Genomic DNA, 144,179 nt, shown 5'->3' with positions numbered 1-144,179 from the left:
ATCTCCCGAACGAATCTCTACCTCGACGATAGATATGTCGTATGGATAGACTGCTTGGATAGGTGGCACTTCAGTTCTGGCCACCAAGGGCTCCTGATCTCACACCCTGAGGTTTTTTCTTGTGGGATTCGTGAAAGACACAGTTTACGAACCACTTGTTCCCACAAATTTGAATGACCTAAGAAAACGTATCACAGTTGCGGTGAATTCAGTGACGCAAGACATTCGTCATCGAGTATGGGATGAATTCAGCTATTCAGCTTAAATATTATTCGTGCAGCTGGAGGAGGACATATTCAGCACTTGTACACTTTCATGTATGTATAATGAAATGTAATTTACGGAATTTGAATGGACCTAAAATACAACCAAATGAAACTGTCTATCATTTTGAATCATCCTGTATTAAAACGGCACTACAATACAGTTTTTACCATCAGTAATAATTAATCAAAAAGTGAAGTGTATTGTTAGATTGCTTTTTCCTTTATTTTCATTTTCCATTAAGTAAGGCTTTCGTTTTGGATGTATTTTGCATGTAATTGTAACAGGTAGCGTCAATGCTCCTTTCATCTTTCTAGTCAGGATATAAAATTCTGTAATACTTTACTCGATGTGTAGTACTTAGTACAAGTTCAGAAAAAGGCCTGGGTGGAATTTTTTCTGTCACGTCAAGAGGGAGTCCAATTTTTTGTCAAATCCGGATTTGATTTTCAGTAGTGTCTTTTCAGTGTGACTACAAACGCTGTCAATAACATGTTTATATTTATTTCCGTACAGTAAAAGCCTAATTATAACCGGTACACAGGTAGGTTCATATTAGCCTTGTAACACAGAGCAAGTTAATTTCATATTAATTTCACTTGTTCTCTATCCACTGCTTCTCTTTTTGTGCAGATATGGATTTGTTTCGAATTTTAATTTTGACATATTTAATAATTACCCTCTTCCTGCGATACGTTTAATTAAAATGGACGGTCTGAATGGTTGTGGCCAACTTCAGAACGTGTTTTTATATGTGGAATTTGCGTATTACCTGAATGGGCAACAGTGTACATGTATCTGTTACGATTAATGTTTATCATGTGAATTTTGAAGTAATATAGGAATACTTATTTATGCATATCATTAACTGCTAAATACAACAGTTCCATATTAAACCTGGTAACGTCGTCACGGGCTTTATTTTATCACCTGCCTTGATGATATATTTTATGTGAAAGCATGTTCTTGGCAGCAAAATGTAGTTGGCAGGCTGTATAAAGAGCATCATACTTAACTGGATTGCATCACACAACGGAATTATAGTAAGAAATCTAAAAATGTAAAATATGAAAAATTTTAGTGTATTTCTGCAGACCCAACACACAATTCGAATGCGTTACTTTCATGTCAGAATAAAGTTATTTCAAATCCCTTTGAGCTAATACGCTGACATGCCGACTTTTATGGATATCTATCATAATACCCTTACATGGAAGAGCACACTGTAGCGAACAATAAATTGTAGATAGTGTCACTCAAATTCTCTACTGAAAGCGCTTTTCATATTGAAATTGTCCGATTGGATTCTAATCAACAATAATGAATTTGCTACAGAATACTCTTACCTACTGAGCTATCCATATCCACACTCACTGGGTAACACATACATTTCTTACATCTGTAACGTAAGAGATTGAGAATATTTACGAAAATCATAAACAACTAGGACATTGTCCATTAAGTTTTCAGGTTATGCGACCGCGTTGTCAACTCACTGCTTGATATGCAAAACATGCTAGGGAAGGCCATTTGCAACGGTGGCCAAATAGTCTGAGGAATTTACCATACTGGCAAAGCTGTCACAAATCTGAAGAATTTTATGGACAATGACAAAAGCCGCGGAAACTTACATTTACATTTAACCATCACTGTGCTGATGGAAACACGATCTGAAATCATGACAAAAGGCAAAGTGAGTCACCACTGCAACACTTAATAAAGTAAGTACTGTTAGGTGGACTAAGTTCTATTTTGTATCGTACGCGCATCACAAAGCCGTTACAGTAATTAGAAGCTGTCATTGAAAATTCAGCGCTATTAATCAGCAAGACACTCAAGCTCACTATTGTATCTGCCTTTGATGACAAATAAATTTGGTTTTTCGCGTTCGCCTTGAGCAAACACAAATTATTCTTTCTACGGAGACAAGTTTCCTTTATTTTCTATTGTTTTTAACACTTGCTGTCGTCTTTGTGGGTTACTGTGCTTTGTTTTGTAGCTGTTTTTGTTTCTCTGTTTCTCATCTGTTTTATTGGTTTCCACAACGTCTTGGTTGTGAAACTGCACTTTCAACTGCCACTTTGTCACTGTTTACACGGTATTAAAACAAAATCTTGTTTCCGTATTTTGTAAGCAGTGACACAATGCAAGTTTAAAGTGCACTTTCACAGTCAAGGCTGTGGCCTGTAAAATTGCAGATGCTGCTCTAACTTCGATGAAACATACCTAGGTAGAAAAGAAGGCTGTATTATTTTCCTCAGGAGGAACCTACGAAAAAAACAAACAATTTATATATAGCACCATTCCTGAAAGTAGATTATCGTTATACTTTCATGATTGTTAAACATGTGTCACCCAGTGAGATAGAGTACACATACTGAAGGTGCGGCAAGTTATTTAGCGCTGCTACTGTGCTACGCTGTAGTAAGTCATTCGATACGAGTGACTAAAATGAGGAAATACCACGATGACCAAGTGCCATTCGCAGATAAATATTTGTTACAATGAATACTGTAAATATGATTGCTGCTCGTTTCATTCGTATCAGTTTAAGCTGTGCCTTCAGTTTCCTGCCTCATCACACCCTCGGGAATCGCGACGTATTCTGAAAGAACGGTCAAATATTCGTGACAGGAAAGAACACAAGTGCCATTACTGATTATTTCACTCGCAGCAGTTTCATCACTCTGTTTTAATCGGAGTGAAGTCACGAAATAGAAGAAACTCGTTCCTGATACAGCGCATTTCCATAAGTGATATCAAATATCGCATAGCGTAGTTGTGTTACACGAACCAGAAAGATTCAGGACGTGTTAAAACGCTAAGATGAAAATGATAACGTTTGACACATATCAGGACGCAAACATATTTCCTTCGTCTCCAGAAGTGAACGTTTCTTTCACGGCCACAGCAACCGCATACAATTTCGAACATTTTTATCGTTCATCTTAAAATTTTCTAAGAACTTTAAAGCTGATGCGTCTATAATTGACACAAAATTATTACAAACCGCGCATGGAGTGACGAGTTTGTGACAAATCTTCAATGCGCCGTTATATTGAAACGGCAAACTGTCATAATACGTAAGTAACACTGATCAGCCAGAACATTATGGCCACCAACCTACTGTCGATGTAAACCCGTCCATGGAATAGCAGTGTCACCTGACGGGGAATGACCTGCTAGTAAGACACACACACAAAGTGCATTTAGTATCAGTGATCAAGCTGTCCATGTACCACGGGGAATGGGCCCGAGCTACCTGAGTTTGACCCAGGGCAGATTGTGCTAGCCTGGAGGCTCGGTTCTGGGGAACATTCACATGTGCATCCAATGGTTCAGCGAAGCTATTTCAAGGCACCATGGCTGCCAAGGAGTATCGCATACTGGTTGCAGACCACGTACAGCCCGTTGGGACGATAATGTTTCCCAACAGCAGGGACATTTTGTCAACAAGACACTGTCCCATGTCACAAGGGCTGTTGTATGATGGAGTGGCGAGTTCCAATTGATGTGCTGGCTCCCCGTCTCGCTAAATCTGAGCCCTATCTAAGGCATCTGGGATGTGATGGAATATGGCATCAAAGCTCATTGCCCAACTCCCCGGAAATTGGTGACTTCTGTGTGCAGATGTGCTGCCAACTCTCTCCAGGGACCTACAAAGACCTCACTGCTTCCATGACACAACCTGTCACTTCAGTTATCTGTGCCAAAGATCGCCATACCGGCTATTAGTGGTCATAATGTTTTGGGTGATCAGTATAAAATGGAGGCAGCCAAATACGATGAATCGTCTCTAAAGCAGTGAGCGAAGGACGTCACGTGAGCAATTTCCGATTTCGACCGAAAGCGGTTGTGGCTTCCTCATTTAGTAATTGCCATTCTGTGGAAGCAAGATAGTGCGTGTGCAAACTTCTAAGACGTTCAATTGGAAATTTCTTTTCGAAATCGCGCCTACAGTTTGTACAGCGAATGTCTGCGCGAACGAAAGCAATAAAACTACGAGTACATTTTATTTCAATCGTGTACCAGGAGCTTAAAAATATTATTTTTCAGTGGTTTCATACATTTGTCATGTACATGATCACAGAAAAACGTTTATGTTTCTAACATTACCTGAATATGTGAATTTATTATTTTACCCTAGGCTTAGAGAGTACCTTATTCACCATCACGTACCATGCCCCTTTGTTTTGACTTTCAAAACTATGGCTGAGGGTTGTTCAATTTCCTTCACTCTGGTAGCGGTTTCTATGATATTCTACGTCTTGGTTATCAGCCATCTACATAGCTGAGGTCGCAAAGGATGCAGAGACAACTGGGTGGAAGCCTAACCGTGGGAGAAATATTCGTCATTGTCGTCAGGCCAGCTATGGGGGGGATATGGTGTATACTGGTGGTGTAGTCCGTAATAAAATAGAACGAGACCTTATATGACATCTAGGACCTATGTGAACCACCCAGAACGTTTTTCCTACATCCCACACTCAGGTAAACCATTATTAACAGCTTCACAGAATAGCGTATTACTTCTGATTAGTTACACAGAACTGATTAAAAATGGCGTTACAGAATGTACAAAAAAGGGAATAATAGACATTTAAACAGGGATGACCCCATACGATGTGGCATTCAATTCTTCTGCTGTCACTCATTGATGAACTGCAAAGTCAGCATCTATTCCCACCCTGGGACACTCTACGGGAGTACACCGCAGCGAAACAAACTGCCATCGCCACGATGCAGTGTGGCTTCCATTGAAGGATGCAAGAAACTACGAGGTCATCAACTGACAGGGCAGAACGGTTTGGTGGATTTTCTGTTATGACTCACACGTCCGTTCTGATGCGACTTTTTTCATATTATGCCCACGAGAATTAATTTTCATTTCATACTGAGGTGTGACGGCACTGGCGCCAGTAGTATCTCTGACATGAGGACGATCGATTTCCTAGTGCAGGGGTTTGTCTTTAGGCTTGGGCCGGCTCGAGATATAAGGGAGTACCGACCGCGAGGAGAGTCAGAGGACATAACGCCTTGAGAACTGAACGCGGTGGTGCGCGAGTCGACGATTGGCTGGCGGACAGAAGCGAAGACGGCGTGCCTGAGGCCGGGCGGCAGTTGTCACGTGGTTGTACTGGAGTCGGCGGGAGCTGGCCGGCGCTGTGCATTCTCCGGCAACCTCGTGAGCTGTGGATGTGCCTGACATATTCGCGTAATCGACCCAGCATCAAGACACCCAGTCAAGCCCGCTAATTGCTAGGAGCGCTTAGTTAACTGTGATTGTGATCGCTCTTGCTACAGTAAGAGGTTGCAAGACCTGTGACGTTATGATTGCTCGATTTCATTTGAGGCCTCTTACTGAGCGTGTGCTCTGCTTCCGCATAATATTGATGTATCTGCAGATGTGTCTCATTAAGTTCTAGTGAGTGTGGGTTTCGGGACCCAGTTCATTTCCCACTCTTTGCGTTTGTTTATCAAGTACAGTTTTACTTAAAAGAAGCACTTGCGAGTGAAATTAGTTGTTGTTTAGCCTTGATTTTATAGAGTTAATTTACTGGTCAATCTTAAATGTAAAGCTAAGGAAGGTTATTCTGTCTCCTGTTGTCACGTGTGGTCTGTGTTTCGGTGAGCTGAGGCAGTGGGCAACCGAAGCACTGGGCTTCCCTTCAGATTACAAGTTCGGCTTACGGCTAGTGGACTTCGCCTGAGCTACGTGTGTTCCTCTTCGGTAGCGTTTGCTTGGTTCACATTTTGGTGGCGTACTCGACGTGGGGTTGCAAACGGAGCCACGTCTTGGTTCGAAGTTAAGTATTACTTCTCTCAGTCGAATCCACCGATCGTGATTAAACTTCGGCCTTACAAGCTTGGAACTTGCTTCTGTTGTTACACATTTATCAGTGTACAAAGTTGTAACTTTCTAAGCCCAAAACATCCATCCTACAAGTCAACAGGCTTTTGAATAGTTTCGGGTTCAGCCTGCAAGACTGCCAAGCTTACGTTTAATAAATATGTCTTAAGTATTAGTGTTGAAGTTGATACTGTGTGTCCACTGTTACCTTACGTGCAACGTTAAAGTTGAAATTGAAAGGGTCTTAGCTACAGTTGTTTGTTAAAGTTATGATTAAATTCAGCCTTAGTGGGTTCTGTCAATTTTGGTGGGAGATCGTGGGAGATGGTTTATTTATTTGTTTTTTATTTTATGTAATGAGAGTTTCTTAAATATTTTAGCTGACTGGCAGTCCTCACTATTTGTGGGAGATCATTTATTAACGCGCTTATGATTTTATGTGATGTAAATCTCTTAAATAAGCTTGCCCAAGTGACGCCTGTCAAATTTATAGATTGTTTTGGGTAGCTAATAAGCCCATTCGAACTGAAATGTTCACCTTATTCGCTCAGCCCTTCCACCCCCTTTAGATTTAAAGGTTAAACAAACAGGTGTTAAGTAAAAACGTATCACGTACCTTACATGTAGGTTAACATTTATGATGGCAATACAGACATATCTTCTATACATGTCTGTTTTTAACATTACAGTAATAATTTGTAATTATTAATTTCAGAGGCTATATTTTAATTTCGAAAGTGTGTGTAAACTTTTTTTTCAAATTTCACATGAAAATTTTCTTCAGTATTATTATCATTATTAATATTAATCTACCAATTGCTTTACATTTAGTTGTAATAATAAATATAAACAACATTATGATAATAAGATATCATATTAATATAACATGTTTTAAAGAACTAAATGTAAATGATAACGTTATTGTGCTACCCAAAAATATTAACATTAAGAGACATACTTACATTAAGAACTACATTTTCCTTTCTTGAGTATGGATGAAACCACAACACGACACAGAATTAAGTTTTTGCATGAAATGTAACACGTCATTACATTGGAATAATTAGTACAAATGATGTATTATTCTAGAGAAAAACATAAATATGAAGAGTCAGAAAACATGCATAAATATTTGTCGCAGCCATCTTCTAACAGATTAAAATAAAGATCTATAATTTATATTTAAAAAAAGTTGAAACATACAACCATTATTGTTTATCACCTGTAATTACCTATAATCAATACACATATGGCTTCGAATATCTCATGGAGATACTCTATACCCTGCCTCTTTAGTGATGTCATCAAACCATACATATGTGGTGATGCTCAACCCGTTGGCCTGCTCATATTATTTTTTTATTGTTGTTATTTTATTTGCTTTGATTTTTAAAATTGCACAACCATCTACAACATATGAAAATTACTGTTATTTGCTCTCACAATCACAGCACCACATATTCGAGTAACATGCATCATTTCATTCACAACCCTTCATTGACAGTTTATCCTGATATAACTGAATAACACTGGCTTCTCTTGTAGAAACATGACTATGTATGCAAGTTATAAAAACTTAAATATAATTTTTATAATCAGTAATTTACGAAGTTGCATTGAAACGTCGTTTCTCTGCTATCGAAAAGGTAGGCACTGTTAGAGTTCTGGGTACAAAGTGACAATATTTTTCTTACGTCTGCTGCTGAAAGGAGCGTTTTCGAGCTGAATATTCTTCTATGACCACTCAAAAATCGTGTTTTTTTTACGCAGATAGAATTAATATAGGCATTATTCTGTAGCAAAATGTCCATCTGCAGCCTTATCAGTAGAAGGGAACTGCTGTGTTGACTACAGTATTTGGGAATCAGATATCACCATCAATGGAGCAGTATTTATCGAGATATATTGCAGATCAGCTACCATAGCTGTTAATTCTGCCATTATGAAGTGGGCAGCTTTTATTTTCCCCAGCCACCAAGTATAGTGTAGATAAATATACAAGCAGCACCGTTAGCACATTCCAGTCATGTTCGAATCTTGATGGCAGACAATATCTTCACCGCTAATATCTGGCTGTAAAAAGTATGAAAGGGATATTATAAATGCACTGACCGTCGGACTTTGGCATTATTCTGGATATAAATTTCTAAATCTTTCCACAGTGTCTTATGGAGTAAGGTTCCGTTTCACTGTTGAAGGTGATTCGTTTGTCAGATGGAAAGGGTAAGTTTGTTGGTCAACTTGGTGCTGTGCGAGATGTTCAGGGCCTGCGCCGACACAGAATATCAGCTAACGCTTTTGTCTCATAACAATACCAGATGGTAAAGGATTCTCATAACCTTTCGTATAGGGTACGCAAATGAAGCGTAATTCTTTGCTTTTAGTAGAATTTCAATTAAGTTATTCAAAATACATCGCTGGAAATCATGTCCTAAAATAATTGTCGGTTTTACTGCAAGAAAGAAAACGTATTGTTCAGAAAAATCAGGAAGAAATAAACAGAAGTTTCGCTCACTGTCGGCAAGGTGGCCATTACAGCTGAACCACAATCTCAGTTTAGAATGGACAACGTTGGCAAGAGAAGTCATCTGTAAATCGAGCCAAGCTGATATTTGTCTCATATCGTTGCAGAAGAAGCTGAATAGAACCGTGATACTACAATATTGCACGGAGGGTCGTGAGTTCAAAACTCACCTGGACTGTATCCGCAAATGTCAAGAATCATTGTATCGGAATGTTCTGTAGCTGTGTATATACTGAATGCGTTCTGGCCGGAGGCAGTTCGTTCCGCGCTCTTGTATGTGCAAGTGCTGAATAAACTTTCGTTAAGTGAAGTTAATGTTAATCATTTAGCTACTTACACCTTCTTCTGCGTGAAATTATTCTGGTGGAGACGAAGGGGATTGGAACTTGGTATAGCGCACATTATCGACGACACATTGACTCCCATCAGGCCACGACAGAGCCACCGTTTGCGTGGTGTGAAACTCGAGTTCGAGTCATATTCAACAGATCGCAATCTACCGGAGAAAGAAGAAAAAGAGGACGTTACGATGACAGAAACTGTGTGCTACCACGTGAGACATCCTTCCGGGTTCTCTAATGACGATGGGCAAGATCCAAACAAGTGGCTGAAGGTATGTGAGCGTATAGCCAAATTTAGCAAATGAGATGACACCGTGAGTATGGCTAACGTATTTTTGTACCTGGAGGGCACTGCCAAGCAATGGTATGAGGACAACGAGGAGAAGTTCACAAGCTGGGAAGTATTCCAGGAGGAGCTGCGCAAGTATTTTGGCGACACACAACGACAGAAGTGCAAGGCTGAAGATAAATTAAAGTGCAGGGCACAGCGCCCAAGAGAAACTACAGCATCCTTCATTCAAGACGTCTTGGAGCTCTGTAAATCGGAGGATCCTAGAATGGAGGAGGAAGAGAAGATTGCTCACCTCATGAAGGGTGTTGCTGAGGACATGGATCAAGCCCTACTCATGAAGGAGGTTTCGACAGCAGACGATTTCATAAAATGGTTCCAGTATAGCGAGACAGTGCATCAAAAAAGAATTACAAGCAAGAAGTTTGCACGGCTTCCAAACGTCGTATTGACGTCTGTGATGGATGAAGCAACTGATTTTACAAGTGTTCTTAGTCAGATAGTGAGAGACGAAGTTCAGAAGGCACTTGCACAGCGAGCAAAAACCCGAGACGCTGCACGAGGTCATAAGGGGGGAAGTGGAACAGACATTGAACCAACTCTCTCGTCCTTCATTTCCCTTTAAAACGGTGAAAAGTCGAGATATAGGCGGAGTTACGTTCCTACAATGCCGCATGAGCAACCTGTTTGGGCACCAAGGAAGACTGACGTCTGGAGGACCCAGGATAACCAGCCAGTATGTTTCCACTGTGGACGACCGGGGCATGTGGTGCGCTATTGTCGAGGAAGGCGGCGGATATTTAATGACGCCCGCGCCAGAAGACAGGTGACCGATCTTAGCCTAAGCCAACTGCGGGACGACGAACAAGAAGCCAGCCAATGGAGAGGACGCTCCCCAACACGCCGAGCAAGTTCTCCGTCGCCGTTTAGAAGCTCCAGCCGATCACCTAGCCGCCGCAACCTGGAAAATAAAGGGTTCAACCATCCTTGGAGGGGAGGACGCAGAAGAGAAAAATCGTCCGCCCTCGATCATTACAAAAATTATACGAAACTACGTCGATATCCTCATACATGGCCGACCAGACCAACCTCTGTGGACTCTGGAGCATCATATTCAGTCATTTAGGAGAAGTACTATCGCCAGTTGCAGAAAACCGTATTCGTCGACAGCAAAACATATCTGCTGAAGGTGGCTAATGGGAAATATGTAAAACCTACGGGAACATGTATCATCCGTTTGAGTATAAGTGGCCATACACAGCCTTTAGACTTCATTGTTTTAAAAGAGTGTAGTCATGACGACATTCTCGGATGGCACTTTTTGAAAGCTTCCCAGGCAATTATAGACTGTGGTCGCTCGAAGATTATGCTAGACGAGATGAGATACTGTGGACAGGAAGATGAGCATCCGAGCGCGCTGGACGAAGTGATTATTCCTGCGGTCAGCGCTAGAAAGGTAAGTGTCATCTATCATGCCATGCATCAACCCATGGATCTCGTAGTGAAATGTAAGAGAAGCATACCACTGGAGAATAACTTGGTCATCCCAGCCTCTGTCGTCTCTTTTATGAACGGATTCGGTGAATAATGGGTAGTTAACTGTCGCCGAGAAGTGCGGATCATTCCAAGACGAATGTGCATAGCAAACGCTGAGCTGTTAATTGCAGAACAGCTGAGCGTCATACAAACCTCCCATGCCGAGTCTGTGGGCGAAATTAGCGCTACCACTACGAGACAAGATCTTCTGGCTCGACTATCACCAAATCTCACTAAGGAACGACAGAAGAAAGTACTTGCCATTCTTTAAGATTTCTCTGAATGCTTGAAGAGCAAATTAGACAAATCGACGGTGAAGCACCGGATTAGCACTGGAGACCATCAACCAATAAGCCAGAGAACCCACCGTGTGTCAGCAACGGAACATCGAATAATTCGTGACGAGGTAGATAAAAAAAAAGGAGAATGATATCATTCAGCCTTCGCAGAGCACACTGGACTCGCATTCGGGAGGACGACGGTTCAATCCCGTCTCCGGCCATCCTGATTAAGGTTTTCCGTGATTTCCCTAAATCGCTTCAGGCAAATGCCGGGATGGTTTCTTTGAAAGGGCACGGCCGATTTCCTTCCCCATCCTTCCCTCACCTGAGCTTGCGCTCCGTCTATAATGACAGGACGTTAAACACTGAGATCCTCCTCCTCCTCCTCCTCCTTCGCAGAGCCCACTAGTCCTCGTCAGGAAGAAGGATGGCAGTTGGCGCTATTGTGTTGCTTACAGGAAGCTAAATAAGATAACTAAAAAGAACGTTTACCCTCCACGAAATGATGGTACAGTAGATTGAAGGGGTCTACGTTTTTCTCAACCATGGACATGTAGTCGGGATACCTGAAATCGAAGTAGATGAGGCTAATCGTGAGAAAACTGCATTCATCATCCCTGAGGGCCAATATTAGTTTAAGGTAATGCCTCTTCGTTTCTGTAATGCACCAGGAACTTATACGTCACCTGAAGTGGATGATGTGTGTCTGTTATTTAGATGACATTATAGTGCTCTCAGCGACGTTTGACGAACATATAAAAGGACTGCGAGCCGTTCTTAAGGGCCTCCAACAAGGAAGACTGAAACTTATCCCAAGAAAGTGGATCAAATCAAAATACTTGGACACCTTGTGTCAAACGAAGGTGTGCGGCCAGACCCAGAAAAGGTGAGAGCTATAACGGAATTTCTTATTCCTAAAAGTATTAGAGATGTGAGAAGCTTCCTCGGATTATGTTCTTATTACCGTCCTTTTATCAAAGACTTTTGTATCAAAGCCAGGCCGCTCCAAGAGTTGTTAAAAGCTGACGCTAAGTTTATCTGGGGTGGTGTTCAACAGGATTCTTTCGACGTGCTGCGGAAAGCTCTGACGAAGGACCGTGTCCTTGGTCTGTATGATGAGAGAGCATCTACGGAACTACACACAGATGCCAGTGGGTATGGGGTCCGTGCTGTTCTGGTGCAAATTTCGGATGCAAAAGGGAGGGTTATAGCCCATGCTTCCAGAACACTTACAAAAGCCGAGAGAAACTCCTCTCCTGTAGAAAGAAATGGCTCTGAGCACTGTAGGACTTAACTTCTGAGGTCATCAGTCCCATAGAACTTAGAACTACTTGAACCTAACTAACCTAGGACATCGCTCACATCCATGTCCGAGGCAGGAGGAGTCTACCAGACTGTAGCGCCTAGAACCGCTCGGCCACCCAAGCCGGCAAAGGCAGGTCCTCAGACACCACACGGCCGACTCATACCAATTCTACCAGCGTGTTGGGATTGACCTCCTAGGAATATTTCCAACGTCTGCTAGTATCAATAGATGGTTTATTATTTGCATTGATTTTCTGACACGAAATTACACTACAAAAGTCGTGAAAACAGCCGAAGCATCCGAGGTAGCCAGTCATCGTGGAAGACATAGCATTAAAACACGGAGCCCCAAGGTCGTTAATTACAGATCGAGCTAATACTTTTCAATGGATCTTGTGACAGAGATAAGTCATCGGTGCAATATTACTCATCACATGACGACTGCCTACCATCCACAAACTAACTTACTGAATGCCTTAATAAGACCTTGGCCGACATGCAATCAATGTTCCTCATTGTTGAGCAGAGTAATTCGGATGAGGTGCTGCCATACTTGACGTCTGCCTACAACACCGCCAAACAAGACACCACAGGATTTACGCCATTTTACCTGGTGCACGGGCGTGAGGCTACTACGACGATGAACACTATGTTCCCGTTACATCCTGATGACATGGACGACGACTACATCGGCCAAGTGTTAACCAGAGCTGAGGAAGCTCGGCAGTTAGCTCGACTCCCCACGCTGCAGGCTCAAGAAAACGATCGCCGAAGGTATGACGCGAGCCACTGCCCTGTTGTCTACCAGCCTGGTGACCGCGTCTGGATCTTCACTCCTGTTCGGAAGGTTTGTCTCTCTGAGAAGCTCCTCAGGTACTACTTTGGACCTTATAAGGTTGTAAGATAGTTGTATGATGTTACTTATGAAGTTGAAGATTTCGACCCCGACACAAGACAACGAAAGGTCAGAGATATGGTCCACGTCCTTCGAATGAAGCCCTACAAGGATCCGGCAACCCAGTGGAAATTCAAAGCTCCAGCGACAGGCAACAAGCGGAAAAGTGACGAAGAGCGTAGCGGCAAAGAAGTTCTAAGAAGATCACCGCCAGGGCTCGCATCAGTCATCTGGTGTCGGGTGACTCGTTCCCGGACTAGGACGACGTAACATCGCGACGCTGTTCTCTTAAGGAGGGAGCAAGGTCGGATGAGAAGCTGAGTAGAACCGTGGTTATGATACTAAACTGTTGCACGGAGGGTCGTGAGTTCAAAACTCACCTGGATTGTAGAAATTTAATTTCTATATTTGATGCGAGTACATTCTAGAAGTATCCACAAATGACAAGAATCATTGTACTGGAATGTTCTGTATGGGTTCTGGCCGGAGGCAGTTCGCTCCGCGCTGTTGTATGTGCAAGTGCTGAATAAACCTTCGTTAAGTGGAGTTAGTGTTCGTCATTCAGCTACTTTCACCTTCTTCTACGTGACAATATGATTCAGAGAAACCACAGCAAATGTAAACATTTAATTAAGGAAAAATCACTCCACTTCGTGTTGAGAACTTTAGTGAGTCTGTTGCCACGTTAGGTTCTTATATTAGGACATTTTCTAGTTGTTATGAAAACAGCCATAAAAGTGATAGATGCTTATTTTATGTAATAGAAGATGAAGGAAAAGGCTAACACACTTTTATTAAAAGTGCAGACAGAGTATAGAACTTACATTACACTGTGAAGAAGCAGCGTTCAAATGATAAATGTTCAAGTCAGGCGAATTTAAGATGTTACATTCCACAATGCTGTCTTGAGAAACATTGGTTGTATAATTGGTATTATAAGTATTCTATGACTTTAACAGGATTTATGTTCTGACACATTCGAAAATTTCAAATCACATATTTTGCAAATAAAAGGCTAAGAAGAGATTTTTAGATTTAATAATAGTGTATAGTATCTTCTATGGAAGGAGTATTCAAATCAACTACAACTATTTCATGCCTTTACTAAATCTAAAAATAGCTGCTTTTGGCTGTTCATTTGTAAAACATGAAATTTGGTATTTTTGAATACATTAAAATATAAAACCTCTTAAATCCAATATGTATAATGTAGGGAATTACACAAACCTTGTTTCTCACCATATCAATGAGTACATAGCGCTTTAAATCCACCTGACATGCACTCTCATCATTTGGACATTGCTTCTCCACAGCGTTAAGTTAAGTTTTATACTCTGTCTGTACTTATAATACACGTACATAAGCCTTTTTTTTCCTCTTCTGTTGCATATAATGTTTCTGCATTTATCACATTTATGATACTTTTCAGAATTACTTAAAAATGGCAAATTGCAAAAACCAACACCAGTATTGGACTCAGCAAAATTATCAACTACAACTGTAGCGGTTTCATTAATGTAATAAGCATTTGTGGTATCAGCACATGAAAGAGATAACAAACATAAATAAGGTGAGTCATACCTGGAGTACAAGCCTGTTCTCCTTAGTATGAATCCATTTTCTTAAGGGGGAAAGTGTGAGAAAATACATGGGTATTTAGAATCAAACCTAACTGTTGCTGTTTGAGAGGTAATTCAACCAAATTTTGCACATGTTCCATAATGTTATTGCCTATAATCGGGAATTTTTTCAATGGTTTTAATCAAATAATTTGATTATCATGTTGCTGGATACTTTTAGAGCACATGCTATCACATGAGGAACATTTTCTCAAAGGTTACTTTTTTATCTTTTCACACTGTGGTATGTTATTCTTAATAATTAGATAAATGTGTGTACCACATTTTTGTATCAATCTTAGAATTTTCACCACAGCTTTTTAAGTTTATGTGAACAATACATAACAATCTTTATTTAACAAAAATTTAAATAAATTTCGTAGTCACAAACTTCGAAAATTTTTGTAGTGTGGGTAGTTGTATTGAAGTAAGTACAAGGTCTGTAGCAAAATTCAAGTTTTTATTTACAATCTTCTAGCAGAAAATGTTCTTTGTGACTGAAAAATCAAAGATTTTATTAGCATTTACTTCATAAACAAGTACTTTAATGTTGGCGATAACAATGCATGGAACTTGTCATGTCGTATTGGAAATATCCTTTTAAAACTAATGACATCCACATTGTCAGTTTTCCTCTATAGTTTATATGTGAAGCTATCTTCATCCAATACTAGTAAGGAATCTGATTCTCCCATGTTACCATCATTGACCACGAGACATGCATCGTATGATGTAATTTTAACAGCAGTAGATGAGCTAAATGTTGGTTTTGAGCATCTCTTCCTAATGAGGTTACTGAAGATTTTGTTCGTATTTTATGTTCCAAAATGGATGCACTTTTTTAATAAATCTGAATAAACTAAAAACTGAAATACTGTCTTCATAACATTTAATATGTCTTTAGGAAAACTGAGTGTCCGTGAATTGGTCTTATGTTTCCACAGAATAGATAAAAGATTTCGTGGTCAGGCTTATGATCCGTTGACAAACTGCAAAAAAAAATGTTTCCCACGATGCCTTCTGCATTGTCTTCATATCCTTCATATCTTATGCTTTCCGTTATCGCTATGATATAATAAATAGTAATGTATGGGTATTTTCGTCAGGCAGGTGTTGTGAACCACAGAGTGCCTTTCCGTTCTGAGTTTTCTTCAACGCCAGGCAAAGATAGATTGCGGTAGGCCAAGGTATCGTATCACAAACGTGTTCACACCCTTCTATACCCTACTGACCTTTCTCTGACGGCAGGTGATGATAAAACATCGCAAACAAGGGCAGGCCGTGTAGAAAATAGGCTGTACACCCGAGCATTTACTCAAAAATTACGGCTTAACATCATTTGTAGCACAAATTCTTGGCGAAGAAAGTGGAAAAGATGAAAATATCTTCGTTGCACTTAAAATTTTCCTTGATTTTCCTATGATCATGGTGGTCATACGGGATTTTACACTTAATCTTTTTCTTCTAACGTCAAATGTCACTATCTGTACGCCCTCAACGGTGTTTACGCGAATGTTCAGAGCACTATATCTGTGATTGAATTCAGTATACAGTACCCTTTGCAGACTACCTCTATGGAACACACACTATGAATTAAACGTCAAAACAGTACAATTACTTTGACGCTTGCTATTCATTTTGACATAATAGCGTTCATTGACGTCTAAATGCAGATAATTAAATACCCTTTACTGACACTAATACCAGTATTACTTCAATTTTGTAAATGCGACTGGGAAACAAGCTGTAGATACAGATCAACTCAAAACGTTATCTCTTTCTATTTCTGTGCCCCTTTCCTCTCTCTCACTATGTCACTCTCGTTGCGTCATCATTTGTGAATTAATGGAATTTATTTATGGTGAATTTAATGAAGTATGATCTTGGTTTTCAGCTGATATAGTCAATCTGGAATGGAGGTTCTGTTGACGAATCCTAACAGTATTGTGGTGGACTTGGAGTTTTGCCTACAAGTGCCGCTGTGGAAGTAAGTAACATCTGCGTCAACATGTGTAAAATTCGAAAAGCGACTATCGTTTCTGAATGCACCATACACGTTATCTTTGCCTTCTTATCTTTGTGAGCTACGGCACAATCAGCAACAAATGACGTGACAAGCCTACCAAATAGATACACGTGATTTATCAGTATATATTATATGAAACTGAATGTTTCATTCTGTAAAAATGTCAGCATCTCAAATGATTCATTGCTACATGATGCTTTCAAAACGAGGTACAAAAAGGTGTCAATAGTTGTCGTTGCAGGCAGCATACCTCGACCCTGAGAACATACAGACACGGATCGCACAGTCTAAGAAGGCTTAGCACTGGAGGTAACTAAGTAAAAATAATAGTGGGGGAATGTAACTGCACCTGAAAAAAACTGCTATAGCTACTTGTTTGATTTTAATTTTCTATACAAAATTGATACCACAAGGTGTCATCAGAAAACACTTGTCTTTAAGACAATCAGTCCAAATGTAACCTAATTACCGAGAGAGGTAGGGCAGTGGTTAGCACACTGGACTCGCATTCGGGAGGACGATGGTTCAATTCCGCGTCCAGCCATCCTGACTTAGGTTTTTCGTGATTTCCCTAGATCGCTCAAGGCAAATGCCGGGAGGGTTCCTTTCAAAGGACACGGCCGACGTCCTTCCCCGTGCTTCCCTAATTCGATGAGACCGACGAGTCGCTGTCTGGTCTCCAACCTACCCAACCCAACCCAGATGTAATTCAACACCACGATACTGTTAACACCATAAAATGCGTTAGAGAGGTGAAAAAGTCCTTAACGATTGTAAACCCACTTTCATTACAGTAAGTAACATTCCAAATTCACCGCCACACTCATTAGAATTACGGTGAAGTAACTCCATCACATAAGTAATACCAACAATCTTTAGGCAAAACTAAATATTATTATGCTCAAGAGATTATGAGGCAATATCTGGATTGTGAAACGTTGCTCCTGATGTAAGTGGTTGAGACGGTACTGCTCGCTATTAATTTTCTTTTTTTTTTAGACCACCCGTCTTCTTAGTACTCGCCGTGATGTCAGTATCGAGATCGGATTGGAGTCTCTGGTCGCCGCATATCTTTGGTGAGTTGGCTTCAGAACGAGGAAACAATACAAATGAGCGTATGGCATCGTTGGCCGGGAGGCCCCTATTCGGGGAAGTTCAGCCGCCAAATGCAAGTCTTATTTCATTCGATGCCACATTGGGCGACTTGCGCGCCAGTGATGACGATGAGATGATGATGAGGACAACAATACCCAGTCCCCGAGAGGAAAAAATGTCCAATCCGGCCGGGAATCGAATCCGGGCCCACTTGCATGGGAGGAGAGCACGATACCACCTAGCTAAGCAGGCGGACACAGAACGATGAAGAAGCGGGTTGCTCGGAGTTAGCTCTTGATTGTGCGTGAGGCGCGACGTTGGTGTCGGAGGGCAATACTGCTTCGGCGGTGGGCCCCGTGGATGGCGGTATAGTCGAATTGTTCAGTAATATCCCATTTACTCTCTGGCCCGTTTTAAAATTTGCGAGCCTCACCTATATCGACGTGTAATCCTGGTATGCAATTTGTGTAATTTGGTTGCGCCCTGTTAACGCCGTGGGCTCGAAGATCCCAGTGTGGAGGGCCGATGTTGTCCCGATGGCGATCATCGTGTGGTCATTCATTGGCTGAGAAGTGATTTCATGGTTCTGGCTTGGGTTGCGACAAAGAATTACTTCATGTTTGGTGCATGAGGTCAACATAAGAATTCTAAAAACGTGCACGTTGGTGGCGCGTATAACAGACTGGTGAGTTCAGTAATCTCCCATTTACTCTCTGGCCCGTTTTAAAATTTGCGAGCCTCACCTATATCGACGTGTAATCCTGGTATGCAATTTGTGTAATTTGGTTGCGCCCTGTTAACGTTTTGTACATTGTAGAAAATCTTTCCCGTGGTGCATGTGATCCTGAAAGGAGAGCACTGTGGACTACAGAGCATGGCCACGACGAAATCAATATATATATATATATATATATATATATATATATATATATATATATATATATATATGTATATATATATATATATATATATATAAACTGAAGTAACCACTGAGCATAAGAGTTGATTTGTGTGTTTTTTTTATTCATTTTGAAAAGATTTAGGTACCTGGTTAATTACAATATCTACGCTTCATTATTTGTCATAATTCGCTGGGTGTAGTATGCATCACATGTAAGGAGGTTTATGGTGCAAAGTGATTTAAAAGGAAGGAAAATATTTTGATATGCGTAGCGCATCATATAGGCTACGGGGTTTGAGTATAAGTTGATAGTAATCAGATTTCATTGCATTTAAGTCGTTATTTTAACTAAAATTTTGTGATCAATATTTTATTGCCTTTAGAGATCACAGGTGATATGTAGGAAAATTCTGGTACTGCCAGGAGCCTTTTTTTTTCCCTTGCTTAAAGAGGGTTGAGTTCTTAGCGTTGTAGATTGATCCTGAGAGCTGTTATTTGATCTGTTAAAATAATACCTCAGGAACTTGCATCAAGAAACTATATTGAGGGTCTTGGTAATTATGACAACGAATGTTCACTTACTATTTTAAAATTAAGTTAACAAAGTTGTAAAATTTTAAAGGTAAAAAGAGGCTTTTATTAGAGAAATGGTGCCTGCCCGTATTCCCCAAAACATCCACGTATTCAAAGTACTGGCCTTCGGGCGTTGTCTGATGTTTTCCTCGGTATCCATCCCAGCTAACGCCTGCGGCGCCATATCAGTTGTATGTCATGAACTGGATGTTGAACTAACTAGTTAAAAGCAACTAATTAAAAGAGCCCTGTGACCTTAAATGACCATTGGCTCATTAAATAAAATAAAGTTTCTGGTGTAACTAAGCACACTGGCGACAGAATTTCTGTTTGCGACGATCTTCGCCTATGCTACGGCCCAACCTAAACCGGCTCTGCCACATTTGATAGCGGAAGGAAATGATGTTCATAATGCGGGTTCTGAATTGCGGTGCAACCTGATGTTCTTCACTTGTGGTTACTAGAGGTGATAGAGATCTGTCCCCGCTTAGAATACATGCCGGAAGCGGGAATCGATCCCATTCCTCACAACTAAGAAATTAGGATCAGTCCACTGGAGAATTGAAGCCCACTTTTGCTACATTCGTGATTGCGTCGTAACATAGGATGCGCTTAGCTTACAAATTAGAAACCATGGAAAAAATACAGTTTCCATTAACTGGTTAATTATCAGCTGGCTTCTGACACGGAAATTAAGCTAGTCTCATGCCATCGGGATGTAAAGACGTTTCTGAGACATTTCGAAATATTCACTATTTCAATAAATTTATTAGATCGAGAAATATAATTTTAGAGTTTGAGGTTACCAAATACTTCGATTATTACTGCCATTAGAGCTATTAACTTTTTCATTCTGCTGTTGCACGCTTGCTTAAAGGGAACATTTAATACTTCTTGGTCATTTTTAGAAGTAGTGGCCCAAATACAGGGAAATATGTATTTAGCAGCAAACGGTTCGAACTTTCTGTGGGAGCTGAACCGTCCTTTTTCTAGCAAATTACTGCTTACAAATACTGCTTCCTTCCGTTATGCTCTATGTGTCTGAGGTTAGCACCTTTGTGAAAACAGCCAACAGCTCAGCGTCTCCGTTCATTTGAAACCGGTGTTTTACACAGTTCGCTGTATAGACAGAAGAACAGTCATGTTAGAAGTTATTCTGCCTCCTGAAAGTCTCTGACGAAAAGAATCGAGTGAGGTGACGCAATGGACTCTCATTCGGTAGGACAACGGCTATCCTGATTTAGCTTTCTGTAATTTCCCTAAATCGCTTCAGGAAAATGCTGGCCTGGTTGCTTTGAAAGGGCACGGCTGACTTCCTTCCCCATCCCTCCTTAATACGATGGGATCGATGACTTAACTGTTTGATCAACTAACCGACCAATCTGACGAACGTAAGGAAGCATTATGTACTCCCAGAGTAATGACTAAAAAAAGCACGGTCCAGCTCCCACAGAACACCGTAGCCATTTGCTGGGAACTAAATATATCGTTATCTTTGGACTATTGCTTCTAAAAATGACCTAAACGCATTAAATGTTCCCTTAAAGCAAGCGAACAGCAGCAGCAGAAGCACAATGAAGAAGTTAACAGCGATAATGGCAGTAACAATTGGAGTATCTGGTAACTTAATACTCTTAAAGAATATTTCTCGAACTAAAAGATTTCTTGAAATGGTGAAATTTCAAAATGGTTTCGTATAGAGGCTGTGATGGCTAAAAGCGTCTTTACATCCCGCTGACATGAGACTAGCATAATTTCCATGCCAGAAGCCTGCCGATAATTAACCACTTAACAGAAAACAATTTTTTCACGTGACTGATTTGTAAGTTAAGCGCATCATATGTTACGACACAAGCACCAAAGCAGAAAATGTGGGCTTCTGTGGTCTCACTTTCCCTTTGGCAGGCTACATTTCTCATGGAGTTGTTTAACTGATTCTGCCGTCTTAGCAAGTTATATTTTCTTAGAAAATGAATGGCTTGTACTCTCAAAAAACCGACATTGAAAACCAGTTTTCGACTGAATATGGTCGACTGAAAGCATTTAAATTCGAACACATTAGAGATGAAGCGAAGATTGGCTGTAACGATCTTGTTGACTTCCACCTGTCTCTAGTGAGCAGTGTGATGTACGTGGAACTGTATAATGAAGAATTACGTGACAGAATTCTACGTGCAACTACACTGAAGAGCCAAAGACACCGGTACAACTGCCTAATATCGTGTAGAGCCCCCGAGAGCACGCAGAAGTGCGACAACACGACGTGGAATGGACTCTACTAACGTCTGAAATAGTACTGGTGGGAAGTGACACAATCAATCCTGCAGGGCTGTCCATAAATCCGTAATAGTACGAGGACGTGGAGATCTCTTCTGCACAGCACGTTGCAAAGCATTCCAGATATGCTCAATAATGTTAATGTCTAGGGAGTTTGGTGGCCAGCGGACGTGTTTAAATTCAGAAGAGTATTTCTGGAGTCACTCTGTAGCAATTCTGGACGTGTGGGGTGTCGCATTGTCCAGCTGGATTTGCCCAAGTCCGATGGAATGCATAATGGACATGAATGGATGCAGGTGATCAGACGTGACACCTGTCAGAGTCGTATCTAGGCATATCAGGGTTCCCATGTCACTCCAACTACACCACACCACACGCCTCCATCAGCTTGAACAGTTCCCTGCTGGCATGCAGGGTCCATGGATTGATGAGGTTGTCTCCATACCCGAACACGTCCATATGCTCGACACAATTTGAAACAAATCATCCGACCAAGAAACATGTTTCCAGTCATAAAAAATGGTTCAAATGGCACTGAGCACTATAGGATTTAACACCTGAGGTCATCAGTCCCCTATAACTTTAATTAAACCTAACTAACCTAAGGACATGACATACAGCCATGCCCGTGGCGGGATTCGAACCTGCGACCGCAGAGGTCGCGCGGTTCCAGACTGAAGCGCCTAGAACCGCTCGGCCACTTCGGCCGGCAGTCATCAACAGTCCAATGTCCTTGTTGACAGGCCCAGGCGACGCGTAAAGCTTTGTCATCAGGGTACACGAGTGGGCCTTCGGATCCGATGTTTCGTTGAATGGTTCGCATGCTGATACTTGTTGATGGCCCAGCACTGAAATCTGCAGCAGTTTGCGGAAGGGGTGCACTTGTCACGTTGAAACGGTTCTCTTCAATCGTCGTTGGTCCCGTTCTTGCAACATCTCTTTCCAGTCGCAGCGATGTCGGTGATTTAAAGTTTTACCGGATTCCTGATATTCACGGTACTCTCATGAAATGATCGTACGGAAAAATTCAAAACTTCGTTGTTACCTCTCGGGTGCTGCCTCCCATCGCTCATGCGCCGACTATAACATCACGTTCAACCTCATTTAAATCTTGATAACGTGCCATTCTAGCAGCAGTAACCAATATAAGAACTACACCCGACACTTGTTGTCTTATACAGGCGTTGCCGACCGCAGCGCCGTAATCTGCCAGTTTACATATCTCTGTATTTGAATACGCCTGTCTGTACCATTTTTTTTTTGTTGCTTCAGAGTTGAAGTTGTCTTAAATACCATACTCTGATGCACAGAGCGGTGACGTATCGGCGAAACATGTGGGACTTGGACAGCGGACGATCACTGTATTTGAGCTCTTTCGAAATGCCTTCAGAGGTGGTGGTAACTGCGTTCTGCCCTAATGCGAAGTTGATTAACCATAAATCTGAAAATTTAGCGTAGTTCATCACACACTAGAGTTTCAATGCAATAAGACAGATCCGCATAGCGTAATCAAACATGTACCGTCCTACTTACATACTGGAGGATGCCTTGCCATTACAATTTATTATGGCCATCCGATTGGACATAAAGATGAACAAATGGTTCAAATGGCTCTGAGTACTATTGGACTTAACATCTGAGGTCATAGGTCCCCTAGAACCTAGAAGTACTTAAACCTAACTAACCTAAGGACATTACACACGTCTATGTCCGAGGCAGGATTCGACTTGATACCGTAGGAATCGCGCAGTTCCAGACTGAAGCGTCTAGAACCGCTCGGCCACCACGGCTCGCACGGACGAAGAAAGTGTAGCCTCATACAGCCCAAGATTGAGGTGTTTCAGTTTCACCGGACCTTTTCTCTTTCTAACAAGACAGTTACACCATGGCTCATACCGCTCAATTTGCAGCTAATAATATATGTATTCTACCTGTATGACGCTGTACATTTACCAGGATTATTTATGTGGTTGCTAAGTGCGAATTGTGTGTTGATATGTTTTTGTTTTTTTTTCTATATGTTTGATGTCGGAGGGGAAGCGCCGTTAACACGACATGGGAAACATCTTCGCCGCTACCACTAAGCCGAAACTTTGTTGCCATTGTTGACCAAGCGAAGGCCATCGCGAGGAATAAGATTCTGTCTTGTGTGTTAATTACCCTATGATTTTCATAAGAAATTATAGCTTCAATCTCTGTAACAGACTTAAAAATGGATTATCAGTGTTGTGAATGAAGAATGTAATGATGATTTCTCAGTTCCTGTCTTGACCTCTTATCATTGACATCGATGTTAATGTAAACTTACCGCATTTTTAAAATCTGTAAGCGTCCATTTACCACAAGGATCCAGAACAAAGCTGAGAAGACGAAATATGTCCTACCTGGTGAAAGAATGGTGAATTTCTGTTTCAGGGACCTTAAAATGTGGTATGTGCTCTTTCCCCACGCGTAGTTTTAACCCCACTTACCCTATGTACACTGACGGAAAAACATTCGTAACAAGAGGCAGGAGTTTGTAACATAATCGAAAGTTGGTAGGCTTGTTTGTACTCCTGAAAGATGTCCATTATTCAGATTTCGCGACAGCTGAATAAGAGTGACGCTAGAAGCGCCACTATAGGGATGGAAATGAGGTTTACTTTAAATATACGCTGTAACGGTCCTGAGCGTTATTTACCTTTGAGACTGTACGTGATGATGATAGCAATAATACCTGTAAGCGACAAAGATGCCATTATCAACAGATCAGTGACTTATAGCGAGGTAATGTAATAGGGCTACGAAAAGCTGGATATTACCTCTGCGATACTGCAGGAAGACTTGGCAGAAATGTACGATGGTAAGTAGTCGGGGCTCTTGACGCCACCTGGCATTCCTGAGAGGGAAGACCATCGATCTCGGCGTATGGATCTGGCGCATCGTACTGCATCTGCTGCAGCAATGTGAGCAATAGTTGGCACCATAGTGTCACAAGAAAGTGTTACAAATCTCTTACTTCAAGAACAGCTTCGAGCCAGAAGCCCTGTAGCGTGCACTCTGACATCAAACCACCGCCCTTTGCGACTTCGGTGGCGCCAAGCGGGAGCTCCTTTGAGAACAGGGAGGAGGTCTGTTGTGTTCTCCGATGAAATTCAGTTCCGCCACGGTGCCAGTGATGGCCGTGTGTTGGTTAGTAGGAGACCAGATGAGAGCTTGCAACAACCTATGTGTTTTTTCGACACACTGGACTTACACCTGGAATTATGATCTGCTGCGCAATGTCGAATATCCCACACATCCTGATTGCAACTTTGTACGTCAGTTTGTTGATTCGACCTGTTGTACCGCGATTCATGAACAGCATTCCGTGGGTGTTTTCCAACATGCTCTACAGAATGATGACATGTTGCCTTGGCCTGCTTTCTCAGCAGATTCGTCTCCAAGCTAGCACATATGGCACATCATCGGGCAACAACTCCAGCGTCATCCACAAACAGCATTAACTGTCCCTGTACTGACCGACCAAGCGCAACAGGCACAGAACTCCATGCCACAACCTGACATCCAACAAAATTCATGCACGTTTGCTTTCTTTATTCAACTTTCTAGAGGCTACAACGCTAAATAATGTACCAGAAATTGACGTTTGCAATGGCTTGTCTCGTGCTTACATTAACCTGAGATCTTGCAATGATTGTCACTTAAGTATGTCACCTAGACAAATGTATTCCCGAAATTTCGTTACTCCAAACTAATTATTTTTTGGTGTAGCGATTTTTTTCCGTCAGTGTATTTTCGTGGTTTTTTTTATTGTCATCGTTGTTTTTACTCATATTTAACTTTGACTCACTATGTTTCAAGTCACTTGACAGAAAAGTATTATAATCGCTCCCCATGTCACGAAACGAGCAAGATACACAATATTTCTCTGCAATCTCCGTAACAGCTTTCGAGAGTTTTGAGCATAACGCAATCTTGGAACATCCCTCCATCTAAATGCGAATTACAAAAACGGCAAGATCAAGTTGGTTGTGAAGCATTTCACGGGCAGCGGATAGGAATTAAGGAAATTCCAACAAATGAGCAAATACCTCTTGTGTTCGGCGTCGCTGCGTTCAATTTAACTTGGCGGAATACCAAAAGCTATTTACAAATTGGGTCTGGTAGGTGGCTTGTTCGGTATAACTGCAGGGCCAGGCCACGCGCCTCTCGCCTAGGCAAATAATGAGGGCTTGCCCTTGCTGGCGCGCTGCCAGCGCCTCGCGGCGGCGCCCAATGTAGAGTCCGTATTAAGCCCGGCGCGGCACGGCGCGGCCCGGCTGTTGGCTGCAGTTTGCAGACCTGTTGCTCTGAACGTACTCTGCACATCTGTGCAACATTCACGATGCAGCCGTCTACCTACAGCACTCTATGGAGACGCCACTACACTGTCTTGCCTCTAGATGGAGGACGCGGGTAGCCCACTTCTCCTGCACCGGTTACTCTGAGCACCAACGCCGTACATGCAGCGTATTGATTAGCTAGCACAGCAGTCGAAGTTCATTGAAAGATTTCGGCGGAAACAAGTTGCCACTAGTGTCAAATACTTTCACATGAAATACGTACTAGATTATAGGAATTGATGCCCAAAGTCTTTTCAACAGGAAGGGTACTAACTATTTATGTTTCTCCTGTAGTGGAATTAATCTACGATGGTGCTCTTCATGTTGTCATTTGTATGTTGTTAATAATGGTTCAAATGTTTCAAATGGCCGTGAGCACTATGGCCATCAGTCCCCTAGAACTTAGAACTACTTAAACCTAACTAACCTAAGGACATCACACACATCCATGCGCGAAGCAGGATTCGAACCTGCGACCGTAGCGGTTACGCGGTTCCAGGCTGAAGCGCCTAGAACGGCTCGGCCTGTTCATAATGATGTAGTATTCTTGGGGGAGGGGGGCGGTCAGTGAGGGTTGGGATTGTTTTGGAAGATATTTCGGCATCTTTCAACAAGACAATGCTTGGTCCAAAGCTAACTGATGATATTTCCCACAACACAATGAAAATGCTTCGATTTGACGACGGTTGTCAGTATGAACTGTGCCAGATTTTCTAGATTCTGAGGGGGCATTCTCCCCTATTCACAAAATTTCGCAAAGTTAAATCTAAATGTTGTTGTACATGTTTTCCTGCCTTCTCATATTGCTACAATGACTACACAAGCAAAATACGAAGGATAGCCAACCCAATTCCGGCGCGCCGGCTACTGTCGAACACGCAAGCCAACAGAATCAGCCGCTACAAATGGCAAATGTATATACACAACAGAGCCAACATGTTTAACACAGCACAGACTACAATAATTATAACACTTATTACTCTACTGGCGGCAATCCAAATAAGACACCGCGCAAACACAACATCAACAACAGCTACAGCGGTAATAATAGTTATCAAAATGGTAACAAATGTTCTAAGAGAAACAAAAATAACCATCGATCCCCACCAAACCAGCAACCGAGGCTGGAGTAACGTCAACAACGCTGCCCAGTGTCAAAACTCTAAGACACTACAGCAGCAAAACAATTGCCGCGGCCACAAAAGCAAACTCAAAACTTCGATGCACCTACGAACTCGCAGGTGAGTAAAAACACGAAAACGCAACGACCGCTACCGTTCTGGGACTAGAATAAACAGTACCCAAATGTAAATATTATCGAAGTAACTAAAGACAATCCTCTTCCCTTCTGTGCCTGACCCACTACAAATGTGACGACGTCAAACTAAAAACAGTCACTGTTGTACCCCAGGTCGTTGCTGGGGAAGAATGGGGGTGGGAGAGAGGGGAGGGGAACTTCAAATTTAAATTTATTATTTGACACACCCACATTACAACGGTACAATGATCGTGGACCTGACAGTTGTCTAGAGCAACCATTATTATTCATAAAGCATAATCATGACGAAAACTTGTGTGATGAACTGTTACAAGAGAACTCATGTCTTTCATCATCCAATGAAATTGTTTTGGCATCATGTACTGGTGTTGTCGGTGGTAGTACCACTACTATTATTCTGGAGAGAGAAGCGGGGATTAGTGTCTAGGCCTACGATCTTTACAATAAAATGTTTGAGTTTGAACCCGTACCAGAGTATCCTGTCGAGAACAGTAAAATTTTAACTGCCGTAGGCAATAAGTCTGCTAGGGTTGGCCGGCCGCGGTGGTCTCGCGGTTAAGGCGCTCAGTCCGGAACCGCATGACTGCTACGGTCGCAGGTTCGAATCCTGCCTCGGGCATGGATGTGTGTGATGTCCTTAGGTTAGTTAGGTTTAATTAGTTCTAAGTTCTAGGGGACTGATGACCCCAGATGTTAAGTCCCATAGTGCTCAGAGCCATTTGAACCATTTTTTTCTAGGGTTAAGAAACAGGTATTTGTGACAGTCAAGGTAGGTAATGGAATTGTAAAATAGTGATTCCTCGTCGTCTAAAACCTGGTCACTAATAGTATTTTAGGTTTAGATTTATTGTGCGTGAAGGACAGCGCTATCGACTTCTCCACACGTAAATGTATACTTAGAGATAACGGCAGTGAAATTTCAATTGACCTAGATACCAGGACTCGGAAGCACGATAAATGTTGTACAAGGTACAAGAATCAGTTAATACAGGACAGGCGAGACAAAGCGTCGACAATGATGTTGTCTTTATCCTTAATATATACAAAGGAATAGGTTTGCAAAGATAAAGCCCAGCGTGATAATCTGGGATGTACAGGCTTGCAAGTTAACAGAAATGTGAGAGATTGGTGGTCAGTATGAATTTTAGTGTTCTTACAATACAAATAATAATTGAATTTCTTAAAGGCCCACACTACAAAGGGTGTTTCAAGTTCTGTGGCAGAGTAAGTGCGTTCACATTCACTAAGTGTGCGGCTCGCAAAACTATTAATTTTCACATGTTCTTGTTTTCTATTCTTTACAACTTGAAACAATCGACACCCTAAGCCATAGGATGAGGCGTCACATGTCATACAAAAATTCCAAGTTAAAATCGGAGTGACCCGAAGTGTCTGCGCTCACCAAAGCATGCTTAATACTATCAAAGTGTTTCTGACACTGGCCAGACCATATCCATATCCTTCTTTTTGAGTAGTTTCCATACATGTTTCTGTTTAATAGTTGGTGTGGTAATAATCGTCGAAAGAAAGAACGAAGTCCAAGGAAACGTTTCAGTTGGTTTCTAGTCCGTGGACCAGGAAAATCTCTGTGTCTAACTTTCTGGTCAGGTCGTATATCTTAAGCATTAATAATATGTCCAAGATGCTTAATTTCACTGCAAGCAAATTTGGACTTTTTGAGATTAGCTGCCGGACGGTGTGGCCGAGCGGTTCTAGGCGCTTCAGTCTAGAACCGCGTGACCGCTACGGTCGCATGTTCGAATTCTGCCTCGGGCACGGATATATATGATGTACTTAGGTTAGTTAGATTGAAGTAGTTCTACGTTCTAGGGGACTGATAACCTCATATGTTAATTCCCATAATACTCAGAGCCATTTGAACCATTCTGAGATTAGCTGTCACTCCAGCTTGTGCGAATTTATGTAGAATCTTTTGCAAAGTATCAGTGTGTTCAGACCAAGTCTTACGAGCTATGAGCGGGTCGTCAGTGTAGTGAGTAACTGATTCAACCAATTCATCACCAAGTACTGTATCCAATGCGGTGATAAACACGGCTGACTTGTCTACGAACACTTATTTGCAATTTAATCTACCCAATAAACCTCTAGAGATTGTAAGCTCTGAAATAAATGGTTCACACCCCACAAGCAGTGGTGGTGTGAAATACATTCTTCCATTTCACGATTTATTATTCAAGCATGTTAAACTGCGTGCTATAAGATCTGCTATTGCCACTGCAATCATTCGTCGCTTCTCGTGTGATTACATTCCTCCCGTGGGAAAACGAGAAGCTATTTTATCCGAGTGTTCTGTATACTATGGCGTAAGTTTCTCGAAGACATTAGTATTAAGAGTATTTTTATCTTATGGTATAGTCCCCAGTGTAATCCCTCTAAAAGCTTGTTCCGTGAGATTAACAGATTTATGAGAACCTACATTTCTACCAAACATACGAATTTTGTAACATATTTCTCTTTATTTGAAAAGTTCCACAACAGCCGCAATGTTCATGAAACTCCGTACACTCGTAGTGAGCTCATGTTATATCGCGAAGGAGACAACGATTGGACAAAGCCGTTACCGAAGCTTTCTTTTCAGCAAACAACACCCGACGAAAAGGTAAGGGAAGTCTGTGCGAGGCTGACTGCGCCAACGAGATTGACTATCCGCACCGTCAGGCTTCGACTACTAACGACTGATTGACGTGAATACTTAAGCATTCTACCGGGTGATCAGAAAGTCAGTATAAATTTGAAAACTTAATAAACCACGGAACAACGTAGATAGAGAGCTAAAAATTGACACACATGCTGGGAATGACATGAGGTTTTATTAGAGCAACAAAAAAAGTTCAAAAATGTCCGACAGATGGCGCTGGACAGCAAAAAGCCTGTAACTGCTACCGTGACGTGTGAGAGGTAGGCCCCTAGGTTACAGAATCGCATCACCCCAGCCTGGCTGATAAACACCTGCTGGAACGTGTGATGTTTATGCAGGATGGCGCTCCACCCCATATTGCTAGACGCGTGAAAGATCTCTTGTGTGCGTCGTTTGGTGATGATCGTGTGCTCAGCCACCACTTTCGTCATGCTTGGCCTCCCAGGTCCCCAGACCTCAGTCCGTGCGATTATTAGCTTTGGGGTTACCTGAAGTCGCAAGTGTATCTTGATCGACCGACATCTCTAGGGATGCTGAAAGACAACATCCGGACGTGCTTTACAGTGCTGTTCACAACATTATTCCTCGACTACAGCTACTGTTCAGGAATGATGGAAATATTGAGCATTTCCTGTAAAGAGCATCGTCTTTGTCTTACTTTGTTATGCTAATTATTGCTATTCTGATCAGTTGAAGCGCCACCTGTCTGACATTTTTTGAACTTTTGTATTTTTTTGTTCTAATAAAACCCCATGTCATTCCAAGCATGTGTGTCAATTTGTACCTATCTATCTACATTATTCCGTGATTTATCCAGTTTTCAAATTTATACTGACTTTTTACCTGGTACACCCTTACACTTTCACCTTTAAACTGATTGGATACGCATCTCACAATTGAACACACACACACACACACACACACACACACACACACACACACACACACACACACACACACACGAGTAGCTAAGACCATGCTTACACTGCACACTTACACTCCTGTCGCGAATATTTTTTGTCTCTGATTGCCCTTTTTATTTGTTTATTTGTAGCTGTGCGTCTGGTCTTATTGCAGGTGTGGGAGGTCATGTCTAACCCTCCCGTATTTCAGGTGACGTCATCTGCAAAAGCAAAATAGATCTAAATTTGTAATGATTGTAAATACTGTAAATATTGTAAACTTTTGTAAAGCTGTACGAAAAATATTTCTATGTGACCAGTCATACTTGTGTGAAGGTAAGAGAAATATTTTTCTATGTTTATGTAAAGCCAATATAAAATATCTTTGTATGTATTTGTATCTATGTAAAAATCTATATGTAACATGTTTTATATCTTTATCTGTATTTAGGTAAAGCTAAATGATATATGCTCACTTGTATATGTTATCTGTACTTGTTACATGTCCCCATATGGTAAAAGTTATGAGACTTGTATAACCTGAATCTATTTGTGGACGCTTACTATAATTCACTGAACTTGCAACTACGAGGAAACTAGTATGCAAAACCGCATAATTGAAGAAGCCTATTCATGATTGCTATGTATATAGACGTGAGGAACTATTTATGTTTGAAATTTGTTTACAAACTGTTACTGTAGAATTGTGTTACGAATTGTTGCGTAAAGACTTGACGACAGACGTTTGCTCTACGTCACAACAACTTGTGAACGAATATTTGTATATCGCCTGACAAAGTGAGTACGTGAAAAAAAAACTGTGATAGTGAAGTGTTTCGACACTTTAGAGTGCATCGCAAATTGACATTTACTGCACTGCATCCCTATATTCTGCATCTATGCATGTCTGAATGGCAAGAACTGGTTCCCTACCGCACCTACGGACGCTTTGTTCCAAAACGAGGAAGATCTCTAGATGGGTGGAGGAATTTTGGATGGGTCCTCAGGTGGCAGTATGTTCTCGGAAATGACGGACACTCCTACCTGGTCTAAACGAGGATCGACGCCAGAGTCGTGCGGTCCGAGGTCCTACTTCCATGCATTTACAAACTTACGCTGTGGAATGGGAGTCCACAAGTCTTCTGTCAGGTGATGTACGACCTAGGGCAAGAAACAGTGACGTCAGTTTAAATAAACAGTGTAACCAGTGAAAAAATATAAACTGTGCTACGAGTGATCGCGCACACGCATATGTATCAAAACTGCAAACTGTGACATTGAACTGCCATAAACAATACTCACCTTTATCGTATGTTTTCGGTTCATGGAACTGTGAACGACGACACGTCGTGGAAAGACGTTATATCTGAAACAAAAACGCATTTCAAGACCAATACTGTGCAAAAGAGACTATCAGCAATAAGAATTCTTAATTTCATGATTTACGAATGTTGTAAATTTAGAATTTTGTACCTGTTTTAAATGATCTACATTTGTAAAATCCACGATGATAAATCTTGCGACATCTTGAGAACATGAACACACTGACTGAGTATTAAAGGCATATATCTAACGAACTTAGTTGAAAGAAAAGGTATACATCATGTAGAACTAGCAAATCTAACAAAAAATACACTAAAAGAAAAGAAGTTACCAGAGAAATCGAACTTAGAAATAAGATAACCCAAATAAGCGCCTAAAACAACAACAGGGAGTGTCGAAAACTTCAAGTAATAAGGTAAACTACGTGTCGTGTGATGATCTCGTTTCACGACGGCCGCGCTTGTACTGTACTTTACGCGATTGGGCATGTGCGGTAAGCGCAATACCAACATAAAACTGTTAAAGGAGGACATCGAAAATTTAATTTTTGGAAATATTATGTTATGATATGTATGTTTATATGGTATGTGTGTATTTGTCGACTTATATACGCAGTGTGCTTTAGAGTGAGTTGCTTGCCTGCAGGTGTGTCCTTTCGCCTCGCAACTCATGGGGCAATTTAAAGGCATATTTGCATGCTGAGCTTTTATTAGCAAAAAAAAATCATTGTTGTAATTAATGAAATAAACAAAATATTTGAGTCATAGATACAGCCCACAGCTGTATAAATATTCATCTATCAGAGATCATTGGAACAGCGGAAAGCTCCACAGGACTGGAAGAAGGCCCAGGTCATAGCAATCTATAATAAGGGTAGAAAATCGGATGCACACAATTACCGGCCAGTTTCACTGACATCTATTTGTTGTAGAATCAAGGAACATATTTTGTGTTCAGACATAATCACCTTTCAAGACTCTGAGCAGCTCATCTGCAGAAACCAGCACGGTTTTAGGAAACAGCGGTCATGCGAGACACAGCTGGCCCTCGAAAGGCGTTCAACTCAGTTCCTCACTGTCGCTTGCTACCAAAAGTGCACGCTTACGGTCTTTCCGATGACATAGGCGGTTGGATAGAAAGTTTTCTGACAGATTGGGAGCAGTATGTCGTCAGACAGGGAGCAGTATGTCGTCCTGAACGGGGTGCCTTCAACAGAAACAAGCGTGCCCCATGGCAGCGTAATATGTGCTCTGCTTTTTACGATTTACATAAACGATCAGGTTGGTGGTACTGACAGCGGCCTTAGTCTGTTTGCCGGTGATGCTGTAGACTACAGCAAAGTAGTATCAAATGAAAGTTGTGAACAAATCAATGAGGATTAGCAGAAAATTAATGCGTGGTGTAATGCGTGGCAGTTATCTCTCAACATTGGTAAGTGTAACCTACTGCGTATAACAAGACGAAAATCCCCATTAATGTACGAGTACAGAATGAATGGCCAGTCTTTGGCAGCGGTAACGTCAGTGAAGTATATGGGTGTGACTATTCGAAATGATCTCAAATGGAATGATCAGATGACACAAGTAACGGTTAAGGCGAACTCTAGATTTCGGTTTATTGGTAAAATCCTGAAGCGATGCAGCCTTCAACAAAGAAAATAGCGTACAATATGTTAGTTCGTCCAGTCTTGGAGTACTGTTCGTCTGTATGGGACCCATACCAGTTGGGTCTGATTCAAGGCATTGAGAAGGTCCAAAGAAGAGAGAAAAGATTCGTGACTGGTACATTTAGCCATAGCGAGAGCGTTACAAGCCTGATAGGAAGTTTGAAATGGGGCACACTTGCAGATAGACGGCGCGCTAAGCAGAAGGGGCTGCTCACTAAATTCCGAAATCCTGTCTTCACCGAGGATATACAGGGTGTTACAAAAAGGCACCGCCAAATTTTCAGGAAACGTTGCTCACACACAAAGAAAGAAAATATGTTAAGTGGACATGTGTCCGGGAACGCTTCCTTTTTATGCTAGAGCTCATTTTATTACTTCTCTTCAAATCACGTTAATCATGGAATGTAAACACACAGCAACAGAACGTACCAGCGTGACTTCAGACACTTTGTTACAGGAAATGTTCAAAATGTCCTCCGTTAGCGAGGATACATGCATGCCCCCTCCGTCGCACGGAATCCCTGATGCGCTGATGCAGCCCTGGAGAATGGCGTATTGTATTACAGCCGTCCACAATACGAGCACGAAGAGTCTCTACATTTGGCACCGGGGTTGTGTAGACAAGAGCTTTCAAATGCCCTCATAAATGAAAGTCAAGAGGGTTGAGGTCAGGAGAGCGTGGAGGCCATGGTCACCGAATCTGTTGTTGAAAAGCGTACGAACTCTTAGACTGAAATGTGCAGGAACTCCATCGTGCATGACCCACATGTTGTGTCGTACTTGTAAAGGCACATGTTCTAGCAGCACAGGTAAAGTGTCCCGTATGAAATCATGATAAAGTGCTCCATTGAACGTAGGTGGAAGAACATGGGGCCCAATCAAGACATCACCAACAATGCGTGCCCAAACGTTCACAGAAAATCTGTGTTGATGACGTGATTGCACAATTGCGTGCGGATTCTCGTCAGTATTTACACTGCACAAAGCTAACCTTCAAACTAATTATTACCGAATAACAACAAAGTATTTACACTGTACGATTAGACTACCAACTACTATATTGTCATAGTTGCAACACTTATTTGCCGGCTCGCTGTACAGCGAGCACATACTAATACAAACTTTACTCCTTTGCTCAGAAAGCCAGTAAATAATATTACTGTTTTTATGAAACTACCGCGATATCCCTACCGTGTGACCACGACGCCTTTCTGGGGTGATTAGAGTCAACGTTGAAAATTATTGTGCATTAGATCTATATGTTTATGTATTTGACCATTTCAATTCTACGTAGAAATTGTTGCACCAAGATAAATTGCGTGCCTGCCATACACTACTGGATCCCCGTACTTTGGATCACGGATAAAGTACCCGCCATTTCAGAATAATCGCAGCACAAATTATTGATTTGATACACCCCGGTAGCTGTATATTGATACAGTTGAGGCTTATTTCAGGAGTGGGGTTGATTCAAGCAAGCAGTCGTGTAAGGAAAAGATGAAGACAATAGGCAGGCTCTAATTAATGTATATAGGAAGATTGTAGCTGCTGAAGAGAAGCCGAAAACTTTTTATAGGAGAATTGGCTGGCAATTCTGGTAATCTACGAAAGGAAATAGACGATGTGGATGTTGATACTGTAAAGAATGACATAGAAGGCCGTTTTTAAGTAAATTTTTAATGGTGACAAACGCTTTGAATTATTTGGGGAGAGAATATGTATTCATGATGGGAAAGGATAGCGCAGGTAATGATAGTACAGTGAATTATAACAGTTCGACTGATGGAAATGATGAGGATCAGGATGAAATAATGAAGTTTATGATTATTGATGATAACGTACTGTTGGTGGCATGATGATGCAAATGGATCTTCTAATCAACAAGACGGATAGTGAACACGATGAAAATGATTAGTTACCTACAGCTAAATAGTTTCCAGGATAAGCATCCGCAAAGTGGGTAACACGTGAGAATGATTCTATGGGCTAGGTAAAGGAACTAGAAGAGAAGTATACAAAAATTATGGTTTTCTTGAAAAGATAATAGCTCTGCATGAGGATCTGAGTGTCTGGTGAAGAACAGATGTGAATCATGAGTATAAACCACGAGCCAGGCTGATCCATCAATTTATGGCGCTACCCTTTGAGCCTCACTGAATAGCAGATACACTGAGAATGAGACCGCAGGTCAGCTAAATGTATGCTCTGGCCGTGTGGTCAGGAGAACCCCTTGTCTGGCTGTTGGCGTGAAACACGGAGTGGTAGCCGCCATTGATGAAATGAGCGTCCAGCTCAAATATGAAAGAAGACTAAATCCAATAAAACCGAAACACAACTAGCTGCAGAGAAGCCAGTAACATGATTTCAAAGATAGAATTTGATGAGAGTATGGGTGAATACACGCCCTCAATACGAAGTTTAGTTTTTAAATTATTTCATGATAACTTTTTCCTGCAAAAAAAATTAATGTCTAAAATGCCGTAAGTAATTTTCTCAAACGAAGTGTCTACGGATAGGTCTCACTGAACAGTATCTCATTTTTGCATTAGATTTTTAAAAACATAACGTACTTTCAGTTAAAGGCTAGAATGTACATTCTGCACGTGAAAACACAAATTTTTACATTAATAATGGATGAAACGTTAGAAGTAGTGGAAGGATTGCAAAGCAGACGTAGACAGGGAAATATAAGTGTAATCAGTTTTAATAGTCCATATTTATTAATAACAGAACAATGTAAAGTAATGTTTACCTGGACAGATTCATTATTCACGAACATACTACTCAAGTTAGAGAAACCTAAGGACAACATTAGAAAGCTGAGAAATTTTACATATTAGTTGACGTATGATCCATGTATATCCCATTACTGAAATCAGAAGCGTGTGCGCTTGACTCACGTGAAGGTGAGGGCTTAAATAGGCGCCAGGCATCTTGCGAGAGGCACTTTGAATTCTTTCGACAGCCGGGTTTAGACAGGGAATACGTGTAAACGGCAAAAAGTCGCCTGCCGACGGTGTCGAAATTATTCCAAATGTTGAGTCGTGGACGTGCGGTACTTCTGTGTGTCGCTAGCGAATACTCTGAAACATTTTCAACATGCAGACTATGAGTATTTCGTGTTAAGCGAAAGAATCTGAACTTTAAAACTTTACTGCGGTTACTTTTGTGAGTGACTTGCATTCGGAGTGTAGTTAGTTAACAATTGTGGAACTTTAACTTAAAGCTCTATTTTTCAGAAATTTATGCAAACGTGACATACTGTTCAGTTCCATTTAAACACTCGCTCTGTTATTAATTAATTAAGTTGAGATCTCCTGCTATAACCGCAGGACAGGACAGATAGTTTAATTTGTGGACAGGGGAAAAATGAGTGGTTGTCAGTTGCACCCGAACATACTACTTTATTCATTTGACAAACATTAAGATAGTAAAGAAACATTAAAAAACAGAGCAAGCCAAACATTAATTTTAGAACTTAATTCCCGGATAAATGCGCCATTCCACCTCACGCCTTAAGGGCAAAACAACTTTAATTCAAAATCGCCTGGAAGCCATACATAAACAAACAACAGGGAGAAATAAGAATAGGCAGCACATCAAACGGCGCTCAGAAGTTTCCAAGGGTCGGCCTGCAATTCAAACACTAAAGCTCGATTAGGTGAGACAGGCAGACGAACCAACAATTCTCAATCCGACGGCAACCCAACCGACAGACAGTCAATGGACCAAGCGACAGGATAACTTCCGCTCCACTCGACCAACACACAACAGGGAGTTCAATAGAACACGCAGAAGGTATCGGCGCCCACAACGAATTACACATTCAGCTGTCAAACTACACACCGTGCTGCATAGACACAACACGACAAGGAAAATACACTGCCTGAATTTACGTCAAAGGCCGCGACAGGTAACTGGAACGCTGACTGTCACAAGGCAGAAGATTCCGGGGGTGCAATTCAATTCAAAACAATGAAGTTACGTTAAACTGCACAGGAGGGCGGCAAGAATTTCGCCAACCTAAAAACACTCGTTGTTGTTCGCCGGAATGTCCCAACAGCCCCCAACGAAATCCAAACGACACAGTGTGATCATTTGGGGCTGGCCGGTAGATTAAGTAAAGACTCAACAGTCTGGGATCGGGGAGCCACGGACCTCGCAGCAATGGGAACAGCCCTTCACACTCTGACCGTGTGTGGACGCCGCCAGCGGCCCCGGCGAGACACGCGCCACGGTGACATCCTCGCTGCTCCACGCCAACCGACCAACTGCCCTCACACGGCAAAGCCGGAAACTGTAAGTGCAAGGCCAAAGATAGTACAAGGTTGCGAATATCGATACACGCTGATGCTGCCACCCGCAGAGAGAGAGAATAACGGCACAATCGCAATAACCGCGGGAGACTAATCACAGACTAGTAACCAAGGCTTAATGCAAAGCATAACACGAGTCATCCACGGCTCATCAATGTTAAATCGTTATTAATTTGTGATAAATGTCACAGTGATAGAATAAACTCAGTTTTGTTAGAATTTCAAATGCTATGAGTAGTGAACATTAGTTTCACCACAAATTCCTGCCTGCATCTATTTAAACTTTGTGAATGGATTTATTTTTAGGGTTAATGTGACAGATGCATTGGTTCGCTCCTAGTCTATAGTGTAGCCAACTTTTATAAATGCAGTCATACCCTTGGAAACGATTAAAAACGATGATTTTCTAATTTACAGTTTATCATTCATGCGCATGCTACAGGTTTACTGAACGATTATCCGTTACGCTGCAATCTCAGTTATCAACCCTCCTGGCTGTGAACCACAAACATTCACAAGTTGTATCTCCAGTTCAACTTTCGCCCCTAAAAAATGCTATCCTTCAATGTATGAACAAACAATGTTGCACGTAAAAAAATAAAAACGAAGAGACATTCTGTTTCAACTTCACATCTTCCCCTTCCGCCCCTGCAAATTGACATTTACTTGTGTCAATGAGTAAGGCAAATACCCAGACCTTTTCCCAATTACGTTTCTTTCCATTTTTACTCTCAGTCAGTGTACCGAGCGAGGTGGCGCAGTGGTTAGACACTGGACTCGCATTCGGGAGGACGACGGTTCAATCCCACGTCCGGCCATCCTAATTTAGGTTTTCCGTGATTTCCCTAAATCGCTCCAGGCCAATGCCGGGATGGTTCCTTTCAAAGGGCATGGCCGACTTCCTTCCCCGTCTTTCCCTAATCCGATGAGACCGATGACCTCGCTGTCTGGTCTCCTTCCCCAAAACCAACCAACCAACCAATCAGTCAGTGTCACCTCTTTCTTTTCCTCATCTACACTATTTTTGTCATGTTGACTATCACTATCCTATGAGTTCTCTTACATCCATTGTTGCCAGTGCCTCAGTTTACATAAATCTACCAGTGTTTAATGTTCCTTTTCTTTTACGCGAATGAATATAAACTGTGTTTTCTTCCTTCTTTGCTATTGCATTTTCCATTATTTTTTCCAGAACTATTATAATATAGCGTCCTAATGAATATATTCTAAAATTTAAAGAATGCTTGGTTAGATGTACGAGAGAGCCTAATGATCCAAATTTCGACAGGATAGATGTATAAATAAATAAAATTACAGAAGAACCGCGAGAGGTACGCTGGGAATCCTAATACATCCTCTTCGAGTAGTGAGTGCTTCATTTAGCTTTGCTCAATGTGAGCTTCAGTTGCAAGTTCCTGATATCACATTTGGAGATTAATGTCAGCTAGTTTCAGTTCGTAATAAACATACCATAAATACATGGAGACAAAATTAAATTAATATATTCAGCGTTCTGTTTAGATATGAATTTCTGTTCTCACCAGTATAAGTAGGAAATGGCGGCTAACTCAACAGCTCAAATAATTCTCTTATGCTGTCTGGAGATTCCTAATTGCTATGAACTACTCTCCCTTAAGAGTGCACACTCTAATTTCATCGCGTCTTATCCGTAAAGACAGTCATGTGCGTTATTAATCGTATTACAAAGAAACTGAAAAAGAGGTATCCAAAGCAGTAACTTCAGCTGTCACTTTAGTATCTTACACTTTTACCTGGAGAAGTTCGAGTAGACAAAGATTTTTTAAATGAAGCATTGTACATACCAAAGTTAATTTTAATCCGATAGAAGCAAAGCAACATAACAGATTTTAACACTCCCAACTAAAATTTTTCAGAAAAATTGCAGGTGAAAACAAACATAAGAATAAAAGCAGTGTCCAATAGATAATGTTTAAACACAGTATCTCTGATATGGGCCAGAACTCCGCTACGTTATCTTGAGAATGCAATAAAGATGAAACTGCCCTCTCCCGGAAGCATCCGTTTTCCCTGTACTTAGATGAAAAGTTTGGTGCCAAATATTAATACGTCTTACGGATTACATTCTCCATTTTTTAGAGCACCTAAACGACGTCAGAATACAATACGTTTCATACTAAGAAGTAATTCTTCTGCAGCAACACAATCACCTACAATAAAATAAATTGTCGAAAGCCCATTTCAATATATAAAAAAGGTTTATGATTGATTAGGGTGTCCGCATTATCGGTGATATCCCCTTTATTACCACATTCGTTATGCACGGAAATGAGCAGAATGCCATGTAATAACAGCATAAATCGTGTATTGCGTTACGATTAATAGAATTGCCGCATATATACAGGACGATTTAAAGCTTTATCTCCACATTCAGTGCAATAGATTACCTCGCAACTCGCGTACTACGGTTGCCTTCGCTAGTAGGTTGAAATTTTTTCTCTTTAAGTTTTCGAACGAAGCACCAACGTTTCACACAACACTTTTGTCAATCGGGACTGAATACTGTGGCCTGCTTGCTGGATCATTTTTAGAGGCAGGTTCGTGATATAATCCCTAGTTGCACTCCTCCTGTTTCCAGAAGCAGTTTACTCGCGTCCACGATTTTCATTTTGGAATCCCGAAGAAGTAAACGGAACGAAGTTAAACCTGGTCTTCTTCTTGGCCAGGCGTGAGAATCAGGCCAGTAAAAGCGTGGTGTTCGTCGCCTGCCACGTCTCCCTCGGGTCAATATTCGGTATGGATCATGCCTTCAATGTCCAAATTAGCGATTGGCAATATTTTAATCTTGGATTTTGGTGGCCAACTTGTTTGGGATGCAGTGAATACGATGAACCCCATGCCACTGTCTGCCAATTGGTCCCCAGGTGGTATTAATAGCACTAGGTATCATCTCCTGTAGTGACGCGGATATCCAACAATGCACAACGACTGTGCTCCGAGAGATGCACAAGAAGCATTTGCTGGTAGTTTCCAACTGCTTTACAACCGATGTTTGAAGTATGTTGCAGCCAATGGAGATTACTCTGAAGGCCAGTAAATTTATTTTGTTTGCAACTCTTGTTTCCATTATTTTCAGAGACCACTTACCGAACTTTTCAGGCACACCTTGTAAATTGTGGCCAGTAACGGCCGTAGAACACACCTCTGTGTCAGTCTCGCAACTATCTTTATTACCTGTGAGTATCCTCCCATTGAGCCGGGCGATGTGACCGGGTGGTTCTAGGCGCTTCACTCTGGAACCGGGGGACCGCTACGGTCGCAGGTTCGAATCCTGCCTCGGGCATGCATGTGTGTGATGTCCTTAGGTTAGTTAGGTTTAAGTAGTTGTACGTTCTAGGGGACTGATGACCACAGATGTTAAGTCCCATAGTGCTCAGAGTCATTTGAACCATTTGAACCTCCCATTGAGAATTACTTGTTGAGATCTGAAGTATGAATCCAGTCAAAAATCCGGTCCAATACTCCAGGCTTTAGCATCCTGTACACTAAACGATAGTAATTCAAGAAGCATAACAGTAAAATAGCTGTTAGACAGCTGTCGGCATTAGTATTCTCAAACTGCAACGACTTACTGATGAATCTTGTTAGGAAATGTGTACGGGACGTTTCATTACTAAATGAAAAACCGCTATCAGCACATTCGTTGGGGCAAGTAAATAAAGGAACATACGTAAATTAAAGAGAGCAAAGTGAGCTGTTTGGGGGAGAAGTAGGCATAATGGCACAGGTTATACCACACGACAAACCGCTCATATATTAAATAAGGTCTTGCACTATGAAGCTGGTTTAACAATTTTAACACTTGTCTTGAAACAAGTTTGCACGACGTTTTAGGAGTCAGAATGACACATACAATTCCACCGTTAAAACAGAAATCTTTAAGGTTTTATTTTGTGGAGTAAGGCAGCCCACACTAACGTCATGAAGTTATTAAGTAGTGATGTCTGTATTCTCCATTTCATTGCATTCCTCTTTGCACGTACCTTTTGACACAAGTTATCAGGTATAAAGATGTTTAGTTCTACCTGGATATACCTTACAGGAACAGCCAGTATATTTCTATTACTGGCAGTCGTACACACTATATATGACCGACAACTGTATTTAGATATCTACTGTTACATTGGAAATTTCAGAGAGCCTATATTAGGTGAACCACCCTACATATGTTACGCTGCAAGCTTCCTTGTCATTTAATGAATGTGCTAAATTCAACTTTTCGGTTTATTGACAGCAAATCACCTTGCCACAGAAATAATTTTTGCGTTTCAAGCGAGAAGCAGTTCACGTGTGTTTTATTGGATTTATGTTTGTAGGCATGGACAAAACCTTTCGCTGCTAATTGCAGGAGAACATCGGGTTCACGATCGAGTGACTAGAGCAGTGTCGTTTACGTGAGTGATAGTAACGCGTTAATATTTTTCCGTCCAGTGCCAGTTTTTACCACACTTCACACAAACGGTTTGATACTACCAGGTGTAGCAAGCGGAGAAAATTTCTGTTTAGCGCAGAAATCTGAATTCTTCATTCTGCGACGTTCGAGAATCTATCGAAGATGATTTGTGGATGAACTAACCTTCATCCTGTAATTAAGTTTAGCATGAGTTGCATTTAATGCAAGTTTTTAGTTATATTTAGTAAATTGAAATATGAAAACGCCAAATTCGTCAGTTGACTAAACTACACCTCTTAGCAACACGGTCATGTCGTTGCAGATCGAGAATTTGCATTTTAAGCAGGTTTCGTCATTACCCTGATTTTTTTCAATTTATTGCGTTATTTTAGATATTAACAAGAACAAATTAGAATGGTTGAGAAAGCCTGCAATAAATGTACTATAACATACGCTGAAGTTTTTCTCCATAAACTCTGAATATCTGCTTCTGTTAAAAATTGTACAGTTGACAAAAGCAACGTCTGTAAGTAATAGTATTAGCTGTCTACAGTTTCCTCATAAATATCATAACCATATTCCATTGTTACTGTACCATAAAGTCAGCGTAGTCATTTCATCCATCACTGGAGATAAAATACCACAGAAGAGTGTAACACCGAAAATCTCCCACAGCTCTCTCTTCTGCGTTGAACAGTCAAGTTGGGTGCACATTTTTTTGGATTCTGTCTTCAGTTAGTCTGTTGGAATTTTTGTTGTTCTGAAAGATAACTTAAATGTCAGAGAGCTCGAGCAGAGAAGCAGCGGTTCAGCAAGAAACTACTGTGTCTCCTAACGCTGTACACTACTTCTGTCGAAATGAGTCTCAATGACGACGCGAAGACATAGCGCGCTCTGTTCTTACATCTAATCCTCGACGTCTACACAGCAATGTTATTCGTGGTATACACACACCACTCTCGTGGTGGATATTTGAATGACATACATGGGCTAGTTAACAACATCAGTCTTTCTGATGTCAGTTATAACATATTCTTGCGTTTCTCGCCATAAGTATTATAATCACAGTCACGCAGTAAACAGAAAACCACTGCTTCTTTTTAATATGGTACATTTAAAAGTAGATTATGCAAAAAAATTGTCGGAATGAGTACACATATTTATTTCTCTGCTAGTGAAAGATAACTTAAATATCAGAGAGCTCGAGCAGAGAAGCAGCGGTTCAGCAAGCAACTACTGTGTCTCCTAACGCTGTACACTACTTCTGTCGAAATGAGTCTCAATGACGACGCGAAGACATAGCGCGCTCTGTTCTTACATCTAATCCTCGACGTCTACACAGCAATGTTATTCGTGGTATACACACACCACTCTCGTGGTGGATATTTGAATGACATACATGGGCTAGTTAACAACATCAGTCTTTCTGATGTCAGTTATAACATATTCTTGCGTTTCTCGCCATAAGTATTATAATCACAGTCACACAGTAAACAGAAAACCACTGCTTCTTTTTAATATGGTACATTTAAAAGTAGATTATGCAAAAAAATTGTCGGAATGAGTACACATATTTATTTCTCTGCTAGTTTAAGACTACATCCTACAATTCTATACAATAGACGCGTGCGAGATGAACAGCCATTGCATTCGATACTATCGAACCAACAAAAAGCTTGGCGATGGTAAGAAATGTCTGTACTAGGACTCACTATAAAAATTTCTGGTGTCCAATTCCATGGAGTGCATTGTATTTATACACTTAACAAAAGAATGTGCGCAAGACGTAAGACACGGTTTTAGACTGAAGTATCGCTTTTTTAGTGCTGAAGATACTGTATGTACACGACTGTTTAATATTTCAGTACGTAGTTTTTCTCATTAGTACAGCTTAGCATTGCGGGAAATACTCTATTAGTCATTTTGAGTTCTAAAAATTTTAACATAATTTATATTGCTACATATAGAAATTACGTATTAACTTTCTATGATACGAAATAGCTGCAGGTAACAACAAATTGATTGGAAGGAAAATGAAACTGCCTATGAGTACCAGTACTTCTGTACTGAAAAATTAATTACATAAATAAAAGGAAGTTGAGAATGATTCAAACTGTATCTCCAAAAGGTACAGGTTAGTGGCCCTTTTTGATCTTGTATAAAAAAGAAAGGCTTTTTGAAATTGATAAATATTAAACGTCGATATTTAGTGTTGAATTATCCTGAAATGTAAACAAGGTAAATACGAAAGTGGCAATGACAACGCAGAAAGAAAAGTGGAATGGAATGATACAGCACAGTAACTGAGGAAATTTCGAAGTTTAGGCAGGGAACTGCGAAAGATGGTCGAACTACGAGTTCGCCAAATAAATCAAGACTAGTGTAAGACAATTTAATCCTCATTTATTTATCCCGACCAAAGCCTATTTAGGGAAATATTCACCTGTTTAGCTGGGTGGTAACGTGCTCGCCTCCCCTGCAAGTGGGTCCGGGTTCGATTTCCGGCCGGGTTGGAGGTTTTCTCTGCTCGGGGGCTGGGTCTTGTGTTGTCCTTATCATCATTTCATCCTCGTCACCGGCGCGCAAGTCGCCCAATGTGGCGTCGACTGAAATAAGGCTCGCACTTGGCGGCGTAGCTACCCCGGACGGGGTGTCATAGCCACCGATGCCATATGCTTATTTTTTTTTTTTTTTTTTGAAATATTACGACGGACCGGTTACTTCTCTCCGTTTCGTTGTTTCTGTTCCCACTGCACATCATTTTTGGAGCATCGCTACGAAACAAAACAAGCTGACACTACTATTATTGTTGTAACTCCTACTGCAGTTATTACTTATACCTCTGCAACCATTGTAATCTTAACAAAATGATTTTACTTCCACATTTGGTTAAAGAAGACCCATACGCTGTAAATCAAGACAAAGGACTGTAACAATTATGACACTTACAGTCGACTTCAAGCGTTAATAAGAGATTAACTGAGAAAATTGTTTCAAGTACTGAGGCTGCGCGGCATCTGACACTCACATACAGCAGCGACGACAAAAGCTCCATACAGAAGCTGGGTTGGAAGGTAACGTTGTCCAGGTTCTGGCGATTATTTCTCGTCCTCCGTGTTGATGAACCATGTAGGGTATTTCTTAACTTCATAGAATATTTTCAGTTTTATTCCTCGATTGCTGACTTCTTGACAAACAAACCATTTGTTACTTGGTACAAGCTGTGTTTGGACTCATAAGACGTGTTAACCCTGTCAAAGCGAATCCTTCTATTAACCGCCATTGGGAAACTGTATCAGTTGGCTCTTACCATCTTGGCCATTAGCAACGCTTCCTTTAATGTAACGCTAGTTTACTGCTAACAGCCTGGCGTATTTACATTGATTACATTCCGGGTTCGCCCTGTTATCTCCTATAAAAATTATTCCTTACGCTGATGTGTAAGAAGTAAACAAAGTAGAGTACTGAAAATGAAGTCTTTTACTCTATGCAAAGTATATGCTGTATTGTACACAGAGTGGTCTATTGATAGTGACCAGGCCAAATATCTCACGAAATAAGCATCAAACGAAAAAACTACAAAGAACGAAACTCGTCTAGCTTGAAGGGGGAAAGCAGATGGCGCTATGATTGGCCAACTAGATGGCGCTGCCATAGGTCAACCGTATATCAACTGCGCTTTTTTAAATAGGAATCCCCACTTTTATTACATATTCGTGTAGTACGTAAATAAATATGAATGTTTTAGTTGGACCACTTTTTTCGCTTTGTGATGGACGGCGCTGTAACAGTCACAAACGTATAAGTACGTGGTATCATGTAACATTCCGCCAGTGCGGACGATATTTGCTTTGTGATACATTACCCATATTAAAATGGACCGTTTACCAATTGCAGAAACGGTCGTTATCAAGTTGATGTACGGCTATTGTGATCAAAATGCCCAACGGGCTTGTGCTATGTATGCTGTCCGGACCGTTCGCCAGATAGTTACATTGTTTAAGGGAACAGGAAGTGTTCGGCCGGCCACATGTTGTAAGACGTCGTGGTCTCCTGACCTTCATTGCTTACATCTTCCGCCCTCACAATCATATTCCGCACATCAAGACGCTTCACTCGAACCCAAACTCGGTAAGTTAAAGTCAATGTTGTATGAATTCATGGAAACGATATGAAAATAACTAGTAAGTACACTGTGGTTGAAATACTCGAGGGTGGCGTACACATATACATTCCATGATGGTCACAGAAGCTTTTAGTTCGGTAGAGAAACCGCTCAACGGGACGCTGGTCCCTTCAGAGGATGGACCAGCCTATGTCGGCCAGTGACCACCCTTGTAGTGGACAGGGTGCGCCAGAGTGAAAGGGGGGGACAACCCCATGTTCAGCTTAAAAGCAAATTCCGCTACATTATGTGGGAGCGGCCAGCCTGCACATTCTTTACACATAGCACTCTGTTTCAGAGATTTTCACAGGGAGACAGCAAACGCCAAATGCCGATGTTGCAGATTTCCGGATTGGTCGCCTTAAACGAAACGTCATTCTCCTGTTTTAAAAGAGCAATGCTGATTGGCAGAATATATTTCTGACACTTTGAGCTGAAGGAGTAATGGAAGAGACCGAAAGATATAGCCCTTCACATATGGCGTGGAGAGGGGCCGTTACGTTGTCGCTCTTGTAGCGAGAACATGTAACGAGAGCGTGTGCACGCGTACGTGTACTCAAAGAGTGAGGAACAAGTCACTCCTCAGTAATTCACTGGGAGAGCACCTCTGTCGAGAGCGAATCGGAGTGCGACTCTATATTGAGTCCTTGCACGCCTGTTAGCGAATTTTTTAGTGGCATCGCGGTGGAATGGTTATCTGACTGGTGTACCACGCCAATAGTTAGACTAGGGGCGAATAGGAATCCTTGACTTCATCAAAGCATAGGGAGAGTTTGGTTGGCGAAGGTCAATCCAGTCAGCAGCGAGCGGTGCAGACAGCAGTCATCGCAGCTTCAAGTTGAGTAGGCGCAGCTTTCAGCCATTCTGCCAACTCAATAACAATCTTAAACTTTGCACAGAAATTTAATTAGCGGATCCTATCCTTAACAGGTAACTTCACATTCCGAAAAGAACCCAGAAATAACGTGTTCAGTTCATAACTAAAAGTGCCATTGTGATTTCTCAGAATTTTTGCAAAATAAATAATAATTTTCGTTAGTTTCATGTTTTTCATACACTCACTAGCACTACTCCAGTACCCAAGTATCCCACTAGTTGCGTAAGAGATTTTGTGAATTTTTGTGTCATTTCCTTACAGCGGACGACACTGGAAGACATTTATTGCTGAAAGTTTTTCAGGCATTTCTCTTTAGAACGTTAGGAGCGTCTGTCTGACTTCTGTAGTAGTGTGGGTGTGGAAATTGCATCTTGCAGGAGCCACAGGGTAAAGGGTACATTTCAGATTAATCCGTTGCGCAGAATAACAGAATAGCACCCACCACGCCCACAATGTGCAACGTCAACTACGACCTGCAACAAATGATGATGCCCAAGTAGGTGTTTTAGCTGCTGTCGCGGCTAATCCGCACATCAGTAGCAGACAAATTGCGCGAGAATCGGGAATCTCAAAAACGTTGGTGTTGAGAATGCTACATCAACATCGATTGCACCCGTACCATATTTCTACGCACTACGAATTGCATGGCGACGACTTTGAACGTCGTGTACAGTTCTGCCAGTGGGCACAAGAGAAATTACGGAACGATGACAGATTTTTGCACGCGTTTTATTTAGCGACGAAGCGTCATTCACCAACAGAGGTAACGTAAACCAGCATAATATGCACTAATGGGCAACGGAAAATCCACGATGGCTGCGACAATTGGAACATCAGCGGCCTTGGCGGGTTAATACATGGTGCGGCATTATGGGAGGAAGGATAATTGGCCCCCATTTTATCGTTGGCAATCTAAATGGTGCAGTGTATCCTGATTTCCTACGTAATGTTCTACCGATGTTAATACAAGATGTTTCACTGCATGACAGAATGGCGATGTACTTCCAACATGATGGATGTCCGGCACATAGCTCGCGTGTGGTTGAAGCGGTATTCAATAGCACATTTCAAGACAGGTGAATTGGTCATCGAAGCACCATACCATGGCCCGCACGTTCACCGGATCTGACGTCCCCGGATTTCTTTCTGTAGACATTTGTTATCGTTATTCACCGACAACACCTGACAACATGTGTCAGCGCATTGTCAATGCATGTACGAACATTACGAAAAGCGAACTACTCGCTGTTGAGATGAATGTTGTTACACGCATTGCCAATCGCATTGAGTTTGATGGACATCATTTTGAGCATTTATTGCATTAATGTGGTATGTACAGGTAATCAAGCTGTAACAGCATGCGTTCTCAGAAATGAAAAGTTCACAAAGGTACATGTATCACATTGGAAGAACCGAAATAAAATGTTCAAACGTACCTACGTTCTGTATTTTGATTTAAAAAACCTACCTATTACCAACTGTTCGCCTAAAATTGTGAGCCATATGTTTGTGGCTATTACAGCGCGATCTATCAGAATGGAAAAAAGTGGTCCCACTAAAACATTCACATTTCTTTACGTACTACACGAATATGTAATAAAAAAATGGTGGTTCCTGTTTAAAAAAAAAACGCTGTTGATATCAGTTTGACGAATGGCAGCGCCATCTAGCGGCACAAACTAGCGCCATCTGTTCCCCCTTCAAGCTAGACAAGTTTCGTTCTTTGTAATTTTTCCATATGACGCTTATTTCGTGAGATATTTCGCCCGGTCGCGACCAATGGAGCACCCTGTATACGGGACAAGTTCAGACTATGAGCCAGACTGCAAAACTAACTCCAGAGAGGCCTTTCGCCAGCAGTACGCTACCGATTACGCCACGTTATTACTGCCTCCTTCCTATCTTGCAGCGCTTCCTCCAACTCACCATTCTTCGTTTAGTGTTCCGTGCCTCGACCGGGAAAAGCGGAACCCTTATAGGATCGCTTCGTTATCCGACTGTGTGTCCGACTGTTAAAAATCCTTTTCCTCAGGAACGGGTAAACGTATCAAGTTGAAATTTATGTCACATACTGATATCCATGGTTCCTTGGCGTTATAATAGACATTACCTTACAAGTCAATGCTTTCGAAAGGTACGGCCATTTATGTCATATTTTGATACTCGCAGACGCACTCATCAAAACCTGTTGCGTACTTTCTGTTGATCTAAAATGAATACATTTTGGCAAAAAGGAAGATTTCACAGAACAACGAAAAATAAAAGTTGGAAAAGTGTATATTGGTAATCATACCACAAGAAAATATATTCCTTTTTGATTTGTTATCCTACGTCGAACTTGAAATTAAAACAACCAGTAGTTCTGCATTCAGGCTGACCGGATCGCAATGGTGAAAGTCAAACATCAGGCACGGAATGAGTTTTTTGCTCGTATGACGTGTTTCGGAATTCATGCTTCATCAGATATCAGGAATAATTATTACATGTAGATAATGGCGTTTAACGTTATATGTGAAATTAACTTTCGCAGATTAATCTGATGTTTGACTTTAACCATTGCGATCCAGTCAGCCTGAGTAGTGTAATTATGGGAGCCTGCCTCCAGCATGACTTCGTATCACATTTATATTAGTGAAATTAAAACATACACGAAAATCTGGGAGTCCATGGGACTGATACCCTGGCAATATCAATGTCGAGATTCTCGACTCCCAGAATGGATGATCTATGTGCATGTATAACTAAGTTTGTACAGAACCCTCAGTGCAGGAGTCCTAATTGCGCCTGGCCAATTTTGAAATATATTTATGAATCTGGAAATAAGATGCACTAGAAAATAAGCTTCTACACTTATTAAATTGAATTCTCTTTTCGAATATTAATTTTTTTGGTTTTACCAAAAATTAAAATTTCATTTAACGTTACAAACATCATTCTCTTAAAATATCAAGTATTAAATGTATGTAAGAAAAATTCTTCTTTTCTCATAACAATTATGCTACGGTACTTGAAGTGAAAGAAAACCACAGACCGCTGAGTGGCCTTCCTAGTTGCCACCATTAGGGATTTGCAACGACGCGAAAGGTAACACAAATAAAATTCATCACTGAAAGCCTGCTGCACTAACCAAACCGTTACGGTATAAAGCCGAAGTGCGAAAGTAGCATTATATTCACTAACCAAGTGGTTCGTGGTCCCGCTGCCGATTGCGTATCATAGTGCCGAGGTACGTGGCACTGAGATAAGAAGACAAGTTTCCTCAGTTAAAACGATCCACTAAATCGACGTGCTAAAAAGGGGCTAATTAGTGAACTGAAAAGTTTATATCGAGAAGCTAGAGGGATTGAGTATGGAAAGCTTGGGGCAATATTAGGGTAAGAATAATGGTGAGGCTGTTCAGTCCAGGGATAACACGACACCTATGAAGTCGTGGAGCAGACGGCTGTAATTCATCTGCGGCCGAACGACTTCCTCTCCCCGGTGGCGGCCAGCAGCCACCCAGAGACAAGCGCATGCTTCGCTGGTGGAAAATAAATCCAGTCTCTCGAGGTCTGTTACGACGCTGTAATGTGTTAACTGCACAGAGGCGGAAATAATCCCGTGAGACATGAAGGCACTTAAGAGTCTTTTTGCGGAAGATGTAACTGTGAAGAAACCTTTCATAACAGAAATACTATAGTTGTTCGACGAAATGAGGAAGCACAAAAGCGTCCAGAGAAAGACAGGAATACAGACATATAAATCCCTTAGGAACGAAATACATAAGAAATTCGGGGCAGCCAAGGCGAAATGTCTGCAGGAAAGTTGTAAAGAAATAGAAATTATCTCCTGGAGGACTGGTTCAGCGTATAGAAAAGTAAAAACAGTGGTGAATTTAAAAACAATGGTGGCAACATTAATAGTGCAATCGGAATTTCAGTCTTAAATGTACAATAGAGAGCGGACAGCCGGAGAGAGTACATTGAATGTTTCTATGAGAGGAAGGAATTGTCCGATGACGTGACAAATCTTCTGGGAACTAAAAGACAGAGAGAGACCCAAAATATGTGCAGGAAGAAGATTAAGACACGGCTTCCTAAATATGAGAGGAAGGATGTAAAGGAACAATGGAGGTTCTAACAGGCCATAGTTAGTGTAGCGGAAGAAACATGTGGAAGAACATAAATAAAAGTCAGACTCCAAGAAAATTCAATATGAAATGACAGAATTGCAGAAGCTGTCAAGAGGGAGTGTAACACATGAAGAGAATGGTTCAAAAAGGGAACGGAACAGGGAGAAATAGAAACGACTAAGAAGAATTGCAAGGTAAATGAAACTATTGGCTAAGGTCGCTTGGGAAAAATTCAACAAAGGAGATAGAAGACAATTTTAGGGATGGAAAGAACCTTTTATATCGCATGTGAGGATAACAGATGGAAGCAAAAAGAAAATACACTCCTGGAAATTGAAATAAGAACACCATGAATTCATTGTCCCAGGAAGGGGAAACTTTATTGACACATTCCTGGGGTCAGATACATCACATGATCACACTGACAGAACCACAGGCACATAGACACAGGCAACAGAGCATGCACAATGTCGGCACTAGTACAGTGTATATCCACCTTTCGCAGCAATGCAGGCTTCTATTCTCCCATGGAGACGATCGTAGAGATGCTGGATGTAGTCCTGTGGAACGGCTTGCCATGCCATTTCCACCTGGCGCCTCAGTTGGACCAGCGTTCGTGCTGAACGTGCAGACCGCGTGAGACGACGCTTCATCCAGTCCCAAACATGCTCAATGGGGGACAGATCCGGAGATCTTGCTGGCCAGGGTAGTTGACTTACACCTTCTAGAGCACGTTGGGTGGCACGGGATACATGCGGACGTGCATTGTCCTGTTGGAACAGCAAGTTCCCTTGCCGGTATAGGAATGGTAGAACGATGGGTTCGATGACGGTTTGGATGTACCGTGCACTATTCAGTGTCCCCTCGACGATCACCAGAGGTGTACGGCCAGTGTAGGAGATCGCTCCCCACACCATGATGCCGGGTGTTGGCCCTGTGGTCCTCGGTCGTATGCAGTCCTGATTGTGGCGCTCACCTGCACGGCGCCAAACACGCATACGACCATCATTGGCACCAAGGCAGAAGCGACTCTCATCGCTGAAGACGACACGTCTCCATTCGTCCCTCCATTCACGCCTGTCGCGACACCACTGGAGACGGGCTGCACGATGTTGGGGCGTGAGCGGAAGACGGCCTAACGGTGTGCGGGACCGTAGCCCAGCTTCATGGAGACGGTTGCGAATGGTCCTCGCCGATACCCCAGGAGCAACAGTGTCCCTAATTTGCTGGGAAGTGGCGGTGCGGTCCCCTACGGCACTGCGTAGGATCCTACGGTCTTGGCGTGCATCCGTGTGTCGCTGCGGTCCGGTCCCAGGTCGACGGGCACGTGCACCTTCCGCCGACCACTGGCGACAACATCGATGTACTGTGGAGACCTCACGCCCCACGTGTTGAGGAATTCGGCGGTACGTCCACCCGGCCTCCCGCATGCCCACTATACGACCTCGCTCAAAGTCCGTCAACTGCACATACGGTTCACGTCCACGCTGTCGCGGCATGCTACCAGTGTTAAAGACTGTAATGGAGCTCCGTATGCCACGGCAAACTGGCTGACACCGACGGCGGCGGTGCACAAATGCTGCGCAGCTAGCGCCATTCGACGGCCAACACCGCGGTTCCTGGTGTGTCCGCTGTGCCGTGCGTGTGATCATTGCTTGTACAGCCCTCTCGCAGTGTCCGGAGCAAGTATGGTGGGTCTGACACACCGGTGTCAATGTGTTCTTTTTTCCATTTCCAGGAGTGTATTTCAAAATTCATCAACAAAGAGGGAAAAACATTTTCAGACGAAGAAGAAGTTTTAAAAGTATGGAAAGAATGCCCCCTAAAACTATATGTAGGCCAGAATCAAACAATTTTATATAATGAGACAGAGGGAGACGAAAGAAATATCACCATCAAAGAGCAAATAGAAAGATAAGATCTATCTACACATGTTAGATGTAGAGAAAGCTGCATTACAAATAAGAAATGGCAGAACTCCAGGAGCAGATGTCATCACGATGCAAGTGATGCAAGCGGCAGCACCTACTGGAAGTCAGTGGCGTATAGAGTAACGTGGATAGTATGGACATACGGAAAGACTCCTGATGACTGGACAAAGGCAACTGTTGTACCAATCTTTAATAATGGTAGCAAGGCGAACTTCGGAGAGACGTACAGAGGATCAGCACTACAGTGTCACTGCACGAAGATTCATGAAAACATAATTTTACAGAAGTCAGGAATGAGATAGAACCTCAGTTCAGAGAACAAGAAGGATTTCGACCTGGAAGACTCACTATAGATTCCATATTTACAGCCAAATAGGTTGCAGAAAAGAAACGGGACTTTGGGAAAGACAGCGTAGTTATGTATGATACTGTTAGAACGGAAGAGACATGGAAAGGTCGGAATGGATTGGAACAACTATGTACAAAAATGTCTGAATTGTGTTAGATAGACGGCAAAAAACAGAACGATTTATGACAGACAGAGGGGTTCTGCGTGGAGGAGTGCTCTCACCTGCGATTTTAATATAATTATGGACAGTACCACAAGGGAAGTTCGCCAAGATTCAGCAACAAATGATGAGCAAATCGCAGCATATGCAGATGATATTATGATGTGGAAAGAAAATGTGTAGAAATAGGAGGAATAACTAAACAAATGGCAGAGACAGACATGGAAATAAGCTTAGCAAATGGTGAAGTAACGGAAGTCAGGAGGAAAAATTAAAAAAAATTAAGTATGTACCTTACAAAGGAAAAATTATTAAAGGAAAAAATGATTTCAAAGTTTTTAGAAGTAAATTAACCAAGAAAGGAAACATAAAGGATTAAACGTAGGAGAGAATAGAAAATTTTTCGAGATTTTATTTCTGTACAACGAACATACGAGGGCATTTCAATAAAGAATGATCATAATTTTTTTTTGTCAAAATACCTTTACTCATTCTAATAATTTAGAAGGTCCTTCTCAAAGTAGCCTCCCGTGAATGCGATGCACTTGTCTCAGCGTTTCTGCCAGTCTTCAAATACATGCTGGAAACCATTTTTTGAGAGGTCCTTGAAAATCACCTCCGCAGCCTTCACCACTGCCCCTTATTATTGGTAACGCCTCCAACGAAGGCTTTTCTTCATGTTAGAGAGTAGAAAAAAGTCACATGGTTCTAAATTCGGACTATAAGGAGGGCGAGGGATGCACTTCACGTTGATTTTTGCGAGGTATTCAGCAACAACATTGGCAATATGCGGCCTCGCATTGTCGTGGTGCATCATCCAGCCTGCTCCACGGAAATGTGGTCTTTTGCGCCTGATATGGACTTGGAATATTTTCAGGACATCCCTGTAGTATTGCCAGTTACTGTTGTGTGTGCTGGTACAACATGCTGATAAACCATTCCATAAATATCAAAGAATGAGAAGACCATTACTTTCCCAGAAGAAGCAACCACTTTTGTTTTTTTTGGAGATTGGTGATGAAGAAGGTTTCAACACTGAGCTTTTCTGTTTGCTCTCAGGATCAAAATGATTTGGCCAAGTTTCATCAGCAGTGATTATATTTGAAAGAATCTCTGGATCTTCTTCTAACATCAACTTTAGCTGCATGCAGACCTGCACCCGAATGTCCTTTTGTTCGGGAATCAACAGTCTTGGAATCTATCGCGCACACGCACGTGTCGTGTGTAATTTTTCTGTCACCAACGTGTTGGTGGCACCCAATGAAATGTTCAGTATTTCAGAAAGTGGTCTTAAGGTAATTCATCGATCCTCTCCCACAATGACAGCAGCAGTGTTGATGTCTTCTTCCGTAGGAGCAGTAACTGGAGCACCGGATTCATTTTCCTTTGAAAATTGATTGTCTTACGTCCTTAAACATTTTAAACCACCTTCGAGCTGTGCTGTACAGAATAACAGACTCTCCATAGGCCTCCTGTGGCACTATATAGGCCTCAGCTCAAGATTTGTTGATACTAAAGCAGAATTTCAAAGCCGCATATTGTTCCTCGCGTGTTACCTCCATTGCAGCGGTAGGCGATACTGAACATGTCTAACCTTGCCTGCCTCACACATGCGGGAACCAGGAGTCCCAACAGTTAAAATACTACGGGGTGTTTGTTGCATGTTAAGCTAACAGAATATCGTACAATTAAATTTTAAAGCGAGAAATTATGACCATACAAATTAAGATCATTATTTATTTGAACACCCCTCGTAATTTGAAATTAAAAAATAACTGCCAAAGGAAAGATCAAGATGTACAAGTCATTACCTGCCATTTAAGTCATATTATCTGCCAATCTTGACCCATGGATCAGAATCTTGGACTTCGGCACGAAATGATCTGGGCAGAATACGACCAATAAAGATGAGCTTGTTGCGAGGGATCCTCGATATGACAAGAAGGGACAGGACGAGAAACGAAACAATACGAATCATCCTGCAGATCAGACAATATGTAGAGTAATAGGCTCAAATGATATAGCCAGATCAAAAGAAAGCGACCAGAAAGACTTTCGAGAAGAGCCCTTGAATGGACAGGACCTGGGCAAAGACCAAGTGGAAGACCACTAACAAGACGGCCAGATCAGGTGAAGCATGATGTGAACCGAAGTGGGCCGTAATAGGAGGAGATACTAAATAATGGACTATGTGAGAGAAATAGAATGTTGGAAGAAGCTCTGTGAGGGACCTGCATAGGCAGAAACGTTTCAGGAATAAGAAAAGAGAGAGAGAGAGAGAGAGAGAAAAGCTATGAATACAGAAAATGATTGGGAGTAATCCGAAGAAAGACGAAGGAAAGCAACATGAAGTTTTCAATGCCCTTGAGCTGGTGCTCTCCTTAAGATAAATGTATCTGCCAGACACCTGTGCCGAATATCAAGAGGCATTTCCCCTGTCTTCAATTGCAGAGTGTTGGTCTGTGATGGAGTCATCACTCCGACATATGGTAGATTATAACGTAGCAGTACTGTATATTCTTTAGTCACTTTAGAGCTAACTTGACGCTACTGTAAGATTGCTGAGTAATTAGACAGTTGATAGCTACAGTCACGTTGGCAAAATACTTCATCAAATATGGGCCAACACAAGCGTAACGTTTATCGCTTGTTCTAGTCCAGGGAGAAGGCGTACCGTACCATTTGTGACTCATAGTTTACTCACAGGAATATTGGAGCTAGCTAATTATATGGTCTCTGAAATATTACCTTCAGAACAATATGATGTATATGTTTGCGAATAAACATTAATGATGTAAGAGGTCGTACTGCCATCTTATTTTTATCAGCCAACTTCAAGTAATACAACACACCGATCTACATCGTATAACTTGGTCATTAAATGTAAGCATACACCATTCGCATACTCCAAAACATTAATCTATGGGGGTAAAAATGTTTCACCATCAGCCGCATATATCGTGTATACTAATGAGGGAAACACGACAAATTGCAGGGCCTCTTAAACGTGATGAATATGGACTGAGAGTTAAGCAAAGAAGTCGAAAATAATGAGAAGTAACAGAAATGAGATTTGCGATGACATCGAAATTGAAGACCATGATGTACCTGAAGCTATGGGTTTGTTTGTTATAAAGTAACATTTACAACTGTGAGTCACTATTTCACACCCAAATGGGTGTTTCATGAACAATTACATATTTAGGCGTGACGCATGCGAAGTGTGAGCTGCTACATTACTCTTGTGATTTTAGGAGCTCTTGTTGTCCTGTTATGAAGAATCCATTAATATTATATTTTGTTTACACAGTTGACAGCCCACAGAACACAATAAAAACAAAACATACAATAATAAACAGTCACTGTTTCCCTAAACACGTTGCACTGGAAGTAACTGTAAGAAAATCGCTACTGACGGCAGAAAATACAGTTTTATTTATAAAAATAAAAACTGATGGTTTGTGCAAACGCAGACTATCAACAGCCATTTTTAAATGATAAAACAAAGAAATCAAGAAATTATGATACTTTTTAAGCAAAATAACGCTTTGGAGACAAAGCAATAATGATATATAAAGCTGACTAGCAAAGGAGGTATTCCTCGCTTAAAAATCTAGTATTGCCAAAAATAGGACTTAAATTGAGGAAAGAGATTTCAGAGAATTTAAGTCTGGAGCTTATAATTGTGTGAAAGTGGTTAATGATTGGTGGTATTGGTGTAAAAGGAGAGAATAGAAATGTTTTAGGTGTAGTTTTATAGATGAATGTTGAACATTGGATTGATGGATAAGATGAGAGTTGGGGAGCGCATTAGCAAGGCAAGGAATATTTTAAAAACACTATTTATGAAAAAAGACGGAATGATGTGGCGTGTGTTAATATATCAGTGCATAACTTCCAAGGTGTTAGCTTCACTGGTGCAATAGTTGTTTCTTTATTTTGCTTTGGGAGAAGTCCACTATATAATAACGTAGATCAGAAGAATTACTTAACTTTGTAGAATTAATTTCCACAGGAATGTCATGAGTATACAACTGATTCCGATCCTTCATCATCTGATACAGGCAAAATACAGGTGTTTCACTAGGAGAATAATTAGCAATAACTTGCACGTAGAGTTCTGCCTAATCCATTGATCACATAATTGGCCTTCTATAAGACGATTCTGTCGTCTTAATAGGTGATCGTGGAGTTTTGGTGGTCCAGAGAAGTGTTTGGGGGGACAGTGTCGCTTATTCTTCTCCTTGGTTGCGTTGCGAGGTACCAACTTTGCTTTGGTAACTCGTTCATCATACGACGCCACATTAATAACAAAAACTATGAACTGATGACTGTTGCTTGATGGGGACTCGCTACCTAGTTGCTCAACTGAATGCATGCCTAAAGGCAGTGAAGTAGTCATTCTCAAACGTGAAAATGATGAAAAGCCATCAAGAACCACCATGTATCTGGGCCATAGACAATCCCCCGGCTCAAACGAGTACCGCTGCTCATTTCGCTTCATAATGCACGGAGACTAGCATGTAGAAAAATAAAGACGAGACGGTCGGATCAGGGGAAACATCTGGTGCGCATCTTCGCTGCATAAAGATTACCTCAGACTCAATTTCTGGGCAGCACAGCTTTTCTGGCGAGGCTGCACGCGCATGTCTAAGCAACATAAACCGTACAAGAGCAAATTCCAGACATCCAAAACAAGAAAAATTCACAGGAAAATTTACGTACATTGCTTCCAACGTCTGCTAGATAGATGCATGCTTTGTTAGAAACTGGTAGTAGGTAGGTAGGAGTAGATCGAAAATGAAATGAGGCAATGCATACCTCTTGCCAACAGTGAAACCGTCACTTACCTGGTGGAAATTACCTGATGATACAAACGTTTACACAAAATCAAAGACCGTGTATAATTAGTGTAAGATCGTCACTGTACACGATGATACATATGCATCCGTTTGTCAGCTCGCAACATCAAGCGAGTGATCTGTAACTTCAGCATGACAATCGCTTTCTAAATTGTACAATAATTGCAGTAGGAAAAACTCACGCAAATGAGATCATTTCTAAGGACTCTCAGATCGTCTAAATTCATTTATTCATCTATTGTATTCAGATTGCTAGATCTCTATCGAGCGAAATGCACTTATCTTGGACTAAAGTAAAGGCAGTGTCCCTAGGTCAGAATGGATTCCTAAAAATCTTAGTCTGTCGCAGGGTTCCCACGAGAACTTGACGCCGTCTTCAACTGGGAGACAGGGGATACAAAGTTCGCTAGACTGTAGTCTGATGTGTCTAATTCAATTGCAGTCGACTATGCTTCTAGTTACGTATCGCTTAATACATTTTGTGATAACTGTATTTTGTTTCTTCTTATCAATATCCTGTTTGCTATTGTGAATATAGCCGTGTGGATCACCAAATATATTTTCATTTACTACAGCCTTTTTGACTACTAACAACTTCTGATCTGTACTTTAGATTAAAGTAACAACAGAATGAGAGCAAGTTAGTAGTCCTTCCGAAACACAGTGTTGCCTTTTGAATATGTTGTTGTTGTTGTGGTCTTCAGTCCAGAGACTGGTTTGATGCAGCTCTCCATGCTACTCTATCCTGTGCATTCTTCTTAGTCTCCCAGTACCTAATGCAACCTACACCCTTTTTAATTGAATTCATTTCTTGGACTCCCTTTACGATTTTTTCCCTCCACGCTGCCTTCCAAAACTAAATTATAGTAAATTGGTGATCCCTTGATCTCTCAAAACATGTCCTACCAACCATTCCCTCCTTCTAATGAAGTTTTGCCACAAGTTTCTCTTCTCTCCATTTCTATTCAGTACCTCCTCATTAGTTATGCGATCTATCCGTCTAATCTTCATGATTTTTCTGCAGCACGACATTTAGAAAGCTTCTATTCTTTTCTTGTCCAAACTATTCATCGTCGATCTTTCAGTTCCATACATGGCTACACCTTTCAGTTCCATACATGGCTACACTACATACAAATATTTTCAGAAACGACTTCCTGACACTTAAATCTTAACTCAATGTTAACAAATTTGTCTTCTTCAGAAACGCTTTCCTTGCCACTGCCAGTCTACATTTTATATCCTCTCTACTTCGACCATCATCAGCTATTTTGGTCCCCAAATAGCAAAGCTCTTCTACTTCTTTAAGTGTCTCATTTTAAAATCTAATTCCCTCAGCACTACCGGATTTAATTCGACTGCATTCCATTATAATCGTTTTGCTTCTGTTAATGTCCATCTCATATCCTCCTTTCAAGACACTGTCCATTCCGTTCAAATGCTCTTCCACATCCTTTGCTGTCTCTGACAGAATGACAATCTCATCAGCAAACCTCAAGGTTTTTATTTCATCTCCATGCAATTCCTACTCTGAATTTGTCTTGTTTTCTTTACTGTTTGCTCAATATACAGATTGAGTAACATTGGGGATAGGTTACAGCTCTGTCTTACTTCCTTCCCAACCACTGCTTCCCTTTCATGCCCTGGACTCTTATAACTGACATCTGGTTTCTGTACAAATTGTAAGTAGCCTTTCGCTCCCTGTATTTTAGCCCTGCCACCTTCAGAATTTTAAAGAGAGTATTCCAGTGATCATTGTCAAAAGCTTCCTCTAAGTTCACAAATGCTAGAAACGTAGGTTCGCCTTTCCATAATCAGTCTTCTCAGATATGCCGTAGGGTCAGCATTTCCTCACGTGTTACAACATTTCTACGTAATCCAAACTGATCTTCCCCGAGGTTGGCTTCTACCAGTTTTTTCATTCGTCTGTAAAGATTTCGTGTTAGTATTTTGCAGCCGTAACTTATTAAACTGATAGTCCAGTAATTTTCACACCTGTCAACGCCTGCTTTCTTTGGTATTATTATTATTACATTATTCTTGAAGTCTAAGGGTATTTCATATATCTTGCTCAGCAAATGGTAGAGTTTTGTCAGGGCTGACTCTCCCACGGCTATCAGTAGTTCTAATGGAATGTTGACTACTCCCGAGCCCTTGTTTCGACTCATGTCTTTCAGTGCTCTGTCAAACTCTTCACGCAATATCATATCTTTCATTTCATCTTCGTCTACGTCCTTTTCCATTTGCATAATATTGTCCTCAGGTACATCGCCCTCATATAGACTCTGTATATAATCCTTCCACTTTTCTACTTACCCTTCTTTGCTTAGAACTGGGTTTCCATATGAGCCCTTGATATTCATGGTTGTCTTTTCTCCAAAGGTCTCTTTATCACCCCTAGTGGTATATGCCTCTACATCTTTACGTTTGTCCTCTAGCCATCCCTGCTTAGTCATTTCACACTTCCTGTCGATATCATTTTTGATACGTTTGTATACTTTTTTGCCTGCTTCATTTACTGCATTTCTATATTTTCTCCTTTCATCAATTAAATTCAATATTTCTTCTGTTGGCCAAGGATTTCTACTAGCCCTCGTTTTACCTACTTGATTCTCTTCTGCCTTCACTATCTCCTATCTCAAAGCTACCCATTCTTCTTCTACCTTTTTTTTTTTTTTGCCCCATTCTTACCAATCGTTCCCTAAGGCTCTGCCTGAAACTCTACAACCTCTGGTTCTTTCAGTTTATTGAGGTCCTGTATTCCGAAATTCCCAAGTTTTTGCGGTTTCTTCAGTTTTAATCTACAGTTCATAACCAATAGATTGTGGTCAGCGTCCACATCTGCCCATGGAAACGTCTTAAAATTTAAAACCTAGTTTCTAAATCTCTCTCTTACCATTAATAATCTATCTGAAACCTTCCATTGTCTCCAGGCCTCTTCCATGTATAAAACCTTCTTTCATGATTCCTGAACCAAGTGTTAGCTATGATTAAGTTACGCTCCATGGAAAATTCTACCAGGCGGCTTCCTCTTTCATTCCTTATCCCCATTCCATATTCACCTACTACTTTTCTGTCTCTTTCCTTTCCTACTACCGAATTCCAACCACCCATGCCCGTTCAATTTAAATTTGAATATGTGTCAATTTATTAACCAAACTGTTTTATCCTTTGTAATCCATTTTACAAGTCCACACAATTAAGTACACTCCTTGGACAAATTTCAGCACCTAGGCCACAGTTTTTGTTTCTATTGCACACGCGTAGTTATTTCACTATAAATAATTTTATAATCACAGCAGCATGTTGAGGCAAAACTTTTACGCTCCTGATGCATATGCGACTAGAAAGCAAATCTAGTGAGGCATATTGCCAACTAATATAGGATTCATTGCAAGTGGGACTGAACTTCGTTTCACGATTTCTAATTTGTGATGGGTTAATTTTCTTTTATCATAATTTCACATCTCAAGACGACAGGTGCCTAAACGCCTCAGTAAATTAAAATATTCGCAATCTAGAATCCACATTGATCGCAGCTTCATGTAACTAGGACAATTGTGGTCTTCAGTCATGCTTGACTGCTTGACCAAGTTGTCAGGCGCTCCATAGCTAAGAACAACAAAAGCCACGTCACCAGTCTGGAACTTGACCCGATGAGTACGATAGTTGTATTTTGAGTGACTTGTGTGCGCACTTTCGTTAGCTTTGCTTTGTGTTCTGATGATATACTGAAACGCATAATGGTGAATATATGAATATGAAACAAAGAGATTTGCAAAATTGTATCTCTTGGAAAATCAAAAATATACCTGTTGACGGAACAGCAACCCAGACGTACAATTAAACTGAGGACTTCCACTCAGTCGGAATCCCAAATTAAGGTGAGACTTCGACACAAGAGAAATTAGTGCAATGTGTACTTCAGAGATGTAATGGCATCTTTACCATGAACGATCCACACATGAAAAATATAGGAATGGATAATGTTGACAGTTTTCTGTGACTCCTCGCAGTAGCCGTGTAGCACATGGAGCTGACACGAAGAGTAAGTAGTATGTTCTGTCCTAAGTCTGCACACTAATACCTAAATTCCTTGCTCATTCTCAGTGAAATCAGATGTAAGACAAGATTCGTAATGGCTTGGGCCACATACGATTTCATTATTCACAGCACTAAAGGATTTATACGTTAAAACCCATAGAAAGTAACGGCTAGATAAACATACGTGTGGTGAAAACAGATTTCAAAATGAGAATTTTCAAATATATTCTTGTAGAGTGTAACGGCAATGCAGATGGCTAGAAATTTCTCTTCTTAAGCATTAAAGAACACTGCCTCTTTAAGCACAAACTCGCAATTACAATGACAAAATTTCTGAAATTGTTCAGGGATATTTTCTTGGTATTTTGATATAAAGGACTCATGGTCTCAGGTGGCTCCTTACAGACAAAATACTTTTAGTTTCATTTCTTACGCTTATTTATCTTTGTATCACTATTGCAACTTAAATATCTGCAAACCAGTGCATATGTCGACGATATGCGTTCTGCGTTCTTTTGAAACAAACATGATCCAATCACTCACGGTACTTGCTTTGGCCAACAGCAATTCCCACTTTACTGCTTGCACTCAAGCTACTCTGTTCTGTCTTGGGTTTCTTTTACCGCCACTGTGTGGTAACAATAATACACAGCATTATGGATCGGGTTACTGAAAAAGATTTCTCGGATTTACACCTCGTGGAGAGTTTACTGCATGCAATGGAAGCGCTATAAAGCTACATTAGGCTGAGCTAACCCTGCAGCGATGATAATTACAACACATTACTTGTTTCATTTGAAGATCGTTGAATTATTCTGTGTCTTGTATTGTACTGGAGGTTGCAGTACGTGGAGGTTAATGTGTCTATGAAGATATGACGTGTTCTGGTCGGTGTTTCAGTCTAGCGACCAATTTTAGTATCACATAAAGAAACGCCCACTGGAGGCTGCTGTAAGAATGCTCTAGATTTTTCTACTGTTTTTGTTTTTGTTAGACGTCAGGTTGCGTTTTGTGCCGCGTTTGTAAATGTTTCGAGATCTGCATATTTCAGTGCTTTTAAAGCTATTGGGAGCATACAGATCGTTCTTCAGAGTTTTATGGTGAATTAACTTCTGGAAATTTTTGAAACTAGTTAAGCCGTACTTAGTCAGTTCTGCACTGCCTTGTAATCTTGAAACTGAAGGTCTCTTTAGCACTGATCACGTGATATTTGCAAATTAACTGAGTTTCTGCAAAGTTTTAACAAATTTTCCTTTCCTCTATATCGAAAATGGAAATTTGCCGCAGTTGTCAAAAGCTTCTATTTCAAAAACTATAACTTGTAATTGGTTTCTGATAATATGTCTTTTTAATTTGAATTCATTTGTTGATTATTGGTATGCCATAGAGCAACAATGTAAAATATTGGCTATTAAATGCAATACTGACAAGATTTTCTCAATTGTAACGCTTTTGAATTTGAATGTAATATTTGTCTCAGCCACATAATAACCATTATGTAGACTGTTACTAAACAAATGACATTGAAGAGGTTCTTTTAAGTTTTCCGCGAATCGTCGTTGGCTTATTAAATTGTAATGAGAGGGTAAATTCAGATCGAAATTTTAAAAGTAAAGGGCTGGCTTCTCGAAAGGACTGTTATTACAAATCCTAGAACCTATCTTACTCGATGAGGCGAGGAATGCAATCACATCAGCCAACATCATATCATGCCATGCCAACGTTGGAAGAATTAAAGGTGTGCTGACCTGTGCAGAATCCTACAGGCAGCAATTCTTCCGAAGACATCATTCATGAATGGAATAAGCGGAAACATGGGAGTTGACGACACTGATACACAACAGCACTATCATCACGTACCTGGAAATACCCTCTCTCCTGACAGGCACTTTCATCTACGTAACATTAAATACTTACTTTTAGAATGGTCAACAAATGTGTTCAAAAAACGTGTCTTTAGTCCTTGTTTTAACATCTGCCAGGCACTGTCAAAAATTCCCTTAATTGTGACACAAGCAATATTTCAGTGGATTACTCACCTCTGCAATGACGTAGTGAATCGTATGCAAATCGAAATCATGCTTGGGGGAAAACATGCATAAGATCTGTTGAAAACTCGTAACTATTCAGTCCTACGAAAAATGTAATCTCAGTCGGCGGTCTGTCAGGTTTTGGCCTGTCGTATTGCGATGCAATTCATTGAAATACGTATAGCAATAAGATTAAATTATAAATATCGTGTACATTTAGCGGCACGAACTGAACGTTAATAATAAACAAACAGAGTCCTTGGTGGCAATTTACGAGATGTATCCCGCTAGCATCCATTTCATTAGCGCTGTGAAAACGCGCAAATGCCAAAGCTCGTTATAAACTCGCAGCAACGGTGACGCTTTTTGTGGCTATGGAAACCGGAGCGGGATAACGAGCTCCACTCAAATAATGTTTTACACGCAATCTAGTGGGCTCAGGAACCGAAGAATGTACAGTGACGTTTCACTAAGGGACCCGTGTTGCTGAATTTCACAGTGGAGTGGAGGGGACCGTGATGAGGAGACAAGGAGCAGCGGAGCGCCGATGCAACAGCGTGATGCGGAGCCAGAACTTAGCTAATTACGGATTCGGCGACACCCGGTTGTCGCACGTTCCCCGTACAAGCCAGCCAACTGCTCACCGGCGCCTGCGGGCAGTCTAGCCCGCGGCACATCCTACATTCACAGCTCGTCACAACCACACTGGCACCTCTCAAGAGTTCCATTATGCTTTCCACTTCTCGCTGGAGTGGTAGCGCAAACAACAGCAGAATCTTATATTGTTCCTTACCATTGTCATTGATTTTAATACTTTCCTTACTTTTCACAACTGTAGCGACGCAAATGTTTTGAACCTTTTTTCTGTTGCATGTAATGTAAGAATGCGCCTTGATTTCCATTGTGCTGTGATTCTTTCGAACGAAGGAGTTCTGAACACGCTACTCATAGCTTGAGTTTTCTGTCTTTACCAAATCATTAAATGTCAAAACGGACTTCGTTTCTAGAGAATCCTTACCGATCACTTTGTTGTCCGTTTGCCAGTCCGTAAGTTAACACCTCTTTTTCAGATGAATGGGTAGAGGTATCAAGTTGAAATTTATGTCAAGTATTAAAATCGACGGTCTCTTGGCGGTGTAAGATATTTAAGCTTCTGAGATAATGCAATCAAAAGATAAGGCCATTTCTGTCACATATTTTGATACCACAAATTCAAGACCTATAGGGAACTTCCCGCTGACTTAGCATCATGAAATTTGGCAAGAAGCAAGGTTGCACGGTACGAGTAAAGAAAAAAATCCGAAAATTGTTAATCTCTAATTGTGTCACATAGAACAATATTTTTTGCCATTTGTTGTCCGTCTGTCTGTCTGTCGTTCTGTTAACACCCTTTTCTGTCAGGAATTGGAATGAAGTTGAAATTTATGTCAAATACTGAGTTCTATGGTCCCTTGGCCGTATAAAATATTTAAACTTCGGAATCAATGTAAGCAGAAGATTCGGTCATTTATGTCAAAAATTTTGATACTCGCGAACTCACTCAGCAAAACCTATAGATGAACAATCTATATACGTAATTAAGTCTGTGCAGAAGCTTAAAGCGCGTGTCCTAGTCAAATTTTTCCAGCTTTAGCAAGTGAAACGCCGTCAGCTGGTAGATCACCACTCCAGATTAACTTGACCATTGAGTACAACCGTTTCATTACATCTGCAAACAACCTTATGGTGTGTGCCGGAGAGTTCGCTGTGCAGAAAGTTGTAGTAAGCAGTTCACATAATATGCAAAAAACTGGTGATTTCTCGAACTGGGGAACAATCAAGAATGGGGTGCCGCAAGGTTCGCTCTTGGGTCCTCTGCTGTTCTTAATATATATTAATGACTTGCCATTCTATATCCACGAAGATGCAAAGCTGTTACTTTTTGCCGATGATACAAGTATAGCTATCACACCCGACAGACAAGAATTATCTGGTGAAATTGTCAACGATGTTTTTCATAAAATCAGTAAGTGGTTCTCCGGAAATGGACTCTCATTAAACTTTGACAGAACACAATACATACAGTTACACACAGTAAATGGAATGACCCTATTAATAAATATAGACTTCGACCAGAAATCGGTAGCTAAGGTAGAATATTCAAAATTTCTAGGTTTATGCACTGATGAGGGGTTGAACTGGAAAAAACACACTGAGGATCTGCTGAAACGTTTGAGTTCAGATATTTATGCTATTAGGGTCATTACAAATTTTGGCGATATACATCTGAGTAAATCAGCTTACCACGCCTATTTTCATTCTCTGCTTTCGTATGGCTTAATATTCTAGGGTATCTCATCATTGAGTGAAAGAGTGTCCACTGCACAAAAAATATGCTGCCACAAAAAGTCTTTGGTCACTTACCTAATAGCATCAAAAATCTGTCAGATAGCCATATAGTATTTAAAAGGAAATTAAAAGAATTTGTTAATGGCAACTCCCTCCATTCATTAGATGAATTTTTGGATGTAGTAAGTGAGTAATTTCCCCAACCCCGCAAAAAAAAAATTAAAAATATTAAGTAAAAATGGTTCGAATGGCTCTGAGCACTTTGGGACTTAACAGCCGAGGTCATCATTCCCCTAGAACTTAGAACTACTTAAACTTAACTAACCTAAGGGTATCACACACATCCATGGTCCAGGCACGATTCGTCCTTAGTCTTAGAATCTTACTCTTCCCCTCCTGGTTCTTGTAAATACTATAAATTACCCGTTTTTCAAGGTAGATTATTTCTTTTTTTCTCTCAGAATTTCTAATGTCTTGCATCTTATATATATGAGCCTTACATCATTTTAAAAATTACTGTGTGAGGAACATTTCTGTGCGTGTCTTGATTTTTCTTCAGTCTTGGTTTCGCTATGGATGTGAACGTCAGAATTTCGTCGACATGACATTAAACGTTCGAGTCAATTTAGCAGGATATTTCTGTGCTACTAACTCACATAGTTTCCTAACATATTACGGGATATTGTCAGTTTTAGTTGTTCCATCAGCAGGGAGAATACCTGGGACAGCCTCTATATGTCCTTGTACTCGTTCTGCTACCCAAGCGCCTTATCTAGGCTTAACATTTTAGTATTCTGTAGCATAACACCAGATTGTTATCATAGACGGCATCATAATCGTTTTCAAAAATGTGGAGATTTCCATGCGTCAGTCCATTCAAGAATTTCTACTGCTCACAGTTTCTTGTTTGAGGACTTGCTAACATTAAATTTTTCAGCAAAATGAGCCTTACATCATTTTAAAAATTACTGTGTGAGGAACATCAAGCTAAGAAGAGGTTTTCCCCTATCAATGAAGACTTTGTGATACATATTCAGCACTGACAGTCAGGCCCACAATTAAAACATATATGAGCAGGCCAAAAATTAGTAAGTGCAGTTTGTAACTTTTTTCAGTAAGTTGTCAGCAGATGGGCTCAAAGTAAGATTAACATCGCTTTCTGAGTCGCAGTCAACTCAAAATGAGTACTACTTACGGTATTAATGTGTTCTACCAATACGACTTTGATCATTCTCTCGTTAATTTTTACTTTATAGAAGCAATCAACGACCCTGTAATCAACGGCCGATATTTTCCTGTATCTTGCAAGCATCTCATGCAACAGATGGCTCCGTCATTCGTCGTCCGAAAAATGATGCTGTTGGTCTTTTCCTACGCTAGACACCGGCCCCATGTTCAGTAATTAGGTGGTTACCCTTCTTACAATGATACTTAGATCGCCAGTAAGATTAAAAAAATAAACTAAAACTTAACCTAAAAACTGAGGTGCAACATCTCACCGCCAAAGATGCTGCGCCACTGCCACCCTGCATTTATAAAGACTATTGATGTGCATACTTGCTTAATGACTAAAGATAATTGTAGCATAACAATTGTCCAAGTTGAAAGGTCCCATATTATAACTATACTTTGAGTAAATCTGAATCCACAAAGAGTGAATATCGGTGCAACACGATAAAACATCCGAGAGCAACGAGGCTCAGTTGCATTGAGTTTTTGTAAAGTGACGTCAGGCTAGTGCTTTGCAAGTGAGATGGGGATTAGAAGGTGTCTACAAAATTGTATTTTACCCTTGAACAAAGTCGTGTAGGATGGACGAACAGTAAAAGCTGCAGCACATCCTGTACAATTCAGTACACAGTGTGTCAGTGAGGATTTCATCAGCAGACTTAGCCGACTCACCTTAGTAAAAGCTCACGGAATTACAATCCAGGAGACAGCACAGCCTTCCTGCTGAAACTATTAAGTTGTCTACGAGTATTTGTCTAGCTGAACTACATTTCCATGTGGTTCGTGGGCTTTCACGTCGGGAGTATCCCTTCTCAGATTATTATAAAATAAAAATAACCCTTCATATCCTAAAACATTATAGACATATACAGCACTACAGTAAAAACTATAAAATGTCATTTTTAGATTAGTCCTAGTTGATTTAGAATTGCCTTACTTAATACGTATCTTTCTAAATTTCTGTGGTGATAGAGACCTTTAAGTTTATCAGCATTAGGATCCTTCATGAGGGATCTTTACCATTCTGAAACAGCCGATGTATAGAAGCTGCAACATTTTTTATTAATGACTCATGAGAGACGGTTTTGGATGAGTATTCCACAGCTTCACTTTTCGCACACGGATTGGAATAAAACTGCTGTGAAAAGGTATCATGGGGATGTACATTTATGTTATATACATAACCTCTTATCACTCCATGTTTATTGGAAAAAGCATGAACAAATGACAGATCATTAGACTGACTCGTGAATTACAGTAGAACACAAGTTCTCCTACGACATATCCCTCGAAGGCTCAACGTGGCATTCAAGATTACAATACATTTTGTCACAATACCATCGTGTCTTTTGGTTTCATTTTTGGAAAGTGTGGTCCCCCAGTGACGGTCAACCTACCGCCAAGCCGCAATGTCAAAATGTAAAAGACCCTTCCGCATCAAGTGAAGCCGTTTACCTGTCGTCACACCTTGAGGTTTTCTCATATTCCAATCCTCCCGTTCAATGTCTCCACATACGAAAACAATAACCCACACACAGTACATGTTCCGCGACTTACTCGTTATTTAATATTACTCTCTTACGATCATCTTTCCTCGTACCACACAAGAAGTGTGAAATGTAGTTTCCCTAAACGGCATGTAATATTTCATTTTCCACCACTTAAAGGTAGGACGTCGGGACGTGCCACAATCTACAAAAAAAATTTCTCATTAACATGCAACGATACATAAAAACAGTATGTTTTCCTTCTTTATAAAGGAATAAAACTTTATTTTTAATAACAAGTGTTTCCAATTTTGTAGTTTCATTTCAGGTAAATTGTTCTAAACACTCCTTCTATGGGCAGTCACTGTGTCAAACCTCTGTTCTATTATAGATGTGAGATGTGCGTGTACCCTTATTTCCCAAAAAAAGAAAAAAAAACCTTACAAGTCATTCCCTCAATGGATTCACCTGACCATGACCAAGGTACAGACCATCCCTTCTACGGGTCCGTCTACCCTTATCTATCTCCTGCCTTTTTCGTATGGCTCCATCTATCCTTTTGTCTCCTACATGTCATCCACTACACCAAATAAATTAACAAACGACGGAGCTGATCCTCCTTGATGCACAATACGGGTTAGAGCACTGTTGCAGAAACAACGAAACAAACATGCCAAATTTAAACAGACACAAAGCTCCAGGGTTGGCGATCATTTACAGAGGCTCGAAATTTACTGCGGATTTCAATGCGAGATGCTTATAATATTTCTTACAACGAAACTTTGTCTCGAAACCTGGCAGAAAATCCAAAGAGATTCCGATCGTATGTCAAGTATGTTAGCGGCAAGAAACAATCAATGACTTCTCTGCGCGATAGCAATGGAGATACTATCGAAGACAGAGCTGCCAAAACAGAGTTACTAAATACAGCCTTCCGAAATGCCTATACAAAAGAAGGCGAAGTAAATATTCCAGAATTCGAATCAAGAACAGCTGCCAACATGATCAAAGTAGAAGTAAATATACTCGGAGTAGTGAAGCCACTTAAATCGCTTAATAAAAGCAAGTCTTCTGGTCCCGACTGTATACCAATTAGATTCCTTTCGGAGTATGCTGATGCATTAGCTTCATACTTAACAATCACAGACAACCTCAAGCTCGACGAAAGATCCGTACCCAAAGACTGTGAATTTGCACAGGTCACACCAATATTCGAGAAAGGTAGTAGAAGTAATCCGCTAAATTACGGACCCATATCGTTAACGTCGATATGCAGCAGGATTCTGGAACATTATTAATTACCTCGAAGGAAGCGGTCTATTGACACGCAGTTAACATGGGTTTAGAAAACATAGTTCCTGTGAAACACAACTAGCTCTTTATTCACACGATGTGTTGAGTGTTATTGACAAGGGTTTTCAAATCGATTCCGTATTTCTGGATTTCCGGAAGACTTTTGACACTGTACGACACAAGTGGCCCGTAGTGAAATTGCGTGCTCATGGAATATCGTCTCAATTGTGTGACTGGATTTGTGATTTCCTGTCAGAGAGGTCACAGTTTATAGTAATTGGCGGAAAGTCATCGAGTAAAAACAGAAGTGATTTCTGGCGTCCCCCAAGGTAGTGTTATATGCTCTTTGCTGTTCCTTATCTATATAAACGATTTGGGAGACAATTTGAGCAGCCGTCTTCGGTTGTTTGCAGATGACGCTGTCGTTTATTGACTAATAAACTCATCAGAATATCAAAACAAACTGCAAAACAATTTAGAATGAATATCGGAATGGAGTGAAAAGTTGCAGTTGACCTTAAATAACAACAAGTGCGATGTAATCCACATTAGTGCTAAATGGAACTCGTTAAACTTCGGTTACACAATAAATCAGTCTAATCTAAATGCCGTAAATTCAACTAAATACCTAGGTATTACAGTTACGAACAACTCAAAGGAAGAAACACACAGAAAATGTTGTGGGGAAGTCTAACCAAAGACTGCGTTTTATTGGCAGGACACTTAGAAAATGTAACAGACCTACTAAGGAGACTGCCTACACTACGCTTGTCCATCCTCTTTTAGAATACTGCTGAGCGGTGTGGGATCCTTACCAGATAAGACTGACGAAGTACATCGAAAAAGTTCAACGAAAGAATGTTGTTCTATAAACCCTCTGCCAGGCATTTAAATGTAATTTGCAGAGTATTCATGTAGATGTAGACGTAGATGGGTATTCCCCATTTTAACTTCATCAGCAAACACGATTATTAACTCCAGTTTACAATCTTAATTCTCTCTAAACAGTAAGTTTCTCCCATAATTTCTTACTGCTGACATTGCTGGATTGCCATCTAAATATCTTATCTCCTTTTATATCACTGCATACACATACTTGTCATATGTATCTTCCTTCTACTTACTGATACACATAGCATATCCTTTACTTACAAGTACTAGATTTACTGATAATTACTAGATATAGACAATATGAAAGATTCCATTCCAGGTACTTCTAGTGAATATACTGGGATAACATTAGCACTTCGTCTCCTGTTACAATTTTATAATTACTAGATTTAGACAACATAAACGATTTCATTCCAAGTATTCCTAGTGAATACACTAGGCTTTCTTCGTCTCCTGTTCTTAAAATTTATTCCTAATGGGGCTAGTCCTTGTTGAACACAAGTTATCAAACGTTCTAGTTCTCTTATTAACTCTTAAGGTCTTCCTTCTTATTTGAAGCACATCTGTTTGTCTCGCCTTCCATCTTCTACCTGGACATTTCTCCTGTACAACATGTGGCATGACTAACATGTGTCACTCACTAAATAAAAAAAAAGAAAATCCCGTTAGTCTACTGTCGTCGTCAGTGCAATCCTGCTGTTGTAGGTTGTAAATTCTATTACAGAGACAGTAAAAAGAAGAGATCCTGCGATAAGAACTTTACATGTGCACAGAATGAAGAAGTAAGAAAAGGAATTAGAGAGACTGCTATATTAGGAGCGAAGAAGAAAAGAAGACAGTACTCCATGGATTGCCTTACCAGTCTCCACCATAGGCACCCTATCTGCTAAGGTACTTCACCGTGGCACCGGAGGGAGAAGTTCGGCATTCCCTACAAACGTACTTCACCATCGCAGACACCCCTATGAAATGCAACACAATAGCTAAAAATTTTCATGTAAGTCATTATCAACGTTTAGTATAATCTTGTGGTCGGACTGTTCGTCGGTCAATACTCAGTAGAGTTAATATAACCACACGTGATTAACCCCCACTAGTAAAATTCAAATACAAACATAACTATTCTATTCTTGTTCCTTTATGTTGAAAAAAGTACAAAATTTGTAACTTCTTATTCTGAATTCCAGAATAATTAGCTTACTGTATTCATAGCTTATGCAAAGGCTTTGTGATTTGAAGCATTTACCTAGAAGTCTTAGCTACAACTTTCTCCACTTTCTATTACAGTCATATGATAATAGAACTAAAATCGTTCTTTCTCTTGACTTTTCATGAATTACATGTACATCGCACAACTTCAAAATTTTCCTTGAAGCATAAATTTACAGTTAAGTCTCTTAACTAAGCTCATGGCTATCTTCGTAAATGTGCAGATGGAATTATTTTTGAATAAACACTAGACGCTACTCGTACAGGTGTTGGGGTCGTATTATTTTTTATAGTTCTACTTCTGGAAGAAATGGTAGTAGAAGGTATAACATTCATAAAAGATAATAGAATAGTTGAAGAAGATAGAAATTGTCCCCTAGTAGACTAAGACAGGAATACAGAAATAATAATCATATCCATATTCTGCATTATTTTATCTTGCCCTGCGTCTATTATATCGCGTTTCAGATGTGCTAACTATTTCTCTAAATGCATGGCATTGTTCTAATTAGTTACACAGTCATTGGCCTCTGAGATTTGCACTTTAACCTGGGTGAATTCTCTAATTGCAAATTGATCTGCTTTGAGAATTTATCGTCTAAATCTCGGAACTGCTCTTTTACTTCCTCGCAAAATAAATCGCATTGGTTATTGATCTCATCCTTCAAGTCCTGAGGCAACTGGGTCACAGTATCTGCAGTGTTAGATAATTTATCTCCTATTTCCTGTTTTACGTGATCTTTTATCACTAATTTTTGGTCTTCTTTCGCATTTTCTAGCTTGACAGAAAGTTAATTATTTTTAGACTGTACTGTATCAGATAGTTCCCCAATATTAGAATTTATTTCGCAGATATTTCTTGTAAGAAACCTTCAAACCATTCTGGAGACTAAGCAAACATTTTCTAGTAATGACGGGCATACAATGCAAATATTCTCTATAACCTACCCTCTATTACGCTAATAAAAGTCTGATGCACGGTTTCCATAATCTGACGACACGAAAGAAAGTTTTCAAAGTGAATTTGTGTATTTTCGGAACAGCTCACCGTTTCCGACGAACTGTACTCTCTCGTCTTGTAGCCAATGTCACTACTTGTACGTGGCGATGTATCGCGATGATCTGCACCACCTGGAGCAGCTGATGTCTCGAACACAGTGGACTGCACCGTATCGTACAGCAGCAACCCTGCAGCGTTGCTCAGCTACTACTATTGTGTCCCCGACAATGTCAGGATTCGAAATCTTTTTCCCCGAACACGCCGAAAAATTCTTCTCCTCCAAACCCGCCGAGAAATTTCTCCATCGTAATTAAAACATTCTTTTATTCACCTCGACGTTGTTTACTTGACATATTAATTTAAATTATGTTGCCGTAATTCTTGTACTACAGTTGTATAAGTGTGGTTTGTCTTTAGATTACGTGAATTGTTCCAATATTTCCTTTCGCTTTCCTCTTAACGGATCGTTGCTGAGTTTAGACAGTATAGTTCTGTCCGTTCGCTCATAGTTTCTCTTATTGTTTAATAATTCTTGCTCTTAGCAATGCCGAAATTATCACTCACTGAATGTCAACATTTTGTAACTTTATAGGTCTTTATGGTCTTCCTCTTGTTCCAACACTCAGTGTCCTGTCACGGTCGCGATAAGAAACGTTTTTCTTGTTGGCTTACGATTTTATGCAGCTGCTGCTTTGCTTCTTGTAGCTGAAGCTGAGTCAGAACACTTCATGAGATATGTCACCCGCCACAATAGCTAACGCATTTACCATTTTCTTTTCTTATTTTTAATTTCTTGAAGTAGAGGTCGTGCTAATCAGTACCTCTGAAATCCCACGTGTAGCCTAGGAAAAGCTTGACTACTTCAAATTCCGCAGCTGTTATTGGCTCAAAAGAAGGTACCTCTAACTTTCACTCATATCACGGAAAAGCACGACTTTGCTTTTACAGACATGTATGTCCTTGAATGGGTGTACAGATCATTACAGTGACTCGTGAATTACAGTAGAACACAATTTTGCATACGACATTTTGCATGCCTCGACATTTAAGATAACGATACATTTTGTCACAAAACCATCTTGTTTTCGTTTCGTTTTTGGAAAGTGTGGTTGTCCCTTGACGTTCAACCCACCGCCAAGCCGTGACACCAAAACGTGAAAGGCAACGACCACAGCAAGTGAAGCCGTTTACTTGTCGTCTCACCTTGCCGTTTGCTCAGATTCAAAACATCCTGTTTAATGTCTGTGTCTGCTCATACGAAAACAATCACCTGCGCACAGTATACATTCCGCAATGTACGCCCCATTTAATATTATTCTATCACGATTGACTTACTTGTATTATACAAAGAGTGTGAAACGTCGTTTGCCTAAACGGCATTAGCACTTTACAGGCTCGTGACACGAGTAGTCAACAAGGCCATCGTCTGTCCTGTCCTGAGCACCATACAGGCTACTATTTTCAACTTAAGATCCTGGGATAACCTACCTCAGCGTGTACAAGAGCGAATTCTATTTCTTTCCACCGAATGTCCAGTAGGCAAGTTCTGCTTCAGAGATCGACTCTTGCACCACGCCCCCCCCCCCCCCCTCCCACTTCGCCACTGTAACTACCGTGCTTGGTATTGCACCCACAATAGCGTGATCTGCGGCCTGAACTTGGTCTTCAGACTGTTCTGTACATGTCGTGGAATCATCACGCAACTCATCGAGTGTATCCTTTCATTCACCTGCGTTATAATGTGTGCCCCCGTACCATTCCGCGGTCAATACCTGGGAGTAAGATACGACCTCCTCTAGTCTTGGTTAGAAGTGACACACTGTTCTTCAGCGACCTCAGCGACTCTTGTAGGTACAGAATGCTGCTGTGGCCAACGAGGAGGTCCTTCAGAATAATTTACTGGTCTATTGTGGATACCATTAGCATCCAGTATCGGTCTCCGAAAATTTGGTTACCATAGTTTTCCCTTGTTTGATGAAGCCCAGTACCTTTGATTTGGCGTATTCCTACCCGTCTGGTATGCAGGATGGTACCGATCCTGGTTATTTCTATTTCGCTTAGCAAACTCTGAACCATTTTCAATTGATTGTGTCGTTTTCTGTGTTTAAGGCCACTTGAAGGCGGAGCGCTGTTGCTGCAAGAAAGTGATTCCATCCATTGTTGTTGTTGGTCTCGCGGAATGCCGTGTCGCCGCGTTAGTGTGGCCGTCAAGTTGCCTGGCATCCTGCTGATCCATATCTATCGAATCAACTACAAGCAAAAAGTGTTCCACGCTTTCTTCCGGTGCATGAATCAATTTTTCACGAATGTGGACCGGCAGTTTACCCTTCACTATTCCTCTGACAAAGTTGTGTGTTACTGCGTTACCCCAGTAGTGTGTTTTTCGTAAATACGTCTCAAAATATTTTCTAAGACTCTCTTGTTTCGTCATGTGTATCTCTGGATTGGACACTTCTAGTCTTAACTGAGCCTGGACTGCTCTGTCCATATTTAGCAAGGAAGACCTGTTCAAAGGGATCAAAAGTTGAACATGCTTCAGAAGTTCCTGCGGCCCACAGCGCGGATTCCCTTTGCGTATGTGATACCACAAACTGTATGTTTTGTCTCTCACTCCACTTTTTGGAAAAGATCTTAAAATTACGAATGAAAATGATAGGATGGGGATATTTTTTCTCAGGTGCATAAAACTTAAATTGCCGGTGCTTGAGCAAACGTTCCTCTAGAAGCACGCCAGTTAAAGCAGGCACAGCGACCACTGAATAACACAAACATTCTGGACACTTGTTACTCGACCCTTGGTGACGTATAATAGACTGAATGAACTGACTTGTATGCCCATAGTTATCACTCTCTCACGGGGTGAGTTATTTATCATTTCGAATTCCTGTTTGAGGGCAGAGACAGTGTCACGCCAGTCAGGTAAGTCATCGGTTTATAGCTGTTTTATCTGATCGAGCTAATTTCGTATAGTTTCGCCAGAATTCCCCAGCTCATATAGGACTTCCGCCCCAGTGGATTGCAGCGCAACACAATATTTTTTTTTTTGTTTTCAAGAATGCCAGTGTTTTTCTTTGAAATGCATGCATTAAAATTTTTTTCTTACTGGTCACCTTGACCAGACAGGGAATTGTTTATTCTGGTCTTCGTCGAGTAACAAACTGTTAACATTTTGCGCCAATTCTGGCGTGTTTGTTTCTGTTATAGTCTGAGTAGTGTTTCACTTCTTAACATCCTCAGACAGTTGGTTTACCACACCCGGTATTTCACGGTATGGTTCTATAAGTCCTGCTATTTCAGTTGTCACTGAATCTAAAGTGCTATTAATCTGAGTCTATATTTTTTTAATTACATCATCGAACGTATTGTCCACCTTACGGGATAGTGCTTTCAACGTATCGTCTATTTTTGTGGACTGTTCTTTTGCAATGCGGTTAAAATTTTTATTCATTTTTGTGGGCTATACTTTGGCATTTCGGGAAAAATTTTCTTCCAATTCATGCTTTAGTTTTAGTATCTCGAGCAACAACTTTACAGTTAATTTTTCAAATGAATCACCAAGTGACGTAAGGGGTTATCTACTCGACGTAACTTCGCATACATCAGTGGTTGTTCATCTGCTTGCTCTCACAAATCACTTACATTACCAGTCGTGATTTCTGAAGCATCAACATCAGAATCTGCTTTGTCCATAATCGGATCGATAACGTTTTCACTGTCGTCATAGCCTTGTTTTCCTGTCAAGTGTTTCGGTTTCCAGAATTTCTGGTTTCCCGAGTTTTGTCATAATTTTAATCTCAAAGAATACTGTAAAAATTTAAAACAGAAATACTCATACAGCTTAAGTTCACTTACTCAATAATCGTGAGCAGCAATGATTACTGACTACTACAAATAGACAAGAAGGACGCTCATTTACGTAACAGAAGATCACCTAGCACTGAATTGTACCAACACAAGGAGCAGTCGAGGCCGAGTTTGATAACTTCTTTAAACAGTGTGCAAAAATAAGGGGGATAGCTATGTGTCGCGTCGTGCAAAACTTTTGTTTGTCCGAAAAATATAATTTTATTCTCGATACGTATACTACTGACATGAAGAGACATTCACTGTTTTTACCATTTTTGTCCTCCAAAGTTCGTTTAGATAAGATACAGGAAACAAACCAGAAGAAATATACAACTGACGAAGAAATATTTTTGCCCACACCCCACATTGGGTGCCAGAAAGAAGCGTTGAACCTCAGTTTTTAGCCTAATTTGTGCTACATTTTTGTGTCCTTCCTGGAGACCTACACATCACGTAGTTATTGAATATGGGGCCGGTGCCTGACATAGGTAAAGACCGACAGTATCATCGTTCGGAAACGAATGACCGTTCATCTCTGGCATGGAATGGTTGAAAGATACATTAAAATGATCGGCGGTTGATCTCCGGGTCGCTGATTATTGAGGGTAAGTACAAGTTATTGACAGCCCAATACGCGCTCGGTCATGGCGTCTTTTCACAAAGATCTGCCGACCCTCATGAATTCTTTGGCAAAGAAATACGTGTAAATTATCCAGTTGAGAGAAGATAAATTTAAAGATATTACATATGTTCTTAACAGATAGCACATTTTATTTAAAACTGCAAACAAAAATATAACTTTCAACAGCACTTTGCTACGACAGACTACGAGGGAAACACGAAGTGAAACACTGACGCACGTTCCTTTCCAAAAACAAGAGACCGTCTTTCGCAACTTCATTCTGTTGCAGGAACAGGCCATTTTGATATCGCTAATCATCGATGAATCACTTCCACGGTATCACAGAATACATTTATTATTATACAGGATAACTATTACAGCAATAATATATGTAGAAGAGACTGACTCTTCACAAGCATTAGTGAAAATACATGATTCCTCCAATAAGCAACACTTTCATCGCTATCGATAAGGCGTCCATGTCGCTAGGTAACTAGGGCATCCTATAGTCCATCTTATGTGTACGAAATGTCCCGCAGTGGGTAATCTAATAACTTTATGCGACTGGCTTGTGATTTATAGTTTTTAACGTTATATTATATAAAATTTTAGCTGCATAACATATAAATTTTTACTTATATATAACCTAAGACAACAGCATAGTATTAAGGTCAACCAAAGTCGATGCCGCAGTGGTAATACCGGTTCCCCGTCAGATTACCGAAGTTAAGTGCTGTCGGGTTGCTGACCACATGTCCCTCCATATACGCATCCGGTGACGCCGGAGGATTGAGAATGAAGCGGCGGCCGGTCGGTACCGATGGGCCTTCATGGTCTGTTCGAGAGGAGTTTAGTTTATATTTATAGTATTGACGTTGATATTCATGCTGTATGACATGTATCGCATACATTGTCCCTCAATGGCTAAATATTACATACAGTGACAGGGAAGGAGTGGGCCATCTGCTGTTTCACCCCATGCCAGTGACACATAGTCAGCAGTCGACATCAGTGAATGGTATCCACAGTTCCTGCTCCGTGCCGTCGTCTTCACACACCATAAATGGGCATAACATTATACATACATCACAAAAAGTTTTGCATCACTTCGGTTCCGAGAGTTCTGTAACCTGTACAGTAAATTGGAATAGAGATCAACATAAACATAATTTATACCCTTTTTATTGCTAATGCAATTCACACATTGCACGTTTTACCGCCATACAGCCAGACCTTCAGAGGCGATGGTACACATTGTTGTACACACCAGTACCTCTAATAGCCAGTAACACATCCTCTTGCATTGATGCATGCCTGTATTCGTTGTGGCATACTATCCATAAGTTCATCAAGGAACTGTTGGTCCAGATTTTCCCACACCTCAGCGGCGGTACGGCGTAGATCCCTCAGAGTGGGGCCGGCCGGGGTGGCCGAGCGATTCCAGGAGCTCCAGTATGGAACCGCGCGACCGCGACGGTCGCAGGTTCGAATCCTGCCTCGGGCATGGATGTGTGTGATATCCTTAGGTTAGTTAGGTTTAAGTAGTTTTAAGTTCTAGGGAACTGATGACCTCAGAAGTTAAGTCCAATAGTACTCAGAGCCATTTGAACCATTTTGAACCTCAGAGTAGTTGGTGGGTCACGTCGTCCATAAATAACCCTTTTCAGTCTATCCCAGACATTTTGGATAGGGCTCAAGTATGGAGTACATGCTGGCCACTCTGTTCGAGCGATGTCGTTATCCTGAAGGAAGTCATTCACAAAATGTGCACGATGGGGTGCGATTTATCGTCCATGAATACGAATGCCTCTCTAATATGCTGCCGATATGGTTGCACTATCGGTCGGAGGATGGGATTCACGTATCGTGCACCCATTACAGCGATGACCATCAGTGGAATGCGTCGACCTCACATTCTGCCACCTCGAAACAACAGGGAATCTCCATGTTGCTGCACTAGCTGAACAGAAATTCTTCCTGGTGACGGGGCAACCGAAACTGGCCAGATTGCAGAATATGTTTGGCAACTCTGTGATCACCAAGTTACTTTCTCAAATAGCACAAAATTACCCTGCTAAACTCATTTGAAATTTTAATATCTTTTCGACGAAATATTCTAAATAATTCTTATGTTAGATATGACAACGAATTAAAAGTTTTAGTTTTCCGACTCGAAGGAGGTAATTGCTCTTAACTCTCATTAGGTGAACCAGATGCCTCCCTCTCTCGTGACTCCGCCGCAGCTACAGCAAGGAGAGAGTTTTCACCTTAACAGCGTCCTCCTTGACCTGTACCATATGACTCGTACCCTGAAGTTAATGTAGCTGCAGCCGTAAGTTCGAAATGTGGTATTTTTCATCCACGTTTTTTTCTCTTCCTTCTTAACGCAAGTGAAGACGACAACAACCAAGTTCAGTAACAAAATCTTAAGAACGTCTCTGATTTCGTGCTGCATTTCTTGCAGAATAAAAGAGCGGTATTGGTAATTATTATCCATTTGCTGCAGTCTCAGAATTTCCAATAATCATTACTATATCTGTATTACTAATTAGTTCATGTCGTAGTTACCGTCGCTGATGGAAGCACTGGACGTCTGACATAGTTCCGGGCGAGGAAGGAATACAGGACATGTGATTGGCGACAAACGCAACATCGAAATTGGGACCACCAAATAGACGAAGTGAACGAAGTCTGCTAGCTTTGCAAACAAAAGATAATATCATAGAAATCAGTGTTTGTCGGCTATTATTTGTCGTTGATGCTGATATTTGTTTTATGAGTAGTAGGCCTTGGTACAAGGTATAATTATTTGACTAATGTTTCGTTTTCCAATGCCGGAGACATCATCAGAGACTTTAACGATTCAGGAATGACATACAGGCTCAAACAAGCTAAGCTAATTCGGTTTGCTAAGCTCGTTTGTGGCTGAAACTGCTTTCTAAGTCGTTACAGCCCCCGGTGAAGGCTCCAGCATTGGCAGATGAGAATTTAGGAAGAGAATTGTGCCTCGGACCACAGCCTAATGCCCTAAAACAAATATCAGCAGTAACGAAACTACTGTATGGTGAACGAAGCAAGAAGGACCTAAAAGCTGAGTAGCAGAGGCAAAGAGGTCAACACTGGCCAAAGAAGTCTACTAGTATCGAACATTTGTCTTAATCTGGGGTATTTCTGAGAGTGTACGTCTGGGGCATAGCAGGGTACGAAAGTGTTTCCTGGACTGTGGAGAAATCAGAGGAGAAGGGAATCGAAGCGTCTGATACACTATCTCTTCAAAAGTATCGGGTTAGAGGCCAGTATAAAAGGAGGCAGGAAGTATTGTGTTGTGAGTAGAAAAGCAGTACCAACGAATGGATCGGTCAAGAGAGCTCTAGACTTCAAACGTGAACTACTCTTTGGATATCACCTGAGTAATAACGCCAAGTCGACTGCTGACGACGTGGTTGTGAATTCTCGAAGGAACAACTACAGGCCAACCAAGAACAGGCAAACCTCGCGTATGAACAGGGACCGTCGATCATTATGGAAAATGGCTGTAAAACATCACATGAAATCAGTCTTTCGCCTCTAAGGTTCAATCTGTAGATCGAAGAAGCAATGACGGAAATTAAAAAAGAGAAAGCCCAAGAGTGGTATTAAAATTCAAGATGAAAGAATATCAACGATAAGATTTGCTGCTGACGACACTGCCCTCATTCAAAGTGAAAAGAAATTAAAGGATCTGCTGAATGGAGCGAACAGTCTATGGAGTACGGGACATGGATTCAAAGTAAACCGAAGAATGACGAAAGTAATGTTAAGTAGCATAAATGAGAACTGTTAGAAATTTAACATCTGCATTCGTAATCGTGAAATAGATGGATTTAAGAAATTCTATACCTTGTTAGTAAAATAACCGATGACAGAATGAGCAAGGTAACATAAAAAGCAGACTAGCACTGGCAAAAAGGGCATACATGACCAAGAGCAGTCTACTAGTATCAAATAAAGACCTTAATTACAGGATGAAATGTCTGAGAATGTACGTTTGGAGGACAACATTGCATGGTAATGAAACATTAACTGTGGGAAAATGGGAACAGCAGGGAATCGATGTATCTGAGACGTGGTGCTACAGAAGAATGTTGAAAATTATGTGAACTAATAAGATATGTAATGAGGAGGTTCACCGCAGAATCAGCGAGGAAACGAATATACAAAAAACATTGACAAGAAGGGACTAGACGGTAGGACATCTGATGAGACATCACAGAATAACTTCCATGGTACTGGAGAGAGCTGTACAGAGTAAAAACTCTAGAGGAACGCAGAGACTGGAACAGATGCAGCAAGTAATTGAGGCTGTATGTGCTACGCTCAAATAAAGAGAAATATGTATGTGCAGTGAAGAAGGTAATGAAAATCATCGTAAGAGACTTGTCTTTAACTCACAATTGGACATTCGTATGAACCGACTTAAAATAAAATTGAACTTTTATGCGAACTGAGCAAGTTCTGAAGGTCTCTGCACAGTTCTTACTCTCGGACTTTATCTGCTGGTTTCTTTCCGAATGTGAGGGCAATAATCAGTTAAGCTCTAGCGTACAATATGATGATCCAGCCGTCAACTGGAAAAATGTGTCATTTGCAAAGAACAAGCTGAATCATATATTCTGTTTAGTATTAGGGACCATCGATGCTTTAATAGTGAAAATAGTGGAAAGTATTTTTCTTTAATGACAAGACAAAGACTTATGTAATAGGTACGCTCAGATAATTATGAAAATATCTTCCTTTCCTTGCGTCGCTACTTTCTCATGTCACTTCGTTCAAAAATGGTTGAAATGGCTCTAAGCACTATGGGACTCAACTGCTGTGGTCAGCAGTCCCCTAGAACTTAGAACTACTTAAACCTAACTAACCTAAGGACATCACACACATCCATGCCCGAGGCAGGATTCGAACCTGCCACCGTAGCAGTCGCACAGTTCCGGACTGCGCGCCTAGAACCGCGAGACCATCGCGGCCGGCTGTCACTTCGTCCGTTAGCTTTCTCCTCCTACCCTCTGTCTGTACGGACGTAAGTAAATATGGAATATACTTTTTTAATCGCGATGTTTAGTGTAACGGTGCGAACAAGACTGAAGAACATAAAATATTTAATATATATGTGGTGTCCGTTCTTTCTGAATATTATGTGTTTCCGGCGGAACCAACATCAGACACGACATTCGAAGAAGACGTGGAAACGTCTTTATTAACAAGGTGTGGAGAAAAGGAAAACACTGAAAGCAAACTATGACTACGTAGATAAAGAGGGAAGAGGGGGTAGGGACATGGTACGTCTTGCAGGGATTCTCCTGCTAGGCAGATAGGGCACGGGGGCAGATTGGGTGGAGATCAACATTGCGAGGACAGGCCACGGTATCCCAGGCACCATTACCAGGGAGAAGCGCATGGATGGAGGGCTGGAAGCCTCAGAGGGAGAGGACGGTACCGTTGGGGTAATGACTGGCTTGGTCTGGTATAGTGCATAATGCTAAGGGGCGCGAGTCCATATGCCTATGCAGCTATGGGGAACGATATAGAAGTGTAGAGCGTCAAGGCTCAGACGCCTTACGCCTGGGATTTGGTGGGGTGCAAAGGGTGGGGGGGAGGGGCGGAGTGGCGTCCGCGTGTAGCACTATCCAGGTGAGCGGGGGAGAAGTAAGGATCGTGTGAAGGTCATTGGCGAGGAAGGTGCGGTAGCGCTGTCGATGATCGTTTTATTGTGAGAGGTTTTTAAGAATTGACAGAGGCCAAAGCGTGTTTTATCACCATCAATATACAGGTAAGTGTCCGCCCATCCGTTGACCCATACTATCGCATGACTCTTGGTAGCAGGGAAATGATTATCCTCAGGATGGATAAATGTTTATGGATCAATCGAGTCTGGCGGAACGCGGCAACAAACTGGTGGCAGCACAAGTCAGATGGTGGGCATCGTCGTCCAAGAGATGTCAAATTGTACAAAACGGACGTCCTATTACGTGAAAACGGGAAATTTGTGGCGAATTTTCGAAATGCGACATGATACCATGTTTCCCGGTCACTGGAGGGAAGGAAGCGCTGGAGAATACGACGCCAACCCGTGGGCTACCACGTCGATGGATGCTTGAGTTTGATGTTGTAGCGGGATATGTGGTGGTGTACAAATTCTTGATTCGAAGAGGGCGCGTACTCATTGAGTGAGCGTGAGCGTAACTCTAGGCAACGATGAAATCATAAATGTTCCCCAGGTGGTACGTGATGTGGCCTACTGCTTCTGGCGGAGATATGGGTCGTGGGATACGCCTAAGGGAGGCGGAACCATTCCACTGCTTGTGCATGGTGGCCATATACAAAGATTCCGCTCGGAGCCGCATTTTGACCAGGTCGAGGACCCCCGCTCGACGGGGGAGGGGGGGGGGGGGCGGGGAAGGATAGGTGTTTCGTAACGGACCTTAAAGAGCTTACAATCCGTAAGAAAGTATCCGAAAGCGGCCTGGAGTCGGCCTCGTATAGCTGTTGGAAGTGGGAGTACCTGTGAGATGCTGACCATCTTGGGCGCCATATGTTGTTTGAGCTATTCGACACATTGAAAGCTATCTAGCCCGCGGAGAAGATTTTGTCGCAGTGCCGTACGGATAATTTGGAGAGTGCGCCTACAATTGATCGCATCATAGCGGTGCACGGTGGAGGCGAAAATGATAGATTCTGTACGTACGGCAGGGGAGTTATGTCGTCGTGTGAGAGACCGCGCCCAATGGGTATGACCGAACATTTAGCCACATTCATGGTACTTACTTCTGCTGTTCCATTCGTTGATATCAAATAGAGTACTATCTGTCTTTCGGTCTACGAGCGTACTGAGATGAGGCAGCAAAAAGTCTGTTATCGCAAAATGAGACCAGAAAAGTGGATCCTCAGGCTTCCAGCGAGTGGCTTCAGGGTTAAGACATGGAGTAGTGTCGAAAGTGGACAACCTTGCCTCATGGAGCGGCGTACGGTCACTGGTCCGACCACACGGCCATTGACTTGAATCAGCGATTCGTCGATGCCGTACAGCCGCCGGATGATAGCAACAACTGGGCTGGAAAACCGATTCGGTCCATTACCGATAGTAGAAAATAGAGGCCGCACCATCTCGAATATCCTGTCAAAAAAACAAAAACAAAAAAGAAAAAAACACGACGCCTGGTCTGCACGCTGCTGCCACTACGATAAAATAGCGACATTTACAGGTTGCCGTTTGTGTACTGACTGAGCCCCCTGGACTTGTCTGTTTTGAGGACAGAATGAAAGGGGGTATCTTGCGACAATGCGCAGACGCGAGTCATTCAAAAATTTTATATTTTGCGTTTAGCAGAGTTATGGGGTCATAATGTGGTGTCGTCGCTATACGTGTCCGTTTGTGGGTGGGTGTAATAATACCCCTGACAAATGCCAGCTGTACGGCGTTGTCCATTGTAAGCAGTTCACGAAACATTATCGTCCACTGCGACGCCATTAGAGCAATGAAGGCGCTATAAAACTCTATCGGCAAGCCGTCGACGCCAGATGAGATTCAATGCACCTTTGTTGATTCCATCGTGGACCTTGTCGCACGTAAACGGTTCCATCAGCTCCTCCATCTCGTCGGCGACGAAGAAGCGTGTCGCTTGTGGTAATAGAGCCTCTTCAGCACGTATGTTGGTAGGCTCCTCCTCGTACTGATAAGCGACGAGCTGAGCGCGACAGGTGTAGATCTTCGTTTTCCATCGGATGCAATATGATGCATGATGGATGTTCCTGTGCCGCCAAGTATCGAAGTCAGGTACTCACCATCGCCCACTACAGCCTACGGTGCTTCAACATCACGATTTGTGCCTTAATCCTGCTGCTTTCCCCGTGGGTTTCAGAGGTGAGAGCCTGGACCACCAGCTCGCGGAGATCGGCGTAGAAATAGTCGGCAGTGTGCCGGCGCCACGCAACTAATTCCTTGCCGTACTGAATCAAGGTAATCCGAATGGTACGTGAACCGGCAATTAACTTTCAAAATCTTTTCTTGAGAATTTACTTTATTTACTAGCGAATCGTCAAGAACATTAACACATGTAATGACACTACGTGAGCTTGGAAGTAGTTGCCAATGGGTAACTGATGAACAAGTTTTTTTTTGTAGTAAATGGAAATTTAATTCCTAAAATCGCTATTTAAAGAAAAAAAACAGGTTTGAAAATTATAATTACTTTAAACTACAAATTTTAACAACTTACACAAACACATAAACTATGACCCCGTAGGAGGGATGGAAATGGTACAAAACACTCATATTAAAAATTATTTGCCATCGAAAGTGCAACTTATTTTTAAAAGAATTCTTACGGTGGAAGGGTGGCAAATTTATATATTAAAATGACCATTTAAATAAAATCTGTGACATGCAGTCTTACATAAAATGTAGAAACATGCTTTACATTACACATATACCACCTCTCAAGATAATAGGTAAGATAAAAACATATTCAGGAATTCGGCCTTTACACTTCAAGGAAAAAAACGTTAACGGCGAATCCGACAAACGTGACAGAGGGAGCTATTAACGTACGGCAGACCGACCGACAGACAGACAGACAGACACTAACTGCCTAACAAATGCGGACAGGCGAGCAAGCTGGGGAGACTGACCAAGAAAACAAGTAGAATTTAACAAATAAATGAAACGACATATCAGCAATCACTTGTAATAAACGGCGATGTCTGGCGAAGACTTGGCGCAGCACCCCCAAAACGCTCACACCACCCGTCCGCTGCCAGCCGCTTCAACAGACGCAGGAAGGCGAGCCGATCTCCCGTCTCACGGCGTCGCAGCTCGTGCCGGCCAGACCGATGTCGTGGGTTGACTCCCGTTGCTCTCGTGTAGGCCGGGAAGCCACTAGTCCTCGCTACACGGCGCGGCCCACTGGCTGCCACGTGACGACCTCGCATGCGACGACAGACTTCCTGGCACTCCAGACGGCAATTGACTAAGCAGTACACTCGGTGGGACCCGCCCCTGCAGAGGAAACATGACCTCAGGCTACCCGATATCCCTGCCCCGGGAAGTGACCGACCTACCGATCAATCCAACCGCCACTGTCCATTGCCTGAACAAACTCGAGCAGACTGACGGCATAACAAATACTAGCACTCCGGACTGCCGACAGACACTGACTGCCCCACACTGACCCGGCTGACCAACCGACCGACTCGCTGAGACTGACAGACTGCCCCCAGCCTCACTCCGACTCAGACTGACAAACCGCCGAGCTCATAGCGCCCCTTAAATCCATGTGAACAGGCATATTTTCCCCTTTCCCACCAGAGGGAGACACCAGAGGTGCGATTGCCACAGCGGCGCCACCGCCAGAAACGGAAGGCCACTGCTTTACACTACGCGCTGCGGCTCGCTCTTCAAACCAGCAAATTTTACCACGGTTCAAGGTTTTGCAAGTTCGAGAAGCCAAGGCAAGGTTGTGCAGTACTGAGCAAGGTGGCCTCTGTCTCGATAACATTGAGACATTTAGGATCGTGCAGGTGGAAGGTGTTTAACTTGCACGGTGCACGACTACGCTAGAGCACTTGTTGCGCGAGAAGAATGCTACAGATGTAGGCACAGTTGCCTGAAAAAGCCAAGAGCCAAAGTTCTGCACCTTGGAGTGCAGGTGGCAGTTCCCGAGAGACGTAAGCCTTGTCAAGGCGGCTCGCGGAGTGACCATCTGGTAAGTTTGTCCAGGTGCGCCACCGTGCCGAACTTCTCAAGTGCCGCGGAGCGACAGATCACGGACGACAACGCCCAGTTCTTGAGAAGTGTTTTGGGGGAGCATTTGATCTTTAGAGTGTAGGGCAAAATTGTAATCACCCCCGAACAAGTGATGGTCACAGCGTCCAAGAAATTAAGGGAAGACTTCTTCTGAGTAGAAGAGTGCTCTGTCGTGTCTGCTGGTGGAGCCTGATGGGGCGTAAATGTTGACAATACGAGTCCGCATGGCAGTGATCGCCATGCCTCTGGCGGATAGAAGGTATGCGGCAGCTACCGGAACGCCCTTGCAGGCATGCATGGCACGTCACAGGTGATCACCAGTCTAACAACCCTACCACAACAAAGGTCAGCATTTAATAACGATTGTGGTGTTGCTCACGCTGCTACATACTGCATTTTCGGGCAACAACAGTCGTTTTATGTGGCAGGTGTCATTAGAGCACAGTTAATAGTCATTTCATGTAATAATGAAAAAAACTAGGCACTCATCTTTTTGTGTTTCCCACGATGGTATCGTCGTAAAATCATGGCTCAGTCGTTGAAAATCTAGGTGGTTATGATTCCAAGCTCGGATGCGAAGAGGCCTAGGTTTTATTCTGCTGTATTTAAAAGTTTTGTAGATGCGCTTCACAAAACATTTTTGGAGATTACGCTTTTATTGGACAATGGTGATGTAAAAAAAGTAATCAGCACTTCGAGTTACACTTCCTTTTACTGCAATATGACGTGACACACAAACATCACTTCACAATACAAAACATACTTGAAAATATATTCCTCACAGTCACTGTAAAAGTTCACATTTTATATGTTGCCTACAATATGAGTCTTTCCTACATTACGTCCAAGACGTCCGACCCTCTAACAAGTTAACAACTAACTTACGCGCCGCCCACATCTCGTGGTCGTGCGGTAGCGTTCTCGCTTCCCACGCCCGAGTTCCCGGGTTCGATTCCCGGCGGGGTCAGGGATTTTCTCTGCATCGTGATTGCTGGGTGTTGTGTGATGTTCTTAGTTCTAGGGGACTGATGACCATAGATGTTAAGTCCCATAGTGCTCAGAGCCACTTTTTCAACTTACGCGCCCAAAAATCAGAGTTACAAGTACGTCAAAGATCATAGTGCCAAAAGAAAGAAAACACATAAGAATAATATCATTGCAATATAAACATATCTATGTATCACAAATAAAATAAAATCTGAATGTTGTCTCAGAAATATGTTAAGTAGTTAACAGAAAAACAGTAGAATATTACTGGTATCGAGAGGTTCAGATGAGGTACCATAATGGTTACGTAATTGAAGTACCATTACACCAAGGAGGGGGCAACAAGCATTATAGCCCGCGATGTCAGCAAGTATGGCCCCGTGTGCGTCTGATACTCATATCATCCCTCGCCGCAGCTGAGTTTTCGTTCAGGAACTAGTGTTATTTGGTGCTGACCGTTGCTATTCGGTTCGTTTTGAGTCAAGCTCTGCCTTGGATGAGAACTCCATCAGAGAGGGGAGAAGTGGCATGCCATGAATGTAGCCATGAATGTAGGCCATGAATGTAGGCGAGCCATGAATGAAGGCCACCTAACGGCTTTGGCGTCAGCGTAACTGGGTTTTTATCTGGGGCAAATGCGTCCCCAGCGTGTGGTCCGGAACATCATCGACGTCGTCACTCCTCGTCTTCGAGAGTGCTGTCCTTGTAGTGCTGATACGTTCCGTTTCCTCCTTAGGAGCAGAGGACTTGAAGCCGGCAGTTGTAACAGTGGCATCCATCGATTCAGGTGCACCTAGGCAAGCCGACAGAGTAAATACTGGCGCACACAGATCCGGTATCGCGTTCTCGTTATCTTCGTCGTCGTGCAGGTTCTCTGAGGTCTCGTCGGACCAAATGGCGTCTAGAGCCTCAGGCGGAGGTGTCCCTTTCCGAGACCTCAAGACGCCTCCTCTTGCGCTTTTCAGGTGAAGGTTGTTTGAGTATCAATTCCCCTGTGTCCGCAGGAAGTCAACGCGTTCCGGAAGGAAGGCCGTCGCGGATACGATACGCGACGTGACGTCCATATCATTTACCTGGAGACGATCGCCAATCGTCCCTGTTGGTAGTAGCGCAGGAGTCGCGTCAGATTGTGTACATGACACGTCAACCCCGACATTATCCGTGACAACTCGAAGGGACATTGGTACGTGGTCCTACTGAAGACGGACGGGGGTAAGAGAAGAGAATGCTGACGGGTAGGTGACTGGTGAAACCGTCGTTGGGGTCGGAGGCGCCAAGACAATTGAGTGATGCCGCTGAATACACTCAGGTATGAGGTGTCCTTCTTTGCCGCACTGGGAGCAGGTCGTGGGTTGGAAGACGGCCCGTTAATAATGGGGTACGTTTGGAATTGTGCCCAGTGTGATGATGTACAGTAAGAGGTGGAAAGCCGCGATAACGTCTTCCACTGGGAACTCGAACGGTAGTTCAAAAACTAGGCTGGTTCCCATGCCCAGGACGACGTGGTCGACAGTGTCAAAAGCTTAGTTCTTCTTTGTTGTCACGAAGTATTCGTTTGAACGCACACCACTGGTAACTTTGACGTATACCATACTGCTTAAGATTGACAAATGAGTGCCCAAAATGTCGGAAGCTGGGATCTTAGCAATTAGGGAGTGTTCCACTTCCAAAGCCTTTGGTCGGGTGTATTCATTGCAGGAGGTGAATCGTGGTGTGGCTATGCAAAAGCGGTTGGCCATGCACTCGTAAGCACCAGGTAATTGATGGCAGTTGAAAGTAAACGTGAGAGCACGCGCTCCACAGGCTTAGACACACAGCACTTTCGCACTGCACGGCTGTGAATGCCGGACTGCTTACTAGGAAGATGCTCTGACCAATGAGCCATCCGCACACGGTGGTCACTATAGCTGCACTTACTACCCTAGAACGCCCCCCATCAGTCCCAAATTCACAACTTACACGCACACCACAACTATAGTTCCTCTCGCCCATTATGTCCATTAATCGACACTTCACACACACACACACACATACATACATATCGGTCTCGAACTCTTACGGGAAACGGCGAAATGCCACGAGTAAGGAGGATAATGGGCAAGGGGTACTACATTTGTTGTGAGTGGATAAACTTAGAATGTGGATCTGACGGGAGGCCTGGTAGGGGAGACCACACAATTACAAAGACCATTGTGTCCATACGGCTCAGTGGTTAGAGCATCTGCCTAGTAACAAACCGGCACAGTAGCTCAGAATGTTCGGTCAGAGAGTTAGCTGCCCTCTTAATAAAGACCTGAGTGGATGGATCAATGATGAACTTGAACGGGTGTCAGAGGACGTCCGCCGCGAGCAAATGCAACGAACAGTAACGAACTAAATGAAAAAAAGTAAGCACGAGACCCAAGCTGGAAACTCGGTTCGGCTCATTTTCTTAACTTTCTCCATTGATTTCAATCAATGCCCGCTCGCAGCCAAGGTATGTAATTTCTTTGTGTCTTCACATATTTAAACTTCAAGGTCGCAAAATAATTAACCTAGCTATCTAGCCGTGCGCGGCTAGGGTTTATGCCGTTTATTGTGCGTCATATTCTCCTTACGGTATTGCCGCCTCGTACTTTTATTCGGTTTACTGGCGTCTCTAAGTTCCTGCCTTACCTGTCCACCAGTGGCAGCAGCAGCTCTGATCGATAAGAGCACTGTCGTATTATCTTTGAAATGGGACGCTAGTATTTCCGGGTCGTTGTGTGTCGCAAGCTCAGTCGGGGGACGGAGCGGTCGTGAGGCGCGCACAGCCAGGACTTGCCGACCGCTGGCCACACACATGAACTGTCCGACCGGAGGAGGCTGGAGCGGGAACGACCGTTGGGTAGTCGTTCGGTCGGTCTTCTCATCGGACGACGTGTATCTGGTCGCCGATCACTTATGGAAACTCTTTGTGCGCCACCTTGAGATTTCTCCATGTTGTTCCACAGTGATTGGTTTTAGGATTGTCGAAGTTCTTGGTGCAAGTGTTTACGTGGAACTGTGTGTAGCTTCTGTGATTTCCACTGAGCAGTTATGGATGCTGTCTGCGTTCTGCAGTAAGCAATTGGTTGCGACAGAGCAGCGAGTGTGTGTTTCCTCGCCGTGTTGATGCTGTCCGCCACGGCGTGTAGTTTGATAACCTTTGGTGTTGTTCATATTTTTGAGTGGTTATTGTGCCTTGGCTGTATTTAAACGCCAATTTTGAAGACGCAGTGCCGCTGGTATCATCGTCCTCAGTGATATTTTCCGTTGTTGTGCCGTTGGGCGGGTGTAAGGGAATTGATTAAATTGTTGGTTGGTTCTTCAGCCGTCCCTATGTCGTGGTGCCACCCGATTATTTAGTTTTACGCTTGGCTGCGAGTCTCACCTAAACTGTTGTTAGATTTTTCTGCCCTAGGCCGACGCTTGGAACACTTCTGAGCAACACTCTTCTGTTGTTTGTTCTTTTGTCACAAGTACTGTGCCAGGCCTTCAGCCATGTATTTATTTTGTCTGTTCTATGTTCAGTATATGGCCTTCAGCCGAACCTCATGTGGAGTATTTTAAGGCTCTAGGCCGTGTTTTATTTAAAATTCTTGTTTGCACTGTATTTCGTGCTTCAGACGCATTGGTTTTAAAATTTGTTGCTTTCAGCTGTAATGTGTAAATACATGTCTGAAAGGTTCAAATTACGTACGGGTTTGCTGCCGGGTGACGTCGTCGACTACCACCGATATTTCGACAGGAGCACCCCCTGCCATTGTCAAGGCACAAATGCAAGGAGGAAGCAATGTGCAAGAGAATTTAATACCTCGGTTCACAGAGGAGAAACAAGGAAGATACCACACACTGAACAAGTAACCACAGAGTTAACACACAACCAAAGATAACCAACGTCAGAAAAGTCGATACTGACTATTAATCAACAGGTGAGGTAGCACTAATTCTGTCCCTCTGTGTTTTGATAAGAGACAGAGTCGGATTACAAGCAGCATTTAAACAAAATCAACCATCTCTGTTTATACGTTTAATGATGGCGTCTAATTTTTCTGAATTTTCTTGGGATTGGGTGGACGGTGCCTCTTGGTCGCAGTCTGACTGGGTATTTCAATCAGTAACTGCTCGTCATTTGGCGAGGTTTGAACGCTTTCTTGGCTCAGTATCTAATTCTAATTTTAATTCTCGACGTTCTGTGATCAATATCACGGAGAAAACGTTTGACGACGCAGCTTTGTCTGTGCTGGGGGGAAAGATAATTTCGCACCGACGCCTAAGAGTTTACCAGTCGTGGATTTTATTAATTCTGTTGAACTGGCTGTTTATAAACTACCTTCCGAGGCTGCGGAAGAAGTTAAGAGTGAAGCTTGTCGCGTGTTGACTGGGACCCATCCACCCAAGTGTAACATTACATCAACTAGGCAGTTGCTCTATGTTCACTCAGAATGGATCCTGATATAGCTATTTTACCTGCGGACAAAGGAAATACCAAGGTTTTGTTGAACACGCACGATTACATTCAAAAGATGCAGCGTCTGCTTTCTGATTCGGCGTATCGCAAAACCGGTGCTGACCCTACTAAGAGTGTTGAGAGAAAGACTAATAACATCCTGAAGAAACGTTCTTTGTCACAGGAGACCATCAAGAGTCTTAATTCTTATTGTGCTGTACCACCTAGATTATATGGCCTCCCTAAGGTCCATAAACAGGCTGTCCAGTTGAGGCCTATCGTTTCTAATATCGGTGCTCCTACATATCGTGTAGCTAAATATCTTGTTAGTCTGTTGAGCCCACTAGTAGGTAGTTGTGAACACCACATTACGAACTCTGCAGATTTCTTACGTCGATTGCAGGTATTGCGTTAGAATTACTCTGATATTTTAGTCAGTTTTGATGTGGTTCCTCTTTTCACTTGCGATCCTCTCTCTGATTCGTTGCAGCTAATTAAGGTTAAGTTTGGTGTCGAGTTAACAAATTTGTTTCGACATGTGCTGACTTCCACTTACTTTTTATTCAATGTCAGTGCTACGAACAGACAGATGGAGTTGCAATGGGAAGCCCATTGTCACCTATTGTGGCTAATTTGTTCATGGAGGACTTTGAGGAACGTGCATTGGAGTCAGCAGTCTTGAAACCTGGGTGCTTTTTCAGATATGTAGATGATACTTTCGTTGTTTGGCCTCATGGTAGTGAGAATTTAAACCGGTTTTTGGAACACCTGAACTCAATTCACCCGAATATTCAGTTCGCTATGGATGTGGAAAAGAATGGATGCCTTCCCTTCCTTGATGTTTTGGTCAGAAGGAAGACTGATGGTACGTTGGGACATTCTGTTTATAGGAAGCCTACCCACACTGACTTGTATCTGCGATCTGATAGTTGTCACCATCCAGGTCAGCGTGAATGAGTACTTCGTACCTTGGTTCACAGGGCCCACGTTATCTCAGACTCTGAAAGTTTGGCAGCTGAGCTATAACATCTAGAAGTCACCTTTCGTCAGAATGGTTATAGTGAAAGGCAGATCGAACGTTCGTTGCGCTATCCGCCTTCTGTGCAACGGGTGAGCAATGATAGCAACTAAGTGGCACCTAAGGCTACAGCCTTTTTGCCTTACGCAAGGAGCATTTCCAACAGGATTCGCCGTATTTTGCGGAAATATGATGTGAAATGTATTTTCGACCGCTTTCTAAGATTAAGGCCCTGTTGGCGTACGTAAAAGATGATCTTGGTTTGCGTAGGGCTGGTGTCTATCGTATTCCTTGCAGTTGTGCCATGTCATATATTGGTCAGACAATCAGGTCTGTGGAAGACCGGTGTATTGAACATAAGCGTCACACACGCTTACAACAGCCGAGCAAATCCGCTATTGCAGAACGTTGCCTTGACACTGGTCATCCTATGGAATACAACAACACGGAGATTCTGGCTTGCATGTCCAGCTACTGGGATAGTGTTATTAAGGAAGTTGTTGAAATCATACTCTAAAGCAACCTTATAAACAGAGATGGTGGATTTTGTTTAAATGCTGCTTGGAATCCGGCTCTGTCTGTCCTCAAAAAACAGAGGGACAGAATTAGTGCTACCTCGCCTGTTGATTAATAGTCACTATCGATATTTCTGATGTTGGTTATCTTTGATTGTGTGTTGACTCTGCGATTGCTTGTTGTGTGTGGTATCTTCCTTGTTTCTCCTCTGTGAACCGAGGTATTAAATTCCCTTCCATATTGCTTCCTCTTCGCAGCTGTGCCTTGAGAATGGCATGTTTAAATGCTGCTTGGAATCCGGCTCTGTCTGTCCTCAAAAAACAGAGGGACAGAATTAGTGCTACCTCGCCTGTTGATTAATAGTCACTATCGATATTTCTGATGTTGGTTATCTTTGATTGTGTGTTGACTCTGCGATTGCTTGTTGTGTGTGGTATCTTCCTTGTTTCTCCTCTGTGAACCGAGGTATTAAATTCCCTTCCATATTGCTTCCTCTTCGCAGCTGTGCCTTGAGAATGGCAGGGTGTGCTCCTGTCGAAATATCGGCGGTAGTCGACGACGTCACCCGGCAGCAAACCCGTCATTTATTTGAACATTCAATTCGCCGCGGAAAGTGAAGGTCTCACAGTGTCTGTAAGGTTTCTCTTTAATGATCTTGAATTCTTAAAATAGCCTTCGGCCGTACTGTGTAAGTGCTTATCTTAACGTTTGTCTTTAATTATTTTGAATAATTGTGTGAGCCGTCAGCCGTCAAGATATTTCAAGTTTTCTTAAGATAGTTTTCTGTTGTACTGTCTAAATGCTTGTCTGTAAAGGTTGCCTTTATTATGTTCAACTATTATTGGGCTTTCAGCTGCGGAATTAATTTAAATTTTCCTTAATATGGCTTTTAGCCGAAACTGGTAAATGCTTGCCTTTATAGAATTTTCTTTGCTCATCTGAAATATTATTTTAATTTTAGTTAAGTAAGGCCTTCAGGCGTTTTTCTAAATCCTTGTGTTTTAAAAGGAATTATTAAACCTTATTATCGAGAAGTTACTGGGGCCCTCAGCCGTGAATTAATCCTTGCTGTTTTAAAGAGAAAACTATGCATTGCGTTTTCGAGTAATAAAGTTCTGTGTTCTTGTGTAACTAACAGTAACTATGCATTGCGTTTTCGAGTAATAAAGTTCTGTGTTCTTGTGTAACTAACAGTAACTGATATTGGCCTCTTTCCACAACCTGATCCGCTCTGTCCCGAGAAACCAGATTTCACGCGTTTTTCACGTAATACATGACCTGGGTCGCCAACGTAACAATTTACGTTACAATCTTGAGTGTAAAAAGGATATTGGAATTACGTATCTCTAATTTTACTGATTAACTTCTGTTGCTGTTGTATTCTTCCGTCTGAAGACTGGTTTGGTGCAGCTCTCCATGCTGGTTTATCCTGTTCAAGCCAGATCAACTCTCCATAACGAATGAAGCCTACATCTATTTCAATCTGCTTATTGTACACACGAATAGGTCGCTCTCTACGACTTTTACATGCCTCTACCCCTCCCCCCAGAACACTTCTTTATGATATTTGCGATTCCTTGATGACTGAGTATTGTCCTATCGATCGATTCCTTCCTTCATTCAGGTTGTCCCACAAATTTCTTTTTTCCCAATTGGTTCTCTATTCCTTCGTTAAGTATTCGAGCTAGCCATCTAATCTTCAGTATTGTTCTGCAGCAGTGGAGACTGTTCTACCTGCACGATAGTATGCCTAGAAATAAACGTTACATCTTGGTCGGTATTTAAATAAAGTGACAAATTTTATGAGCAGTTTACGGCTTTTCCTACTGTCTACATGTGGACGTTAAGCCATACTCTGTCGACAGTCCACCATCTTGTACCTTGAAATATAATAACGTCTTCTACTACGGAACATATGATATCTGCAAAACGAACTGAGTTCCATTACTTGTCTTGAAAAATGCGGTTTGTTTTTGTTTACGGTGGCTTCTGTTTCAAAATTTTTTTAGCTTGTAACTGGTTTTTCACAATAATTACCCTAATTTGGTTACAGTCACTGATTATTGGTGTGTGTTAGAGAGTAATAATGTTAGAGATAGACGACTAAATACAGTACTGACTAGATCTTCTCGATTGCAAAACTTTTGAATTTTAATGGAATATTTATTCCTAGCTACAAGACCGTGGACTCTGGATCATTTTTTCAAACTTGAAAAAAATTCGTCTTTACCGAGTTTATTACTTCAGAAAAAGATGAGGACGCAAAACGTGAATGCTGTCATTTAAAAATGAATATGTTCAATTTCCTATACAGAGCTACACAGAGCCGAAAGTCTGAAGGTGTGATCTCCTACCACATTTCAAATGCTTTCATTCTGCTATTGCCAGAGTCCTTTATTGTCCATGCTTCACTTCCGTACAAGCTACTCACCAACCTTCAGAAGAGACTTCCTAACATTGAAATTTATAATCGGGGTTCACTAATTTCTCTTTTCCAGAAATGTCTCCCTTGCTATTATCAGTGTGGGTTTTACAAGCTTTCTCTTCTTCCAGCATCAGCTATTTTGTTGCCTAGCTAACAAAGCATATCTTTTCGTTACCTAATGTAATTAACTCAGCTTAATTAGATTTAATTCGGCTGCATTCTGTTATCCTTGTTTTACTTTCGCCGATGCTTATCTTACACCATCTCACCATCTTTTCAAGAACTTCCATTCTGTTCAATTGCTCTTCCAAGCTCTGACTCAAAATATCGCAGCAGTATAATTATTAGACAACTAATAAGAGTTTACGAATGATATTTCAATAGATACAGGTATACAGGATGTAATGTTGTAGATCAGATCGTCTCGTGCTGCCTTACGGGAAGTCTGGGAAGTCTGATGTACAATAAGAACCTATAATCAAACACTTCATTAAAATCATTTTACGCGTGGTTCGAAGTGCATGTACTATTAATCTGAGAATATGCTTTTTATTTGAATAAGTCTGTTTTGTAGTGTCGCTAAATGTCGTTACTAAGTCAGAATTTTTTACTTATATAATGACGTGTGAGACTAGTGTTTCTCGTCATAAGATTTTGTAAAGGCTTATTGAACGTATTAAGTGGTTAGTTATTTACACTGGACACGCATTCTTCTCTCTGCTTGACGAACGAGTGAAAATTGTTCGTGGCGTAATTTAAGTGCCCCTTGTTGAATATGACTCTCGTATTCTCTGAACAGGAATGTATATTCCTCTCTGTTTTGTAGATCATAAGTTAGATTTCATACAATTTTAGTGAAAAAACCAAACATATAGCTCTCCATACCCTTTGAAAATACATATCTCTACAAATGGTGCGCTAAGACTGTATACATCACATTTCCATTTTCAAGAACAGCCACGGAGAAAGAAAATGAAGCATAGACTAAGCAACATAATCTGGAACTATTTACGAGAGATTTATCAGACCGAAATCCGGTTACAGTTATAATACTGCACGTTTCCCACTCCAAGACTGGAGAGTCCTTTGTCAGTCTGGAGGTACGTGGAAGGATGACGTAGTAAGAAGATACAAAAGGCTTAACATGGTGAACCTTAACAAGGCATCGCCTTCGATCTTTTGTAGTATGAAAGGACCCTCAGACTCTTCTTCTTTAAGGGCGCTCGTGTTTGACTCTTTGGGGCACTTACTGGCGGATCCAGTAGCGCTAAAGATGTGACACACGACACCATTAAGATGTCACCAAAGTACGCAGCACTCCATTCAATAGGTTTCGCTTTCAGAAGTCGCTTGCATGAGTGCAAATGTATCGGTAGTTTACGTAGAATTTAGAACTGTTAGGATTTAACACTTCACATTTAGCGGGAATATACAGAACTGTCTGTGTTTCAGTAAACATTCGATAAAGTTGTCCTCGTATGTTTGCAGGACACACCTCTGCAGTGGTCAGAGACGACTTTAGACACTTCCACACGCCGATAAACAACTGATTGTTGCACACGTAAAGGAAGGAAGGGCTTTGAATTTAGACTAAATTTACTGTAGGCGCCTGCACGTCAAGGCTTCAGATTTCTGCATTACCTTGGCAATGTTTCTTTCGGCCGACAAGAAACGGAATTCGAACGAATCTGTTCAACTGTAATATTGCTAAAGTATGTCATTGTCATGATCAAAGTAAGTATCTACACAAAGTGTTCCAAACTGTTATGATCAAAATTCTGAAGACGGTGTAGAATTCTAAGCTGATTGCTCGTATTTTGAGATAAGAAACCAGTGGTCGCAAACCAGTACTTCAGCTGTTACAAGTTCTTGAATGAGCAATGCATGTGAGGCTCATGTCTGAAAAGTGCTTATGCTTAATAACAAACAGTTGCCAGCTATTCAGTATTATTGAGTCTACCTTGGAAGCCGATAATCTATTACGTGTTGAGGATCGGGTGTACAGTCCATGACTGGTTCAAAATGGTTCAAATGGCTCTGAGCACTATGGAACTTAACATATATGGTCATCAGTCCCCTAGAACTTAGAACTACTTAAACCCAACTAATCTAAGGACATCACACAACACCCAGCCATCACTCGGCAGAGAAAATCCCTGACCCCGCCGGGAATCTAACCCGGGAACCCGGGCGTGGAAAGCGAGAACGCTACCGCACGACCACGAGATGCGGGCGTCCATGACTGCGTGACGACGATGGAGCGTTACTTGTTGCAGGAAATTTCAGAAATCCATTCAGTGCCCACCAAGCTGAACAAAAGTACTGTAAGGTGACTATATCTTCGGAATCCTTGATGCCGCCTCTCATTTTTATTAATTGCACAATAACTGAAACTACTGTCTGGGAAAATAACTAGAGCCTGAACTCAACCGAATTTTTAGTTATAAGTTTGGTAGGAAAAGCACATGTATGAGAAACAAATTGCTTTGAAGAAATTGTTCTCATCAGCACATCATTTCAATCCAAGTGGCGCAGTCGGCAATGAGCGGGGCATACGACGCCAGGACGCTAAAACCGGTAGGGAAGAGGACGCCACAGCAGCGTCGTTCACATCACAACAGAAGAGAACGTGGTTTAGGAAGTCACGTGTGAGGGACGTGATACTGAAGATGGTGAATGATATGAGAGTGCTGAAGAAACATTGAGATGCGACAGTTTTAGGCAGAATATCAAGGGCATAAGATAAGGTTGACTATTGAATGAGAAAATTTGAGAGCAGCTTTGATTTTTACAAAGCGAAGAACTGAGAGAAATGATATGGTGCAACCAACGGTAAGTGTTTGTGACAAACTGTAAATAAATTGTAAAAGAAAGAATTGTAGATCTGTTGTTTCTTTCCATCACCTACAAATTAAATAACTTCAACAAAAGACCAATTCATTCACGCTGAGCTCATCATCCTCTGAAAGGCAATCCAGGACAGTTTATAAGCATGTGTAGCATCGTAATTCTTCAAAGGTCAAGACTTGGTAATTTCCGTGGTCAGAATTGGAAGTTTGCGAGCAATACATTTTTGAAATAATAACTTTTTAGCAGACAGACAAGAAAATATATAAAAATCAATTATACAGATAACCATTCAAAAATCAACGTTTAAAAGTTCACATACAGTTTAACAAAGTTAATATTCTACTTGGGTTCAAATCCCCCAGTACCTCAAAGGAACATTATACACGGCTTCAAATGTCAAGTTTTTAATGGGCAAAAACAGGTTTAACAGTGTGGGAAATGGTCACTCCTTCCGAGGATTTTAAAATCCCGTCACTTGCTGTGTGCGGCGTTCTCTGTCAAAGTCATGCTCCCTGGCGACTGTTTTAGTGACCTGAGGCGTGCAACACCCAGTTGGGTTGTTTATTCTCTCGTGACGTGTAGTGGAACTAGTCAGCAGTATGGGCCTCCTTTAGTAATTGTAGTGATTGGGTTTTTCTCCTCGAATCGCTGAGGCTTGAAATTACGTACGTAGATTTGGTCGTTACAGGTTTTAATCCCGCCCCCATGCGCTGCAGAGTGGATATTCACTCGTATATTATCCATTATCCTCCAAACTAGCGGAAGTGTTTCGAATGTTTTACTCAGCTGCTGATGGTGTGGCTTCTCATTTCTAAATTGAAAAATTATCGGTCACAGCCGTTGTATTCTACCAGGTATAGTTACTGTCAGGGTGTGTTCGCCGGCAAGCTGACACCTGCGTGGTTTCGCGGTGGTTTTAAAGTTTTTGCATTCCTAGTGAGACATATATCAAGTCTTCGGAAACTGAATCTGGCACGGTTGCAAGCGTTTCCGCAGTGACGTGTGCTTGGTGATCAGGGCATGTGTGTTTTCTTTTCGTAGGCGAATCATGTGAAGGATTATTCAACAGAAGCTGTCGGTCTAATGTTTTGCTCCAGTGGACGCATATTTTCCTGGTGGCTTTAGGCACCAAGTCAAGGGAAACTGTGTCTGGCTCACTTTGCCAGGTTGTCACTTTGACGTGTGGTTACTAATGGGAACATTTACGTTCCCCGTGCGTGCAGTATGTATGGAAGTTCGGAAACCAATAATTTAGTGATGCTTTGTATCATCAACTGTCGACTGAGATCGTTGAGTGAGGCAACTGATTGAATTCTTGGGCTGGTTTCATATGTCAGTGATAGCACCATTCACCTAGTGGATTTAGCGATGTGCAGTGAAATCGTTACGGAGTTAGACAATATACAGTATGCTTCTGGAAGAGGAAATAATTTTGGGTAGCTTCTCTGTCACAAGCCTTGGTAACTCACTAATGAACTGTGAAAGCATCGGATACTGTCAGCAATGTTCTGTCAGCATCTGCGCAGTGTTTGTTTGCTGCTGCAGGCATCAGCAAGCTGACCTCCGTCTAGTTCTGTGGGGGATGAGGGAGAGGAGGGTGGGTGCTGTTCCCGTCATGTATCACGTCTTGGGATTCTGAATTGGGCTCGCTAGCGAGTGTTTTCTCGATAACGTGTGGTTGGTGATTCGAGACGGTTACCTTTTGTTAGTTCTGGAGGATCAGTTACTTATAGTTAGTCTGTCTGGTTCCATGTATTACATATTGTATTTTGAGATATTTGTGAAGTCCGATCAAAAATCTCAAACCAATTCCCTACTTCAGTGGCTGTATGATACAAGTAGTCAAATTACTGATGGGAAAATGACTTTACATGTCACTCGGGAGGAAATGACCAGCAAGCCTCGCTTGCGTAATTTATGCAATCTTCAGGAGCAATAGTTTAAATAAGAACTGTTGCACCACTGAGGGTTAATTTGTCACTCGGCGTAGTTTTTCGAGGATGCTTGGCTTGCAAGAGCCGTTTCCGAGGGAGCTTTAAGTTTCGTTGGCTATGTTTTATAAATTTATTTTAATCTTCTTGGCTGTCTGAGTACTGAGTGAACGTGTGCGCATCTAGTTATGTCGTTGCCGGGTGCTGCTCCTTTCGCCTTTAGTATTATCACCCTGTTTTTTTGTGTGTATTGAACACACGTCTGCGTGTTTATTTCAGGTCGAGGCCTTATGTTGATTAGCGTTTGGCTTAAGTTTCGCTACTGTGTGATTTGGTTGTTTTTAACGAACGACATCCGCGTTGGCTGTGTTATGTGAACTTTCTTACAGTTGTTGGTACTGTTTATTGCATTCACGTGCTCGTATTTAAGTTGTTACCTTGTGTAGCATGTAACGAACAGCGGACATGGGTCAATATTATCCGCTTTCCTCAATGGCTATCATGAGGTTTCATCAGCAATACCCTACAACGAGAACTATTTTAATTACTTTAGTGGTAAACTGACCTAGGGATTTAAGTACTATTAAGGCTACTGCCATATGTTGTGTTTTACTGTTGTGTGTTTTATGCTGTGCTTATCATGCTAAAGCCTAGATAGTTATAGAGGGGTTACGCCCCGCCCAAAACTGAAATCCTAGATTAAGCTACGACTTGTGCTGATTAGCATAACTGGGTTATAACCCGATAACTATGTAGTATCTTGTGGCAAAAGTTTACTGGTATAGTTGCAGGTGAAGTCACTAAAGTTAACAGTGAGCGCTCTAGCTTAAGTAGCTTCGGTGTAGGTTACAAAGCGACCGCTCCTTTGTCTAGGAATGTGTAATAACTTGTATTATCAACTAGGTACGTGGTAATCTGTTACAAGAGTAAGTAACTAACTTGCTATGAATATTGCTTCTTAATGGTAGTGCGTGTTGCTTATTTATTGAGTCCAGAAAATTTGAAGTCTCTATTTCGTTGAACGTAGTGCATTTCTGTTCATGTTTCAGAGAATACCGCTATTGAATGCTTTTATTTTGTGTCGTTTTAAATGCTGTCAAACAGTGGTATTGCCTGGAGTGAGATCACGTTAGCTGTTCAGATCTCTGTTTGGTGCTAGAGACCTTCTGCTTCTCATTGGTCTTAAGGTCTTAATAGTTGAGCACTGCGAACCGTCGTTGCTACCTACGCCGCTCTGGTCGAGCTGGGTCTGCTTCTCACATCTGGCCCCTCCCTCATTCGGGTGCTCCAAAGTGGCATCGGGTCCGAAAACTTGTTATTAAAATTTGACTTAGATAAAATAAAAACATTAAAATAAATAATCTTGTTAAATCCCAAGCAAACCTCAGTCGCAAAGAGCTCAGCGCTCCACGTTCCGTGGTGGAAATGTATGCAACGAAAAGGGCACGTTATAATATAGTGAATAGCTTTGCCAGAGCTGTCATCCTACTTAGAAGAAATTTATACCCGTGGATGCAAAGCTATGAGTAACAGGGCTGTTAGAGCATTAGACAATTAGCTATGTGTAATGATATTTTTTAGAATTTAAGCAGAAAGAGTTGCTGGCGTGGGTGAAACATTCATCAATAAGGAACCCTTGAACTAGTGAAATCACAATAGTCCATGAGCAGCAATGAAAAAATCATAGTGTGGGCTGGAAAGAGACCAAATGACGTTGAGCCCAGAGTTATGTTCTGTCAATTATACTGCAGAGCCTAATTTCCTACATTTGGAATTACACACAGATAACACATCTTTCTCATATCAGCAGCGATTTTCTGTCAACATGCGTCGTGCAGTTGTAAAAGGTCAACTGATGATGATGAGGTCCCATACGTTGAGGAGGATAGCGGACGATGCGGGAGACCCGCACCGCCTACTAGGCAAGGTCCTAGCGGAGCTGGTCTGCCGTTGGCTTCCTCTGACCGTAATGGGGATGAATGATGATGACGAAGGTGACACAACAATACCCACTTATCTCGAGGCAGCGAAAATACATGAGCCCGTCGGGAATCGAGCGCGGGATCCTGTGCGCAGGAAGCAGGAATGCTACCGTGAAAGAAGATTATTGTTATTGAAGTAAAAGATCCATGCAGTGGACACCAGGTGAAAAAGTTAGTCCTTACGTTTGAGATATAGACTGCCATAAAAATAAAGGGAAGTAACTGTTAGTTAGAACTCAGAGAGAAGTTGTAATCTAATTGACAATCGATTTATTGATCTTAAACATGACAAGACAACAAAACTATTAAATAAACATCACACAAACATTTTTATTTAACAAACGCATAACCAACATGGGATCTATGGTGGCCAAAGTTATCTGCTGGGGATCAACACACGACACTAACTAGAACACTACTCGCTCTATCTGACTTCATACACGAGTATCCAGGTTATGGCATCAAACTACGCCACCACCAAGCATCTATATTCTACCATACAAAAAAAAAAGAAAAAAATATGGTTCGAAAGAACAGGGTGCTGAGGAATAGGTATTATAGCCCTACATCACAGTAGCAAATACTTTACCATCCTAATAGTCAAGGCGGCACACCACTATGCATTCGGCGACTGAAGTCATGGACGGCGGCAATCTGTTATTAAATGCGCGTTTCCGAAAACTGCAAGTACGCGGTCTCGCGTTCGATTAATTCAGAATGCAGGTACTTCCCTAAGAGCCTCTGAAACCCTGATGGATTCCAGTGTGCAGGTGGACCCGTTTGCTGGTCTGCCAAACCAATTTTACTCCATGCCACAATTGTGAGTGTCGGAATATGTCAAATATTTATACAGCCGACTCAAGACAAATAAGTACACGCACGAAAACAGAAAAAAATTCAGCTTCGCGGCCTCTTTCACACACGTTTGCCATGTCTTTAGCTAACACAATACAGGGTGGAAGCACAGCCCTCCATAAACAGCATGTTGTCTCCCCTGTTGTGTCCAGTCTGGACGTCTGGACGCCAGTTTCCCTGTCGCACGGGCATTTGTAGAACGTTTACATTTCTTTTGGTGGTTTGCTCCCTAACAAGGCCTACAATGCGCTGTCGGCGACTTTTCGGCGCTAGGCCGATTAGCTGGACGTCTGCCCCCTGTCTGGCGTCAAAGCTAATGTGTTGTGCACAATGTGACCACTGCACGTGGCCATCTGGAAATGTCTCTTCATCGTTCACCAGAAAAAACGCGCTTTGTCGGCCCACCAATGCCGTACTTTAACTGCAGTTGTTTAAGTCGGCACCCTGTTCCTTTGAACGCAGGTAAAGCTTACGGTATTTCTTTGACTAGAGCACTCAAACAAGACCATAAACTGCTGCCCACCATATCATTAGAATGTATGAAGTCAAATCGCCATAGATCGTATTCCATACACTGAATCAGAAGTGAGAGTGCCCTGTAATATCTCTACCACAAGACCACGAGCTGCGGACACAAGGTCAACTATCAAGGCTTTACTTGTTGCCAGCCCCCCTGAATGGTCAGCAGTTACTGTGAGCTTAAGTTGTTGCTTGTCTTTGACTGTAAGAGGTATTTGTTCTGACCTTTAGTTTCTGATATGAAAATATTCAGTTTAGAATTCTCTATCATCTGTATAATTACATCAATATTCTGAAAAAATGCTGACAAATGTAACGACTTTGTACTTTCACAGATCAGAAGTTTTTTTTTTTGATTCTTTAGAGATTTCTCGTCTCTGCTGTTCCTAGACACCAAAAGACACATTTTCTACTCTTCCGCTAAATGGAAGGTGAATCTGCCTGATGAAGTGACAGAAGAAGAAATGGACGTCGATAATGAGGGCACAGGAGGCCTCCTAGTACTTGGAAGACATATGATCAATGATCAAACAAGGTGGAAGGTATAGATAACATTCCTTCGGAATTTATAGTTTTATCAGGGAAGTGGTAGTCTAAAGACTATTCATGTTGGTATGTAGAAATTATGAGTTTGGTGACATATCCTCAGTTTTCTGAGAAAATGTTGTCCGCGAGTTCCTTATAATAGCCAGGATAGGTAAGCGTCAGCTTAACGCAGGATGCATCCAATTTCATAACGAGGATAACGTTCAGAAGATTGGAGATAAAATGTAAGGAGTTGTTAGATGACAATCATTTAGACTTTACCACTGGTAAAGTTACTAGAGACACAGTTATAATGTTGTGATTGCCAATAGGAGAAAGACTTTTAAAAAAATTGTAGATCCAGAAAAAGTATTCAGCAACGTAAAACGTGGCAATATGTTCGAAAATCCGCAAAAAATAGGTGTAAGGCTACAGAGAACGACAGGAAATGAACAATAGGTACAAGAACTAAAAGGTGAATGTTAGACTGGAAAACCAAGAACCAAGTACTCAGGCTAAAAGACATGCAAGACAGGGATGTAATCTTCTAGTTCTACCGGTCAACCTGTACATCGAAGATGCAGTGGTGAAAACAAGAGAGAGGCTTAGGATTGGAGTTAAAATTCAGGGCGGAAATATGTGATTGATAATATTCGCTGATGACTCTGAAAATCTCAGTGAATGAAAGACTTACACAACCGGTTAAATGGAATGAGGAGTCTAAAGGTCACAGTAACAGGGCTGAGAGTGAATCGAAGAAAGACGACAGTAAAAAGGAGCAGTGTTATTGAGGTTACCCACAAATGTCACATCAAAACTGGAGACAACGAAATAGACATGAGGATTAATTCTGCTACCTTAGGAGCAAAACAGCACCAGACATAAAATTCCGATTAGCAGAGCTAAAGTGAGCATTCCAGGTAAAGAAAATTCTATTATTATTAATTATCGATCTTCATTTGAGGAACAAATTTCTGAGTGTACTTTTGGACCACAGCACCTTGGGAATTGAGTGGTGGACTGTCAAAAAACCGGAAAAAGAGTATAGAAGCTTTTGAGGTGTTTTGCCATAGATTGAGTACTGAAAATTAGAGGAACTGATAAAATAAGGAATGAAGAGGTTCTCTGCAGAACCGGTGAGGAGAAGAGCGTATGGAAAATATTGAGAAGAAGAGATCGGAAGATAGGATACGTGTTAACGCATCAAGGAATAACCTCCATGTTAGTTGAGGTAGCTGCAGGGGTAAAGGCTGTGGGAGAAAACACAGATCGGACCATATCATACAAGGAATCTTGGTGTAAGTGTTACTCTAAGAGCTTGTCACAGGAGATGAATTCGTGGCAAGCCGCATCAGGGCAGTCACAATGGAAAAATATAGGACGGAATACTTATTGCAATTATTTACAGCAAGTTACGTGTCAGCTGCTGTAATGAAGGACTCTTCAGTATCATGGTGCACTACCGGTGGTAGGTAGTTAAAATCCCAGCTGCAGAAAAAAATGTTAGCGGCAGTCTTCGATTAGTAAAGTGATTATAAGAGATGGCTCGTAATTCCCGTTTGTCAACCTGTGCGTCAATATTGCGACATTAACTCCAAATCACTTGACAACTTGTCAGGATGTACGTCACGTAACAGCGCTGAAGTTAATCCGTCCGACGAATGGGACCGTTAAGCTCAGTGGTCACCCTGATGCTATTCGTCACAAGTAAGCTACATTCTAGTATCGTGTTTCATCCTCTCACTTCCTTTCGCTCTACATTAATATAACTAAACGATCACAGCAGTACCCTAGACGAGCATTCGTCGCAGTCGTACTCACGGACAGGTGGAAGGGGAATTCTGATGAGTCGTCTCCGCTAGGACATTATGAAGAACTGAGTGCGTGATTCCTGTTCTGTTCCCTACATTACGTTCTAAGTATAATAGTTTTGATTTTGAAATGAGTAATTTCTTAATCACATCTACATCTACGTGATTACTCCGATATTCACAATGAACTGCCTGGCAGAGGGTTCATTAAACCACCTTCAAGCTGTCTCTCTACCGTTCCACTCTCGAACGGCACGCGGTGAAACGAGCACTTGAATTTTTCTGTGCGAGCCCTGATTTCTCTTATTTTACCGCGATGATCATTTCTCCCTATGTAGGTGGATGCCGACAGAATGTTTCCGCAAACGGAGGAGGAAACTGGTGATTGAAATTTCATGAGAAGATCCCGTCGCAACGAAAAATGCATTTATTTTAATGACTTCCACTCCAGTTCACGCAACATGTCTGTGACACTATCTCCCCTATTTCGCGATAATACAGAACGAGCCGCCCTTCTTTATACTTTTTCGATGTCACCCGTCAGTCCCACCTGAGGCGGATCCCACACCGCACAGCAATACTCCAAAATAGGGCGGACAAGCGTGGTGTTAGCAGTCTCTTTAGTAGACCTGTTGCACCTTCTAAGTGTTCTGCCAATGAATCACACTCTTTGGTTGGCTCTATCCACAATATAATCTATGTGATCGTTCCAATTTGTAATTGTAGTCCCCAAGTACTTAGTTGAATTTACAACCTTCAGATTTGTGTGACTTATCGCGTAATCGAAATTTAGCTGATTTATTTTAGTACTCATGTGAATAAATTCACACTTTTCCTTATTCAGGGTCAACTGCCACTTTTCGTACCATACAGCCGGCCAGAGTGGCCGAGCGTTTCTAGGCGCTACAGTCTGGAACCGCGCGACCGCTACGGTCGGAGGTTTGAATCCTGCCTCGGACATGGATATGTGTGATGTCCTTAGGTTAGTTAGATTTAAAAAGTTATATGTTCTAGGGGACTGATAACCACAGAAGTTAAGTCCAATAGTGTTCAGAGCCGTACCATACAGATATCTTACCTAAATCATTTTGCAAGTCGTTTTGATCATCTGATGACTTTACAAGACGGTACATGACAGCATCATCTGCAAACGATCTAAGACGGCTACTCCGATTGTCTCCTATGTCGTTAGAATAGATCAGGAACAATAGAGGGCCTATAACACTTCCTTGGGGAACGCTGGAATTTACTTCTGTTTTACTCGATGATTTCCCGTCTATTATTACTAACTGTGACCTTTCTGACAGGAAATCATGAATCCAGTCGCTCAACTGACGTAATACTTCGTAGGCATGTAGTTTGGTTAGAAGACGCTTGTGAGGAACGGTGTCGAAAGTCTTCAGGAAATCTGCAAATATAGACTCAATTTGACATCCCCTGTCGATAGCACTTATTACTTCATCAGTAGTTGTGTTTCACAAGAACGATAATTTCTGAAACCATGCTGACTACATGTCAGTGAATCGTTTTCTTCGTGGTAGTTCATAATGAGCGAATACATTATATGTTCTAAAACCCTACTGCAAATCGACGTTAGTGATATAGGCCTGTAATTCAGCGGATTACTCCTAATTCCCTTTTTGAGTATTGGTATGACTCGAGCAGTTTCCCCTTTCTTTACGTGCGGATCTTTCTGCGAGCGAGTGGTTATATAGAATTGCTAAATATAGAGCTGTTTTATCAGCATACTCCGAGAGGAACCTGACTGGTACACAATCTGGACCGGAGGCCTTGCCTTTATTAAGTGATTTTAGCTGCTTCGTTACTCCGAGGATATCTACTTCTATGTTTCTCATCTAGGCAGTTGTTCTTGATTGGAATTCAGGAATATTTACTTCGTCTTCTTTGGTAAAGGTGCTTCGGAAAACCGTGTTTAATAACTTTAGTGACACTGTCATCAGTGACTTCACCGTTGTTATCGCGCAGTGAAGATATTGATTGCGTCTTGCCACTTAAGTGCTTTACGTATGATCAGAATCTCTTTGGTTTTTCTGCCAGATTTCGAGCCAGAATTTCACCTTGGAAATTATTAAAAGCATCTCGCATTGAACTACGCGCCATATTTCAAACTTCTATAAACCTTTGCCAATCTTGGGGATTATGCGTGCTTTTAAATTTGGCATGCTTTTTTCGTTGCTTCATAACAACGATATGACCCGTTTTGTGCACCATGGAGGATCATTACCATCACTTATTAATTAATGTGGTAAATATCTCTCAATTTCTGTCGATACTATCTATTTGAAAACATTCCACAAGTGTTTTACACTTACATGATCAGATCGGAAGGAGTGAAGACTGTCCCTTAAAAAGGCGTTAAGAGCATTTTTATCAGTTTTTTTTTTTAATACATATACTTAGCGTTTCTTTTTGATGGTTGTAGGTGCTACGGTATTCATCGTAGCAGCAACTGCCTTCTGGTCGCTATTCCCTGTATTCGTCACAATACTCACTATTTGTCCAGGATCAACAAAGAAAATGTACCTGGCGCTAGGTGACTTTTTTTTACTGTTTTTATTGCTAATGAAGTTCTTTCTATGATAATGAATATTGTCCACAACTGAGTAGTATTGCAGGATGTTTTTTTTCTGTTCGTTGACGACAGAGAAAGGGGCAAGCCCTCTCTGTTTCTGTTTGAACTCACGTCTCATTCATAAATTCGTGAAGAGAAGCACTATGTTTCTTCGACAGGATCTTTCTGTAAATCTGCTTACTTGAGCTCTAATTCTGTAGGTATCTAATTACAAATAATATCGTTTACTGGTATTATTTTCATAGTAAATATACAAGCTTTAGTTTTTTTATTAATTGCAATATGGGCGTTAATGATCACGCTGCCGTGCATTTCAATCGCAACGACATCAATATAGTGGTAATTATTTACCGGCGGAGTCAAACTAACAGCGTCTCCGCCTGCAAATGGTTTAACAAATACCGCGAGCTGCATTAAATGAATAAATTTTATAATGACATCGAAACAAATGTTTCTAGAACGAAGCCAAGCAGAAACGTCATTCGCGTCTGTCGATCTGATTAAATTATCTAAAAACTTCATTGCATTATTAGAAATGATTTTGAACATTAACTTTAGTTGCGTAATGCTTGATTTTGATTTGAAAATTATAGAATTCTGTTTTCAATTGGCTCCTGAAATATCCCCAAATGTATTCCCAGTGTAGTAAAAACATTTACCCACTCTCGAAATAGACCAAGAATTAGTTACGTACACATCAGAAACGACATCTGAGATTCTCAAATCAACTACCTGAAGTTATATATGGCAGGAGCCTAGAGCGTAACCCCAACGAAATGATTAATTATTTCTTCAGATGACTCAAAGTGTGTCGCAGAATTCAGTTTAAGACTAATGATAATTTATCTCTACGCATAGCTTGAAGCGTTGTGATTTCTGAAGTCATCTGGCTGTCTAGAGTTGCTTCCATAAATAATTTTCTCTGGCAACCATAGTAGATAGTAGTTCTAGATAGTAGTTCTGTACCTCACTCAGTATTCCTTCTGTTACTGTTCATGGGCTAACTAATGGAGCTAAGGGCAGGTGCTATGAGAGCAAATTTCTCATTTCTTCATCGAAACAAAATAAGTGTTACGTGTGTGTGGAAAAGGCGAGGAGGAATAGACATGCTCGAATCAAATGCCCGTCATGATTTCTTCACACCCCCCGAAAATTTCATAATGCAACAGTGCGGTCAAAGTCACTTACAGAAGAGGGCCACAAGAATACTGTATGTAACACCGTAACACCGTAGGGCTGCAAACACTGTATAAACTTTTCAAAGAAAATTTTTTGAAATAGTTTGAGGAGCTACACTCAAGCCCAACGATCTGGGGGCAGCCCTTCCTTTTAAGTAATTCCATGCTCTGACAACGTTTTACATGAATTTAACCAGCTTAGTAGGCCGTACGACAATGTGCACCTATCGTATAATCTGGGGGCAGTAATGAAATTTTCACATGCTTTTATGTTCCGCAACACTTTGTTTAAACACAGAAGTTAACTGTTCAGATCCAAAATACCAAGCATTATATTGCTAAATGATACTGCAGTCGTGTGTAAATTAAATCACGGCCCCTACGACTAGAAGAAAAGAAAGAAATAATTGCCGATATCAGACGTGCTGTAACTTGCATTACGACTACCTAGCAATGTTATAGGTAATGTATAAACAAAAACTACAACCAAACGATACGCCGTGTTACATTCCGACCTGCAGCAGACAGTGTTACCAACCTACGGTTATTAACAAATAAACGACACTAAACGGGACATTATGAGCTTTAATCGGGAATCACAACAAGGTCAACACCTTGCCATAAGCTAGTTACCCATAAAAAACCAGACAGATCCGGTGTTTTTATCAAGGTATAACAACAGCATGAATTTCGCGATGAGTTATCGGAAGAAATCACAAAATGTCGTGGCCCAAGGAATGAAGTAACACAGAGTACAACACATTCTATCGTGAGTTGTGTATGAACCACAATTGTTATCGATACAGGTGCTGCCAATGTGTTGTATCATGTAATTTGTATAAGAAGGTGAGGGAATTAGGTCCTGTTTCGTACTTTTCTGTCCAGAAAAGCCGAATCGTGAGTGCAATTGGCGTTACGTCACGTGGGGTTAGGATTCAGGTTTTTCAGACAATTAAGCTGGACAGTGTGACATCAGAATGCCCGTTCCTAGTAAATGATTTTTAGTTACTGATTGCCTGATAGGCGTAGATTTTCTGAGAGAAAAATACGCAGTAACTGATTTCTCCTTTGGAAAATGTTTTTGACGCACAATGACGAAAGAATTGAAGTAATTATGGACACACCAAAATTAAATTATGGCAAATACTGCCAGAGCTATCGTACACAATACTTAGGCAATGATGACAGTCATAACATTAGGCACTCTGTAACAAAAGATGAATCATCTGACTGAAAGGAATTCGTAGGCGATGAAGTAATTGTATCTACAGCAATCAGGAAGGGACAAGAAAGTAATTTATATGATTTACTACTACAACGTTTATGAGTTTTACACAAAGCTAGCTGTTATTAAAACCTATATTTACAATATGGAAATTCGGCGCTATGACGTATTTGCCACAACACATATATGACGCTCTGGTCAAAGCGAGCAGAAGTGAGAGAGGAGCTCAAGCATATGCTACAATGGAACATGATTGAACCATCTATATCACCATACTGTAGTCCACTGTTAGCCACAACCAAGGCCCATGGAAGTATTCATGTTAGACACATGAGCTATAATTAAAATAATTATAGCTGAATGAAAAAGGCCTGAAAACCTTTAAAAAAACTCCATGGTGTCAAATACTTCACAAGTATTGATTTACGAATTTCATACTGGCAGGTTAAATTAAGATTAGAGTCTGAAACTCATAGAGCCTCTGTTTTTGGATGTAGAAGTTACCAGTTTTGCGTGCTACCTCTTGAACTTAATATTATTTCTGTAGTGTTCATCACAGCATTATATGGCACTAGGATCATAGCTGCTAGAAAGTGTAACACTGTACATTGACCATATTATTGTAACAACCAATACTAGGTATGAAAACTTACTCATTCTAGAAAGAACATTAGAGACGTTTTAGCGAGAAGAAGTAATGGAACATTTACAATAGAATAATTTTGCAATAGAGGAGATCAAATTTTTAGAACACATAATATCCTCACAAGGAATACGACCAGATCCCAATGAAATCAGCCTAATCAAAAACTCCCCATATCCAAGAAGCAGTTATAGGCATTCTTTAGACTCTGATCTTCCTTCTGGCGCTTGAGTCCAGACTACACTTACTTAAGAAGAATACTTTATGGCTTCGGGCACAGGAAGGTGTCAGTGACTTAAATTAGATAATTTTGATGTCTTATATCATCTTGATATGAGCAAAGATTTTTGTGTTGCAACACATGCCACAAGTACAATTTTGGGCTCATGTCTGTTTCAAATTGATCAAGAACACACCCCCCCCCCCCTAATTATCTGAGCTCTGCAAGAAGAAGATTCACTGAATGCGAGCGTTCTTATTCAATGGGAGAATTAGAAACACAAGCAATTTTGTGGACGCTAAGAAAAGTTCAGATACTACATTTATTGTAAAAACATAAATCTTTGCTCTGACCACCAAGCTCTGAGTTTTTGATGAAGTGCAATATATTACACCCTCACTTAGCAAGTTTGGCATTGGCTTTACAAGAATATTCATTTGATGTAAATTATATAGCAGGAAAAAAAACATTGTAGATGACGCACTGTCCAGACTGCCACAAAGTCTTACGGAAAATGCAGAAACACTAAGTCAACTAACAGACTATTGGGTATTATTTATGAAGAAGACTACAGACAGTACTATACTAACACATGCAGAAACATCAAAGAATTAAAATACGCCTATCCACTTTGGCACAAGGAGAGGCCTAAGTTGAAACAGGATAACACAGATAATTTGAAACAATATTACGACTGACACAGTGACGTATTATTCTACAGGAGATATACTAATACAGACACCTACTGTGTATACATACGGTCTGAAGTGTATATAAAATTATTTAGTATGGACATTATGCCTGGGGACATTACAGTGCCTCAAAGTGTATAAGGTTACTAAACCTGTTCTGTTACTTTCCCAACAGGCGATTACTAAATACTTGCGTCATCTAGCAGAAAGCAAAATTCATTACATTCTATTTACCTAATAAATCATTTGAAAATGTAGCCCGTGATATTGCCGTCTAATATCGGAAGCTGTGGACGTATGAAATATGTTATTGCACTATATCACATTTTTGCCAAGTTTGTAAAGCTATATTCTGAAAAGTCTGCTACGGCTGCAGTAATAATCAAAAGAATATCAAATAATTTCATTGCCAAAGTAGAAAAACACAAGTCACTGCTTACAGACTGTACCTCTTACTTCATTGCTTAAAAGGGGGCCAGTTTTTGCAAGAAAATGACTACAAATAATATTAATATCGCGTTTTAACACGCTAGCAAATTCCTGCGAACGAGTGTTTCGCGAGTTGAACAGGTTCACATACATTTACACCTATAACCAATACACGTTGGGTGCAGTATCTTCATTTGTTTGTGCAAATGCTGCGCCATCTTCCTATTTACGACGCACAAGACACTCCTGCAGACTTGATATTGAATGTGAGAGAAAGCAGCGAGTGGGCAGACCCTCTTGCGAAATTTTAGACAACAGCAAAATCCTACAAACGAGAGGTACGATCTGCTTTATTCGTACTCACTCGTCCGGCTCATCCTTGAGAATAGCAGTATAACAAGAATATCAGAAACATGCAACATTACGAAGTAGGAAATTATGGTTTACTCAGAACTCACCGCAAATTTTCACAGTTCAAACGAGGAAATAGGCCGTTGGCACTACTTTATCAAGGACCATGTGACATCACACGTATTGAACACTCAGACTGTTACGAGTATTTGCTTCCAACTCCTAGAACCAATTTGATTCAAAGTTTGTACCCACACAAAGATTTGAAGAAGTTTCGAAGTACGCAAAACCAGTAAATAAACAATAAGAAAGGTAAGTATGAGAATATCTGTCGCGCTGGTCGTCGAATGGACTAAACCCCTGAAACATGAAGTTTTCTGACTTCCTATTAGAATAAACATTAAATTTGCAGCACGCCTATGTTTCAGTGATAGAAGATCCATACCAGCCGGTAATGGATTTATCTGCTTGTGCACATGCACACGCACAGAATTGATGCGCAGCATTACCAACCTAGCTTCACCTATGATTTAGGTACGTTAGATGTAATATGAAGTGTTTTCACCTATATATGGTCGATTTCTCTGAGTGAGAAGGTGCACTTTCCCAGACACGTACAATGCTGAATGCTTCGTATGCTTAGCGCATTTTAATACTACGACAGGTACTTTGTGAAGGAAGTAAGAGATGACCATGAACTGAGAAAAACTGTACAAAGAGTAAAATGGCAGATAATGACGTCCCATCAAGATAGGATAACATTTGTACGGATTCACTACACCATGTACCATGTATCACCAACACACAACACAATCACACCCACGTACGTAATATACACTCCTGGAAATGGAAAAAAGAACACATTGACACCGGTGTGTCAGACCCACCATACTTGCTCCGGACACTGCGAGAGGGCTGTACAAGCAATGATCACACGCACGGCACAGCGGACACACCAGGAACCGCGGTGTTGGCCGTCGAATGGCGCTAGCTGCTCAGCATTTGTGCACCGCCGCCGTCAGTGTCAGCCAGTTTGCCGTGGCATACGGAGCTCCATCGCAGTCTTTAACACTGGTAGCATGCCGCGACAGCGTGGACGTGAACCGTATGTGCAGTTGACGGACTTTGAGCGAGGGCGTATAGTGGGCATGCGGGAGGCCGGATGGACGTATCGCCGAATTGCTCAACAAGTGGGGCGTGAGGTCTCCACAGTACATCGATGTTGTCACCAGTGGTCGGCGGAAGGTGCACGTGCCCGTCGACCTGGGACCGGACCGCAGCGACGCCAAGACCGTAGGATCCTACGCAGTGCCGTAGGGGACCGCACCGCCACTTCCCAGCAAATTAGGGACACTGTTGCTCCTGGGGTATCGGCGAGGACCATTCGCAACCGTCTCTATGAAGCTAGGCTACGGTCCCGCACACCGTTAGGCCGTCTTCCGCTCACGCCCCAACATCGTGCAGCCCGCCTCCAGTGGTGTCGCGACAGGAGTGAATGGAGGGACGAATGGAGACGCGTCATCTTCAGCGATGAGAGTCGCTTCTGCCTTGGTGCCAATGATGGTCGTATGCGTGTTTGGCGCCGTGCAGGTGACCGCCACAATCAGGACTGCATACGACCGAGGCACACAGGGCCAACACCCGGCATCATGGTGTGGGGAGCGATCTCCAACACTGGCCGTACACCTCTGGTGATCGTCGAGGGGACACTGAATAGTGCACGGTACATCCAAACCGTCATCGAACCCATCGTTCTACCATTCCTAGAGCGGCAAGGGAACTTGCTGTTCCAACAGGACAATGCACTTCCGCATGTATCCCGTGCCACCCAACGTGCTCTAGAAGGTGTAAGTCAACTATGCTGGCCAGCAAGATCTCCGGATCTGTCCCCCATTGAGCATGTTTGGGACTGGATGAAGCGTCGTCTCACGCGGTCCAGCACGAACGCTGGTCCAACTGAGGCGCCAGGTGGAAATGGCATGGCAAGCCGTTCCACAGGACTACATCCAGCATCTCTACGATCGTCTCCGTGGGAGAATAGCAGCCTGCATTGCAGCGAAAGGTGGATATACACTGTACTAGTGCCGGGTTTGCTTGAGAATGGCAGGGTGTGCTCCTCTCGAAATATCGGCGGTTGTCGACGACGTCACCCGGCAGCAAACCTGTAAGTTATTTGAACATTCAATTCGCCGAGAAAAGTTAGATACGTATTGTAGTGACTTTTTCTCTGACTCGATTTTTATGTGAATTTATTACATGAAATACTAATTTCATGATATGTGAATACTAAATCCAGAATATAAGTGAATTTTAAGAAGCTGATAATACCTTATGAGGACTTTGTAAAAACGTATGACTGGTAATCAGAATAATATTAGCAGATATTAATTACTTGGACAGGAAAACTGTAAAGATGCAGATAAGAAATGACAGTGAAAAACACACTATTCGTGTGCATCTGAGAAACAGTGACCAGTAGTGTGGGGGATAGAAAACTGTTGGATCTGTATAATTCAGATCCCTGGCTGGGTCCTAAATGAATATTAGGACAAGCAAACAGCATTCCTGCCGAATATAAGGTGTACTCTTGCCTTGGGAACGACCTGAAGACGCTTCCTTCTTGCAGATGTGCTACCGAAAGGGTTTTGGAGGAACTCAAAATACCTCTCCAGCACCAGTCCTCGCTGAGAACACTCCGCCGTCCGGAGTGGCCGAGCGGTTCTAGGCGCTACAGTCTGGAGCCGCGCGACCGCTACGGTCGCAGGTTCGAATCCTGCCTCGGGCATGGATGTGTGTGATGTCCTTAGTTTAATTAGGTTTAAGACTTAACTTCTGAGGTCATAAGTCCCATAGTGCTCATAGCCATTTGAACCATTTTGAGAACACTCCACATGGCGTAAACACGGTGTGCCGCTTCCAATGATCGAGTCTGAACGAAGCCGCCGCTAGACAGCAGCCAAATATAATACGATATTGCACTGTCTATGTTATTCGGAAGCAGGATGCAATGTTCCTTCATACATGAATACATGTCTCAAGTGGCAGGCACTGCGTTGGCTGCAGCGTTTAAGATATATGTGAAATGTATTGGGTTTACGAATACAGACAACCATCAGCTGTATAATGAAATGACGACAATGATAACATGCCGGACTCGGCCGCGAACCTGGATTTCCCGCTTGTAGCGAACGGTCGTCTTACCATTAGGCTATCCGAGCAATCTTCACGGCAAAATCCAAACTTCCATATGAACTATAGTGCTATTGACTTTCAATTAAAAACGACTCATCTGTATATACAGAATTGATGTACGAGTGCAGGTCACAGACACATGGTTGAAGACATTTGGTAGTGTGTGTGTTGGTGATGGAGAATGCTTGGATACCCTAATGGTTGCTGGCACGGGAGGCTCAGCGTGTTTGGTCAGAGGGTTTCTCGGTAGGCAGCATACAGCGTATTACAGTGGAGAGTCATAACAGAAGTAGAAGGCGGGGCTGCAGAAAATTGTGTTGAGACACTTGCTGTTCATGTTGTGTTCTCATGAACTTGCACAACCTATTAACAGAGACCTCAGATTTTAGCACACGATGCTGTTATTTGCAATGAAGTACTGTCTGATGATTGCTGCACAAATTTCTCTTACGTCTTGATAAGATTTCAAACTTTAGAAAAAAAAATGGCAACTTGCTTTAAATGTTCCGAAATGTAAATCTGTGCACTTCACAAATCGAAAAACGACTATTTTAAAATTCTTTATTGTTTATTTTTTAGTCCCAGGTGCACTTTTTTTTAAAGACTAGTTTCGATACCCCGGATCATCATGTCTAAAACAAAGTAAAATTAAATATCTAATATTACTTTACAAGTTGTATAAGCAGCCTATCGCGTCCTGTCAGAAAAATGTGTTCTGCAGCTGTGACTTTATGTTTTAAAACGTAAGTGGTGGCGGGAGAGCAGAGGGGAGGAGGGATGCGAATGACGTGGAAGGGGAAAAAAGTGTATCGACGGGAAATTGGAAGGGAGGAAAGAAAGCAGGGAGGGAGAATGAGAGGGATGTCACACACATAACGGATTACAGTCAGTGAAACATGATAATAACTTGTGTAAAAGTAGAGAGTCTTACGTGTGTTAAAATACTAAAAGTCTAAAGTACTGGAAGTATAAAAACCACAAAATGAATAAGACAATGGAATTAAATAAGTAAAGGTACGCGAAGCGAGTGAAATTACAGGGTACAGGCTGTGACAGTTACAGTTAATTGCATTTGTTTCTGCTTGGTGACACTGTGTGGATTGAGTTCTATGAAAATCAGATGGCGGAGTTCTGTTCATTAGCAGGATACTATGAAAATCTAATCCCCGTACAAAGGAGGCTTCTCATGAAACACTCGGGTGACTCATTACAGAATACTTTTCAACTCTGTGGGCCCCATACCAAACAGGACTAACCAGAGGTATTGCATTTACATAAAGAGAAACAGTATTAATGTCACAGCCTTGGGAGAGCGGCGCTGCGATGTTGAATAATGCTGAATAAAACTGAACGGCCAGACGCCTGGGCCTGACGTAAACTATGCCGTAAAAAACTACTTCCAGAGTTTCAAGAACAACCTTTAAGTGAGGAACTCAGGAATATAACACAGTACTGCAGCTACCTTCTGTACTATACTGTAGCAGTTCTTTCTGTGCCTGTAGTCTAAGCTTCATCGAGCCATTGTGTTGGCGCGTAAGTACTTAGCGTTTTTCCATAAGTTTAATAAACACAACAGCGCATGATACTTGCTTTCCGCAAAGCCTTGGCAGTCATCCACAATTTGAAAATGTCACTTGCGTCTTTTGTGGAAGACGCCTACGACCGTTTGCATGAGCGAAGATCACAACACGAAATTTCTGCTTATTGGTTACCTTTAAGATAAATGTTAGAGTAACTTAACTGGAAGGGTAACGGAAATAAGGCGTTGCTGTGATAAAACCAAGCTAAGAATTTTATGTGACAACAACATTAATTTCCTAAAAATCATGAAAAATACTCCTTAATCACTCACTTTACTTAACAGTGCGATTAAATGGAATGCTGGCCGATGATGAGTAATATAAAATAGAAATAGCAATTTTATCTAAGATGACTATCTCTCCTAACTAAGATGTCTGTAGGAGCCATCATGCAGAGCGTCCGTACTTACCAGAGTCTCAGCAGGGAATGCCTAGCCGTCTCCCGTCGTCCGGGGTCCACACACGGTGGCCGAAAGGGCTCAGAGAGTCTGCACGGCGGCTATTTGCCAACCTAACGCGTGGAGAACTCATGTCTCTCTGGTACAGTGCAGTCGCACTCTACATAATGCAGAGGTTGGCTAAAATGCGTCTCCACATTCACAGAACCCAGAGCAGACAGCTCATGCATACGTCAGCAGACGAACTGCATTCACATTTTCAGACTACACTAAGAGCGATAATACAACATAATTCCGAATAACATATCATGTATTGGTCGGAAAGGCACCCTCCTGTCTTCTCAGTAGGTGACTGTTATATCAAGCCATGTAGCGGCTCACATGGAACCGTTACAATAGATTCACATCACACAGACTTTAGTCATCAACAATGAATGATACTTACAACAGTCGGCCAACGCTGGGGCAACTTTCTATTACGCGACTGTAGAAATATGTTTTGAGGCAAATAACTCGTCGAGCCATGTTTGAAGAGCATTTTCAACCTGAAAGGAAGTTCCTTGAAGGCTGTTCGATAAAGAGCGGAAAAGGTGAAAACCTGAGGATGCAAGATCAGGTGAATGAGGTGGTGCGGAACGACTTCCCAACTCAACTTCTTTACGGTATTTTTTGTCGCTCTAGCAGAATGCGGGAGTGAGTTACTGCTGTGTAGCATCACTTCACGCCCTGGTCGTTGTTCTTGGATTGCGTCTGTAAGACGCCTCGGTTGTTGATCATACTGTGTCAGCAGTGTTGGTTACACTCAGAGAAGCAATTAGTAGTACACCACAACGTCGTTGTTCCACCAGATACATATTATGTTTTGTGGATGTGCCCAGGTCTTTGTACGATAGGTTGGTTGGTTGGTTGGTTTAATAGAGGCGGGGGGAGGATCCAAACTGCTAGATCATTGGTCCCTCGTTCCAATTAAAATAACTGAACAAGGGTGGGAGTAAAATAATCAACACACACAAAACAAAGCTGGAAGGAAGAGGAAAACCACAAGAATGACGGAAGGCCAACAAACACTCAAATGGACAAATTCGAACAAGTAAACCACAGAGAGACGCAAGAAAGACATAGAAGAGATCAAAACGAGAGAGCAGATTACCATGACAGGCTGACCATGAGAATAAAAAGGAGAAACCAGCCACTCTGTCACACATTAAAACCTCCACCCTAAAAGCACTAGGGTGGAGGACACCGTGGGACAAAGGACATGCTCTAAAACTTAGATCAAATTATAAAACCCACCCTCATGAATAAAACGTGGAACTAAAGCTGCTGTTGAGAGATTGACGCCCAACACCGAAGGTAGGGTGCTGGGAAAGTTAAAAGTCCGCCGCAGAGCGGCTAAAAGTGGGCAGACCAGCAAGAATTAGACGACCGTCATTTGTGAGCCACAGCAACACCGAGGTAAATGGAAATGCACCGTTCGCCTGATGCAAGTCTTCCGAGTTGACGCCTCTTCGGCCACTTACATGTCGATGGGGATGAAATGATGATGGTAAGGACAACACAACACCCACTCCCTGAGCGGAGAAAATCTCCGACCCAGCTGGGAATCTAACTGAGCCGTTAGGTATGACATTCAGTCGCGCTGACCACTCAGCTACCAGGGTCCTCACAACGGAGGAGGTAACCATGCCTTAGCCACGTATGGCCAATGCGTAGCCGGCAGAGGACAACTTATTCCCTGCAAGAGGACCACATGGAAAACTTCCACGCATTCGTAGTCTCCTCCATGACACACAGTTTGCTGTGGGTACTGTTATGCCATTCCATCTCCCAAAGCCGAAAAACCCTGAGATGTAAGACAGAACGCAGGTCAGTTTCGGAGATGCCCATCTTCAGAAGCGGTTTCCGCATAGCCTGTTTGGCCAGCCTGTTGGCAAGTTCGTTGCCTACGATTCTGACGTGTCCTGGAGTCCACACCACTCAACGACGGGACCGTTCCAGGGCATAAATGAAATCCTGAATGGACGCAACCAGAGGATAGCGAGGGTATCACTGGTCGATAGCTTGTAGGCTGCTTGAGTCAGTACGCAGGAGAAATGACTCGCCATGGCAAGAGCGGATATGCTCAAAACACGAGATATGGCCGCCAGCTCTCCAGTGAAAACACTGCACCCATCTGGCAAGGAGTGCTGTTCAATATGTCCTCCATCAACATAAGCAAAGCCTACGTGAGACCATCCAGCCAGCGAGCCGTCGGTGTAAACCACTTCACGGCACGAGTACATGTCGAGAATCGAGAGGAAGTGATAGCAGAGAACCGCAATAGTTAACACAGTCGTTAGGGCCATATGAAACTTCCAGAAGAATCTGAGGCCTAGGTGTACACCGTGAGGGTGTCCGTGAATGGACCTCGAGAATACGTGGTAATGGGAAAGACTACAGTTCAGACAGAAGGTGCCGGACACGAACCGCAATCTTAATCCCTGACATGGGCCGCCGTTGTGGGAGATGAACCGCCGTGGTCAGGAAAAGGAGATGGTAATTCGGATGCGCGGGAGAACTAGGAACACGTTCGACGTAACTGGCGAGCAGTTGTGCGCGCCTAACCATCAGTGGATGGACTCTGGCCTCCACCAGGACACTGGTCACGGGACTCGTTTTAGAAGCTCCCGCTGCTAGGCGAATGCCACGTTTGTGCATCGGCTCGAGTAAACGCAGCGCTTATGGAGCCGCCGAACCGTAATCCAAACTCCTATAGTCAAGGAAGAATTGAACAAGAGCTCTGTAGAGCTGCAGCAGCGTGAAGCGATCAGCACCCCCGTTGGTGTTTCTCAGGCAGCAGAGGGCGTTTATGTGCTACCATCACTTCCGCTTAACCTGAAGAAGGTCAGGTAGCCAAGTCAATCGGGCGTCGAAAACCAGTCCTAGGAATCGATATGTCTCCACTATAATGTGTGGATCACCATGTAGATAAAGTTCTTGTTCTCGATGAGCTGTGCAACCCCAACAGAAATGCATGACAGACGACTTCGTGACTGAAAACGGCAAGCTGTGGGCTAGAGCCCATGACTGCACCTTGTGACTGGCTCCCTGTAGGAACCGCTCAGCAACACCAGTACTGGAGGAGCAGTACGAAATGCAGAAGTCATCCACATACAGAGAAGACGGCCCTGCTGTCAGACCGTTAATAACCACTAAAAATAGAGCGACAATATGGAGCCCTGCAGAACGCCATTCTCCTGAATATGGGGGGGAGGGGGGGGCTATGGGGAGCACCGACTTAGAAAATACAGAGTGACCGGTAGTCTTGGACAAAATTCGGGAGCGGGACCCAGAGGCCCCATTCATACGATGATGCAAGGATATGTTGCCAGGTCGTGTCGTATGTTATACGTAAGTCAAAACAGATGGCAACCAGATGTTGGCGTCTGGAAAAGGCTGTCCAGATGGCAGACTCGAGGGGCACAAGATTATGTTTTAGAGGGACCCTGGCGGAAGCCCCCATGGAGCCAGTAGGCCAGGTGATTCCAGGACCAAGCCCAACCGCAGACACACCATACCTTCCACCAGCTTACAAAGAAAGTTAGTGAGGCTGATGAGGTCGTAGCTATCCACATCAAGCGGGTTTTGACTGGGCTTTAGCAATGGAATGAGGTGCTCTCCCGCCATTGCGATAGAAAGACGCCATCGCACCAGATCTGGCTGAAGATGACGAGGAGATGTCGCTTGTAGTCAGACATGTTTAGTCATCTGACTGTGGATCCGATCCGGCCCAGGACCGGAGTTGGGGCAATGTTCAAGGGTGCTGAGGAGCTCCCACTCTGTAAATGGGGGTATAGGGTACACAGTCACGTGTACTGAACGAGAGGACTTCCCATTCCATCCGCCATTTTGAGGGTGCTAAAGGCTTGGTGGTAGTTCCCTGAGAGGGGCTCTAGCATAGAGCTCAGAAAAGTGCTCAGCAATCGCGTTGCTTCGGTAGATACCACGCCATTGATATTAATGCCAGGGACACCTTTTGGGGCCTGGTATCCACAAACCCGTCTCATCTTCATCCTTACTTGGAAAGGTGACATATGGCACCAGAATCTCCACCTCGTCCTCAGACGCAGAGCTTGTAGGTAGTGATGGTGTGGGTGCCACCTCAATGTCTTGCTTCTTGGGGGTCTTTTTCTTTTTAGGTTTCTCTCTCTGATCCTCAGGTTTGTCTGGCTGGGAGAGCTTCACGTAGTCTTAGGGACTGAGGAGGACCATTAAGCCCTACAAGCAGTAACATGTGGTTCCTTCAGCCACTGGTAGGCGTCAGCTTTGCTACTGGAAGGAAGCTGGGAAGGGAGAGACCCAAGGGATCCCTTCCTGGCGAGAGGAGCCAAAGAAGACTTACGCTTCTCCGGCTGAGAACCACGTCCCTGATAGTTGGGATTTTCTCTTAGCCTCAGTGTAGGTCAGTCGGTCCAGGGTCTCGTATTTCAAAATTTTTCTTTGTTTCGGGAGAATCCTGCAGTCTGGCGACAAGGCGAATTATATTATCTGCAGTTGACACAACTGGGAGGCCAGGCACAGAGAGTGTTGGAATGTGAAGGACGTCCACAATCCCGACAGGTGACACTGGAAGTACAGTGGGTAGGCATATAGCCAAACTACCAGCACTTAAAGCATCACATTGCGGGAGGTATATATGGCTTTATATCACAGCAGTAGACCATCACCTTGATCTTCTCGGGTAATGCGTCACCCTCGAAAGCCAAGATGAAGGCACCAGTGTCAACTTGATTATCTGTCGGACCCCAGTCGATGCGCCGCACGAAATGGACACCTCGCCACTCTAAACTGGCCTGCAGCTCATCGTCAGACTGCAAAAGAAGGTCTCTGTGAAATATGATACCCTGGACCATATTAAGCTCTTATCGGGCCTGATGGAAACAGAAACATCCACCAGCTCGTCACAGGCGAGTAGTGCCCGTGACTGGACAGAGGATGCTGTTTTGATCAAAACCGACCCTGACTGCATTTTGGACAAGCACTCCATCTCCATAAACTCGTCTTCTAAATGCTCCACAAAAAACTGAGGTTTCATTGGCAAGAAAGATTTCCCGTCCACTCATACAAGGTTCATTGCCATCCTTAGTCTGGCTTTCCTCCCATGGTGTGGCCATGGTGGGGAGGGGGACGATTTGGGGTCGTATTTCTTAGCATTAAAGTTAGATCTTGACCGTTTTGAGACTGCTTGTGTTTGACCACCAGCAAGAGAAGGCATACTACACTTCATGGCGTGTCATCCACGCTGATGTCATACACTTCAACCAAGCGCCTTCCTGACAAGCGCCATCCAGCCACAGCGAAGGCCACATGGCAGGATGGCCAGTGCCAGAAGCCCCAAAGCCCCAGGGTGACGGGCATCTACTCTTTGACATACATGGGGAGTTAATGGCGCAGGCATCAGCAGAGTGATCCTTGTGCGGTAAGAGGGCTACAACAAAGAGGGTACGCTACACGTCCCCATCACAAGAGACTGGATACCGTGCTGGATATCACGTGCAAACGAGCTAAGAAGTCCATTATCGTTGACGGCGCAGAAAGAGACACTGCAATGAGGATGGAGGAAAATGCACCCAGGAGGGTTGGCCTCGCCCAACAGCTGGAGAATGAGTGGAAGTGCAAATCCACGTCGACGAAGGATGAGATGATGGACACTATGCACCACATAAGTCGCCCTTCCCCAATTACGAGCTCTCTCTTGGGGAAATCCTACAGGGGATCATCACATAAGCGCAGAAACGTATGAGGCTAATTTTAGTCGCTGCTTACGACAGGCAGGAATACCTCAGGCCTATTGTAACCTCCGGACCCGCAGGGGGTTTTGTATTGTAGGTTGCTGCATTGTTTGGAATCAGATATTGCTTTTATTCCTTATGTTAGAATAAGGACACTATTTCTTGTCACTAATAACGATACAATATAGGAATGGCTGGTGTTGTTCATGAGCCAAGAGCAAGCAGAGGTGCACATATGGCTGATTTTTGTGATTTTGTTAGAGAATGCGGTACCCATACACTAGATATTTGAACCTTCCCCACTGCAAACGAAAGTCGCACAATGGTGGAATGACCACAGTTCATCATATTCGTCAGTTCTCGAGTACGCTTATATGAATCATTGTGGAGTAATGGGTTTAAACGACCTTCATCGAACCCCGAAGGCCTTCCTGAACTTGGAGAGTCACTGACGTAAAAACGATACTCCTTATGACGAGAAAACCATTTTATTCCCGTATTCCGTCCAACGGCATCACCCCCATACACGGCTGAAATGTTTCTAGCTGCCTGCGCTGCTGTAATCCTTCACTGAGTTCAGACAGAAGAGCATGTTGCTAATGTTCCGATTTTTTCACTTGCCACTCCGTTTTCTAGTGAACACAGCTCCTCTCACTATCTCCGAATGACAAAATAACAATATGAGAACTCAAATAGTAACAGTGAGTTACAAATAAAGAGAATGAGAATCAATAAATGTATTGTGAGTCACAGAAATACCAACATGTAAAAGAAAAATAGTATGAAATGATGCACTAATTCAATACCTTACTCGGCGGTGGCACCTCATGCAAAATGTACGTTCTACATCTGCACCTACAGCCCTACTCCGCAAGCCACCTGACAGTGTGTGGTGGAGGGTACATTGAATATATCGGTTCTCCCTTCTATTCCAGTCTCCTATTGTTCGTGGAAAGAAAGATTGTCGGTATGCTTCTGTGTGGGCTCTAATGTCTCTGATTTTATCCTCATGGTCTCTTCGCGAGATATACGTAGGACGGAGCAATGTACTGCTTGACTCCTCGGTGAAGGTATGTTCTCTAAACTTCAACAAAACCCCGTACCGAGCTACTGAGTGTCTCTCCTGTAGAGTCTTCCACTGGAGTTTATCTATCATCTCCGTAAGGCTTTCGCGATTACTAAATGATCCTGTAACGAATTGCGCTGCTCTCCGTTGGATCTTCTCTATCTCTTCTATCAACCCTATCTGGTACGGGCCCACATTGGTGAGCAATATTGAAGCAATGGGCGAACAAGTGTACTGTAACCTACTTCCTTTGTTTTCGGATTGCATTTCCATAGGATTCTTCCAATGAATCTCAGCCTGGCATCAGCTTTACCGACGATCAACTTTATATGATCATTCCATTTTAAATCACTCCTAGTGCCCACTCCCAGATAATTTATGGAATTAACTGCTTGCAGTTGCTGACCTGCTGTATTGTAGCTAAATGATAAAGGACGTTTCTTTCTATATATTCGCAGAACATTACACTTGTCTACATTGAGATTCAGTTATCATTCCCTGCACCATGCGTCAATTCCTTGCACATCCTCCTGCATTTCAGTACAATTTTCCATTGTTACAACCTCTCGATATACTACAGCATCACCCGCGAAAAGTCTCAGTGAACTTCTGATGTCATCCACAAGGTCATTTATACATACTGTGAATAGCAACGGTCCTACGACACTCCCCTGCGGCACACCTGAAATGACTCTTACTTCACTTTTGCAAATTAGTGTTTATCACAAGCAGCATATACGAATGAAACAAGCATAAACGTAAGTTTGGTACCTTGTGTACGGCAGTGTGGTTACATTACAAGCTGTGGTTAGGAATTCAAAATTTGTCTAGCTTTGACTGTCCAGTTTAAACAATTACGTTGTGCCTTCTGAACTAGTGTCTTCACTCTTTAGCGTAAATCCGACTTCGGTAGCATGTTTACAAGTACACACATAGGAAGGACTTCGATACGTAATAAGCACAAGACTTCCGGTTATCTGATATACGTTCAAGCCAAATCTTGCGAACACTATATCTGTGCCGGTCAGAGTGGCTGAGCGGTTCTAGGCGCTACAGTCTGGAACTGCGCGACCGCTACTGTCGCTGGTTCGAATCCTGCCTTGGATGTGTGTGATGTCCCTAGGTTTGTTAGTTTTAAGTAGTTCTAAGTTCTAGGGGACTGATGACCTCAGAAGTTAAGTCCAATAGTGCTCAGATCCATTTTGAACTATATCTGTTGACTCTTCCGCGGTCCAGTGGCAGCAAATTTTGCTGGATACTGTTACGTCCCTGCGGCCTGATAATTTAGGGACCCTGCTGGAGACGGGAGCCCCATAATTGCGTTGTCTGAGGAGCCCCTCCAGCCAGAGAGCCTATTATTGCATTCTCTGGAACGCCGGCCAGCCCAGCGACTTGCGGTGCCGGCGCTGAAGGCCTCCTGCCGGTTGGTCTAGCGAGCGACCCACCGGCATAGCGCAGCCACTTGCCCTAGCTCGCTGAGACTGGAGCGCCGCCTCAGCCGGTCCACGGCTCAATTAGGGCGCGAATTAGCGGCTGCAGCCTCTCATTTGCCTCGAGGAGTTGCGGCCGGTGCGGTTAGCCGCCAGCGACGCTTCGGCACGTCCAGCGGATCCACCGCCACTGCCAGCGGAGGCTTTCACAATCTAGCCGCCGCGGAGGAGGGACCATATTAAACAGCCACGGCGTTTTCGCACTATTAAGACTGCTTCAAATTGTTTCTCAGGTTTCAAAAAAATTACATGCGTACGAAATGAAACGTGGGAATGTACACTGGAACGATTACCGGACTAGCAGAAACACTCGTAACGAGAGTATTTCCAAATATTCCGTTATGAAGATTATTTCAGAAATTACCCTCTGCAGAACGTTAACGAGGGTACGAGATTACGAAATAGGTTCCCAAACTGCTTCGAAGACTTCTTAAGTAATACCGTCAAGTATGTTATCCTCGTCGGTGAGTGTTCATCATAGACGAGGATATCGTCTGGAGTGCCGCAGGGAAGTGTGATACGACCGCTACTGTTTTGTATATACTGTAAGTAGGCTGTTTAGGTTTTTATGTTGGTAACGTCACCTAGCGCTCTGTATGAAAATCACTGGCTGTGCTGAGTGCAGTCTGTGGCTGGTTTGCATTGTTGGAATTTGCTATTGTAGTGTTGGGCAATTGGATGTAAACAGCGCGTAGCGTTCCGCAGTTGGAGGTGAGCCGCCAGCAGTGATGGATGTGGGGAGAGAGATGGCGGAGTTTTGAGAGCGGATGATCTGGACGTGGGTCCGCCAGAGACAGTAAATTTGTAAGACTGGATGTCATGAATATATAATGACTTTTGAACACAATGAAGGTAAATACATTGTTTTTTGTGCATCAAAATCTCTCATTTGCTAACTATGCCTATCAGTAGTTAGTGCCTTCAGTAGTTTGAATCTTTTATTCGGCTGGCAGTAGTGGCGCTCGCTGTATTGCAATAGTTCTAGTAACGAAGATTTTTGTGAGGTAAGTGATTCATGAAAGGTATAGGTTATTGTTAGTCAGGGCCATTGTTTTGTTGGGATTATTGAAAGTCAGATTGCGTTGTGCTAAAAATAATAATAATAATAATAATAAATAATAACGAAAAACCATCATGGAATGGGAACACATTGAACAAGGGCGATAATAGTCCTAGGAAAAATAAAAGTAAGCAGCGGTCAGGGCAAGGATACTGGCAATAGCCAGGTCCTAGTGGTTGGAATCCGCAAGCAACATATATTTCGCATTCACAGCCAATATATTTTATGCAACCTATAGCCATGTAGGACAATCCTTATCCACAACAGTGCAATCAATCAGCAACACCATCTCCCACTAACTACCAACAAAATGCAAGGATAGTAGAGATGCCACCTGAGCAGAAACCGAATTATCGGAAACTGTCAAAGTAAAATTGGTCCATGTATGCCTTCAACAGGTGACGAAGGATGGAAATGAAGGCAATAGGACGAACAATATACATATGATTTGATATCAGAATGGTAGAGACATTTGTGAAGAATTATGTGAAGAACCCACCATTTCAGAAAAAGAGAAGAAATAAATAATTCAAACAGAAATAACTTCAATTATAAGTGGTGTGACCACAACTATACTTCTTGATACTAGAGGGAATGTGTCAGTTATGAATATGCAGTTCTACAAAAGGGCCTCGCAGATTAGAAAATTACCGGTTTTGCCCATTTAAAACTGCAAAATCGTTGGTGCACTTAGACAGAAGGCCTAAACAATCACGTTCCAGACTCAGGCCATAATTGAAATGGAAACTGGAGGCATACCACGCACATTCCTTTCAGTAGAGTATCTTTAGGTACCAGTCTTGCTAGGAGCACATTTTTGTGGATGAAGGAGGCAGTAATAGACCATGCCTGTGGGACTTTCACGTTTAAATACCATCAGCAGCAGATGGCTATGGAGGTCTAGTGTGAATTTGGTGCAGGCCATTCGGTGACAAGGAATTTGACTTTTTCCATTGGTGTTCCGAAACTGCTCATGTTGGAGTATGACCAAATGAAAGTCTGTCATACGCATCAGGATAATGATGCACTCAATTCCAAGACTATCAGGAGAAGGTAAATGAAGCAACAAACATTGAGGAATTTCAAGCTAAACAACTGACAGAGTTATTATCTAAATAACCTGCAGTACTTGCAGATAAGCCAGGTATTGTGAAAGGATATGCCTATGATATGCAAGTATAATCACACAAGACCTATTGTCAATCATGTTACTCGGTCCCGTGGACCAAAAAGGAAGAGGTCATGAAAGATATAAAGAAGCTGGTAGTCTGGGGTATAATTGAGACATCCAATTCCCCTTATAGTAGTCCTTTGCTAGCAATAAGTACAGCAGATACAAGTATTAGACTGGGTCTTGATGCATGGGACGTTAACAAAATTATCGTACTTGTGCAAACAAAACCCGAAAATTTAGAGGAGCAGATTCAGAAGTTTTATGGCAAAACATACTTAAGCTCTTTAGATTGGAGATCGTCGTTCTGGCAAATCATGTTGTCAAAGCAATCCAGACAATATACAGCATTTGTATATGGAGGGCAAAGTTATCAGTTTTGTGTCCATCCCTTTGGCTTAAATATAAGTGCCGTTCAGGGAATTAAACAGATTTATCTGCACCTACACATCTAACAAGCAAACAAAATGGATTGAATATCTAAACAACTTCGTAGAAATATAGAATGATTTACCACTAACTGGATTTACACCAAGAGAGTTAATGGGCAATAGTCAGGAGAAGAACGAATGGGATAAAGTCATATCTAAGTTGCAAAACTAAGATACGTCACACAAAGAAAAGGTGAATATAGCATTACAAAAATTACAGGGCAACCAGAACTCCATAAAATTAAGTTCAGCAGGAAATTAACCAACTGACAAGAATATGCTGTAAATGAATTAATGCTGATTTTGACACATGCCAAGGCATCACTTTTTAAGAAGTGACACCTGCTATGTACAGGTCCCTTCAAAATCAGTTTATCCCACAAGAGGGATGTTACTTATTGGCAGAAGTTAACACTTACAAAATAAAAGGGTTTTATTGCCACAGTGATTTAAAGAGACCTTCACTCAATGGTAATAACTACAGAAGTGATGCAAATAACATTTTTTCTGCCACGTGTTGGCACACTTCGGTAAATATTGTATATAGGAGTTATAAGTGAAATACTTACTGCATTTCATAAGTTTATTTGCGTCTTGTTAATTTTAAAATTGTAGATTAGGTCACCGCATGAACAGAAAATGCAGAAAACTAATATAAATAAATTAGAGCCAATCAGGCCAGAGATATGTGAATTGCATTCTAAGATTGGTGAATTTCTATATTATTTCAATATTTCATATAGTGAATTTTATTATTTGTGTCATATTAGAAAAAACATTGTACCTTGTTTGTTTTCTACTATACTTTCAATAAGTAACGTTACCCATATTAAAGATGATGAACGTAATAACAGTTTGTATAGAAGGAACTATGTACTGTGATCATCACAGGTCTGATCTGATCTGATGACGATTGATGTAGAGGATCAACCTAATAAATGTCATAGTTTATGTGCTCCTTGTCAATTTGTTTTGACACAAGCCACAAAATGTAATCAAATAACAAGGTCGCTAATTATTTTATAACAAAACGAAACTGATGTAGCTGTTGTGTGAAATGTAAATCCACCGGCAGTGAATTGGACAGGGAAACATGTCTAACTAAAAACTGTCTAAAGAAGGTGAGATAGACACGTGATAAACCGTGAATTTTTTAAATAAACGATAACTTACAAAATTATTTTATGGACGCTCATAGAGTAAAATAATATTAGTTGAGACGATAAAAGACATTGATTTCATTTAACAACTTAAAACAGTATAAAATGCCAGACCTTTAGTATTGCAATCGCGTCTATGCTGTGTGAGTAAGACATTTGAAACAGACTATACCTGCTGTGGCGCACCAACAATGTGTGCTACATTACTGTTTCCGTTGCATCAAGCAGGGATGTTTATTAACAGTGCTGATGGAAACAAACTATCATGACAGACACCACCAAAACTAACCGGTGTTGTGTAGTTTACAAAATATTATAAATAAATAGTGGATCACTACAATGAAATGAGTGGACAGGTTATGATTCCAGGACATATACTGAGTTGCATATCGAGTGAATCTGTGTGTGTGAAAGCGAACCCAAATCTAACCGTTCTCTTGTAGAGCACCACCGATATATCACATGTATACTAACACTAATTTTCCGCTTTCATGGACCCTTCGTGAACGAGCAGGAAATGGGAGGTGACACTCCTGACCTGTTCCACTGCAGCATCTGCTCCATTAGCAGATCCAAACTTCGATGCAGCTTCACTTGCCGACGTTCTCGAGATGCGACACGGTGGAAGACCTTCTCATCATCGGCACGACGACCCACGATCTTAATGACTTATGTCAAACAAAACGTTTTAAAATATTGTTGTAGAAATGAGTTCCTATGAAATAGTCACAAAAATTTTCATAAGAAATAGCCTTATAATTGTAATGTGGACTTATTGTCATCAAATGTTTTTAATACCACAAAGTTCTATACCAGAAAGTAAGTAGCTATGGGTGTCTTGGAGCCCCTTGGACGGTTTTATTCCCAGCTTTCTGTATCCAGCCAACACGATTGGGGGGGGGGGGGGAGAAGTAATCTGGGAAGTCTGCTCCACTATTTCCGAGGCACCATTAATTACAGAAGTAAACGTGACTGTTACAAAAATGCTTATTATTATATGTATAGATCCATTTATATATATATTAATAACAACATCGAAACTATTATGTGTCTAAGTATAATGAGACTATCAGTCACCCAAATAGTGAATGACTAAAACAAGTGCAAGTCATGGCTGTTGTGGACTGTTGAAAACAATTTTGTCACCAAAATTTTTTTGAACAACCCCGGGGGCAACATACCATCACACTCCTATTTTATAGTAGATAAAAACATTTTTATTATTGTTTTTAATATGTGATATAATGAGAGACAAGTGTGTTGTCAGAGAAACAGTTTGGTTTTGCTAGTACAGATATGGTGTAACAGTATCTTCACAAGACACAGAAAATAGACTGAAAAGAATGATATATTTTAATTATTAGAATAATTATTATTATCACAAATTTTTTGTTTCATTCTTTCTTATCGTTCGAGTAGCCATGATGCTAGCAAGACGCACTTTAATCTGCCGCCTATGATAAGGTCTGGTGTTAATACTATTATGTAAACAAACTATTGTAAATTGTTGGTGAAAAATAGAGGACACTCTTATTCAAGTTTATCTCATATTTTCTGTAAGAATATTACTAATCTTGATCCTGTGCATTCCATATTTGCTTCACTGCGGACGAGCTGCAACGCCGACATTAGCGGTAATATATATATATATATATGATTTTATTGGCAAGATTTATTTCATATTGAAAGTGCTGAGAACAATCAGTTAATGCTGATTAATGTTATTTGAAGTCGAATTCAGTCAGCTATTTTCATGTAATCGGAACAGGTCGATTCTGTGATACACCGATGTTCATTTATCTGCGGCCATTTCATCAGAATAGCGAGTTTAAATTGCCGAATAATTCAGACATATATATTTGCCATTGTAAAAAGAATATACATAAAGGTAATTTGATTGTATTTCAGAATCTATGTTATGAGAAACTATTTTTACTTCTACTATTCTTTGCTGGTGTCAGAGCATGAAGCTTTCTCAGCCAAAGATCAGAAAGCTTTTCAGTAAAATCCGCCGATTCCCGTGTTGTGTGTCTCCGTGTTATAAAAGTGAAGTCATATTGAAGAGTAAACTAAGTTTACATGAAAGTGGTCAGCGAACTTAATTGAATAATTTTAAACAGATACATTTCTTTACAGACAACACATGAAAACGGTTGTGTGTTTCAATTTAGTTACCATTCATGCTCATGTTATATTCTAGCCGGGTAATGGAGTAATTGAGTGACAACTTAGAACTGTAGACATATTTAAATATTTATGTTGGACGCTGTTAAATTTACGCGTTCACAACACGGTTAAAAGACAGAACAACTTAGAGCAAGCTCACATTCAGCACACCAACTATAAATTGTGTCTAACCATCCAGTAACCTCCTGCACTAACTCAACGGCGACACCTTCCCGTACAATACAGTGTCAAAAGCAAAGTGCCGTAAATTGCTGCTCACCCTGTGACACCTGAGTTTCTCCTGGCGTATACAATTTTCAAACAACTTACGGGACTTCAGCCAGTTAATATTAACAGCGGCCGCGATATTTCGGCGGGAGCACACCCCGTCATTGCCAAGGCAAACTGCAACGGACAGGCGATGTACAAACAAATTTAAAACTATGGTTCTAGGACCAATGCAGAAAAAATAACACACACTGAACACTAGTGCCACCAAAGATGATCAAAGTCAGAGATATCGATAATGAGACTACGAACACGCATGTGAGGTAACATTGACTCTCTCCCTCTATTTTTTGACAAGGGAGAGAGCAGGATTCCAAACAGAGTTTTAACAAAAACGTCCATCCTTGCTCACCAAATCATTTATGTATATAGAGAGAATAACGTTGGGTCTGTTATGCTTTCCTGGACCACTGCTGACGACAACCTCGTGTCTGATGAACAGCAGCCTCGGAAGATAACGTGCTGGGATGTGTTACTGAAAAATACTTCGAGCCACTCACATCTGTGGAGTCTTTCGTCAACAGTCTGCAGTGGGACGGCGTGTGAAACGTTTTCCAGGAATCTAGGAACATGGACTCTGCCTATTGCCACACCATGTGAGAAAAGCGCATTCTTTCTAACTAAAAGCTTTTTTAGCCAGAAGCTTTTCCTGTCTCAAATTTGGTATACTCGGGCTCAGAATGTGTTCCAGAAAACTATAACAAACCGATCACAATGGAAGTGGGTTGTAATTAAGCGGGTCTGTTCTTTTACATCTATATCTACATCCACACTCCGTAAGCCACCCGACGGTGTGTGGTGGAGGGTACATTGAATATATCGGTTCTCCCTTCTATTCCAGTCTCCTATTGTTCGTGGAAAGAAAGATTGTCGGTATGCTTCTGTGTGGGCTCTAATGTGTCTGATTTTATCCTCATGGTCTCTTCGCGAGATATACGTAGGACGGAGCAATATCCTGCTTGACTCCTCGGTGAAGGTATGTTCTCTAAACTTCAACAAAACCCCGTACCGAGCTACTGAGTGTCTCTCCTGCAGAGTCTTCCACTGGAGTTTATCTATCATCTCCGTAACGCTCTCGCGATTGCTAAATGATCCTGTAACGAAGCGCGCTGCTCTCCGTTGGATCTTCTCTATTTCTTCTATCAACCCTATCTGGTACCGGCCCACATTGGTGAGCAATATTCAACCAATGGGCGAACAAGTGTACTGTAACCTACTTCCTTTGTTTTCGGATTACATTTCCTTAGGCTTCTTCCAGTGAATCTCAGCCTGGCTTCTGATTCACCGACGATCAACTTTATATGATCATTCCATTTTAAATCACTCCTAATGCCTACTCCCAGATAATTTATGCAATCAACTGCTTCCAGTTGCTGACGTGCTATATTGTGGCTAAATGATAACGGATCTTTCTTTCTATGTATTCGCAGCATATTACACTTGTCTACACTTAGATTCAATTGCATTACCAGCACCGTGCGTCAATTCCTTGCAGATTCTCCTTCATTTCAGTACAATTTTCCATTGTTACAACCTCTCGATATACCACAGCATCATGCGCAAAAAGCCTCAGTCAACTTCCGATGTCATCCACAAGGTCATTTATGTAAATTGTGAATAGCAACGGTCCTACGACACTCCCCTGCGGCACACCTGAAATCACTCCTACTTCGGAAGACATCTCTCCATTGAGAATGATATGCTGCGTTCTGTCATCTAGGAATTCTTCAATCTAATCACACAATTGGTATGATAGTCCATATGCTCTTACTTTGTTCATTAAACGACACTGTGAGGAACTGTATCGGGCGCCTTGCGAAAGTCAAGAAACACGGCATCCACCTGGGAACCCGTGTCTATGGCCCTCTGAGTCTCGTGGACGAATAGCGAGAGCTGGGTTCCACACAACCGTCTTTTACGAAACCCATGCTGATTTCTACAGAGTATTTTTCTAGTATCCAGAAAAGTCATTATACTCGAACATAATACGTGTTCCAAAATTCTACAACTGATAGACGTTAGAAGTATAGGTCTATAGTTCTGCAAATTTGTTCGACGTCCCTTCTTGAAAACGGGGATGGCTTGTGCCCTTTTCCAATCCTTTAGAACGCTACGATCTTCTAGAGACCTACGATACACCGCTACAAAAAGGAGGAAAGTACCTTCGCGTACTCTGTGTAAAATCGAACTGGCATCCCATCAGGTCCAGCGGCCTTTCCTCTTTTGAGCGATTTTATTGTTTTGTATCCCTCAGTCATCTGTTTCGATATCTACCATTTTATCATCTGTGCCACAATCTGTCATTCTCTGTTTCAGTACCATTTTGGTCACAGAGTGTCTGGACATTTTGTTTTGATCCACCTACCGCTTTGACATGAGACCAAAATTTGTTAGAATTTTCTGCCAAGACAGTACATAGAACATTACTTTCCAATTCATTGAACGCCTCTCGCATAGCCCTCCTCACACTACATTTCGCTTCGCGTAATTTTTCTTTGTCTGCCAGGCTTTGGCTATGTTTATATTTGCTGTGAAGTTCCCTTTGCTTCCGCAGCAGTTTTCTAACTCGGTTGTTGTTCCGCGGTGACTCTTTTCCATTTATTACGATCTTGCTTGGCACATACTCATCTAATGCATATTGTACGATGGTTATGAACTTTGTCCACTGATCCTCAACAGTATCTGTACTTGAGACAAAACTTTTGTGTTGAGCCATCAGGTACTCTGTAATCTGCTTTTTGTCACTTTTGCTAAACAGAAAAATCTTCCTAACTTTTTTTAATATTTCTATTTACGGCTGAAATCATCGATGCAGTAACCGCTTTATGATAATTGATTCCCTGTTCTGCGTTAACTGTTTCAAATAGTTCGGGTCTGTTTGTCACCAGAAGGTCTAATATGTTACCGCCACGAGTCTCTGTTTAACTGCCCAAGGTAGCTTTCAGACAATGCACATACAAATAATTCACTGGAGTCTTTGTCCTTGCCACCAATTATAAACTTTTGAGTCTCCGAGTCTATATCCTGCAAATTAAAATCTCCACCCAGAACTATAACATGGTCGGGAAATCTACTCGATATATATGCCGACCCTCAGCCAGACGTGGCCCGGGAACGGAATCCACAGAGCGCAATGTGCGTTCCAATCGTCGATGTTCATGTGTCCTTCAGTTCACATGTCGACGCCCAATTTGCTGCATTCTTCGTCGACCCACGAGCCGAATGCTCCACCGTCCTTGGTGATTTTGTTGTGTGATCGAGCCTCGCTCTTCCGATTATCATTGTTGCACGGAATAATTGTTAAGGCACCAACGGCTTCAGAGTTCGTCTTCTTCAAGTTTTGCTTTTGCATTACATCCCGCAATCTTTTCGTTATGAGACGTCTGTTTCGGTTTCCCGATGTAGTTTTGCTCACTGCTTTCGACTTCTCTTCATCCCAAGCCACCACTAGCCGAAACTCTGCAATCTGTCAATCTGCAGAGGTCGATGAAAGTATTGCGGTCGTTCCTGAGCTCATGAAACGGCAGAATCTGTAGTTGTTTCCAGATCTCTCCCGCATAACGGCCCCCCGGAAGCTTGGATTACAGTAGTACGCCACTACTCTTCTTCACATGAATCTGTTGCGCCTTTTTTCCAGTTTCTTTGGCATTTCACTGGGCGAGAGATTTGCGACAAATACAAACTAAGTAAGGCGTCAATGTCAGAGGGTACTCTGTGTAAAACGGAACTGGAATTCCATCCGCGCCTGGCGCAAGAGATGCCCACTGCTATGTCCATCTGGCGGAAGTCTGTGCTACAATCAAACGACATTATGTTTGCGTGATCCTCCTGTGAGAATGATTTCTTTAGGCCCTCAGCTTTGCTTTTTCTGTCTTCTATTGCCACCACAGATTGGTCGACGTGCGACAGGACTGAAGCCTTTGATTCGCTTAGTGGTTTCTACGTACACCAGAATTCTCTCGGTTTCTCGACGTCTTTCGCTAAGGTACGACGGTGAAAGTTGTTGTGTGCTTCGCCCATTGAGCTTCTTACGGAAGAACGAATTTTTTTTAAGCTTTTGCGTCTAGATATCTGCATGTCTTTTATGAGCGATAGTGCAGCAATTACAGTTTCCTGAGTACTTTACGAATATGATTATTAAACAACTGAGAGACTTTTCCATCCTTGCTACATATATCTCCAGAGCGCGTTTTAAAATCAGTTCAAACTTGGCCCATAATTCACTTTCGTCCATCATATTCGAGCTAAATGATGTTTGTTCACTGTCGAAGTGGGACGCTAACAACTGTTTACCCGCCTTCCCTAGTATATATGTTCTCATAGCTTTCTTACTGGAGTCATTTACTTTGCTGCTGTCGTGGTCCTCAGTCATGAGACTGGTTTGATGCAGCTCTCCATGCTACTCTATCATGTTCAGGCTTCTTAATCTCTCTGTACATAATGCATCCCACATCCTTCTTAATCGGCTTAGTGTATTCGTCTCTTGGTCTCCCTCTACGATTTTTACCCTCCACACCGCCCTCCAATGCTATATTTCTGATCCCTTGATGTCTCAGAACATGTCCTACCAACCGCTCCCTTCTTCTTGTCAAGTTGTGCCACAAACTCCTCTTCTCCCCAATTCTACTCAATACCTCCTCATTAGTTATGTGATCTACCCATCTAATCTTCAGCATTCTTCTGTAGCACCACATTTCGAAAACTTCTATTCTCTTCTTGTCCTAATTATTTATCGTCCATGTTTCGCTTCCATACATGGCTACACTCCATACAAATACTTTCAGAAACGACTTCCTGACACTTAACTTGATGTTAACAAATTTCTCTTCTTCAGAAACGCTTTCCTTGCCATTTCCATTCTATATTTTATATCCTCTCTACTTCGACCATCATCAGTTATTTTGCTCCCCTAATAGCAAAACTCCTTTACTACTTTAATTGTCTCATTGCCTACTACAATCTCCTCAGCATCACCCTACTTAATTCGAATACAGTCCATTATCGTCGTTTTGCCTTTGTTGATGTTCATCTTATAACCTTGTTTCAAGACACTGTACATGCCGTTCAACTGCTCTTCCAGGTCCTTTGCTGACTCTGACAGAATTACATTGTCATTACATTGAAACTTCCTGGCAGATTAAAACTTTGTGCCCGACTGAGACTCGAACTCGGGACCTTTGTCTTTCGCGGGCAAGTGGTCTACCATCTGAGCTACCGAGTTACCCAAGCACGACTGACGCCCCGTCCACACAGTTTTACTTTTGCCAGTATCTCGTCTCCTACCTTCCAAACTTAGCAGAAGCTCTCCTGCGAACCATGCAGAACTAGCGCTCCTGAAAGAAAGGATACTGTGGAGACATGGGTTAGCCACAGCCTGGGGGATGGTTGGAAGGTAGGAGACCAGGTACTGGCAGAAGTAAAGCGGTGAGTACCGGACGTGAGTCGTGCTTCGGTAGCTCAGATGGTAGAGCACTTGCCTGCGAAAGGCGAAGTTCCCGAGTTCAAGTCTCGGTCGGGAACACAGTTTTAATCTGCCAGGAAGTTTCATATCAGCGCACACTCCGCTGCAGAGCGAAAATCTCATTCTCAAAGTTTTTATTTCTTCTCCATGGAGTTTAATACCCACTCCGAATTTTTCTTTTCCTTCCTTTACTGCTTGCTCAACATACAGATTGAATAACATCGGGGAGAGGCTACAACCCTGTCTCACTCCCTTCCCAACCACTGCTTCCCGTTCATGTCTCTCGACTCTTATGATGGCCATCTGGTTTTGGTTCGAATGGTTCAAATGGCTCTGAGCACTATGGGACTTAACATCTATGGTCATCAGTCCCCTAGAACTTAGAACTACTCAAACCTAACTAAATTAAGGACATCACACAACACCCAGCCATCACGAAGCATAGAAAATCCCTGATCCCGCCGGGAATCGAATCCGGGAACCCGGGCGTGGGAAGCAAGAACGCTACCGCAGGACCACGAGATGCGGGCATCTGGTTTTGGTACAAATTGTAAATAGCCTTCCGCTTCCTGTATTTTACCCCTGCCACCTTCAGAATTTGAAAGAGAGTATTCCAGTCAACATTGTCAAAAGCTTTCTCTAAGTCTACAAATGCTAGAAACGTAGGTTTGCCTTTCCTTAATCTTTCTTCTAAGGTAAGTCATAAGGTCAGTATTGCCTCACATGTTCCAGCATTTCTACTGAATGCAAACTGCTCTTCCCCGAGGTCTGCTTCTACCAGTTTTTCCATTCGTCTGTAAAGAATTCGTGTTAGTATTTTGCAGCTGTGACTTGTTAAACTGATAGTTCGGTAATTTTCACGTCTGTCAACACATGCTTTCTTTGGGGTTGGAATTATTATATTCATCTTGAAGTCTGTGGGTATTTCGCCTGTCTCGTACATCTTGCTCACCAGATGGCAGAGTTTTGTCAGGACTGGCTCTCCCAAGACCGTCAGTAATTCCAATGGAATGTTGTCTATTCCCAGGGCTTTGTTTCGCCTCCGGTCTCTCAGTGCTCTGTCAAACTCTTCACGCAGTATCGTATCTCTCATTTCATCTTCATCTACATCCTCTTCCATTTCCATAATATTGTCCCCAAGTACATCGCCCTTGTATTGACTTTAGTAACACTATTTCTGCCATCCATCGGTAAGGATTGAGGATGGCCTCAGAATTCAAAAGACACTTGCCATTTGAGGCGGCGTCAGTCGCAACTTGCAGCTACTGCACCATGCACCCTTGAAAGTCGCAGGCACATTACGGGTGACGCCATCCCCTTCCCCCTCCACTTCCCCAGCAAATACATCGAGTGCGTATTGGAATTTTCTCCATAATGCGCTTAACATAGGAGTTTCCAATAGCTAGTTGATCCCTTCCCCCGTGTGCCTGCTCGGACCCTGCTGAACCCTGCGAGTGGCCACCTGTCCGCTCATGAGGTGAATGGGCGAGGCCAGACGGCTGGTCTCAACACTGACTCTCCGCCTCGATTGATGTGATCGTGTATCAGCCCGCCATACACCCTGCAGTCAGCGTGGATCCCCCGCGTTAGGTACATGGAAAGTACCTCGACGGCAGAACCCATGGGCGAAATAAGAGACACCTGAAGCTTTCCATGCGATGCCTCAGTTTCTTTGCTACCGCCGCACCGTCAGGCTGGTTATGACCGTAGGTGTCTCCAGTGTTCGCGAACTGCGGCCAGCGCTCGCACAAAGCACGCTTACGTCCTATCTATCCCACTGCTACTAGCTTAAGAATTGAACTTTGAAAAGAAGGAGAATTTAAATATCTGACTTGCTAGTCACCTGGAGCTTTACCAAAGAACGATATTGGAGGTTTTAGGCTGGCAGGAGCTATTTGATTCAGCAGGTGCGCCGTTAAACTGTTTGGTGGCTGTTTCTATAGTTTGCACACTTTACATATTTATAAGGCTCTTAACTTCCGTGAGGTTCAATCCCCATTTCTTGTACGGAGTGTTAGGATGTCTCATTAAAAATATTGGCTTGAGTTAATAAGTTCCCAAACGCCGACTTGATTCTTTCCCCTGTTCCTAAAGGCATACGAGTAGCTTGTGCAACGTAGTTAAGTTTAGAAGTTATGTGTACATTGACAAGGGTGGTTCTCTGAATCTCATCAGGTTGCCTCAGACTGATTGTTTGTACAGATGATCGTGTACTCGTCAGTGTGCCGGATGTTGCTCCAGAATTCAGTACCCAAACATTTTAATTTGAATACATCTGTTAAATATGTTTCTGCGCATTCGTATCCCTCTGACTACGTTCAAGAAGCCGAACTTTCTTTTATTTAATTGAGCACCAGATGCAAGTTCATATGTGCTAGCAGTCTGAAGAGCTTATGTCAATTCATCTTCGTTCGCAGCCAGGAAGCCTACATCCCTGCTTAAGCGTTACATACTATTTTCCGGTCATTCATGCCCAGTCCTTGTAGCCGTTGCGTGTCGAGAGGAGAAGTGCCTTGTTATTCCGAATAGTGCCGTTGACAGCTTTGTGGTACGGGTGTGTTCATCTCAGTAACTTTGAAACGTCCCCTTAAAACAATTATACAATACTGTGCTTAAACTGAAACACAATATTTTTGGCACAACGCAATCTGACTTCCAAAAATCCCTACGAAAGAATGGCCCTGACTAACATTAACCTATACGTTTCAAAAATCACTTACCTCACAAAAATATTCGTTACTCAAGCTACTGCAATACAGCGAGCGCCACTTCTGCCAGCTAAATAAAAGATTCAATCTACTGAAGGCACTA

Source organism: Schistocerca gregaria, chromosome 4 (genome assembly GCF_023897955.1).
Source record: "Schistocerca gregaria isolate iqSchGreg1 chromosome 4, iqSchGreg1.2, whole genome shotgun sequence".
In the NCBI taxonomy this organism is placed as follows: domain Eukaryota; kingdom Metazoa; phylum Arthropoda; class Insecta; order Orthoptera; family Acrididae; genus Schistocerca; species Schistocerca gregaria.
Note: the sequence above shows the minus strand (reverse complement) of the source record.